Source organism: Gossypium hirsutum, chromosome D07 (genome assembly GCF_007990345.1).
Source record: "Gossypium hirsutum isolate 1008001.06 chromosome D07, Gossypium_hirsutum_v2.1, whole genome shotgun sequence".
Lineage (NCBI taxonomy): Eukaryota > Viridiplantae > Streptophyta > Magnoliopsida > Malvales > Malvaceae > Gossypium > Gossypium hirsutum.
The window spans coordinates 11,276,986-11,401,591 of record NC_053443.1 but is presented as its reverse complement, the minus strand read 5'-3'; the positions used below and the strand labels follow the sequence as shown (position 1 = coordinate 11,401,591).

Here is a 124,606-nt window from a genome sequence, read left to right as displayed (position 1 = left end):
ATTAAAGTAGGGGACCAGGACTTTCCTTTAACCCAACTTTTCTATTCTGTCTTATTGATATTGGTAGGTCCATTGATTTTGACATATTGAAGCTTTGTTTTCTCTTCTTAAAATTACCACACTACTCATTTTTCATTTCTGAAAATTCATTGAAATATCGTCTATTTTTTCATTTCAAGTTGGGATTGTTTAATTGAATATTAATTTAATTTCGTCATTTATAAAATAATTATTATTAAGAGTATTTTTGCCTTTTGTAATTATATTTATATGAACACAAGCATCATGATTTTCAAAACTTGAATCAAATTTTAATTTGTTTTTAATATATTCTTTTTGTAAATATACAGTAATAATTAAGTGTTTTTTTAAGAAGTCTTGACGGTGATTAAAATTCTTATTAGACATCTCAAATTGTGTTACCTCCTATTCGACTTTCAATATTACACAATTTTAAAATAAGTATGGATTATAAAATGATAAATAATTTGTGTTTTTTCACATACTTGAATATTTATGTATAATGTCATATCATATCTTAAAATTTATGTAATAAAAAATGTACATTTAATTAAAAATTGTTTTTATCTTTTAATATTTAAATAATAATAATAAAGGAAGTTATTCGGGTTTCAAAGACCTAACTCAGATTTCCCAAGTCCATAAACAAGGCATTTTTTTCTGCATTTGATTCTTAACAATCGAAGTTTGTTTTGGACAAAATCTGCCTCTATTACAAGTATTAGTTAGTTAATTGTTGCAAATGGAATTAAAAGGTAATGTTTGGTTACAAGTCTATTCTATAGGTCCACACAAACAGCTGTTTGGTTCAATAAAATGCGGATGTATTCTGATTTCTACTCCCTCCCTCCTCCACCAATTACTGATTTGGTGCTTGAAGAACTCCATTTTACCCTCACTAAATTCTCACCTTAAAAATACTCAAATCACAATTATTCATTGCATCCTTCGAGCACTCCTTCGGGTAAAAGATTTATTTTAGTTTATGTATTAAACAAAAGGTTTACTTTTAGATTGCATCCTTTTATTTTACTAAAATTGATTCATTTTAATTCACAAATTAAAGGGATACCTATCAATTAGCGTGTATATATACAGTATTTTTATAAATGAAATCTCATTCATTTAGTATTTATAAATATATTATATTAATTATTTTTCAAATATTATTTATAAATACATACACACATCTATCGCGATTGTTGCGGAAGCGACGATAATATTAATAACAATATTATCAAAAATATTTAGATAATTATTATGCCAACAATTATACTAAGAAAATTCTCAGTTAAATTGGAGGGGTCACAAATGGTCCCACTTAAAACCCAACAACTAGACAGAACTCACTTAGTTATTTATAGAAATAATAACTAAATAAATATAACCAACATAAAGCTATTAAATATAAGCAAACAAATAAGAAATAAAACACCAGAATTTAACGAGGTTCGGCCAATTTAGCTTACGTCCTCGGACACTACCAAATTAATATTTCCGCTAGAAACATTACAAAAGAGAAGATCAACACCAAGTTACAATTAGCTACTTGGATTTTCAAAATGAGATTTTGGGATGATGAAACCTAAGGGGGAGGGGTTCTATATATAACAAACCAAACCCCCTCCCTTTCTATCTTTTCCTAATGTGGGATATTGCCAATATTCAACAAATCTCCACCTTGGCGATATTCCACATCTTCAAACATCTTCTCATAACACAAACTTCAATAGTGTCTTCAAATTTGCGCCAACGACGCCATATCAAATGTGTCGGACATTGATCAAGTCTAAACAATGTTCAAACTTGGCCCTTGTAACCACCTTAGTCAGCATATCTGCAGGATTCTCCGTAGTGTGAATCTTTTGGAGAAGTATCTCCTCTTCTTCAAGAATTTCCCGCACAAAGTGATAGCGAACGTCTATGTGCTTCGTTCGTGCATGAAAGACTTGATTCTTTGCTAAATGAATAGCACTCTGACTGTTAGAATATACCTTAAGTTGTTTCTGACCAACTTCCAAGTCTTTAAGCAATCCGTGAAGCCAAATTGCTTCCTTCACAGCCTCTGTAATTGCCATATACTCTGCCTCTGTTGTAGACAAAGCCACCATGGACTGTAAGGTAGATTTCCAACTAACTGGCGCTTTTGCTAAAGTAAACAAATAGCCAGTTGTAGACCGTCGCTTATCCAAATCACCTACATAATTAGAATCACAATATCCAACTATGCATTGACCAAGTGATTCATCCCGCTCGAATGCCAATCCGACATCTATGGTATTTTGGAGATACCGCAGAATCCATTTCACAGCTTGCCAATGACCCCTGCCCGGATCATGCATGTACCTGCTAACAACACTAACAGCCTGTGAAATATCTTGTCTCGTACATACCATTGCATACATCAAGCTTTCAACTGCATTTGCATATGGGACTTTTGCCATGTACTCTCGTTCTTCCTTAGTCGTTGGAGATAACTGGTTACTCAGTTTAAAATGAGGAGCAAGTGGGGTACTTACAGGTTTTGTACCTTCAGACTTACCGAAACGTTGTAATACCTTCTCTAAATACTGTTTTTGTGACAACCAAAGTTTGCCCCTCTTTCTATCCCGAGTTATTTCCATGCCGAGAATCTTCTTGGCTTCCCCTAAATCCTTCATCTCAAACTCTTTACTCAACTGAGCCTTCAGTCTATCAATTTCCATTTGGCTCTTTGCTGCAATCAGCATATCATCAACATACAAGAGTAAGTAGATGTAGGAACTATCTTGAAGCTTGCGCAAATACACACAATGATCGTATTTCCTTCTTTTGTACTTCTGGTCCTTCATAAACCTGTCAAATCGTTTGTATCATTGTCTCGGAGATTGTTTCAATCCGTATAACGATTTGCTAAGTTTACAAACCCAATTTTCTTTACCAGCAACCCTGTATCCATCTGGCTGAGTCATATAGATTTCCTCCTTCAAATCACTATGTAGAAACGCGGTCTTCACATCAAGTTGAGCTAGCTCCAAATTCAACTGCGCTACCAAGGCCAACAAAATTCTAATAGAGGAATATTTAACAACTGGAGAAAATACCTCATTATAGTCAATTCCCTCCTTCTGAGCGTAGCCTTTAGCCACCAACCTTGCCTTGTAACGAACATCTTCTTTGTCAGGAAATCCTTCTTTCTTTGCAAATACCCATTTGCAACCAATCGCCTTCTTCCCTTTTGGTAGTTGTGCCAGCTTCCACGTCTTGTTTTTCTCTAGAGATTGCATTTCCTCTTCCATTGCACCTAACCATCTATTATTCTCTAAACTTTGAATGGCTTCGGTGTAAGTGGATGGAATATTATCAACAACTGGAAGTGCATAAGCTACCATGTCAGTGAAACGAGCAGGTTTCTGAATTTCTCGTCTCTGCCTTCTGACTGCAATTGGCTCTGATTGCTGTTGAGGTTTTTGGGTAGAAACCTCTTCCTCATCTGACTCTGCATCTGCCAATGAAGAATCACTAGTGGTACCTTCTGCTGGAATTACCACACTCTGCTCAAACTCCACCTGCTGCGGAGTACTACTCACTCCTTCTGGATTTACCTTATTCAACATGGCAGATTCATCAAAGGTAACATCCCTACTGATTATCGTCTTCTTTGCCTTTAGACACCACAAACGATATCCCTTAACACCAGCATTGAAGCCCATGAATAGAGCCTTCTTTGCTCTTGGATCTAACTTTGATTCTTTCACATGATAATATGCAATAGAACCAAAAAATACGCAATGTGTCATAATCAGTAGTAGGTTTTCCATACCATTCCTCCAAAGGAGTCTTGCCATTTATAGCAGATGATGACAAATGATTGATGAGATGTTGAGCGTACGTCACAGCCTCAGCCCAAAACTTTCTATCTAATCCAGCATTAGATAACATACATCGAACTTTCTTCACAAGCGTTCGATTTATACGCTCTGCCACCCCATTCTATTGCGGTGTTCCACCTACGGTGAAGTGCCTTACTATGCCACAATCTTGGCATATCTTCAGGAATGGATCGCTTTTATATTCTCCACCGTTTTCTGATCGGAGAACCTTAATCTTCCTTCCTGTCTGATTTTCAACTTTAGTTTTCCACTTAAGGAAAACTTCAAGGACCTCATCTTTGTTCTTCATAGGAAACACCCAAACTCTTCTGGAAAAATCATCAATAAATGTGACAAAATAACGTCTTCCTCCAAGTGATGGAGTCTTGGACGATCCCCATACATCAGAATGCACATAATCTAGAATACCTTTGGTATTGTGAATCCCAGTGCCAAATTTCACCATTCGTTGTTTTCCCAGAACACAATGCTCGCAAAATTCAAGTTTGCAAGTCTTTGTACCTTTCAATAATCCTTGCAAAATAATCCTTGCTTCGCTAGAGTTTGCAAGGATTTTTCACCAGCATGGCCCAAACGCATATGCCACAGCTGTGTTGCCTCAGCGTCCTTCTTGGTACTCGAAATTGCTGCTGCTGTTGTCCCGACCACTGTACTACCTTGGTAGTAATACAGATTGTTCTTTCTTATGCCTTTCAACATCACCAATGCTCCTGAAGTTGCTTTAAGAACTCCATCTCGTATTGTCACAACTAGGCCTTTAGATTCTAAAGACCCCAAAGAGATGAGATTTTTCTTCAACTTTGGGACATATCGTACATCCTGCAAAATTCTAGTAGATCCATCATGATTCCTTAGTTTAATTGAACCTATCCCGGCTGTTTTACATGTGTTATCATTACCCATGTAAACAACTCCTCCATCTAGTTTTTGAAATTCAAAGAACCATTCCCAAATGGGACACATATGATAGGAACAACCAGAATCCATGATCCACTCATCTGCATGTGATGTTGAAGATGGCATACTAAGAGAAAAGTCTGACTCTGCTTCACTATTGCATTCTGCAACATTTGCATCTTGCGGAGTCTTCCCTTTTTTCTTCAATTTTGGACAATCTTTCTTCCAATGTCCTTTTTCTTTGCAAAAGGAACATTCATCTTTGGCAACAGCTCGACCTTTGGACTTTCTTCTCTTCCCCTTAGACTGACTTTGCTGACGACCTATTGTTACCAATGCTTCCACTGCTGCTTCACCTGAACCTTTCAACTTATCCTTTCGGCGTAGTTCATAGCTATACAATGCAGCAGTTACTTCATTGAAAGTTACTTCTGACTTTCCATGAAGTAGAGTAGTCTCAAGGTACTCAAACTCCTCAAGAAGCGATCCCAACAACATTAACGCCAAGTCTTCGTCTTCAAAAGTCACATCCAAATTCAACAAATCAGCCACCAGCTGATTAAAATTGGTAATGTGCTCGTTCATCGTGGTACCAAGAACATAACTGAAACGAAACAGTCTTTTCTTCATATGCAACTTATTTTGACTGTTCTTCTTCAGGAATTTCTCCTCCAATGCTTTCCACAATTTACTTGCAGAAGTCTCTTTACTGAATGTATACTTCTGCTCTTTGGAAAGACATGATCGAATTGTACCACATGCCAATTGGTTGATGGTCTTCCATTCTTTATCATCAACCCCTTCTGGTTTTTCTTCCTCAATGGCAATATCTAGACTTTGTTGAAAGAGGGCATCTAGAAGCTCACTTTGCCACATGCCGAAATGACCTGTTCCATCAAAAATTTCCACTGTAAATCTCGTATTTGCAGTTCCAACCCTCGACAAAATGTACGACGTGGTTGTTGATGTGGATGGTTTTTCTTCTGTCATTTTTGCCATAGCTTCTATTTAATAGCCACCAAATGCGGAATACCCACAAGCTTTAGGAAATGTTTCTGATGTGTAAGATCAGACTAAGCTGCAAACATAGAGCATACTACAAAATCTTGGCTCTGATACCAATTGTTGCGAAAGCGACGATAATATTAATAACAATATTATCAGAAATATTTAGATAATTATTATGCCAACAATTATACTAAGAAAATTCTCAGTTAAATTGGAGGGGTCACAAATGGTCCCACTTAAAACCCAACAACTAGACAGAACTCACTTAATTATTTATAGCAATAATAACTAAATAAATATAACAAACATAAAGCTATTAAATATAAGCAAACAAATAAGAAATAAAACACCAGAATTTAACGAGGTTCAGCCAATTTAGCTTACGTCCTCGGATACTACCAAATTAATATTTCCACTAGAAATATTACAAAAGAGAATATCAACACCAAGTTACAATTAGCTACTTGGATTTTCAAAATGAGATTTTGGGATGATGAAACCTAAGGGGGAGGGGTTCTATATATAACAAACCAAACCCCCTCCCTTTCTATCTTTTCCTAATGTGAGATATTGCCAATATTCAATAGAGATAAGTCTTTTTATCACATAATTAGAACAAATTCGAGCAAATTCTAGAAAGTTTAATATAGCATTTCGTAATGAAGTTTGACTCTTTTTAGTGTATTACACTCTTTCGTCCAATATGGACATATCCATATTTCACAAAAAAATTATATATTTTGACTCCCAAAAATAATAAGTGTTCAATTTAAATTTTAGAGTAGATTGATACAAATTAATGGTTAATATTATTATGTTTGAATTTTTTATTATTTTATTAAATAAATATAATATTAATTATGAATTTGTTTAACTTCGCATTTAATTTGTTAAATACAAACAGTTCAATGAAAGTTAATAGTTAAAATTATTAGCTAATTGTAGATTTTTATTAAATCAACTTTAAAACTCAAATTACACATTAAAAGTTTTCATCATTCCTTTTGGGCACCAAAATATACTTCTATCACATACAAGTATCATATTAGACCAAAAAATTACATAGAAAAAGTCAAATTCAAGTACTAAACCATGTAATAAGCCATTTTAAAAAACTCAAATTTTGATTCTCTTCACAAAAATTAAAGATTAGTCAAATAGGGTAACATTTGTTAAACATTGTCATTAAATCACCTGAAATTAGCAACTCAGCCATTTATATATACCAAAAAAAAAAATCAACTAAAATCAGCTGTTCAAGTGTTTACTAACAACCCAACTAATTTCTCAATTTTTGTAGGGTCCAAGGATCAAATCAGTCAGAACAATTGGACTACTTAAAGTAGGGAGACTATGTATATGGATGGAATATATAATTAGACCATAAATATTTTATATCAAACACAGAAAACCGATCAAATGCAACTCAAAACAAAATTCATTAAACCCAAAAACCATCCACACTAAATCAAGAACAATAGCACATAATAGTCATTCTAAAATCCTTAATTCTACTTCCAAGATTTGAGACAAATTTTACCACATCAAAAAGATAACCAGAGTGGGACCATACAAAAAAACAACTCTTCCTCGACTCGTCGCCGCTGGATCGGATTTAGTCACCCTTTTTCCTGAAAGAGCAGCCCTCAGTGAGTCTAGCTCTACCGCCAGTCGGCTGGCATAGAACCGTCTGGCAGTTCCCACACACCACCACAGTTTGAGAGTGGCTAAATACGGTTGTTCTACCAAAAATAAAACAAAAACCCAGAAATTAAGATTATATATTCATCAATTAAATACTAATTAAAACCAAAAACCAACATCAAACGGTAAAAGTACTAGAAGCCAAATTGCATTTTGTCCCCTCTACTCAAAAAATGATCAAATTGGTCTATCTACGTTAGACTAAAGAAAAAACTGATCTCTTTACATCAGCACAAGGTGCACGTGGCACACCACGTGTCACTACTTGATTATTCTGTCAAACACGTCAGCTTTAGCAAAAAAGATTAATTTCCTCCTCATCTAATGTACAAGGACTAATTTACCCTTTTGTAGTAAAGGAGGCCAAATACAATTTGGCTCTCAGTATAATGGCTGCTATGGTACTTTTACCACAAAAACTTGCATGTCGAAGCACATCTAACATATAAACCCAGTAATTATGATTTATCCCTAATCTTCAATTTGGTGCAGATAAAATTTTTATTTTTTTTAATTTTCACATCAGTAACATCATTATAAATATTGAATCAATTTATTGCATACACAAATAATTATAGATGTATTTTGAATAAATACCAAAATTTCATGTGTATAATTTTGAGATTTATCACTCAATTAAACACTAATTAAAACCAAAAAAAAAAAACTTACATGTTGAAGCAGCCTTGACATTTGACATCCTTTAGAGAGAGCAAAAAATTAAAAAGAAAAATGTTAATCCACCATATATAACGAATCACTACATGAAAAAATTTTAAGTAAGAAAAGGCTAAATATATATATATAACCATGAAGAAGGAATTGGGAGATTGAACAAGACGCTTGAGCTTGTGCTTCTTCTTCTCGAGCTCGGCCGGAGGGTTCAACAAATCGATGTCGTTTTGGAGAACCTGAAAAATCACACCAGTAAGAAAAACAAAAAAAAAATTACAAAGCGAATTCGAGTATTAGTAGCTGGAAACTTAAAATAACGTGAAATGGATAACTGGAGATGGCCAAAGCGAAGAGTATGAAGGGAGATTTACCATTGTTTGCGGTATGAAAGGTTGAAGATCGACAGCGGCGCTATGAGAAGATTTTAGGTTTAGGGTTTGGAACAGGGATTTTTGGGCCTTTCAATATATATTAGATTACCATACTATATAAAGTAAGTCTTAGTCCATTACTGAAAATTGCTGCTTCGTCCTTACAATTAAAATTTTATTCAAATCAAGACTATTAAATTTTACCCTTAAGTTACTAATAACTTGGGCAAAATATATTATATTTAACTGATTTATTATGGTGGATGACAGTGACTACAAGGACCCAAAATTATTTTTGTAATTTAACTCAAACAAATATATTTGATTCGATTCGAATTCCATCTCACTCTACTCGATTTGAGAAATTTTCAAATTGAGTTAGGATGATAAAATAAGATTCATCAACTTGATTAACTCGAACTTTTTTCATTCGATTCGACTCGACCGAACGCTCACCCCTAATGTCAAGTCTATATTATATGTAAATATTATTTGCTATCGCATTAGTAATAGGGGTATGACTGCTCTTCAGTATAACTTTAAATTTTTCTACTTTATATATTGCTTTTAATATATTACAAGAAGTGTATATATATAGGGTTAGTATTTAGTATACTAACAATGTACTTTTTTTTTATTCCACAAATAATCTTAAAATTTTGTCATGTGTATTTTTTAAAAACATTTTACTATACATCTCTATAGGACATTTGTTAACCCCTAACCTTACTTATGAAATCTAAACTCATAGTCAACATCTACCCCTTAATAGACTTACAAAATGCAGAAGATTAGTCACTAGGCTCACCCCAATAGATATTTTGAGAAATAAAAAAAAAGCCTAAAAGTATAGGGGAAAAAAGAATGCAAGAAATAGAAACTTTTGGTTTAAAACCAAAAGTCTACAATTTTAATATGTATGATATATATAGGCAATTCCTATATTATAATCAAAAGTGAAATTTAGTCCTTAAATTATAAATTTGAATACTTCAGCTTTTGTAAGAAACTGCAAGGCAATTTATTTGGGGTGCCCCTTAGGGGAAACGGAAAATAGATTTAGTTAGGCAGGACACTATTTATCAGCCTAGATTGTGTGGAGGCCTTGAGAATTATTGCTTGAGTGATCAAAATAAAGCTTTCATGATGAAACTTGGTTACAATATTGTCACTAAGATGAATGGCTTATGGGTTAGGGTTCTCAAAGCGAAATATGGAATAAACGAGAGTTTATTGAAGTGTATCATCCGGAGTAGAAGTTCCTTTATGTGGAAATTCATTGCTAAGGTATGGCATTTACTACGAGATGATATGATTTGGTCAGTGGGTGATGGATGTATTGTTCGTTGTTGGGATGATGCTTGGGTTCCTAATGTGGAACCTTTAATTAAACATGTCCCAGGCCATGCGAATATTAACTTAGATTGCAAGGTGAGCGAGATGGTAACGGAAAACAGTACTTGGAATCTCGAATTTTTTCGAGTATGGTTGCTAGAAGATGTCATCCAATGAATCAATATTAGTGTTCCACCACTTATGGCTTCTACGGGATCAGATTTTTTATCATGGACTTGTACTTTGTATGGTGTCTTTTTAGTTAAAAGCGCATGCTGGATGCTAAAGGAGAAGTCTTGGAATACAAGGGATGGTATTTGGAACATTGTATGGAAATTCTCGAGCCCTTAAAGAGTGCGACAGTTTATTGGTTAGCCTCAAAATAGAGACTTCTAACTAATTCTAAAAAGATTCAGAGGGAGATTGGACAAGACGAGTCGCGTCACCTTTGTGCCATGGAATCTAGGATGTATTACATGTTCTTAGAGACTGCCAAAGATATCTAGAACTGTGTTCTCCCACCAAACCAAAAAAAGCATTTTTCTATGGTAATTTACAGGATTGAATGCTTTCAAATTTGTAGGTTGAATCCAATCTCAACTTGAGAGAATCAAAATGGGCATGCTTCTTTGGGTTATTATTTTGGAGCATCTAGAAAAATAGAACTTTAATTTTTTTCCATGGTAAATTAATGAATCCGGATGAAATTATTAAGGTATCATACAACTGGGCAAATCAATATTATTCAGTTCACAGCAACACTATTCTAAACAAATGACTTTAGGTATGCGTTTTTTCCTTAACACTGGTGAAGTTGTTCAGATTGTATCTGGTTTCTTTGGCGTAGGTGAAATAATACGAGATGAAAAGGGGAAGTGGATTTTGGGCTACAATATTTTCTTAGGGAAGTGTTCGGTTTTTGTTGCGGAACTTTGGTGCATTTTAGATGGTTTACTTCTGCTTTAAAAACAAGATTATGATAAGGTCGTCATCCAATCTGATAATCTTGAGGTGGTTATAATTATTGGTGATAGTAAACTTAAAGGATCAAATTCCATTCTAGTTAGGTGAATTCAACAAATTTTATCAAATGAAGAGAAGTGGTTCTTGAAATACATCTTACAGAACTTAATAAGGTAGTGAATGCAATAGTAAAAATGACTCTCTCAAATGACGACAACTTGCATATGTTTGAAGATGCTCCTGTGGCAGTTAAAGAAGTTTTACAAGAATATAATACTAGAGGCACTTTATTTATGAATAAGTCCATATAATTGTTTGTTTTTTTTATATTACACCCAAAAATAACAAGTAAAACTGAAAACAATGTCAATGAAAAACCATCTAAATACTGAACTAAACAATGTTAATCAAAACATACATTTGTTTTTTCATAGAATCATATTTCAAAAGTTCACAAAAGCATTTAAACTGTTTTTCCATCAAGATTGTTAATATAATTTTACTTGTTTGCACTAAATATTAAACTTAAAATGATTAAATTATCCAGTTCTATACAATATATGAACTAAAATTTCACTTTTGACTATAATGTTGAGAGTGCCTATATACTTTTTTAACCTAGCTCTAATGAACATGTACATTGATCTTATTCTCACATGACAAATCAAGAACATATAGCAAAAAAATGGGTCTTAAATGAGTTGTTGTTTTTTGTTTTTTTTTTCTTTAAGAGAAAAAAAAAAGAAAAAGAAATTCATTTGACATAGGTACAAAATAATGGTGGTGTGGAAGGAAAAGGCCTTTCCAACGCCTTGTTCCTTATCTTCCGGACATAAGGTTGACGAGAGCTTGATTTTCATAGAAAGAACCAACATCCCAATCCTCTGTTGACGATGAAAGGGTCATTAAAGCAACTACTATGGATCTCATACTCGGTCGTAGCTGAGGATTTTCTTTTGTGCATGCTTTCGCAAGCTGAGCCATCTGCAATCGAAACAATCACTTCATCAGATTCAAACCATGAAAGATAGCAAGTTATTTCCTAGGAATTCAATCTCACCTTGAATACAGCGTCTAGTGGGTAATTATCTCCGAGCCTTGCATCGATAAGTCTGCAAAGGCCTTCTTTAGGATCAGGCTCATCAAGAGCATCGTCAAACTGCAGAAGGGGAAAAAAAAAGGTTCCGATTTCAACAAAAATAATATCTTTGAATTCAGAATTCGGCCTAGTTCCTACCGCTTTGTATGAATTGTAGAGGTATTGAAAGAATACTAACCAGGGCAACAAGACCTTTTGATTCAGCGAGAGAACCATTTGCCTTGACAATAGCTTCTTTAGCGGAAATAAGCTCATAGAGCACAACCCCGAAGGCATATACATCTATTTTAGGAGAAACATCACCATATTGAGCATATCTGTAAACAAATAGGAATGAACTTAGTCCACTTTTACAAGAACACCAACTTCTGCAAACAAAAATTATCTTACTCTGGTGGCATGTATCCAAATGTCCCAACAAGACGTGTGGGTAGTGATGCACTTCCGACTTCTGTCAGTTTCGTTAATCCAAAATCGGCAACCTTCATGATAATTTTAAAAAGTGATTCAGTACAACAATGACAAGAAGTGTTCGAACAGTTCACCTGATAATAGATTAGGAAAAATAACCTTCGCACGGAACTTTTTGTCTATCAATATATTAGCTGATTTAATGTCACGGTGAATGTAAACAGGGACCGTATGCTCATGGATATATTCAAGACCTCTGGCTGAGTCAAGGGCAATTTGCACGCGAGTAGACCAAGGAAGTGGCTCCCTGCCTGGAAATAAACAACAGAAATCTGTTAGTGCTGCTTTGAGTCAATAGCAGTAGCACTAATTTCCATGTAAGAAGCCTCACTTGATCCTCGCAAATGCTGGCTTAGATTGCCATTCTCGATGTATTCGTAAACTAGGAAAAGAGAGCCTTCAACACAGTATCCAATTAAACGCACCTGCATTGGATGTCCACATTAATATTCAATTTGAAGATAAATATCAAAATAAGAAATTTAGAAGGTCATAACTGCAAAAGGATGTTCACAGAGGAAGAAAAAAGGTGACCACCCTTTTAAAAGTTTCGGTTTGCTGTTAACTCGCAGAATCCAAACACGATTGCACTTAATACACCTTGCCAAGCATGAGAAAAAAGAAAGTATTATTACCAGGTTCAGGTGATGAACACGTGTCAAAACCTTCAATTCAGCCAGAAATTCTTTGGATGCCTGCATATCCATCTTCTTGATTGCAGCTTCCTGGACAACAAGTAATAAACACGTAAATGACTTATGGAACCAACATGAGAAGGCAATGGTTCATTGATGTAGATGCAGGTATATTTAGCCTTAAAAAGCATTAAACAGGAAGCTACAATGAAAATGCCAGAAACAGCAAAGTTCTGTTTACTCTGTATATAAGAGACATTATGAAAACACAACACTGACATGACAAGTTTAATAAACATGAAAACAGTGTACTAAATGTGACAGGACACATCTAAAGAGTATTAACATTATTAACAGCTAACAATGACTTGACTAAATGTAATCATAGACAATTACGAACTAACCTCGCCTCTCAAATTTGCATAGTAAACAGCCCCGAAGCCACCTTCACCAATCTTGTTAGCCATACTGAAATAATCAGTCGCTTGGGCAAGTTCTTCATATGAGAACTCAACTGATTTGTCTACAGTAATGCCGGTAAGGCCGGGAGAAGCAGCAACAGTTCCAGTTGATTCTGCTGCTTTGCTTCCAAAAACTAAACAGATCCCACAAAGAAAAGAAAGAGCAGCGAACAATTAGCAATTAAGATAATGTAATCAAGATTAAAAGCATGTTGTTTTGCTCCACATTTTGGAGCAAAGGCCAGCATTGCTATTTAATCGCCTATATGAACTGTGTTTTCAGAGATTCAACTGGCGGAACGGTCTAAAAATACTTTAAAAAGCATTAAATTTGTGAATAAGTCCGCCGTTCATTAAAAACCAAAAGGGGAGAGAGGAGCTGCGGGGTACCATTCCCAGCTTCAGCCGATACGTCATGGGAAACCGTCGAAAGCAATGATGTTGTCTTTGACTTCTTTCGGAAAAATTTAGCATAAATACCAAATGCCAGCAATAGTGATACCACTACGGCTGCTATAGCTATCCCGGCGATAACTCCACCTGAAATTCCTGCTTATATAAAGGCAAGATATAAGGTTAAGGTATAACAGATTTCCAGTCAATCAACATCCCAATATAAAGCGACATGCAAAGAAGGCCAACCCACCTTTGCTGCAAAACAGAAAGAAAGAAGAAGCACATTTAGAAATTTGAAGTATTCAAAGCTTAAACAAACAATAATAATTCATTAAACTATCTTCAAAGTTTGATGTTTTATTATGTACCTTGATTTGAGGGGACGAAAACTATTTTCAGCATCTGCAAAACAAAAAAAAAATCGCTTATTGAGGCAAATTATGAAATTAACAGTTGTTCATGTCATGACACTCAGTGTATGCAACCAAAATGACATACCCTTTGGTGTTAAAATATCAACAAGTTGAGGTAAAACTATCATGGAAGTCCTTGTACTGAGAGGTGGATTGCATTTTGCCTCCTCCACTCAAAAAATGGCAAATTAGTCCTTGTACATTTGTTCAAAGAGCAAACTGCTCCTTTTGTTAAAAATTTCATCTATTTTCACTATCAAAAACTAGTCTCTATAAGTCAACAGGAGGTACACGTGACATACCACATGTAACTGTTTAGCTATTCCGTCAGCTACACCATTTTTGAACAATAGATTTGGATGAATTTTTAACAGAAAAAATCTATTTGTACAAAGACTAATTTACTCATTCTTTAGTAAAGAGGCAAAATGCAATCAACTCCTAAAACAGGGCCTCCTTATACTTTTACAACAAGATAAACATTTTGTGTAAATTCCATGGGTAACCGAAGAACAAAATTATTTCATTTATTTTACTAAATATATATTAAAAAAACATCACTTGAATCAATTAAAACAGAATCAAACCAAATAAATCAAACTAAAATCCCATAAAAAATTATCCTTTTTTTTCTGCATAAAAAGACCCCATTTTTATTTACCTATAAAATTAACAAAAACACAAAATCAAACTAAAATACTAATGAAATCATCTTTGCTCGAAAATGATAATCCTAGAGCAAAATTAAAAAAATAAAAATAAAAGGTTTAAAGGAATCACCTCGTCCCGGAATATACACCAAGCCAGACCCTGAGCTGAAATTTGCCCCCGGGTTGTAAAGCCGCACCAACCCCGATAAATCCGATGACAAATTCGCCTGAGTCAACACAGTATCCAAAGTCTCATTTTCCCGGAGCGGATACGTAACAAACAAACCGTAATCCTTGGAAATAGCAGAATCTCCACACGAACAATTGACCACCACATTAACCACCCCACTATCGGGTATATTGGTCTCAGGATAGCTATTAAACGGCCGCAACCAAGCAACCGTCGTCAAATCGGAATAATAACCAGCGATTTTATCGTAAGTATCGCCCGGTTGAACCGAGTAGGTGAAAACATGGCCAAGGAAATCGTTATTGATGCAATCACAAGGGAAAGGGATGTTAAGCCTGCTAAAAGCTTCGACACTGTCTTTGTTCGCAACTTGTGGGTTATAAGCAAGGATCGAATCGAAATTAGTAGTTGAGTACGGTACGAGGCTTGAGTTAAGAATCTGAGATATGAAGGTCAAGTTTGATCCTTGCCAAACGTAGTACGATGCTAAAGCCAAGTCACAGCCTCTGCTGCACCTTGATTCAACTGAAATTGATGAAATCGAGATTAATAGCAACAGAATCGAGATTAATTTCAGCATCTTTGTGAATCTGAAAACCCTAAATTTCTAATTTTTTTAGGGGGGGATTTAAAGGGAAGAGGAGAGCTGAAGAAGAACGGAAGATAAATTTGAGAACGTTGACCGGTGATGTTTGAAACGAAATGATAAAAAAAGGAACAAGAGATATGACGTGACAATTTATCATTGGGCAAATTTGGCGCTTATTTATTTATCGTTATAACTTTTGGGTAACTATAATTAAAGTCATTAAACTATTAGTAAGTTTACTTTTTGGTCACTTAACTTCAAAAAGTTACAAAATAGTCACTTAATTATTTGAAAGTTTTCATTTAAATCACTAAATTATTTGAAAGTTTTTATTTAAGTCACTGGGCTTTTTTTTTAATTCCGGCTAGCAAGCTCCAAGCAACGATTCAACAAATAGTACGGTGGATTAGTACCCATCGACAAGTAGAAAAACATACCTTAGATTCAAGTCGAGTTGACGGTTGTCGAAGATTGAAGAAGAAAGCTACTTAGATTTTGGTTTGCGAATTCGTGACATTCAAAGTTCTTTTATGAAAAAAAAACTAAGTTGTAATAGAGAATGAAAAGAAGAGCTTTCGATTAGTGCAAGCGGTGTGAACAAATAATGCCATATAACAGCGATTTTAACAGTATAGTGACTTAAATGAAAATTTTCAAATATTTCAGCGACTATTTTGTAGCTTTTTGAATTTAAGTGACTAAAACGTAGACCTACTAATAGTTTAGTTACTTCGTATGTGATTTACCTTTTTTCTATTGAATTAATTAATTATCGTCTTGGTTGTGGTTGGGCATATTCGTACCTTCCAATTATGAATTGCCGCGGATTATTTTTGTCTTTGGAGATGTTAATTTCACTCTCGGGAGAGTGTATAGTGTGATGCACGCGCCCCTGATTTTGAGTTGAAGGCGGCGAATGGCGCTGACTCGGTCCACACTGATATTAAATATTAATTTTTTCTTTTTTAATGTGGTGGCTTAGATCTATGTATCACATTCTAAAGTCATATTATAAATTTAGCTTTCTTTTTTTTATCAATGGTTTTTATTATTTTTTAGCTAAACTTGACCTCCAATATTTTAAAAATATTTAATTTTGACTATCAACTTTTTAAAAAAAGTCAATTTATTATTTTAATGAAAATACTGACTAAAACATTAAACTTTTAAACATGACAACTCGCATGACAATCTATGAACATTTTATAATTTTTTGCATTTTGCATTTTTATTTTATTTTATTTTATATTTTTATAAAATTTAAATTATTTATTAACGTAACATATAAAAAGAATTGTCACATCAACAGTAGACGTAGATTGTCACATAAGTTGACATCCCAACATCGTTAAAAATTATTATTTAGTCAATATTTCTATTAAAAAATAATTTTGATTATTTTTGAAAGGTTCATGATCAAACTTAGGTAAAAAAATAATGGTCAAATTAATAAAAAAATATAAATATCAAGGGTTAAATTTATTATTATACATATTATAATTTACTTACAAGAATATCAATATTGTATGAATTAAGTTTTTCTTTAACTTAGCCTTCAATTTTAGATTAAATAATTAAAAATTCATGTGAAACATAATTAAAATACATAGATTAAATTTTAAATATACATTTACGTATTGTACTCCAATTTGGATATAAGGTGATAAAAAATAGACTTGATAAATTTTAAAGACACTGCTTTTTTTTTAATATTTTATATCTAAATTGTATATACGATAAGTATACATGAATTTAACTTTTAATTCATGTGTTCTAAATATGTTTTACATCATGTCCGAATATTTATTTAACGACCTAGTTGATGTTAATACGATACAAAGTATTTTAAAGTCTCAATTGGAACATTTTAGAGTTTAAGAATCGATTTAAATTTTAAATTATTATTTGAGGACTTCTATTAAAATTAATCAGTAAATATTTTTGCTTAACCTTTAATATTTTCTAGGTAAATTACATTATTAGTCATCCAATTAGTAGTAAATTTTTTTATCACCTGATTATGAAGTTACAAACTGGTCACCCAATTATTCAATTTTTATTTTTTGGTCACTTGTTGTTGCATGGCCAATGAAAAGATGGTGTGTCAACCTTTTAAAAATGACATAGTAGTATCTTTAACCCTCAAACATTTATACATTGTGTCAATTTGGTCTTAACTTTTTAAAAAAAAAAAAATTAGCTCTTATGCTATTTTTGGTCAAAGTATTTTTTTTATGTTTAGTATATGAATTAATGATAAACTTATTCAATTGGTAATATTTAATTACTCCCATAATTTTTTTTTAGCAAAGAAGAAAATATTTCACTTTTTGAAAAGGTCTTATTTTTTTACAAGAGTTATTACTCATATTTCTAATTTTAAGTTTGAAATTGTACTAAATATTATTTATTTTATGTCTAGCTATTGTAATACATACATAATAAATAAACATTTTCCTTATGCTATTACGAGAAAGGATTGTATGGAACCGCGATTCCACGTTATCCTTATCCCTTTTTAATGGGAAAATGACAAATCGGATTTTTCTCTTAATATCTAGTATTTTTAGTTGGATTTGAATTTTTTTCAGGAGAAAAAAAGCTGAAAATCAGAAGGAAAAATCTGATTTGTCATTCTCCCGTTGGAAAGGGATAAGGATGATGTGGAATCACAGTTTCATACAATCATTTATCTGTTATTACACTAGTAATCAAACGAGACATTTATATTTACCAAAAAATAGTTAATTATCATCGAGAGATATTAAATTTTCAACCATTTAAAATATAACGAAAGCAATGTATTTGAAGATTATTTAATTTAATAAGAAGCAAAATTTAAGAATTTTTTTGTTTTTATTTCTATTTTACTAATAATGTTTTGACTTATATTTTCATGTAAAAATAATACAAAATTAGGTCAAATGTAAACATTATGAGCTATTATTTAAGAAAAAAAAATTAAGTTGACACAATGTATACATATTTGAGGGTTAAAGTTGTTATTATATTAATTTTAAAAGATGAGTAACTATTTTGTAACTTTTTATAATTGAGTAACCAAAAAAATTTATTAATAGTTGAGTGACTACTAATGTAGTTTACCCTCTCTCTTTTTTAAGCTTGCTATTATAATTTAATTAAATAAAAATAAAAATAAATGTTTGAACAATGATAAAGTAAAACTAACATATTACAACACAAACAAATTAAAAATCGAAACAATTTAAACTAAAATTGACTAATCAAATTAAAACTAATACAAAAATAAATAATTTAGAAATAATTATACATAATAAATCTCAAATTTAAATGTTTTCAAAATGTGTCACTTTTGTTGACAAAATATTCCCTTTAATGTGACCAAATTTTAACATATTTTACCGTTATTTTTAATCATTGAAGCAAGGTGGACAAATTATAACCCACGCGCGAAACGCGCGGGTAACATTTAAACCTGTCGTATTGAAACAATCTATATTAGCAGGCATTATTTAATAAAACAAAAGGCAACTTTACAGATATTTGATTATTTTTCAATATTGTAAAGTTTGAAATAATTTGGGTTGTTAAATCAAATGAGATAATATATTTTTTATGTCTGAAATTGATAATTAAATTATTTCGGTACGTTTATTTCTTTTGTGTATTTTAACATTTAAATTTGATGATTATGTTTACTTTTTATCCTTAAACTCGAAAAATATAAAAGTTCGATAATGAAACACTTTGAGATTGTATCACGTCATCACTTGAAAATTTAACATTTTATATAAAATTCCAAGCGATGATATGATATAATCTTAGAGTGTTGTATTTAGTATTCTAAGAACCAGTGGTTGAACTCAAACCATTGATTTTCGATTCAACTAATTTGATCAGTTCAACCGCCAAACCAACCATAATTAAATAAATAATTAAAATTCATTAAAATCTAAACAATATTAAATTGATTAAACCTGTTCAATTGCTTATTTTTGTCATGATTTTTAAATTTTACCAATTTCAAGCATTTTGTTCGACCCCTTTATTCGGATTGTTATACCAATCAATTGTGGGTCTTTAAATCTAATCCTATTTCAGTAATATTGGTCACATTATCAAATATTAACAGAATTCAAGTTCAGTGGCCAAAAGTTATATCATTCCTTCATAAATTATTGATTAGAGCATTTTGGAAGATAATTAAGGTGGTCTTAGTATACCATGATGGTTCATGTACTAGAAGTTGGATTGCATTCTGCCCCTTATACTCAAAGAACATGTAAATTAGTCTCTATACATCATATCATAGAGCAAATTGACTTTTCTATTAAAAAATCCATCGATGTCTACTTTTAAAAATTAGTCTCTATACGTCAGCATAAGGTACACATGACGTGCTACGTGTCTCTGTCTGATTATTCTATCAGTTACATCAGTTTTTAACAATACAAATATATAAATTTTTTAACAAAAAATACCAATCTATTATTTAATCTAAGTGACAACGACAGATTTATTTATTTTTTCGAATAGAGAAACAAACAATCGGACTCCAAAATTTAGCAGCCTCTATTGTATTTTTACTGCAATATAATTATAGTATTAATCATTTATTTATTTAATTTTCTATTTCTTTCACTGTCTGCATGTATATTATATGAAAAATCCAATGTGGTTGACATAGCCAATGCTATCAATCAATTTGTCTTGTCTCGACTTTTTTACCCAACAATGTGTCTTTACTTTTAACTCTCTTGAAATATATAAATTTCGCGAATATTTAAATAAATACTAATAAATTTAATTAAATATAAATAGATAATAATTAATGGTAAATAAATACTAAAATTTTAAACTCAAATTTTAAGACTTTAAATATTAAACTTAACACTTTAAATTCTAAAATCAAGAGTTATTATTATTTTAATTAAAATTTAAATAAATTTATTAATAGTTGTTTCTATGTTTTTAATCAATTGAACAGATAATATTTTATAACAATAAAGCTTAATCTTTTTAGAATAATTAAGATAGATATTTAAAAAAATTATTAACTAATAGATTATTTTTCTTTTAAATATATAACATTTGGCATGCTCGCAATTTTGAAATTATGATAATTTTGATAGTTTTAATAAATTTTGAATTTTTTTTCAAATTACAATATGAATAATTATTTGAATTTTTAATAAATTCAACTTATTTTCTTCAAATTTGAAGGAATTAAAAAAATAGATAATCTGTATGATGGGAGAATATTTGATTTATTGGTGGTGCATAAGTCTCATGTATTATCGATGAATAATAACATATCACATCACCATTAAATTAAACATAAAATAGTGGACGGTTTATAAATAAATACTAATAATTTTATTTAAACATAATTAATTATTAATAAAGATTAAAACCCTAAAACTTTAGATCCTAAACTCTTTAAACCAAAATCCTGAGAGTTATTAATATTTATTTATAATAATTACATTTAATTTTTAATTATATTTAAATAAAATTATTACTATTTATAAGTCCTCCGTATTTTTTTTAATTTAATGATGATGTGTTATATTATTATTCATTGATAGTGCTTGAGACTTATGCACCGACAACACATTAAATATTATTTCTTGTGTAATTTCAAATGATTTAAAACGTATATAAATCAAGCAAAATAATAATATTTTTTTATTTTTTATTTTTAATGTGTATTATTTGCTCTAGACAATTACATAATTTAATTAAAAATTAAAAATAGATTATTTGTTTAATTTTAGTCACTCAACTTCAAAAAGTCATAAATGATCATTAAACTAATCAAATGTTTTCATTTAAGTTATTGAACTATTCAAAAGTTTTTATTTAAGTCACTGGGTTGTTAAGTTTTTTTCTTTTTAGAAAAAAAATTTGCTAGTGTGCTTGAAGCGATGATTTAACAATTGGTATGGTGGATTAGGAACCATCGATGAGTAAAAGAACACACATTAGACCTAAGTTGATCAGACGATCAGTGTCAAAAATCGAAGAATAAAACTATTTGGCTTTTGGTTCATCGATTCATAACGTTTGAAGTTATTTTATTAAAAAAATTGAACTATAAAAGAGGAGGAATTAAAGTTTTTTAGTGACGCAGACTAGGGGCGTAGTCGGGGGGTTGGCAGGGGCTCTGGCCCCTCTAAAATGGAAAATTGCCCATTTAAGACATTTAAATTTTTAAAAAATTTTAATTAGTATAGGTAAAATTACACTTTGACTCCCCTGAAAATTATAAAAATTTGATTTAATCCTTTTAAATTATAAAGATATATGCTATTCAAATGGTAAAATTACATTTTTATTATCGTAAAAATTAAACTTTAATTTGGTCACCTAAAAAAATTTTTTGCCTTCGCCTCTAGCACAGGTGGTGAGAACATAAAAGGTCATATAACAACGATTTTAACAGTCCAATAACTTAGATAAAGACTTTCGAATAGTTTAATGACTATTTATACATTTTTGAAGTCAAATGACCTGCCTACCGCTTCCTTTGGTGTGGCTGCTAGTTAGACCTGTCTATGGGTCGGGCCGGGCCCGGAAAATTTTTTTGGCCCGCCTCTTAGGCACGGGCCCGGCCCGGCCCGAAATATGGGCCTGAAATTTTGCCCAGGTCCGGGAAAAAAATAATAAGCTCGAGCCCGGCCCGATTTTTAATAAACACAAAAAAATATTTTAAAAATAAAAAAATAAATTTTTTAAAAGTATTTTAAAATTAAAAAATAAAAATAAAATATATATATTTATTATATTCGGGCCGGGCCGGGCTCAGTCCAAAAAAGTTGAGCCCGAGCACGGCCCATTTTTTAAAACGGGCATCGTTTTTTGCCCAAACCCATATTTCGGGCCTATATTTTTACCCGAACCCTCCCATATTTCGGGCGGGCCGTCGAGTCGGGCTGGGCCGCCCGGCCCATGGACAGGTCTACTGCTAGTTACAATCAATCCAGTCGTATTCAACATTTTGAATAATATAAATAAATAAGTTTCTAATTGACTTTCATGTGATTAGATGAGGTTTAAAACAATTATGTTTGAAATAATTCATTAATTATTACTTTAAGATAACTAACTATCTATAGTTTAACTCAAATAAAGCTAATCTCTACAATAAGGGTAAACCATATAATTAGTCACTGAATTGTAAATAAATTTTCATTTTGGTTACTTAATTAAAAAAAAGTTACAATTTGATTATTAAAATTTGTGCATTTCTTTTGTCACTCAACTCTTAAGTGGCACTTATTTTCTTAGTCTACTAACAATTTTAATTCTCAGCTTTTATATTTTTTTTGTCAATTCGAGGAATCATAAAATAAAACTCAAATTTATTTAAAAAAATTCTATGTAAAAATTCTAGGAAAATAAAGAAAATTATCATTTAGTAGAAACCAATAACAAATTAAAAACAAAATAAAATAAAATAAAAAGTTAGATAATTACATGCTTCCTCAATTTTTCTCGAAATTCTTCAAGTCAAGCACCAAGCCCTTGAAAAACCTCCAAAATTGATATTACAGAGGCTTGTGAAATTGACTTTGATACTATTTTTTAGCCAAAAAAATACGAAGTATACCATAAAATTTTCTTTTTCAGACTCAATTCATTCTTACAATTCATTTAAATTATTTTTCAAAACCCAACTTGTAAGAATAATTTATATTATAAATATTTTCTCTTCTTATAGCGAAAAAGTTATGTCAAGAAAAGAAAGAGTTAAAATAAAAATAGAAAACCAATAATTTTGCTTAATATTTTTGTCTTTTTAAGAGTTAATATTTGGTACTTTGGCGATGTATATATTTTTTATTTCACAAACAACATTAAAAAAAATTTCATGTCTCTTTTTTTTTAATATTATTCTACATCCCTATAGGGCACTAGTTTGTCAACCCTTTTACCCTGGTTGTGGAGTTGAAAAATGTTATTGACAATGTATCATATATTATTTAAAAAAAAATGAGTATTGGATATTTCTATACAAAAAATACAGAGAAAAAATTTGAAGGGTTTAAAAACATTTATCTATTATTGAATTTTTAGTCAACTTTTATTTTAATTTTAGTTTTTAGAATTTTCTAATTTTTTAAAAATATTTTTATTTTTTATCATTTTATATATAATCAAGGTCAAATTGAAAGAAAGTATAAAAAAACTTAACTAAAATTGTTATTATACCAACTAAAAAAAGCCACTTAACTATGATAAAAAAACAAATTCGAAAAATTTAGTGACTAAATTATAACTTTTTTAGTTAAGTGACCAAAACATAAATTTATCTATAATTTAATGACTAATAGTATAATTTACCCGTATAAAAATTTATAATTTTTCTTGAGAAAAATTAAAAGAATAATTTAACAGCATTTACCATTTAGTATTTAAGCCCAATCCCTATTTAGTCTATAAAAGAAAACCCAACCCTAATTAAGTTTAACATCTTTGTCCTTATAAAAATTGCATTAAAGAAGAGTCCATATTTGAGTGGGCTTATGAATCCAATTAACAAAATCTATATAATTAAGAGAAAATTAGATTTGATAATATCATTGGGACCCAACTTTTCAAAAATTTCAAAATCCGGGCTTAACCTTTTCAAAAGTGTTCAAATGAAAGTTAAACTTTTCAAAGTGCTCAAATAAGGGTTAAACTTTTTTGAAAGTGCCCAAATAATAGCTTTTCAAATGTCGTATATCATGTATTAAATTATGGTTATTTTATTTTATTTTCAAGCAATATTTGATTCATTTGTCATGTATTTTATTCTAAACATGTTAGAATTCAAATAATTTCACTCAAATTGGGCTGAAATGCGAGAAAAGTCCTTATTCAAATATTTTTATAAAGGTTAAACCATTTTACGAGCATTTTGAAAAGTTTGTCCCTTATGTGAACAATTCCTACAAAATTGAATCCTAATTTAAACATTTAGCCTATTAAATACGATATAATAATAACATTAAAATATAATAATTAAAATATAATCAAACAACTGGAAAATTCAATTGCTTAATATTAAAATATCTCTCAAATCTATACAATATAAATTATTAACATACTATAAAATATTTTAAAAATTATTGTGATACATTATATACGAATATAACACAATAACACGAACCTAATTATCAAACTAAATTTAAAAATCATAAATCAATCGATGCCATGGTTTAATCGAAGAATAAAAAAAAAATGTCACATACCTTTCCCCCCAAATTATATTGACTTAATATCTAACAAAATTCATTTTAAAAATCCACATTAATTAATAATTAGCTAAAATCCTTGTTCTTAAATTGAATAAAAAGATATTAATGTTACAATTACATTGCTTAAACCGGACCTTCACCAAATCTTATTAGTGTTGAGCCTTCTTTGCATGATTTACACATGAATCTTGCTTGAGTTACCTTTATTCTATTGTTGCTTACTTAAGTTTTACCATGTTCTCTTAGAGGCCGACCATGATGGGACTTGCGCCATATCCTATAAATTCCTGCTTTGACTTGAGGAAGAGATTCTTCTTCTTCCTATATAACCAGAAGCGAAGTATGTAATTTTATTTTGAGCGGTCGAGATAAAGTTATAAAATTTTAGAGAGATCAATGTTAAAAATATTGTTAACATACTTAAATTATATTACTAATTAGAAAAGTCAAAAATGTGAAAATTTCATTTATTCAAAAGCTAAAAGACTTAATATACAAGGTTTGCCGCGGTTTGTAACTTTTTTTCAACAACTCTTCGCGCACCATTTTATGAGTCGTCTTTATCTTCTTCTTTTTTTAACTTCAACAAAAAAATAAATAATTTATACTAATACTTATATACTTATAATTAAATTTCAATAAAAAAATCTTAAACAATTAAATAAATAGTTTATATTAATATTTATATATTTAATAAAATATATTTATATTAATTAGAACAGATAATTCAAGCCCATTGCTATAGTTGCAAGTGGGATTGATGAAAGCCCAAATTTTGTGGTAGTAGATATATATTTTATCCAAAGGTACAAAATGTCAACCTCTCACTCAAGTGATTTTGTAGACAATGCACCATATAAAAAAGTATATAAAAAAGCGTAAAAGATGCCGTTGACTAATTATCCTTTCTATACTTTCAATTTTACTTCATATATTTTGTTCTAAATTATCTCAATATAAGTTCCGATCATCTTTATTTTTTTTGACACAATGTTCAAAATTATTCATAGTCCTTCTTTAACTCATAAATAGTAAGATAATGTGCTTCAACGCACTCGAACCAATATTTTCTTATATTGACAACAATACCCATACTAATTAAACTAAAAGTCAAACATTCACTATGTATATAAAGTGTGTTGTAATATTGATATTACTTTTAGTTATAACCTAGAAAGTATTTCTCTATATCTTATCAAATTTCTTCATATCTTTCTTGAAAATCTAGATCTTTGCCCCAAATTTTTTATTTTATAATATAATTATTTCAACCCATTTATCACATTCCCTCATTTGTGCACGCGTGATGGAGCTTATTATGGTAGCTAGGCAATTGGCATGAACAAAATGGCATATAAATTAAAAAAAAGAAGTCACCCCCAATATAATGCCTCTTATAATTAACTTTATACTAACATCTACGTTTTTTTTTAAGTTTTACGATTTATGAATATTAATATTTTTAAAATTAGATCGATAGTTGAATTGATTAAGTTACCGATTTGTCGGTTCAAGTAATTTTATTAATTTGATTAAAAATATTAAAAATTCATAATAATAAAATCCAGTTCAATCGCCTATTCATTCGATTTTTATCCAGTTCAACTGGTCTAATCCATTCTTGAATCGATACCCCGATTGATTCTCGACTTGATCGGCTGATTCGGTTCAAACACCATTGATGAAGATTAATTTTTTGAGGTTCGTAACTGCTCTTCCAAACAAAATCATCTTGAGAGTTTGATTCTAAATTTTCTTTATAAATGAAATGTGCTTTGTTAGTTTTCACTTTATATTCATTATTATAGATTTATTCGTAGATGCAACTTAGGGCTACTTTAATATCATTGTTTGCGATTAAAAAGATTTTTTTTTGAAAAGTTTAACCTAAAAATAAATGTTGCGAAAAATGTGATTAAAAATTTCTAAGTGTTTAGCAATACTATCACAAAAGTGTTGTGAAAAGTTAAAATTTCATTTTAAAGATGATATGATAAAATAAACTTTAATTTAATTTATTAATATTACGAAAGATGAAATATAAATTTGAAGTAGTTTTTAAATAATTAATATAAAATATGTAAATCATATTTTGGATAAATAAAGCACATACAAACACAACCCTTACAATTTAATGAAAAATCAATAATTGATGGATAATATCATTACTTATTTATTATTTGTTCCTTATTGCTAAAATTAAGAGTATAAGCTAAAGAATACCATGTTAGTATTATTTTGATATTAAGGTAATTAAACCTACTTTTGTAAAAGTCAAAACCTAAATTTTTTAACCTTTTTGTTTGGCTTGAAAAAGCTGGTTTGAAGGTAAAAGTTGATTGTTTAGTGTCATCGATGCTTTCAATAAGTGTTTTTCCATGATCATAAGTAATCCAGCTCGAAACCCTATTAAAGGCTATTTTTGTGTTTTAGTTTTTAAAATAAAATTCAAGTCATTGATTCAATAAATAAAAATTCCATATTTATTTGGTTTTCATATTCTTATAAATTAATTTATTGCTACTTATTGAAATAAAATAGTTAAAAGGAATTTTTTGTTTTCAAAATATCCAAAGTAACCTTAAGTGCAAATTTTAATTAAAAAAAATTAAAGTTGATAGTAAAATTCAATAAATTTTAAGGTTTAATTGTAAATTTCAACACATGAAAGTATGCTAACATATTTACCCTTAATCTTAAAGAATAGCAGTAAATTAACATCAATTTAAAACAAAATTTAACAACAAATTTCAATATTAAGTAAACATGACCTTTATTAATGTATATATGTGTGTATATATATATATATATATAAGCAAGTATACAGTATCATCAAGTAATTTGATACAATTATTGATAAATGCTTTTGAGACTTAATAATGATTATTTTAGCAGAATTTTTCTATGCATTTAATAATTTGGTTGTACTAAATTAAAAAAAAATATTAATGTTTTGCTAGAATGTGAATCAATTATGGGATGCTATATATTAATAAATTTAATTAAATTTGTAAGGTTTCAAACAAGGTGTCAAACATGAAATTCCCATCACATTTGGCCACAACTTGAATGTTGATTGATTGAAATGGCTCATTTGTGGTCACAATTTCAATTGCATATTTGAGTGAACGAAGAAATAAAGAAATGGGAATTAGTTGGGTGTTCATTTCTCTCATGGTTCATAGCTTGCACTTTAAAAATGTCTCATGTCATGTATGTAATAAAGTTAAAAAGGAGGAATATTGGCAATAAGAAAGAAACTTTGTTTCTTTGGTGGGTTGCAACAATGGAAACTATGTTCAAAGTTTTATTTTCACAATATTAGAAATTTGGGTTTCAATCTTTATTCTCTTTTTCTATTGATTTGATTGCCATTTCACCTTTTGCGTTCAATAGTGCTTGATGGGCAAAATTAAAATATTTATGTTCGGGAATTGAGATGAAATATAAATATATATATATATATATATAAATTTTTAGATGGATCAAAAAAAATATTATTGTAATATTAAAATAAAATATCATTTTGCCATTCACTTCAAATCCTTTTTCGATTGTGTTCAAAACACTATAATCCAATTATGATACTAACTCATTACATTTCTAAGGTTCAAGTTCAAACAAACTCAAAGAAATCAAAACTCTCACACTGAATTATAGACATCATTCTAAAAAAGGTACTGTACAATAAATTGAGAAATTTTGGAAGTGTTACCTAAATTAAATGTTATAGGCTTATTTGAATACAAGTTAAAGATTAAGGGTTTATTTGAGTGTAATTAAAGTATAAGGGTTTATTTAAGTAAAGTGACAAAACTCAAGTTTATTTAATATTGTTGATACAAAGAGGATAATACGAAAGGAGATGACAATTCACACAATAGCAAACTGTAGTGCAAAAAGCCAAGCTAATTATGGATGGTTGGGAAAATTTTTGGTTTAGTAGAAATGTTTTCTCCTCTATTGGAGAAGAGAGAGGTATTTATAGTAAAGGTTTAGATACCAACCACCCCTAGCCCTCAACATGTGTCCAAGAGGGTATCGTCTCAGTAGACATGTAACAATTGGACTTGATAGAGGTTCACATGTTATCCAACCTAGAAGAAGACTTAACCACTTAACTTGGTGAGGCTCCTCGGTAAAGTATATCATTAGATTACAAAATTTATGATTCTGAGAAGATATTAGTGTAAGGCAAGCTAGCATTGGATGCAATAAGCTTCCCTAAGCTAGGCTAAGAGAGAGATATACATATAATAAGTATATTATCTTTTTTATTTTTATAAGATATATATTTGTTTAAATGACACATATTCAAGCTTAAATATAAGTATGCGGTCCTTTAAATAAAAGAAAACAACTATTAACTAATTGAGTATGCATATCCATTTTAAATTTATATTTGTTGAGGGGAGGCCAATTCTTCCAAAAAAGGTCTTCGAAGTGGCATCCTCTCAAAGCCAACAAACCCTTTAAGTGGTAGCGTAGTAGCCCATAAGTGCTCTATATGTTGTAGGGCATAGGCTTAAACCCTGTCAAGTGCAAATGCCCACATTTTCTTAGTGAGTGCCTATGCGTCATGCATAGTCCCTCATGATGAGACACTCTTACTCTATTGAAACAATTGCCTCTTCAAGCAACCTCAAGCACTCGGATTAGTATTTGATTTAAGAGACAAAACATTAAATGATATCAATATCAAACATGTTGAGGAGTCTATTGTTATGAACGAGCAACTACAAAATTTTTTCTTGAAAGAATTAAGAATCCTTCAACAATATCTACATTTGATTTTGATTCATATTAAGATTTGATAATGATGTAACAAAGATGAAATAATATGTGTGAAAAAGATTGAGAGATATGGTGGCTAGAAATGGGGAGGAGATCAGGAACTGATTTTAAAAGTTCCCATTTGGGTGTAAATATAATGATTTCATGGTGGATAATGAAGATGACTACACATTAAACCAATGCATACTAATGGAAATATATAAATATAAGGATGTAAAGTCAACGCATGCTACTTAGAAAATATATTCACACACTTTAAATAAAAATTCCATTTAATTAATTCAAGTCAACTCAACCCATTGAGATTTGAGAGAGGAAAGAAAGAAAAAGGAACTATTAAAGAACTGTTTGGAAACAGGTGCAGGTCATGTGTTGAAGTGGTGCTGCGACATTAATGGGGTGTGTGTTTTCCCTTCTTTTTCCTTTTCAATTTGGATTGGCTTTTAGTTTAGGCAGCAATGATGGATGGAAAAAATATGATATGAATATTAAATTATATAATATTATACATAAATTTTGATTTTGTATGATTTTATATATGAAATTTTGATTTGATTTTTAAAAATCACTAATAATATTATAGAATTAACACCATTTTATGTCGGATATTACATATACAAACATTTATATTAATCCAATAAATATATGTATTAATTTCTTTAAATGCGTATAATTGAATCAAAATCAAAATTTTATGTAACGACAGTGCAAGTTTCATGTACATAATTGCACTAAATAAAAATTAAGATACCAAATTGTGATATTTATCTTGTATTAGAATATATCAAGTTATTGGATTAAAATTTTAAATATAATATTTATGATATTTACAATGATTCAATGTTTAAAATATAAAATTTAAATTATTGAATTATTTGACAAAAATTATGAAAAATGAATTATCAAGAATTATATAAGATTCTAGTACTTTGAGCAGGAAAAAAAAGTAATAGAAACATAATGGTTATGTAAAAAAATTATATAGAATGAAAATTTGAAATTTATAATCCTGTAGATATGGAATTATATTAAATAAATTTAAAAAAATTCAAATATTCGAAAAATCAACTCAAATATTAATATTATGCAAGATACGACATAATGCATATCTAAGAAACATATGTTTTTCTTATTTTTCTAACTTTAAACAAAATGATTATGGAAATTTACAAAATATTCAATATAAGCAGGGTGAAAATGGTAGATTTGCCATTTAACTTGTTAATCACAAAAATTATGATCGATTTCTAAAAATAAAAATGTTGACTTGGCAGGGAAACAAAAGAATGCAATTCTTATTAGTTTTAATAAGTTGTATAGATATTAATGTTTTAAAATGATTAAACAGTATTTCAGTGTGTAGGATTATATTTAAAGGTTTTATTAGTGAATGATTGTGGTTTGTTTTGATAGAGTGAAGTCAGAAAATTGTTTGAGGGAGGATCGGAATAAAGTTGTATATTTTTATAATTTTTAAATGATTAAATCAATTTTTTTTCTCATTCTTGGGAGCTAAGGTGCAATTTTATTAAAAGTAAATTTTTGATTAAAAGGTAAAAAGAGTATTAAAATTGTAAATATGTATATATACAAAATTATTATACCTTAACAAAATGGATGTATATATAATATATTAAATAGAAATGAAAAAGAAATTGACGGCAATCCCATTATAATAGTAAAGGAAGATATCTGAAATTCAAGGTTTCATTTGATTTTAACTAAGATTTTAATGTTCAAAAACATCATTTGATGCCATTTTAGAGTGAGTGAATGTTGGATGAGACAGCTAAACCAACCACCCACGTACACAAGAATTGGTCCATTTCATTATGAAATTATAGACTTCCATTTTTTTTATTTAATTTCAATCACGCTTGGAATATTTTTTATTTTTAACAAAATAATAAAATGGAAATTGTTGGTAAATAAGTTTGTCGGTGAAATTGAAAATTTGGGATTAAATTGATTTGTTTTTATAAGACCAGATAGTTAATTTTAACTTTTTAAGTTTTTTCCGTACTGTATCTTTGAAAATGGCACATTTGTAATGATGAAAACCTTAGAAGCTACTTTGTATCAACATAAGCATTTTATAGGCACTTTTTAAGAAATAAATAATACGAAATTCAACTTTTTTTCGTCTCTTAATCTTAATTAAAATCTGTGAGACTGTATTTTTTTATTATCAATGTTAATCTTTATTTGATTATTGTTATATCCCTCTGTTAAGAAGACACGTGGCAAGCTAAACAAACATCGTTGACTCCGCATTGACTTCTTGAACATGACCATCTGTCCCACTTCAAATGGGACCTATCACTTGGGCTTAAAGGTGAATACTATCCTAATGTGAACCTACTTCCAAGATAATAAGGGGTCTATTTAGGCTTAACTACCTCATATTGATAGAATCTTATGATGTGTGTCTATGATTATCCATTACGCATTTAACAGAGCTCAAAAACTAGGAGCAGGCATCTCGTTAGTTAATCCAGATAGTAATGAATGGAAATATAAGCTTTCTTTTGTGTTCGTTGTGTCCAACAATGCTGTTGAATATGAAACCATAATAGTTGGTTTAGAACTTGTAGAGAAACTAGGAGCTCAAAAACTTCATGTTCATGCCAACTCCCAACTGAAAGTAAAACAAATTCAAGGAGAATATGAGGTTAAGGATCCCATCTTATCAAAATACTATTCCATTATAATACAACTATTACAAGCCTTCTCAGAAGTCCAGGTGGATGAAGTCATCCAATTTGCAAATATAAAACTTGAGTCTCTATCTCGTATGGCATCTGCAGTAGGGATTCGAAAGAGAGGTAAAATCTTATTAGAGCATAAAGAAATCCCTAGCTATGAGAAAGTATGACAAGTCTTCCACATAGACTCTAAAATATGTAAATGACGCCATTAAAAGAATATTATCCGGTGATTCAACACCTTCCAATCCAAAAAGACTCGATTGCATTTCTCGCTTATGTTGGGAAATGTGTCCATATTGTAGTTAACATGTAACTGTTTTCAATGTATTTGAATGCTAAATAAATAAAGTTAATTTCACACTTCACCGATATATCATTTGTGTTTTTGTTTTTCATGTTTTACATACGTAGCAAAATTGTGACAAACAAATATTAGCTTATTGATTGTTTAAGTTCAAATTGATGATAAGTGACATTGTAAGAACGTTTACATTGCGAGAAAGAAAACTTACTTCAGTAGATAATCTAAACGAGTTTGTAATCTCATAAAAGAATCAAAGTGACCGTTTGATTAAAATACTTAGAAGGATTGTTATGCCGTCTACAATTCCAATTGGGGAGATGGCTAGGCTATCGAAGTAGTTGACTCCCTGGGTAGAGACATAAATGTACTCATTGAAAGAATGATACGTTGGACTAAACCCAAGTTGAATTAATTCTAAATCTGTTTGTGAATTAATTCACTTGTGATGTTCATAGTGACCGTGAGTATGTAACTCATGTGTTTTGATATAAGTGGAGACATTCTTTAAAGATGATCAAGCCCATAGCCAGTATGTTGGGTACATAACTTATGTATGGCATGACTTTACTAGCAACAATGGAATTCATAGCTCGATTAAAGAGTTAACAATATCCTCTCATTGGTATTGTGTGGATTGCTAAATATGGAACGTGGCCACAGATTGCTTATTCTTGAACAAGCAATTTATCACAATCATTTGTTGATAGTGATCATATTAATCATTAAGAAGACACAATGGTGAAAATGAGATAAAATATGATTGTATTGAGTGAACGGATTTAACTTAAAGAAATCAAGGATATCATATGAGAATAACACACACATGACGATGTCATTAGACAAAGTAGTTGGATGAATTACTTTTGTAAAGAGTATACGATAAAGAGTTTTTAATCATGATACTTCTTGTGGATTGACTCCATGATTAAGTAAATTGTGAGTTATCAGAGAGATGCTTCTAGACATAATTGCAATTATAAGAGTCTGATTGTATATGTACGATTAGTCCCTCTGTTAGCTCAACAAAAGTTCGATCAAACTGCATTTGGATCAGAAAAAAATTCTACAACTTTGGAAATAATTTAATTGAGTCAATTTATTCAATGTGGAATTAAATTGGGTGGTCATGAGAATTGTTCAACTAGAGAATTTGATTAAAGAATTTTCTTTAAAAATTAACTTTGATCAAGAAAAATTAAATTAATCAAATTAATTAAAATAAATATAATATTTTGGGAAATTAATTTTCAAGTTAGACAATTGACCCAATAGGTAATTGAACTTGAAAATTATTCTTGAGATCGAAAATCGGAACCGAGAACCAAAAACCGAGAACAAGACCCAAAATTGGTTGAATCGTGCTAGATATGTGAAACTGATTCAACGATCCAACCAGTGGTTGGACTGAACCGATTCGCTCGTTACTGGTTCAGATTGAACCGGTTGTAATCGAACCGACTCAAGGTCCCGTAAGAGTGTCGCGCTTGCAATGACACCATCGGGCACAATGGTGCCAACGGCTACGACAACGACATTTTGGTGGCCGACGGATAGTCGACAGTTGTGGTTTTTTGGTGGTTGAGGAATGAAAGAATTACACTCCTACTGGGACTGTACCAGATAATTTAATTTCAGATTAACTATTTCAAAAAAATATTATTTTAATAAATTTAATATTAAATTTAATTTAATACTAACATTGATAAGTATTATATAAATTTAATATTAAAATGATTAAGTTTGATTGTAGTTGAACTCTCTAAACTCTCCTTATATAAAAAGAGTCTTGAGTCATTATTTACACAAACTTAAATTTAAGAGAAAGTTCGAGAGAAAAAATTCTCTGAAAAAATTATTGCAGAATATTTTTAGATATATATTTTTATTTACAACATAACCTAGAAGTTTAGAAAATTTGCAAAATTACCCTACTGGTAATTTTGTGAAAATTTTTTTGATTTGAAGTGAGCCCACACTCACCAAACATGAGCTTGAAGATAGCGGAGAAAACTACTCAGTTGAAGTGTTCATCCTAGACGAATTGAAAATGTAAAATTTTGATTAAGTGTTTATTACTTTAGATATTACAACCTAGTTCTTGTTTTTGGAAAAAAAATTTAAAACTCTGGTTTTTTTGTTAAACCTGTTTTCCAACCCGTTTTTTCAACAGCTTAGCCTCTCGCTATATGCTTATTGACAGGGTCTTATATAAGAAAGCTTTCCTCCAACTGCTTTTGAGATGCTTGAGACATACAGAAGTAGAATATGTGATATGGAAAGTGTTTGATCTAGTGCCCTGAGTGTAGTATATTCGTTTGTAAACTTGTAATTTTTTTTGAACAGATTGATTAATAAAAGAATTCATTGATTACATAAATATACTTTGTATAATTGTCCTCATGTGGTTTTTGCACACAAAGAAAAATAGAAGCAAATGTTGTATTGGAAAAAATCTGATTCGAAAATGGTTTTCTTGCACAACGAAAAATAAAAATTTTGAAAGTCAACTCGATTTATGATATTTATAGCAGTAAACTCTAGAACGAAATCATACTTGTGTTTTCTGATAGACAGATCCTTGTCATTTCCGGCTTTCAACCAAATGATCTTCTCTACTATTCTTGTACCACAAATTACTTCAACTGTGGGCTCAAACAAAACGAATCATTATCAAGCAAGAATATAGGGGCAGAATAGTTTTATTTTCTTTTGAGGTGAAAACGGAAATTCTCTTCTCAAATAGAAACCAACAGGATCATTATCCCAAAAAAATATATTTAATTATTAGAGAATAAAATTTTCTATATTTTCAAGTAGAATAACGATATTTGAAAGTTATTTAAATAGCCCAACTGGTTTCATCTATTTATAGGGAGAGAAGTTAAAACATTTGTTGAATTAGAGAAGTTTACTTTAGCAAGAAAAAATAAATCCTAGTTCAACTGGTATATAGGGGCGGCAACCCTAGGGTTTGTCATCCCCCCTTATTACATAAAAGGCTTTTAAGCCTCTTCCATATCAAGTCTAATTACAAGTACTTCCATGCTTTTAACTCAATACTTTATAATTTGATCCAACCCAATATTTGATTTTCTATTTCCCAAAAATAAACTTCAATATATTTTCAATTAAATAATTTTCTCAACTCAATTCTAATTCCGTTTAAATCATGACGAATTTACCGTAAAAGAATCTATAAGAAAATATATTTAATATTTTCGCATTCAACGATTCACTATGACCAAATGATTAATTTTCAATTTCGAACTTCATTTATTCGAAAAAACAAAAATTCATTTTTCAAACTTTTTTTTTTGAGAAAACCACATTTATTCCTAAATGATTTCATTTCTCCATTTTCATTTTTGATAAAACCTTAATCATTTCCAAATGTTTCCTATTTCTCTATTTCACCATTTCTATTCATTTCTGTTCATTTGGTTCAACATGCAATTCATTTCTAGTTACAATGAGCCAGCGGAGAGACCGTTTGGACATATGCAATTGAGGCTCAAATGATTTATAATTAAGTTCCAACTTTCCATCTATTAATTAAAAACTCATTTATTCATGAAGTTATTCCACTATAGTATCGTGACTGAGCTCTTCCTAATGACATACCATTACAAAAGCAACTCAATCAGTGCTCATCCAATGACCTTGCCATAAGTGTGTTACCCTCATAGAATATCCTTAATCTCTTTGGGATAATATCCGTTCTCCTAATATGATCCTATTTTATCTCATGGTAACCATTACATCTTCCTTCATGAAAAGTCAATCACTATCAAATAGTGATCAAGTCATCTATCACAAAGATGAACGACTTATGGCCATGTTTACTTTTTATTAAACATGTAATGTCAATGAGAGGATATCATTTACCCATGTCTCGGGCTATGAATTCCATTGTGGTGAATGATACTACATATTGCAAAAGTTGTATACCCAACGCAACAACTTTTGGTTTCTTATCTATTTGAACTCAAGATTTTACTTACATCAAAGTATACTAGTCACGCATATATAGTTCGTCATCCACTTAGGATTTAAGTATGTCACACTATGAATGTCACGAGTGAATAAATCCATAAACGGATTCAAGATCTATTCTTCTTGGGTCCAGCTTGATGTACTGTCAATCATATCTATGTCTCTATCTTTTGAGAGTCATCTGCTCCGATGCCCCAGACAAAGCATCTCTCTAATTAGACTTGATAGACGACATATTAGTCTTTCAATTAGTTTGGTCATTTCCTATTAGACTAAAGACAGGTTTATGTTCGTCTACTAATATAAGTCATCAAGAAAAAGAGAAAACAACATATACCTCTCTAAGACCTAGCAAAAAATCGTATCATACTCGTCTCAAGTGATGTTGATGGCAGGAGAAGAAATATGTTGCTCCAAGTCTGGTCTTAGCATTGGAACCATGTGCAGAGACCTGTGAGGAATTTGTCATTTTCGATTTGGCAACTTTACATAATTTGAGAAGAAATTTAAAGGCTATGAATGCAAACCCTAAAGATACTTGATGACAACAACCCTCGAATCATATAGTTAGGAGTGTTCACATTACTTCCATTTCTCAACATCCCTCAAGCCATCTATCAAATTCGGAAGGGTGTGCCCTATAACCTTCTTATCGCGAAGACAATAGCAAAACACTCTGCAAAGGAAGATGTCATGAGAAATAAAAAAGATGCTATTATGATTCAAAAGATTATAGGCATTCTTCTCAATAGAAATGTCTCCAACCATGGACGATGAAGATAACGAGAGGTATAGGTTTTATTTATTTAATGGGGAATCCGCAAAACTCCCTTAACTTTAACTCTACCAAAATATACTTCTTAATATTTGGCTTCAACTTCCCCACTCCTCTATAACTGAGTTGTTTAGTCCTCTCCCTTCAAACCACAAGATATACCTCCTCATAGTTTTCCTTCTCCTGACCACCAGGTGTTCCCAACTAGTTTCTCGAGTGCTAAATTGTAGGAATTTAAAAAAGACATAACAAACTGGTGAGGTGGCAAGTGAAACCCCGTCTCTATCAGGAACAACGATTGGTAAAATCTTAGTCTCCCTCACCAATATGTGGCTTGAACACAGAAGTCAATAAATACTTCCCTATGAGAACACTAAGGTCGTACTTGGAATGTCTTATAAGAATGTCCTTACATCTTAGCGCCATTCGCCATTCCTTAAAGGCTTGTCTAGCGCCAGTCACATATTTGGGTTTTGTAATGACCCATTGGGCCAATATGGGCCTAGGGTAGGAGTAATGAGTTACTTGAGTGTGCAGAATATTGATTCAAGCCAAGAAATATGAAGAGTGACTTCTGTGTCACAACATTCAACTTCGAATCAACAGAAGTCCCATTTGATGTTTAGTGTCGCTACACCGGTATGATAAGGGCCAAAATATTGCCAAGGGTGTTTTTATTTGTACAATATATTTTATTCAGCTTAATGGCATGTATTTAACCTACTTTGGGAAGCTACAATTGCCTATATATAGTAATGTTTTAGGTTTAGTTAAGGGGTCGTTTCTAGAGTAGTTTTACGATTTTTAGTTTTAATTTTAATTTAGCTTGAGATTTCATAGAATTTTTATTACTGTTTTCAGACTTGGATTTGATCTCGATTGAAGCTTTTGTTTCTTTAGTACTTTATAATTTTTCTTTGGTTTTCAATTGCAATCAGTGTTATCTCGACAACTGGTAAAAGGTTTTTGACTTCCAAGCGCATCCAATATCGACGACTTTATAATTCGTGCTTTGCATGTTTAAATTAAACTTAGGGAATTTTGTTTCTAGATGTATAAGTAGCTAAACCCCATAGGGAGATTAATGATTGGAGGTGGGATTAATTAACTAAAAAATTAGGGTTTGCCTTAAAATTAGTTGATTTAAATTATATACACTTAAACCCTAGGATTGACGATCGTAAAAGTAATTTATGTAAATGAGGTCGAAAGAATAGTTTATCGAGCACCGCTTAACTTGACTCGGTTTAAATTGCGAGGTTGAGAGATAAGTGGTTTTTGTCAATTAATTAAGTAGTTAGAGACCAAGAGGTAATTATTAGCTAATTCATTAAAACCCGAGTTCTGAAGTTAATTATGAACATTGACATGAGTTAATCTTATGTTTGTTATCTGAGTTAATTTCAATTGTTAATTTATTCTTATTCGTCTTATGTTATTTTTGTTACTAAATTTTATTTCTGCTTATAGTGCTATAAGTTTAGATTAGTATTGTTTAGCTCTGTTAGTGTAGAAAGTAATTTTAGTTTTACTCAACCTCCTTTGGGTACGATCCTCGGAATATTTTTCGAAATGTTTCGTTGTAAACTTTACTATATTACAATTTAACCTATATACTTGTGGACACCGCTATTCTATTTTATATCTTTTTGTTGTAGTATTTCTACTCTAGACGTTTACACGTCTAGCAGAGGTCACTTATATTGATAGAATCCTATGATACGTGCCTATGATTATCCATTACGCATTTAACGGGATTGGTCGTTTATCTAGCCATATCATATCGATGGGTAAATGGACATTTCCTATAGATACCCTAGAAAACTATGAACAAGGGATCGACCTTTTAGCACATTAAAGTTACTTTTAGCACTTGCCCTTTCAATCGGCCTGTTCTCTTATCATTGTTTCGACTTTCAGCCTCTACAGGTGAACTAGTCTCTATTGCACCACCTTGATCTTGTCCTTGTTCCTTCTTGTCCTCTTCCCTTGTTGTACTCAATATCAATAATTATAATATTTTCATTTATCTCAATTAAAATGTCATTTTATATCTTTCTAGATCAAAATTTTAAACTTTGGTGCTAATTATGTTAAATATTATAATTAATTATATGAGCAAGATATTTAAAAATTATTTCATTAAAGTTTTTAAAATATATTTTTTGTATTTTTTATCGATAATAAATCTTAAATAAAAGGAAATCTAAAATTTAAAAATTTGGCCATCAAAAGTTAAAATATGATAGATTTTAGTGGGACGGATAGAGTATGAATATACATACTAATGAGACTTGTTGATGGTCCGAACCTACCAATCAAAGTTGTTAGCGTTCTCCCTCATAATTAACCTACATGCTATAAGATACAAGTTCAAGTCAACTATGTGCAATGTATGTGATTCGGTTTTTTAATCGAATATTTAGATACTTAAGCATACTTGTTAAAGATTTGTTAAAGGGATTACTGACTCTATACCAACAACACTTTATAGACTTATTTAGTAAGAATTGAAAAGACTTCAACAAGACTAAAATAAAGATAAAAAGGTTGTTATTGTATATATGATTTTTTTAACATGGTCATGAAAGCTAGGGTTTTTCAACTGGTTTTTTGGCAGTTGAATGTTCTTCCAGAAGCATATATATATAGTAATGGGGATGAGCGTTGTTGGGGAAATCCCAACAATTATAAGACAACACTTGTCAATTTTTTATTTGTAAGAAATACCCAGATCTTTTCCATCTTTATTTTGACAAATTTTATGCATTCATGCTGCTGCAATTACTTTTGGGCAAGCTTATACTCTATCAATATAAAGAAAATGTTGTAAATACTGAAGTTGGAACCTTAAATTCATTGCAAGTACCTCTTAATGGAATGTACCAAAAGAAGGTTGAGACAAAAATTAAACTTGGTAATGATAAGTTGGAGAAAGAGTGAAGTGGTGGATCATAAAATTAATAGAGCTTTTGAGAGTAATTTTAATTTTAACCTTTATATTTTATATAATGTTAACGAATCAAATAATAATGCATCATTAAAACTCTAATTTTTGATCGGTGTCTAATAACCAAAATGTAGTAGAGAAGAAAAGATGGTAGACATAGGAAATTCAAAGTCACAACAATGGCAAATCCCTTCACTTCCCCTCCACTCCAAGTGTTTTTTTTCTTTTCCTCACATAAGAATTTATATGTGGAAAATTTCAAGTGTCATTATCCACCCTCCCACCACCCCCTTATTCAATGGTGCAACCACCGCACCCCACCGTCACAGCCAGTCACCACGTTTTTCTACCACATGATCTTAATCCAACGGTGACCAATCCCATGACCCTACCACAAACATAAAAATCACCAATTATATATAACATATATGGACCAATATGCTATGCTCTATATATTATATAATAATATCAACCCTGGCTTTTACCATTATAGTACCTTGAAATCCCTCTCAAAAGAAAACACCATGAATCGCTTTCAGCTTTGCTCCATTGTTCTTATTTTCTTCTTGTTTACTTCCAAGATCAAAACAGCATCATCTGGTAGTACTGTTTCACATAGCAGACAACCTCGTCGACATGTTTTTCAACCAACCGGTTTCAAAGGCCAACCACCCAGCAGCATGCAATTCGGTGAAGAAAAACGAAGGGTTCCAACTGGTTCGAATCCATTACACAACAAGCGATGAAATTCAAGAACAAAAAAAGTTGCAGATAATATCTCTCTCTATTTCTTTTCTTTTTTTATTAAAATGCTGTATAAGCATCTTTTTGGATGATATCAGTGACGATATCACAAATTATTATACCTTGAATTAGTTTGTTTAGAAGGCTTTAGAGATATTGTACAGAAGGTAGACATGGATTTAATAGATTAAACTCGAGATTTTTCTTAAATAATATGCATATAATCATATGTACATGAACGTAGTTTCAACGTAATTTGCTTTGAACCCAGTTTAATTAGGAAAATGAACGATGAGAGAATATTATTGCAGCTTTGTGAACCATCATATTTTTTCTTGTTACTTGCTTGGCACTGAATGCGATTCTGATTTGGAATTCAAAGCTAAAACACGAAACCCAATGTGTGTGTGTGTGTTACGTTTTTGAAATTGGTTTTTTTTTTTTTTTAAATGTGTGGAGAGTGTGTTTCAAGGCGGGTTCACTCAGTTCCTGACTCACTGTGACCAGGTCTTTAATGGTGGGTTTTAATAGCAACATTATTACATACCAACAACCATACAATTAATGTTCTTTTTTTTTTTAATATCATCGTGAATCGGGTAGGATTTATTCCGATTCGGTAATAAATGACTTTACTTTGTTTGGAAATTCCATTTCATTGGGGTCTTCAAAATTAATGAAATTGCTATTGTGTATATTAACTGGTAAATCAATTGATAATATATTTTCAGAATCTAAATTTATAATATTTAATGCACTTGAACTATTAATCAAGATTTTAACTTTTCAACATTTTATTAAATATCAATTGTTTTGTTCAGACAAAAGATGAAATGGAGTTGAAGCTAAATCCAACTCATCAAATGATTTTGTCAAATTATTAGACATCTTAGCCAGTTTAGTGTATTAGTTTCAACCATTAAATTGAGTTTTTGATTCAATCAAGTTTAACCATGTTGGAATTTTCAAGCTTTTTAAACAAAAAATTGAAAAACCTATAAATTTATAGAAAAATATAAACACAAATAATTAAAATAAATAAATGAAGGAAGTAACTGAACAATAAATCTAACAAAAAACATACAGATTTGTTTTAAACTATATTAAATCGGTACATTTTAAAAATCTGATTGGTTTGACTACATTTTGAGAAAATGCAGTTAAGAAGATCAAATTCGTACAGCTGAAAATAAATTGCAAATAGCGGCAATTAAATAATTAAAAATTACCAGCTGTAGTTTTTTTATTCCAAAGATGTAAAGTTTTTGGGTTGGGTTGAAATGTAAAATTTGAGCTAAACTTTTAAAATAATAGGCCCAATACATATTTCAAATAACAACCCTCATTTAAACACAAACACTCGATTCAACCCAGCCCAGTTTGAAACAATTTGATTAACATCCAGTTATATATATAAGCAGTCAGACCACCGGACCAACCGATTCCTTCTTCCACCGTCTTGCTTCCAACAACCATTAGTTGACAATGTTGCTATTATAGCAACTAAAACAATTCTAACATAAAGAGGGCAAAGTTTCGTGAATAATGTTCAATGTGCACATAATGTTTTGCATGGAGTCATTGAAATAAAATGGGAAACAAAGGGGAAAAATAAAAATATAAATAAAACCTTGGGCTAGTATTTCTGGATAACAACAGAGTTAGCAATGCCGGCTTGCTCTATTGTTTGGTCCAAATCAGTGAGCTGTTTAGGAGGGAACCCCATTGTCTGTAACTGATAGTTTGTTGCTCCGCCAGGCTGTGATGCATCGATGAAGCCACGGATGTCTCTGATCGTATGATGGTGATTGAATCGTGAGATCATGCGCGTACCATCCGATAACCTCAGCTGAATAGAGGTTGTTGGCAATGATGTATCCACAACCAGGCCCATTGATGGCGCTGGTGCAGTGGTGATATTACCGGCTGCAGTAGTTGACTCAGAGGGGGTAGTGCTAGGGCTGGTACTTCCTAGGGTTCTTCCAACACCTTGAAACGCGCTTTGGCGTCTCTTTGGTTCCTGCAAAAAAAAAGTATGAAAGGAACGTAAATGCAGAAACAGGCAAAAGAATAGATACGAATAACTTATAAGAGGAGAAATAAAGGACGCACGGAATAGTTTTCATCCCGTCTAAAGAGGTGAAGATCCACTTTTGTTCTTGGATCAGCTGGTTCGAGCTCTTTTGGACATTGAGACCCCATCACACTCTGCATTGAAGTATGGTTAGGAGTAAGCATAAAGCAATCTATACGAACAAGCACTGGCAGAGATGCAAACTCACATGCATAACACTTGAAAACCAACCTTCTCTCGAAATGAAGCTTATCCAAACATGTAATAACCTTAATTTTACAGTAAGCATATAGCATTCTATACTGAACAAGAAGCACAGGCAGAGAAGCAAACTCACATGAATAACATTTTAAAACCAAACTTACCTCGAAAGCTAAAGATTGTTCAAACATGTAATCAGCTCAATTCTAGAGTAAGCAAATACGAACAAGAAGCATTGGCAGAGATGCAAACTCGCACGCATAACATTTTAAAATCGAACATATCTCAAAAGCTAAAGATTGTTCAAACATGTAATCGCCTCAATTTTAGTGTAAGGAGATACTGAACAAGAAGCACAGGCAGAGAAGCAAACTCACAAGCATAACATTTTAAGATGGAACTTATCTTGAAAGCTAAAAGATTATTCAAACATGTAACCACCTCGATTTCTATGAATGAAACTTCCATTACTCAACTGCTGAATCAACTAACAAACATAGAGAAATAGCAGCAAATAAACCCAAGGTCCAAAATCAAATATCGAATCGACTAAGAGCAAAACACCTAAAAAGGCAGGTAAAACCCAAAAAGCTTTAGTCCCGAGAAACTGTCACAACATTACATCTCAAAAGCTAATTGATATAAAATCCAAACATCTAAAGGACACAATCCTAAAGTCTTTGACAGCTAAATTCTTGAAATTACCAAACACAAATATATATACAATATACCTAAGAACTAAAGCCTTGTAATTCATCAAAAAAGCAAATATATATACAATGCATATATATAAAATATCAGAATATATTAGTATTTACCTCCAAGAAGGTAGCATTGGCAGGATCATCCAGCTGACGCAAAGGCCCATCATCAACTGTAAAACCATTCCTCCAAAAAGTAATATTGTGAGTGACAACTTCAGGTGGCGGAGGAGGAGGAGGTGCCACGGTTTCTCCGGAGAGTAATCTCGCCGTCCCACTGAAGCTTCTCGTGTTCGAAGACGATGGCCGGAAGTAATCGTCAGATCCTTCAACCGCTCCAGCTTGTCTCGCTTGATTAAAAATCGAATCCACATCACGATGCTTCGAAGGATCTCGAACCACCATCCCACTGCTCATTCCCAAATAAGGAATTTAAAAAAAAAATTATATTTCCCTAACAAAAAAAATTAAAATCCAAAGTAAGAAATTAAACCTTTTTTCACCGCCGGTGAAATAATCCTGTCCTTCATCAGAATCACTATCGGACCCACCAGGAGGTGTCCGGTTCAGATCAGCTAGGGTTCGAACTCCACGAGCGTTATTCCCACCGCTACCAGACGGCTTCTTATCGTTACGGCGCGACCGAAGCGCATAAGGAGGACGAGCCGGTCGAGCAGGAGAAGGAGAACGAGAGCGAGAAGGCGATTGAGAGGGAGAGTAATCAGGGGAATCGGACTGTGAAGGAGAAGCAGAGTTGTTAACACCACCAGCGCCAGAAACAGGTGGTGCGATCGGTGGTTGTTGTAGTGCGGCGGTAGAATTGCTGTCAAGGAAAGTCGAAACGGCGGCGTCTAAGTCCCACTGATGAGATTCCAAAAAGAAAAGGGCTTCTTCTTTAGAAGAAGAAGTGATTTCAATGAAAGAATTGATCAAAGCAGCGTTTTGATCGGCGTTTGGGTCAGTAGGGTTTCCTTGCCGATGTGTTTCGTGCTCCATTGTCGAATTTTCTCTGAGTTTAGAGGAATCAATGAACTCACTGAATTAGTTTTCGTCTCCTTTTAACTAAAGCGCTTCGCTTTGTATTTGATTTTGAGTAGATTTTCATCTCTGCGTTTTTCCGTTTGCAACTTGGAGTCTCCAAAACGACTGCGTTTTCCCTTTAAGATTTAGTATTATACTTATCCATGGAGTTTTTTTTTTGGCCAAAAAGTATTTATTATATTTATCGTGTAAAAGAACTGTAGTTTGAGTGCATTGAATTGCATTGTTTTAATATAAACTATAGTTCTTTTATTAAAAATATTGATTAATTATTAATATAAACTACAGTTCTTTTGAACTGTAGGTTAGAGAAGAATTATGAATAATTTTTAGGTATTCCATAAAATATTTTTTAATAAATTTATATTATTTTTTAATATTCTTAAATTTTCAGTTTGAATCCCTTTTAAAAAATAAATATCTTTTAACAATTTATTTTATAAACAATGACTAAATAAAATTTTATATTTAAGAATTTTTTTTATTTAATTATTAAGGGTAAACTACAAAAATAGTCACTTTTGTTTGTCTCGTGTTACATTTTAGTCACTTATGTTTGAAATGTTACGTTTTAGTCATTTATGTTATTATTTTGTTACGAAATGATCACTCTTCCATTAAGTTTCGTTATCTCCCTAACGGTAATCCTACGTGGCAGTCTAACTAGATTTTAAGTGCCAACTTAGATTTCCTAATGGGATGAGAATAGATTTTTAATTAAATAAATTTAATTAATTAAAAAATTTAAACCCTAAATCTTAGTTAAAAAACCGTTCATCTCCCCCTTTTTTTAATTTTCTTTAAGGGGTTTCTCTAAGACAAATTATGCACCTGTAAAGGACATAAAAGGAAACGGCAGCACGAGCATGGCCAAGGTGACTGAAATCATAGGCAGTGACACCGCAGACATACATGTGAACTGTTCCAGGGGTTTTGGGCTTGAAAACCTCTTTTTGCTGAGTCATGGTATTGTAAACAACAAATTGGAATTCTTGGGTTTCCTTCCTAGCCATCGGTTTAAAAACTTTTTTTTTTAGTTTGTTTCTTGCTTTGAGGGATCCATTCTGGCCCTAAAAAATTACTCATTTTTCTAAAAACTTAAATCAAATGTAAATTAGTATGAATCTCCAACACCCTACATCAATGGCAAAAAAAGAGTTCATAGCTTTTGAGACGCTTTAACAGTGAATTCATGCTTTAATAACTGGGAATCGTTAAACAGTGAATTCCAACACCCTACATCAATGGCAAAAAAAAAGAAGTTCAGGCTTTAAAAAAAATTGTTAACCCCGGTAAAGTTTAAAAAAAAAGCTGGGAATTCAAGCTTTTGAGACACTTAAACAGTGAATTCAAAACTTAAAATCCATGTGTCTCTCATTCAAAGAATAGGCCAAATAAACAATCTTTAACAATGAATTCAATATAACATTAAACATTAAAGAAACAAAACGATGCATTAAGTGATTGAAGAATGAAAAGAACTCACCAATTAATCAAGAAATTAAAGATGCAAAAACGCAAGTGGGGGAGATGAACGGTTTTTTAACTAAGATTTAGGGTTTAAATTTTTTAATTAATTAAATTTATTTAATTAAAAATCTATTCTCATTCCATTAGGAAATCCAAGTTGGCACATAAAATCTAGTTAGACTGCCACGTAGGATTACCGTTAGGGAGATAACGGAACTTAACGGAAGAGTGATCACTTCGTAACAAAATAATAACATAAGTGACTAAAATGTAACATTTCAAACATAAGTGATTAAAATGTAACCTGAGGCAAACAAAAGTGACTATTTTTGTAGTTTACCCCATTATTAATTATTTTTAATTTTAATACTTTGTCTATTTATTATTAACTATCAATTAATTATATCTTTATTTTAATTAGTTTTAAAGTAGAGAGATTGTGTTGTAGAAACACTATTGTTTTAAGAGCTATGCTCTCTTTCTTTCCTAAAAATTAATTAAAGAAAAACAATAATTACAACTACAAATAATATAAATTAAATAAATCCTTAATTGAGCTGAGTTGGTATTATTAATTAATCAAACACCAATTTACTTAAAATTTTATTAAAAATTCATTCTTTTTTTAAAAAAAATAAAAGATACTACGATGAGTGTAACTTTTTTTTTTATTTTTTATGTATAAAATCTATAAAATAAATAATTTAAATCTAATAAATAACACACACTAAACATTTCTATTTTGGCATTTCAATTAAAACCATGTTTTGTATATATATATTTTACTGATTGTACCATAATCTAGTACTATTTAAGTTTTTAACTAAATCGATGTCATGAATAAATTAAATATCAACTTATTAGAAAATATTTAAAATTAAACATTTAAAAAAATAAAAATTATTATTATAAAAACATTTATATCTTTTTAAAAAATTATAATTATTTTTAAATTAAATAACATAAACCCCAACTTTTAAAAAAAATCTCTAAATCGAAAAGGTTGATAAAAGCTAAATTTTGTCTTCCAACGTAAAAGAGTAATGTTTTCTTGAAGTTGAAGACATGTATGCCTTCAAGATTTAATCAAGCCTTGAATAACTATATACGTATATTTTTCATCCTAACGAGCTTAATATAGTTTGTTAAGTAATCATTTAAATTTATTTTATACAATAACAAATTAGTCTCAATAACTTCCGATAGTATAATTATTATCGTCGTTGAACCGATAGTGTGAGTTCCGACTTGATTCCAACTGATTATAAAACTTCTGATGATCTACAAGAAATTAAACAAAGCAAATGTGAGCAATTCAATGCTTAGTAAATTCATACAAAATTTAACATAACTTACTCGAGTCTAATGTAACTCAAGCATTGAACATACGACTTATACAATTAAGTAACATGGTATTCTTTAATAGCCTATGCAAATCACATACCGACAAGGTTAATTCCTTCACAATATAAACATAAAAACATTGCGATGCTTATGAACCATATTCAAGTGTACATATGTCACCATCCACTTATAACAAATTATACTATCATTTCCATTCCATATGTCCTGCTTTTACCTCATGAACTATAGCGAAATAACATTGGATACTAAGGATAGAGATGCTTACATGAGTTGTGAATATAATGCTCACACAAGCTGCGAAAATGGGCTTGCTCACACGAGCTATGGGTCGAGATGATAACATTACACGATACTGCTCACACGAGCTGTGAAGAATCTACAACAAATGCAGGACCTTAGCCATCGGTAAAACATTCAAAACCAACACTCGAAACAGTAATAACTCTAATGACATGTCATTTACATCCTAGTCATTCACAAAGTTCGTACGGCCCTTAATTCATATCCATATTTTTAGTCCTTAAACATTATAACATATTCATCAATTCAGCCGTATAAATTCCCATTTTCCAATCATATATCTCATTTATACCATAATTCACAATTTAGTCCATCTAGCATTCAAAATTATCATTCCATAACCACTCATTACCAGATATACATACATACCAAATCTCAAGTCAATTATAATTCAAACTAAAAGTTATACGAACTTACCTAAATCGAATCAACAACAAACACGAAACCAAGGACTACTTAATAAATTTTCCTTTTTCGCGTTTGTCTATCTTGTTGATCTATTTCTTAATCTATAGTATAACTTAATTCAATTATCGACTTCAATTACCTTGTAATGTCAAAATGCATGCACATGACCCTTAAGTAATATTTTACATTATTACCTTAAACTTTTACATTTTATTTAATTTAGTCCCTAAAACTGAAACTTACATATTTTTCACAATTAAGCCAAAACCTTAGTGCCAAATTCAATATAGTCCCCTTAACAACCCCTAAGTAACTAAATTTTACAAAAATTCCTTGTTAAATTCAATATTTTATCAATTTAATCCCTAAACTCAAAATTAACTAAAATTACTTTACAAAATAGTCCTATTTAACAACCAATCTCATAAATCTATCATTTAACCTCATAAACATCTAAAAACCATTAATGAAAAGTTTCAAACTTTTGATAGTTTTACGAAATAGACCCTGAATTAGCTAAATTAAACAGACTTAGAATCAACTTACATGCAAAGCCGATTGTTTTTGAAGCTCTCAACAATGGTGGTTCTTCTTTTTCTCTAGGTTGGCCGGTGGAAGAAAGCAAAACTAAAAGACGGTAATTCTTTTCCTTTTTGTTTATGTTTTTACTAAATTATAATAATAACATTTTTAACATAATTTTATTAATTAGAAAGCACTTACCGTGCACTTAAACTAATAGGGTCTAATTTCTACGTAAAACCTTTCAATTACGATAGCAATTAACTTTTACAATTTTTACGATTTAATTATTTTTTTTCTTAATTAACTAGTCAAACATCAAAATTATCAAACTCAACTCTAAAACGGCATTATAATAAGCACGTAAATATTAAATATATAATATTTACTAATTTACTAATCAAAATTATGATCCCAAAATTATTATTTCCAACACCACTAAAAAATCAGTTGTTCTATACTTATCCTACTAAATTAAAGGTTGGGGTCATTGAATTGGATTACGATTTATGACTCATGAGTAAATGTATTCAGTGTCACACCAAGCTAGACCAAGATCCAATTCTAGAAATTTTGTAAGCCTGCGGCAAAAAGCTCCCTTCTCTATTCTATGTTTTTTAAAAAAAAATTAATTATCAAAAATGTATAGACATTAATGTTGCTATTTATAGTTGTTGTTAATTGAAAATCAAGATAATTAATAAAAGTGTTTGACTACAATGATCACTATGGTTTGGTACTGCAAAAATTGTGCAAAACTTAATTTAGTGAGTAATTTTGCTCTCTTTATTCACCAATACAACAATTGAACCGCACACTCTATCACTCTGTAAGTATAGAGATCTCAAGTTTATACCTGAATGCTAGAACACTCATCTCCAAATCCTCTCCTAAGAACTTGGGCAATAAATACTCAATGTTTACAATTCACTTTGCACTCTCAGAAAACAGTTATTCAATGAATAAATTAAAGTGTTCTCAATAAACTCTCAAAAATAACTTGGACAAGTTTCATAGCATATATCAATTTCGGTTTTCTAACATAAAATATAAGTGAATACAAAGTAACTTCTTAAAAATAACTATTACAATATAAACATTCTAAACACAATCTATCGAATATATGATCTCTAAAAATCAGCAACACAATCTTAATTAAATCACTCCATATAATAAGGGTTGAATTGGTTCACTCTAATCCAATCTCATCTTTAATAGTCACGAATTGATTTGTAAAAATAAACTATAATATTTTTAAAATATGAACACGTTCACTGGTTCAAAGAATTTTTTTAGTAAATTGTTAAATATATGAGGGGTAATTTTACTGCCTTAGTGGCACTCTACAGTGAGCACTCAACTCCATCAGCTCACCTTTCCTCAACAATTAATAGAAATTACTTTTTTTTTTATAATTTTATTATTTATAAATAGTAAAACAAACCAAACTAGAATTAAAAACTATAAATTCAAATCTAATCCAAAGCGGACCAAGGCAATCGGGCCATGAACACGTCTCATCTTGAGAACTTGTAAGGGCAGTAAATGGATCAACGAAATTGAGTTACAGTTGACACTATGCTCATTTAGACAATTCGTCGAACACCAAAAACCCATCATGTTAAAAACGAACTGACAGATAAAAAAAAAAAAAGAAGATAAAACATATATCGAACATTATATTTTTTTCACTATTATAAACATTCAACAAAATTGAAGGTGAAATAGTTAGTGGCATTGAACACCTTTTAGTTCAGCCACACAAAAAAAAGGGTGTCTTAAAATACTCACCACCAACACTATATAATATCATTTGATTATATTTTGTATATCTAATAAGAGGCAACCAATTCTACTTCAAGGTTTTCCTCTAATTGCAACAATCTTGCAAAAACCCCAACTAATGGTGCTGTATTGTATGTGCAGGCCTCGGTCTGCATATAATTATCTCTTTGGTCCATGAAATTATCTCGACAATCTGGTCCACCGACCAATGCTCCAACCAACACATTGGGGTTCGGCTCCACTCGACTATACCAATTGTCATAGCCTTGGGTGCAACCAATGAACCCTTTGTTTTCTCTGTATGATACTATGGAGGCACCTCTATGGTGCACCCTAATAGGGTACTTAGAACCATAGCCCACTAAGTAACTCATGTTCATAGGGTTAGACCCTAGTATGTAATCTACTTGAGATTTGGCAAAACTTAGGATCTCTTCGGGATCAATTGTTCCGGTGGGACACCGGAGGTGTTGGTTTGAGTTGCGGAGAAAGTCAGAGTAGACAGTGAGTAGGAATGTCGCTGTCGACACATATTGCATGTTGTTCCATTGCCGGATGTATAAAAGACCTCCAGGGGTACGTTCGACGTTGTCGCTGGTGGCGTTGTTTTTGTTGAGACACGAGCATAGGTAGTACTCGGCTTTGGATCGGTATTGCTTTAGAACGTGACCCTCATGCTCGTGTTTTGCTTTCTCCAACAACTGCAAAAGAACAATTAAAGTTCGTTAAAAAGAGACCACCTATAACTTGGAATAAAAGAAAGGATTACAGATGTTGTTCGAACCCAGACTCTATGAATGTATGAACATAAATCATTTGGAGTACACTCGAATTTGTACTAATAATATGGAAGTTTGTCATAATGTGGTAGGTCCGGACCCCTATTATTTGGTTGCAATGTGTTAGACCCCTTAATTAGAGGTATGAAAACAAAGCTATTTCACCACCGACCAAATTGGCATCTTCCATGCATCAGATAATCACGGCTAAATTTTCTGCATCTCTTTGCTTCGCCAACAAATTGATAAGTTCTTCAAAATTGTAAACAAATTCAAAGATTTATGACGTTTTCTGACCAATATTTCAAAGTAGAAAAAATGGATTTTAGAATTTGTAGTTGTTGGATGCTTTTTTTTTTTTTAAACTTGCATCAACCATTGAAATCTCATAACAGAAGCCCTAATGAAACCCTGCTCTAAGAGAGAATTTACTGCAAAAATGAAAGAAAAAAAATTGTGGGTCTAACCAAAAAGGTTAATTTTGGTTTTGGTGCCTCAGTAATACTCAAATTCAAAATTTAATTCTTATATTTTAATTTAACATAATTTAATCATTTATTTTAATAGTGTTATGAGTTAGTATTAACTATTTAACCTAACTATTGATATTACAAAAACAAAGAGTTAAATTATACCAAATTCAAGTCTAGGAATTATGTCGAGGGTTGGACTCCCAACACCAAGTGAGTCAAGTGGTAGCATTCTCACCTATTAATGTCCTATAAGCTATAGAGAATGGATTCAAATCCAACCTTATGTGTTGCACATGGTTCACCTTTTCAAACACTGATGAGACAATTTGTGAACTCATTCGAGCATTGAACAAAGTTAAGAAACCAAATCTCCATTAAAGATAATACTTGATGTATTAAGGGTATAGATTCAGCAAACTATATCCCAAATTTGTATCAAGCAACTATTAAATACAGGGTAAATTACATTCAAGGTCACTGAATTATTAGTGAGTTTATAGTTTGGTCACTTAATTTTAAAAAATTTATAAAATAGTCACTTAATTATTCGAAACTTTTTATTAAAGTTATTGGACTGTTAATTTTTGTTTAAGTCCGGCTAGCAAGCTCCTAGTGACGATTCAACAATTAGTACGGTGGGTCAGTATCTATCACTGAGTAGAAGAACTTACTTTAGATCTAAGTTGGTCTGATAGTCAGTGTTAGAGATCGAAGAAAAAAGTTGTTTAAGTTTTAGTTCGTAGATTCATAATGATTAAAATTGTTTCATGAAAAAAATTTAACTATAAAAGAGAAGGAGAATAAGAGCTTTCAATTGATGAAGGCGATGCAAACAGAAAAAATCATACAAGCAGCGACTTTAAAAATCCAATAACTTGAAAGTTTTAAAATAGCTGAATGACTTTTTTTTTTTTTTTATTTTACCCTTAAATATATAGTAACTCAATTTTAACATGGAAATAACATAGCATATTATAAATGAAAGAGGGGTTCTAACCATTCACTGGGTTGGCAGTGGGACCAAGATGTCAGGTCAATGTACCAGGCCCTACCTTAAAAAGCTTAGACAACAACCCCAGCACCCATCACTCCCCACCTCTGCTACTCCTCTCCATTCCCCATCTCTTATTTCTAATTTATCTATCCACCTCCTCAGATCATGGAATAGCTACGATGTGCTGCTGAAGCACAGCACATGCAACTTACTGCTCCTGTTCCACTATTTTTAAGCCACGTGGCACTAATATATTGGCATGGATATTATGATAACTTTTTAAAAAAATATAATATAAAAATGCATACATAATCGTAGGCACATGTAACGGAATGGTGTATGAAGATGATACCTTAATTAGGGGTTACTCTATCAGTGAAACTTTGGTGTGTAAGTAAGAAAGTGGGAAGTGTATGTCTCAAAGTTAAACTATTATTGCATCTTTGAATTTAGGGAAAAAAAAAAGGAAACCCATCAAGGTTTTAGGGTCTCATTTGTCTTCTACTATTCAAACTAAATTGAATTCCCTTTCCTGTTTTCATGTTAACAATTGAAAAGCCAAAAAAGAGGGAGAGTAAAAGATGTAGGAATTAAGAAAAAAAAAGCAAGTTGATCTAAGATATATTTTAATTCCACAAACAATCTTCAAAGCTATGCATTTCATATTTTAAATATTTTTTTATTTGAATCTAGAGTATAGACCAGAGGTAGGCAAGAGAGGAGTTCTGCTGTAAGCTCGGGAAAAAGAGCGTACACCAAAAATTTTTTGGAGGGCACGGTAGAATGATAAAATGGTCTTTTAATCCTTTTTAAAATTAATAAAATTATAAATTAATATAATAATATAATTAAAATGTAATTCATTTCTGACTATTAAAGTAACATTTTAACTTCACTTATGCTTTAAATTTTATTCATAGAGATTAAAAACTCTTATCAAATAAATTTTCTAGGTTTTTTAATTATGAAATGATTATAAACCCAACAAAAGGCCAATTCAAGTGTTCAATGCATATATAATTAGACATAAAAAAGAAGAAAAAAAAATTTGAAAGTGATGAGAGAATTTACCATTGATGCCAAAACTTGAACCCCAGCATATTTAACATCCCAGCTAAACTCTGATATAGCCCAACCAATCCCACCAAAACAATGAGCCTTGTTTATAACATACTTCAAGTAATAATCTTCCTTGTCGGTGGCCTCATGCAGCCACAAAGCCGCCCACAACAACTCATCCATGAACCCACTCACCGACGCATAGTAGCTCTTCACCACCCCTATGCTTCCATCATATTTCGCTCTATACTTATCCCCAAACTCAAACAACTGCAACAACACCACACCCAAAATTCAAAATCACTGTCATGTAAACATATGTATATGGTGTGTCATTTTTAAAATTACCTCTTGAGCATGGTGCAAGAGTAAGTGAGAGTAATGAGGGTTTGTTTTCTTAAACACGATAGACGCAGCCGCCATTGCCGCCGCCGTCTCACCGGCGAGATCGGACCCTGGGTTTTTCTCATCGATCTTGTAAGCTTGGCGTGAAGTGGTCATATCTTCCGGCCGTTGCCAACAGTAATGGTCGGTGTCTCCGTCACCCACCTATAGCAACAATGAGCGTTACGTGTTTGATATAATAATGAAGCTTAAATAAGACAAAATTAGGGAACCTGAAACTATACCTCCGCCCATAGTACATTTGGGCTGGTGTGTGCTTTAATGAAGTAATCTGTCCCCCATTTAATTGCCTCTAAAGCATGTTCTAATTCACCGGCATCGGCGATCTGGTCCCGGTATTCGATAACACTCCAAGACAACATTGTTACCGTGAAAGCCATCGGGAGTCCAAATTTGACGTGATCGCCGGCGTCGTAGTATCCTCCGACTAAATCCACCTACATTAGCAACAAAAACAAGACTGTTTATAAGTTGGGTAAAATGTTAAATTCGTGCTATAGCGGTATAGCTACATACTCCTTGTTCCAAGCCGTCGGTGAGGCCAGAATGGTCTCGCCAAGTAACACGTTGATTGTACGGTAACCGACCGGAACGTTGGGATTCAAAGTAAAGGAGGCTCTTCATTAATGCATCGCCATAATCAAACGCTGTTGTGGAGGAAATGGTGAGAACAGAGAAGAGAATGAGGCAACAATGGCGAAGGCTTAGCTTACTCTGTTCACCCATTGTCCCCACTTCTCTTTAGGTGTGAGGGGGAAATTTAGTAGCTGAAATAGCTATTGGAAGCTATATATTGGCACACCCTTTTGCTTTTTTTGCCTTGAAATTTGTGTTTTTTTATGTAATGTGGCTCGAGTTCAGTGACTCAGTGAGCGATTTTCATGGCCATGTGAGGTTACTTTTTTTTTCTTTTTGTTGTTTATCATAAAAAATAGCGTGATTTAAGCAACGGTTTATTGCTTTTTTCCTGGTATTTAATAGTGGGGTTGTATGTAAGTTTGAACCGGCGTGGACTACTGTGGGAAAAAAAATGGAATATTGGAAAGTTTTTGTGGAAGAAGTGAGATTTGATGGAAATTTTGGGTTCTCTTACTATTTAAATTTTGGGTTAAAATATGTCATAAGTACTATACTTTGTCAAAAATTTAGTCATTACACTTTTATTTTCAAAAATTTTATTCATTTATTTTTTAGATTTTAAATTTCAAATCTAGATGTTAGTATTACTAGATTTTTTTTCAAAGGTTAATTATATTACCATTTTTTTAATTACACGGTTATCAAGAGACTATTTTTTTATTTCAACTGTCACGTTAACAAATATATTTAAAATTTAAAATTTAAAAAATAAAAAAAAACTAAAATCTTAAAAATAAAAATACAAGAACTAAATTTTAAATTATTGAAAAAGTACAAAAATTTATTACATATTTTAACTCGAAATTTTATCTTTCTACTCTATCGAAGGTCCTAACAAGTTCTTGAATTTACTGAAGACGTGAGAGTTGTAGGAACTGAAAAATTCATACAAATGACCTATATGCTATGAGTTGTAGGGTGAGGCTAATTGTGTGTAAACTCTTGAATTTTGTATAACTTTGTTTGTTGAGATACTCACACTTTCAATAAAATCAAGGAACAAAACCTCAAATGGAGGATAAAATCAAACTTCTCGAAAATTTTAACTCAAATGTTAATTTTTTTTCTCTCAGATGATTTATATGATATGAATTAGAAAATCAATTCAATCACTTCAAAAACACTTTTACTTTATATATTTAAAAAATATCAATAATTTCATTTTTTGGGGTTCAAATGTGAATCATTTCATCCCATGTTAGATGTATATCGTATTCGGAAATTATTGTGTCCAATGTCCGGGTTGGAATTGTTTATTATTTGTTATCGTAAAAACAGGTTAATGTAGAAGGATTTGATGGGCATGTGGACCAAATAAGTTGGAAATATATGAAGTAAATTTTAAACGTTTTAGTTGTTTAATGCTTTGAGCGTTAAACAAAATCTCAGCTCTGTTTCCTATGAGACTGAGGTCAGATTGATGGCGACAGTGCTCATAATAACTGGATTGCTGCTTATAAATATATAATAATATATAAAGACTGCCAACGCAGGAAATTTCAGTTGTGGAAACTTCGCTCTTTTGCAATTTCATCCCTCTTTATATTAAAATTTTGATTATTATTAAATAAATAAATAAATTATTTTTGTTAAAAAATTCATCTCCTTATTTTGGCTGCAAATTCAAACTGAAAATTCTTTAGATTCCTTTTGACATTTAAAAGCTAACAATGGCTAGCCAGTCTGAAAAATCGATTTTAAATGAAATTCTTAATAATAATTAAATACTTTCTAATTATTAAAAATTAAGTGGAAAAAGTAGCAAATCAGCAAAACCAAATACATGATAAAAGAAAATCAAATGTAAAGTTGCCAAATTCGATCACTCTTGCATGAGTTAGACCGGCATATTTTAAATTTTGATTTGTCAAATTTATCATTTAATATGTAACAATTTAAATTTAGTTATAAAATATATGCAAATGATATAAAAAAAACTTATGTTTTAAATTTAATTATAAAACATATGAAATTATTAGTTTCATTAAATTTCTTGAAGTTACAAATATAAATAATACCCACTCAAATAAATAGAATAAACTATTATAAAGCAAAATATATCTAAACTTGGGCCAAAATAAATTTAAATAATTTTACACAACCTAAATCAAACATCTTTAATAATTTACATGAAAGTTGAATCAAGGATCTCAAAATTGTTAAAATTTTAATTTTATCATTAAATTAAACCTTCGGTAATTAAAAATAATATTGTTAAAAATAAGTTAATTTTAATATATATAAATAAATAATCCAATAATATTTTTATATTAGATAACAAGCGTAGTGATCTAATGAGAAGAAAAAGCCATTTATTTGCAATAAATGGATGGACCGGACCGGTTGGCCGCCTTGTTCCATGGCCGACACTTTCTATATAATAACGCATGCATCTCGAGGCTAGCGTCCGGTATTTTTATCATTTAAAATTTAATACAATTATAAAATGATTTATTGATTCTATTTTTATATGGTGAAAAAACCATTAATGAATATATGCGTTCTCAAAATAAATATAAATACAAGTATTAAATATAAACATACATCGGAATGAGTAGTTTTTTTTATAAATATTTATTTACAAATTCTTATTTTTCTCTTCATATGCATTGAATATGAGGACCAGATAGGAGTAGTTATAAACGGTTGAAATATGCTACATAACTAAAGTTATTATTCATCAATTTAAAATTTAGTCATTATATTTATAATTTTAAAAAATTTCGTTTTTTTTCATATTTTAAAATTCAAGTCTAATTGTTAACATTGTTAAATCTGTTAGTGTGTCATTTTGAAATAAAAAAATATTCATTTCATAGTCGTGTAACTAAAATACTGTTGTAATTAACCTGAATTTAACAAAATAATTTTAATAGTGTTAATAGTTAAATCTGAATTTGAAATCGGGACTAAATTTCTAAAAATAAAAATATAGTGATTAAATTTCAATTTTATAAAGAGTACAATGATTTATGATATATTTTAACCTTAAAAAAAATTAAACTAACATAACATACTTAACTTTAAGCTTAGCTAGCCGGCTAAGTCTTAACTCGGTTGGCATCAATATTGTTGTTAGATGTAAGATAACGTAAGTTCAAGCACGCTGAAGTGTGTTTATTCTCGATCGAAGAGAAGTTATGAATAGTTTGTATATAAAAAAAAAAGAAGAAGCTTTAAGCTCGACTATTTACATTTTAATTAAAAGTTCAATACAATCAAAACTAAAAAAATATTTATTTATAAACAAAATATTTTTAAGGGTTTGCTTGTTTCACTGAAAATAGCTTTCGAAAAATGATTTTTAAAAAATAACTTATTTTCCTAGAAAAATTAATATTTTTGGTGTTTGGATGAATCTGTGTAAAATATTTTCTGTTGTTTGACGGATTTCTTAAAAATATTTCATAAAAGTTGAATTCAATGAAACAAACATACATTTGAGATTTTTTTTATCACTTCATTGTTTAATTGAGTTTATTTTATATTTATAAATTTATATTTTACATTGTTTTTGCATATATTATAAATATTTTATTAAATTCATGTTCATTACAACGTCATTTTTTAGTTACAGGACTACCAATCGATTATTTTTTATTTAAAATTGTGACATTAACAAAGTTGACAAATAAATTGAATAATGTCAATAACTGGACTTCATTTTCAAATCTGAAAAGTAAATGTACTAAATTCTTGAAAATAAAAGTACAGAGACTAAATTGCAAATTTATGAAGAGTACGTAGACTTATGACATATTTTAACATTTATACTACAAAATATTTATTATTAATATATTTATAATTGCAATAAATATTTATTATTAAAATATTAATATTTAATATTTAAAATTTTATTTTTAAAAATTTATTATTAAAATATAATTGAAATATTAAATAATTTATTAAAATAATAAATTATATTAATTATATTAATAATTTATTATATGACTAAATATAAATAATTAAATATGTATGTTTAATAATATTAAAAATATAATATTTTATATTAAAAATATAAATAAAAATTATTATCAATATAATAATATTAAGCTTGATTTAAGTTAATTTTTATATAAAAATAAAATTATCTATAGATGAGCTTTTTCTCGAAAAATGACTTACGCTTTTCAAAATTTTCAAAAGGGTAAGTCATTTTACAAAAAAAATTACTTATTTTACATTGACCTATAAGTCATTTTCTATTGACCGAACTGTTATTTATGAAACAAATATAGGAAAATACAAAAAATATTTTCTGTAAAATTTTTTACAAACCCATTACGGTAAGACCTACAGAAACACATTTGGGTTCAAGGAAATGATCTCCCGAGTATTGGGTAGCTGTCGTTAAACTAGGCAGAATACTTTATTAAATGAGCGAGGTAGCCGAAAATATAGCCAGAAAGGCTATTTCAATAGTGGCATAAAAAATGCCTATAAAAACTCAATTCATTATTTCATGATAGGAATATAGAACCACAGGAAAGAAATATTGTCTTGGGAATAAAAAAACAATTGCGAGTTTCCTTCTTTTTTTTTGACAAACAATATTTCTTTTTTTTCATCTTTTATTACATTAAAAAAGAGATTTAAAAAATGATTCAACCTCGGACCCATTTGAATGTAGTAGATAACAGGGAGGCTCGAGAATTGATGTGTATTCGAGTCATAGGAGTTAGTAATCGCCGATATGCTCATATTGGTGAAGTTATTGTTGTTGTGATCAAGGAAGCAGTACCAAATACACTCTAGAAAGATCAGAAGTCACCTCAAGTTCAAATAATTCAACCTATCATTAAAATATGGATAAATTCTACCCAAGGTCATTAAACTTTTATTAAGTTTAAATTTTGACCATTAAACTTTAAAAAGTTATAAATGAATATTTTCATTTAAGTCATTGAACTGTTAAGTTTTATTTATTTATTTAAAAGTTAGGTCAACGAGCTTCGAGCGACAGTTGGACGATCAATATAGTGGAATAATACATATCGATGAGTAGAAGAACATATCTCAAGTCCAAGTTGATTTGATGACTAGTGTCAGAGATCAAATAAGAAAGTTATTTAGATTTTAATTCACTAAATCGTGATATTAAAAGTTATTTCATGAAAAGTAAAAAAAAAAAACCAAAGTATAGAAGAGGAGGGGAAGTTTATGCTTTCGATTAGTGCTGAAAGTAAGAAAAGAGAAGACCATACAACGACAATTTTTAATAATCTAGTAATTTAAATGAAAACTTTTGAATAACTTAGTGATAAATTTTAAAATTTGGTAATCAAAATATAAACTCAAGGCTTACATGGAATTTACCCTTAAAATAGTCAAATTCGACTTTCTTACATTTAAGACCATGTGGAGAGAAAAAGGGAGGTGTGGGTTTTCAATCTTAGAGCACGTTTGGTTCACTGTATTGGAATAGAGGCGTAATGGAATAGAGGCGTAATAGCAAATCAATTGTTTGGTTGAATGTAATGGAATAGAGGCGTAATAGTAATCTTGTGTTTGGTTGAATGGAATAGAGGTGTAATAACATAATGGAAAAAACAAAAATAACTAGAATACCCTTAGCATAAATTTGTTTGGGTAAATGATTATTGTTATTGTTATTTAAAATTTAATAAGATTATTAATATCAATAATAAATAATTTAATCATATTTAAACATAATTATTATTAAATATATTATAATTAAAATATATAATTTAATAAAATTCTTAATAATTAATATTCTTATATGAATTTACTCAAATCATAATATAGATAATTTAACATAATTATTATTAAATATATCATAATTAAAATATATAATTTAATAAAATTCTTAATAATCAATATTCTTATATGAATTTACTAAAATCATAATATATGATACTATAAAATATAATTTGAAATAAATTAATATTAAATATATTTTAATTAAAATATATGATTTAATAAAATTTAAAATAATTATAACTAATAAATTTTCTTATATGAATTTGTATAATTTAAAATAATTATTATTAAATATAATTTAATAATAATATATAATTTCATAAAATTCTTGATAATAAATTTTCTTATATGAATTTATATAATTTAAAATAATTAATATTAAATATAATTTAATAATGATATATAATTTATACATTTAACCAGTGCCAAGCATTATGACCTTTAAGCAATGTTGAACTTGATCACCCAAATTTTAGTTAATACTGCCAATTACTTAATTCAAACTAATATGTTTTCCAATTTTCTAGCCCACCCAAACTTTACAAAATGCTAGATAGCATATTAGTCACAATCATATTCACATCACTAACTATATCCGAAAATGAATGACCCTGGGAAAAATTACAAATATTACATGGATTTCATTCAATCAATGTTGATGCAGAAGCATCCTTGCCCTCTGTTGAAGTTGAGTCAATGACCTAATACAAGTGCCCTCCTCGCATGTCTTTAAGCGTGTAAGGCTGATTAGTTCCCGAATAAAAACTACCATTTCGTCAAGACTACTTTGCATTGGCAACTTGTCTTCAGATCCCTTGCTTCGGTGTTTCCCGTATACAGCCTCAAATTCTCTAGACTTACTGGCAACTGTTCGTAGTACTGAGTCAGGAAGCCCTGAAATGATTACCAGTCAGGTGACATTCATCATAGCAGATGCTAAAATTTTGCAATTCAGTCGATTCTCTATAAACAAAGATCTAGATAAATACAACAAAATACATCTACATCTTTTTGTCCTAAAGGTTCTTAATAACAGAAGGTATTGATTAATGCACATTTCAATAATCTGAGAATATGAACTAAATTCAAGGAAAAATCAACACTAAAATAGCAATGAGCCTTGCATTTTACAAATTTTCACTAAACAAATTGGTAGATAAGACTTCAAACTGATGCTGTACAACTCAAAATATCTCATTCACTCTCTCTGCACCTAATATAATTTGCCAATTATAAATGCTATAAACTTCAGTTTAAAAAATATATTATCCAACAGAAAGCAGACACACCTTGGAATTGTTCCTATAGTCCACAGCTAAACGGTGGTAGTGTGTTGAAAACATCCCTCGGCATTGCACCTAATATAACAAAGCAAGGCATGCAGCGATTTCCAAGTGTCAAAAATGATGCTAATATAAAGACTAAAATTATAATAATGGTAAAGAAGGCTAGGAATCATCTTTAAATTGAAGTACGAGTGGGGGAAAACAAACAATCAATACCATTTTTACCATAGGACTAGGAATTGCTAATCATCTTTAAATTGAAGTACGAGTGGGGGAAAACAAGGAGAAACTTCTAACCTGAATCATGATACGAGTGCAACACACTAGTTGATTGATCGTTAAGTTCTCTGTTAAAAAACACAAAAACACAAAAATTATCTTAAGAACATTGATGCAACAAAATGGAAAAGATAAAATGTGATATATTACCTTAGTGTTGAACTGTCAAAATTGATTGCAGCTGCCTTTGCTGCAGCCTCTTCATCATGTGTAGGACTAGCACGACATAGATATCTACAAAGAGTGATTCGAAGGTATCAAGAAAGGCAAAAAAAAACTCAACATCTGAAATTTTTCTAGCTCTTCTTCACTTCTCTGGCTGGCTAGACTACTAAAAAAACTACGGTTAGAACCCAATTAAACCTTCTCTCTACCCCCATTTCATTGATCAGCCAACTGACAACGAAAAGAATAATAGTAATCATCAATTGAATGCCGAAATAAGAGAACTTCCCAACCAAATAAAAAGAAAAGAAAAATACCTGCGTGAATATCAGAAAGCAATGAATATCAGAACATAGAAGCTCATATATAACAATATATAACAATCATAGTCTTTAGCAAATTGACATTACTGCTGGCAACACAATAAAAGCCTCTATTCAGAAAGCAATGAATATAAGAACACAGAAGCTCATATAAAAGTTGTTAATACAGGGGGTTGTTCTTGTACTCCGTAATTATTGTTATCCGCTGGAATGATGATTTTGCAAAGTCAAATCTCCCATTCGTGAGCATTAACTACTGGTATTTAGCACTTACAACAATGGCAAAACCGGGTTGGGATATTTTCCACTATACTTTTTATTTATTGATGGAGCTCTATACGCTTAAATTAAGACCGTCGAACTGAAAAAATAGGAATGAGTTTCACCAACTCTTCCTTAAAGATAAAGCATTTTAGTTGTCTTCAATTGCTGGGCCTACAATCACCAATGATGTATTCAGTAGAGTCATATATAAAAGGACAATTGGGATTATTCTAAATTAACAATGGATACTCAACAAGAGTCAAGTAGGCAAAACAATAATCACAATTCATCAATTAGTATCAACTACTTCAGCTGAATAGTCTGAGCAGAATTAACGCTCTGCATCCCCAAAGGATAACATCTCTTTTGCCCAATAGAACTATAACGTTTGTTTCTCCATTGAAAATTCTCCTGGAAAATTCAACACCACCAAGGGAAAAAAAAGGAAGCAGAAGCAAGAGAAGTTACAGTGTAATAATCTCAAATATACATCATCTCAAATTTTCCCCCCCAAGAACAGAAGAGTAAAAATACTCTACAACAACTATTATGAAACATGGATATTTCAGAGCCATCACTTGAAAACGGTTATTACACAAGAGCATGACACGGCCACTGAACATATTGATGAACTGTATATTGCACAATGCACACGGGATGCCTAAAATAATACGATGGAATGGTACAAGATTAGCAAAAGACTTTAAAACCAACTAGCTATGGATTTTTTCGGGATTGCAAATTAAAGCACAAGCACTTATCTTTTATTGCTTCAGCTTCCTTCCCATACTCCTTGAATTTATATTCATCTTGTTTAAAGTTAGGGGGAACCTTACCCTCACTGTAGCATTGATTACAAAGACTAAAATGAAACTTTACTTCTTTAAAGCGAGAACCGATAATTGGGTAACGGCAAACTGAGCAGACATGGCGTTCATGACGATTCCTATCTCCAGTTTCTAACTTCAGGAGAGTGGACAAAATACCAAAGCCCCAATCAGGATCATTGAACATGATAAGGAACTCATTGAAAGATACCATTGAGGTATCTGTTTCTCCATGAACTTCCAGCATTTCACTAGCTCCATGATAAGGGATAAATATAGCCCTCAACAATTTGATGTACTGAACTACATCTACCTTTCTAATATGAGAACCACCTTCATTTACAGCCCTCAACAAAGTATAAATAGATAAAAGAGTACCGAAAAAGAGAGAAAGAGGTGAAAGCAGCCATAGATTTGAGCGAAACAAAACAGCAGCCCTGAGAAGAGAAGATATGTGACGGACAAAGCTAAGGAAAATTGGAAATAAAAGATGAAGAAAGGAAGAAGTAGGAGGAAAGTTACCTGGATGAAGAAGGAGAAGAAGATGAAGAACGGAAGAAGGAGAAGGAGGAAAAAATAAAAGAAGCCGATCGGGAGGGTAAAACAGGGAGGCTAAACTGAAGCGGCACCTAAACTGGGCAACAGAATAAAGGGGATTAGGTGGGGGCCACTGATTAGATAGCTAATACACCCAACCAAACATGGTGTTAATGATTATAAAATCAAACGGCTAAGCTGAACAAAGGTCCCACGCTCAAAGCATTTTCTGCCACGTGTCCACACCCACTCAACTTTCGACACATTTCCACCCACAAACAACATTTTCTCCGGTTAAAGTACTAGGAGATCCCTATATTACAGGGGGGATCAAATTAATGCATCTATTATTAAATAAATTAATTTAGTCCCTATTAAGAAAGAATCAAATAAACTAAATTGGAAAACATTTAAAACTTACTAATATAAAAAATGCATTGAAAATTATTATTATTAATTACAATTTAATTTAAAACAAAAATTTTAATTACAAAATCAAAACTTTAAAAACATTAAGTAATAATTTTTTAAATAGTAAATGTTAATTTGACCTTAATTAATTTCTTTTAATAATATAGAAATTAAATTCATCGATTTAATAGTAGAAGTACTAATTTGAACATATGCTTATAATAGTGGAACCTCTCGAGTAAATGCACTTTTTTTTCTACGCAAATGCCAAATGGGAAATGGCGCGGAACTAAAACTTTATATTAAATTGCATGGGCGCGTTACGATTTCCTTTTTTTGACGTATGATCATGTCGGCTTCAGCGTTTACGACGGACGGTGCGGACCATACGGTGGAACTGGTCGTGCTTGAGAATCCTGAATCGGCGACCGACGGTGGCTTAGCTGTACCTTCGAAGGAGATAATACCTCTCTTGTCGCAGGCCGAGAGGCCTAAGATCAACATCTTCAAGGACTTCCGTTCCCGAGAGAAACCTCTTGTAAGTAAAGTAAACTTTTCGTTCTTTTTCAAAAATTATGTATTGCTGATCGCATGAATCTTTAGTTTTTACCATAATCTAGTTTCTATGTGTTAATTGGGAACCAATTACGTTGAAATTCGACCGTTTGGTTCGATAATCTGATCATTTTGTGTGTATGCGTGTGTGTTTTACGATTAAAATGGAATTTCGTAGGATTTTTGTTCGCTTAATTGTGTTGTTTAACCTCTGATGCCACCTTGAGGAAAAAGAAATTCGTAAAATTGATTGCCAAACAGAATCCATGGAAGTAAAATTCATTTAGTAAAGGTAGTAATCGGACATTGGTTAATTATTCTGTTTGTTATTTCATTTTCTTAGAAGAATGCAGAATGTTGATCGGAATGGCAAAATTCAGTTCAGATTCATAATTGGTAAAACTTGAATGACAAAGCTCCTGAACTAGAGGATAGTATGGTTGATAGTGGATTATTGATTAACCGTATTCCTAAACTAAAACTAGTACTAAAATATTCTTACCTAGAATGTAGAAAGCAATGCAGATTCCTATTAGTTTAGGACCGAGTTCAGGTTGGTTTAATATATTTGCAGGAACAAGTGATAAAAAATATTACAGAGGCAGAGATATCTCTACTTTCACAGTTAAGTTTTTGGGTATGGAAAGGATCCAGATACTCTGGTCTAGTATGCATGGCGTTATCATCTATAATCTACTTCGTGATGGAAGTTCTCTCTGATAAATTCAATGGTTAGTAAATTCACCTAACACCCCCTGAGTGCCTATCTCTGATATCCCTTTTTCAATGATTTAAAATCATTTGTGGCATGGGATGTTTTTGCATAAAGTTTCTATTGAATTATTGTGTTTCATTGTTTTACGATGGCAGCACAGTCAATTCCTTTATTTGAGACTGCATTTACCAGATGTACAGTTACTTTGATATTATCATGTTTATGGCTGAGAATAAGTGGACAGCCACTATTTGAAGCAACACATCCCTGGAGTCCTTTAGTTTTAAGAGCTCTACTGGGAAGTCTCTCGCTACTGAGTTTTGTCTATTGGTAAGTTGCGCTTCATATCCTTGCATTTCTTTCTTTTTTAGAGTTTGCTTACATTGGGTTCCTTTCCCTCCTGTTCTTCTGAAATAGAGAAAGAATAATCAAGGAAGTTAGGAAAAGAAAAAGGTTTTCCATCATGTTACTCCCTCTTTATCTATTCGGAATTTTCATACAGCATATTAATCTTTCAAATTTACAAAACTTCTTTGGCATGATATGGTCACTACTGTTGCTCCAGTGATACATTAGGCATGCTGGAATTTCATTTTCCCTGTTAGGTTGGGCTGCAATCCGTCATGTTTTTGCCTGCCTATATCTGTTCTTTGGATTCTCATCTTAACAACTTACAATGAAGGCTTATCACTTTTATGACTGCAATGGTCTAGTTTACTATTTATTTGAAACATTACACCACATTACATTGGAAAATTAAGTCATCAGGATGGCATAGGACATAGATTGTTACCAAGGTAAACATGAATCTATTTGTTTTCAAGGATATGCCTACTTTTTTAATGGTTTAAGCATTTTGAATCGTTTCTTCCTTTACCGCATTCTCAGTGTTCGTAGTAGGTTTTGCTTCTTTGTTTTCCTATATTCATTGTAAATTTGTAATGCCACACAATTCTTGGACTGTTTTTGGTATGGTTTGTAAACCTTTATCCTTGCAAACAGAACTAAGACAATCTTGTAGTCATAACCAGTTCACTAAAAAATTCTTATTTCTTTTTCAGCATTCAAAGAATACCTTTCTCTCAGGCTCTTGTCTTAGGCTTTACAACTCCAATATTTGCTTCAATCATGGCTAAAATTATTTTGCATGAGAAGTTGAAAATTGCTGATATTGTAGGTATGTTAACATATTCTATCTTTTATCTCTAGCTATGATATGAAATTTGAGTTGCCTAGCAGTACAAGGGGTTTGATCTTTGTTTTGATTGTCATCCCTTTCCAGGTCTTATTTGCAGTTTCTTTGGCATGCTTTTCATTTTTAAGATGCTTTACACAAGGTACAGAAGTGAGTCAACACAACCTTCTCTAATGTTCTAAGAATGAGTGCCTTTGATATATTAAAGGTTGAAGTATAGTGGGGGTTTTATGTTAGTTTGCTAATTTATGTTTTATTTAGTGTCTCGTGACCTCTTTCAGTAACTTCGCTTCTTTTGTCTCTCTCTGCATTTTTGCTATTTTTTTACTGTCTCTAGTCGCAAAAATACTAAAGTGAAAATTAATTCTTCCAATTCAACAAACAGAAAGTCAATTTAGTTCGAAATCCCATATCTAAAATATGTTTCATTTTGTTCTACCTAAGTTGTTAAATCTTTTATGGTCGCTAGTTTATTTTAGCTCTGGTTTATATTTCACGATTACGAGACCTCGTTCTGGTAGGATATGAGACAGTCTCTTTGCATCCATCAAGTGATATAATTATTAGAGAGTTGTTAAGGTTTGAGGTCTTCCGATTTATTAATAATCTTGCATTTTTGTTCTCTTTTTCACCTTTTAGTATTAATGGATTTGTTTGCCCTTCTCCGTCTGGATTTTTTGTTCTCAAATTGTGTTCATAGCTAGAAGGGATATTTTTTTTTCTCTTTTTCAAAACCTGAAATCAATTTTTAACTGTTCTCAAGTTGCTCTTCAGTGCCAGCTACTTTCAGCTCGCTCTTGCCTTATTCAGAATCCTAAAATTGTAGAAAGGTTTAAATACGCAAATTTCATTCAAGTCGGCAGGCATAGTGTTAGTACACATGTTTCTTTAATGAATTTCGACAAAGCTAGTGCAATACCTGTTCAGTTACTTTATGGTAAACAATCAAATGCTTGCATAAGGAGTAGCCATGAACAAGTCCTTTGATTTTGTTTCTCTTCTTGGCTCATGGAACTATTTATACTTGTTCCTGTTTTTGTCCATTACTGGTGGCAAGTCTTTTTCACCCATTCCTTGATTTGGCAGGAGGCTACTTAAAGCTGAAGAAGCAAGCATTATAAGTTTTATGCGCAATCACCATATATATATAGCCTTGATTGGTTTGTTTTCATCAATAACTAGTGGAATCAGCTACTGTCTCATAAAGGCTGCAGCTAAAGCATCAGATCAACCTGTGTAAGTTTTTTCTTTTTCCTAAACTTGTACGGAATCCTTTGAAAATTTCATCATCCGCAATTGTTTGATATTTTTCCATGTTTTAAAAGAACTGTTTACCATTCAACTAGATCCTGACTTTTTTCTATTGTTATTCCGATATTTATCTCTGTAAACCTTATTATGATATCTACCCTCGTTTCCTGTCATTCTATTAATGCTTGATGCAAATACCTCTTTTCTAGATTGACAGTTTTTTCATTTGGCATACTGGCTAGCCCCGCTACAGGAATATGCTCGTTTGCCTTTGAGGTGAGTTCAATAAAATGATAATTTTTAAAATGTTTAGAGAGACGCATTTTGTATTTGTCAATAATTACAGTTTTGACCACAGCTGCTGTAATATCATAAACCTCCATTTCCTCTGCATGCAGTTGTACCATTCATTACTCCATTAGAAAAGAGAGTGGATATTTTTATTAGAAAAGGTCAAAGTTTCACGATGATTGTTGAAATGACTTATATGACCCATCATAGCCTACTCAGTGAGTCCATGAGCATTTAAAAACTACCAATACTCTTCATTTACAAAATATTTGGTAGCCAAGTTGATACGAGTCACAAAAGTCCAAATTCTTGAAGGCGAGGCCCAATAAGCAAATTCTCAGCCCAATCAAGAAATCCATCCATACTTAGTTGAAAATCAGGCCAAATTGTCAAAGTGGCCCAAGTTGTAAAGTTTTATTTTTATTTATTTATTTATTTATTTACTTAGTTTAAATTTTTATGTCAATATTCAGTCCAAGAGTCCTAGATAAAATGACCTTTGACCGAATTTCCATATTAAAATAATTAGGAGTTTTTTTTTTAGTTTTAGTTTTAGTGTTCTAATTAAATTAGGAAAACATTTGAAAGGCCTATTTATATGGCTTGGCCAACCACCCTACATTACATTACAATTACATTGAAAATTTCAGATTTGATTTGAGTGAAAATTCTCTTTGAGTTCTTCAAGGATTTTCTCTTGAGTTTTCTTTAGAAGTTGTTTTAACAATCTTTTTGATTGTGGGAGCCATCTTCAACCTTCTTCTTGCCATTGATATTCTTTGGAGGGGAGATTAGAGCCGTTTGAAGGGAGTTGTGAGATCTTTCGAGATTTCAAGGCTTCTTAGGACTTATCTTTTAATTTCTTACTGTCAATTCTTTCTTTATTTCTACTTGTGCTGAATCATTATCTAATCTATTTTCTGTTCTTATTGTGTTTTCAGCCTTTTTCTATCTTAAGGAATCAGCCCAAAAATCCCCAATTTCTAGGGTTTTTCCATACTCTTTTTGGGTGAAATTAGATTGTCGAAATTTGGGGAAAACTATCTTGGTGTTCAATTGGGCAGAATCACAATCTCTTTGAGGGTTTCAAGAACCCTAACACTTATTTCTATTCTCAATTTGATTCTTTGCTGATTTGGGGATTTTATTTCAGATCTGAAAATTCAAAAAAATCTAATCTTTTAATTTTCTGTTTCGTTTCAGATCTAATTGTTTAGGGTTTTCGTAGGAGTTTCTTGTGACTTGGCAACTCGATCTTGGTCCGCGCGCAACCCCGTATCACAAGTACTAACATATGTAGAAGATTAGGGTAGTTGATAGAAAGTTCTGAGATTATAGCTGAAATGCCTAATTATCGTCTACTCCATGACCACTTAAAGCTACTAAATACTAAAATGGATGTAAGTATATAATCAAGGCTAAGTTTAGAAATATCTATTTGGAGAAAGGAAGGAGGTAAATGTGTTGAAGGTGATTTGGTTTTAACCATGCAAGGGTATGGTTTGTTCCTCTAAGAAAATGTGTCTCAGATATCACCCATATCCAAATATGACATGAATGAGAAGTATTACAAGAGACATACTATGTTTATTGAGAATATTGCCCTAAATATATCACAATGGCATAATGTGATCCAAGTAGCTAACCATTTGATGTGTTAAGGTTTTAGTTTGTTGTTTTATGTGCTTGCTCCTTGTTGGATAACTGTCCAAGATTCCATGTGGTGCTAGAAATTATTATTTTGAAAATAGTTTGCACTTGTTACATTTCTTGTAATTCTAAAACAGATGTTTGCATTCAAATTGCAGGAGTTTGTACTTCCAAGTCGATATTCGCTATCTCTTATGCTTATACTTGGGACTCTATCCTTCCTAGCAGAGGTATGTTTCCACTATAACCTTTCAATAACCAAAATTGCACCAAGAATACTTTGGTCATAAAACTAACAAGCAGAACTGTAGTATCCTTTTAATTTTGTGGTGATGCTTTTTATTAGCCTATACATGTCTCGACATATTCTGCTACAGGTGTTTCTAGCCCGTGGACTTCAGCTTGAGAAAGTTGGCAAAGCTGTAAATGTCCAGTTTACTGAGGTATATACTCTCTCTTTTTCTCTCAATTGTTGGGAATTCGGTAAAGTAACGTAGATTCCCTGCACTAGAAGTCTTATTGCATTTTACCTTCTCCTCTAAAAAAAATGAACAAATTAGTTCCTTATGTTAGATCAAAGAGCAAATCGGTTCTTTTGTTAAAAATTTCATTCATTTCATTATTAAAAACTGATCATTGTAAGTCAGCATGAGATACATATGGCATATCACGTGTCACTATCATGTTATTTCGTCACACATGCCAGTTTTTCATAGGATAAATCAACGAAATTTTTAACAGGAAGGACCAATTTACTCCTACATATAATGAATAGGAACTAATTTGTTTATTTTTTTAGTAAAGGAATTTGATTCTTAATATACGGCTTCATATTACTTTTTACCTTGAGAATTCTTTTTTGTTTTGATTATGTATACCTCAGCTTAGTAGGAGGTTATAGCATCCTTGAGCTTGAGTAAGTTCAAGCTTGAGGCGGATCCTTATGGATACTTAGCGGCTTGAGCTCTTTAAAATTTTGGAAAATTTTGATTTTTTTTGCTTGAAATTTTTAGAATATTTTAATTAGATTCCCTCAAAATTTTGAAAAATTTTATTTTTTCGAAGTTTTTAAAAATTTCAATTAAATCCCTTTAAATTTTTTAAAATTTTCATTATTACTTTTAATTTTTTTTGAAAATTTTGATTAAGGTTTTGCTAAATTTTTTTTAAAAGTCTCATTAATTTCACAAAAATTTTAAGTAAATCTTAAATTTTTTTTTATTTCTCATTAAACTTCTAAAATTTTTGAAATCTTTATTACGCCCTCAAAACTTAATCCTAAGATCTGCGTTATAGCTCGAACTAAATTTATGTACTCCTAATTCCTCTTTTAAACTAGTTAATCATTGATCAGTAAGTGCTAACAGCTTTTCACCCTATATTGCCTGTGATATATGTTTTCAGGTTGCCTTATCACAGTTATGGGGCATATGTACATCAAGAATGGGTTGGACGTCGTTCGGTCAACTCGCCGGATGCCTACTTGTCTTGATCTCAGTAACTTGTACCATGTATATCGGACCGGACAAAGACAACGAATGATAAAAAATGGTACATTCTTTCCTTAATCTCCAAAATTTTTGTGTTCAGACATTTTTTTTTCTTAAATCATTAACTTTAATTGTATTTAGCAGCTTTTGTTTGATATCCTGTCAACATGGCTTCTTTATTTAAAGCAAAGCAAATCATATGCCTTCTTGTATAGCATAGCAAAAATGGAATATTGTTTGCTTATTTTGTTGAGCTAAAATCTTAGTTGAGTAAAGTGATTGAAAATTTAATTTTAGTATCATAGTGTTTTCTTTTTTAGTTCCAATTTTGCTTATTTTGCATCTTATACAACTAAACCTTACTTTTTGGTGATTCTTTTGATGTAGCTGAGCAAGAATAATATTTATTTGAGGTTTTTTTTAATTATTATTCATTTACTTTACACACACATATATAATAATAATAATAATAATAATAATAATAATAATAATAATAATAATAATAATAATAATAATACCTCTTCTGTCCCTCTCACTTTTAAAATTGAGTAAATTAGTCTCTAAAAAGATTAGATTAATTTAATTCCTGTCAATTTTGAAAGTGAGCAATTAAGAATAATTAATCATGACGTTGACGTCTTTTGTCAATTGTACATAATTTTATTTGATATAATAACTAATTTAGCCCTCGATGTTTATATATTTTGTTATTTGAGCATTGATTCGAAAACATGCAACAAATTTAGCCTTAACTTTTAGAAAATATATTGTAGGCTAAATTTGTTATATAATGACTAAATTGATAAAATGTGTAAATTATGAGAGTTAAATTTATTATTATACCAATTAAATTTATGTAAAATTGAAGTTAAATGTTAACGTTATGATTAGTTGACTTTGATTGCTCACTCTTGAAATTAATAGGAATTAAATTACTTTGATTTTTTTAAAATAAACTAATTTATTTAATATCAAAATTAAAAAAATTGAAGAGATTTTTTACAAAAGTATTTTTAGATCTTAAGTAATTGCTGCTACACACTAAAAGGGGAATAGAACTTTCTTATGAAGATTGAAGAGTTAGCCCAAAAAGCATGTGAATCATTGAGGTGACAGGGTTTTGTAGCTTTATAAATAATAATATAATCGGATGCATCAACTATTGTTGGACGGCGTGGTGTTAGGAAGCCAACTTAAGTTATACCAAATTCCATATTCATTAAAATTTTTAGTTTTTGTTTCTTAATTTTCTTTTATTTTTCTTTTGTAGAAAATATTGCATTTTTAAGATTATAAATAATGATGATATTGGTAATTGCATGAATAAAATAAATCTTTTTTATATCTATTGTTTCTTAATGCCATAATATAAAAGGGTCTTATTCATCATTTAATGCCTTACCATAGTCTTTATTAAATGCTTTCTTCAGAACAGAACATTTATTCTCATCCTTCATTTTTGTATTAATGTCAACCTACCTATCCCCAAGTCCAATTGCCTTTTTGCCAACTCTTTTTTATTTTTAAAAAATGACTAATACATTTTTAAAAAAAAATACAAGAATATCTACACTGAATACATATATTAATCAATTTTTAAAATGTCCTGAAAACATTAGCAATTTGTTTTCCTTTTTAATTTGGTCCAAAAAGATACAAATTCGGGACCCATTTTGATTCTCCTAATTCAGATTCTCAATACAGCGGCATTGGACCACCCTTCTTTCATATATATTCTCCACCATTTCATTTTGCCATAAGCTTCATCTATGGATTATTAAATTATTAAACCCATCATCTAATTATCAGTAATAATAAATCTCATTAATTTTTTCTTTAAAAAAAAATCTCGTTGATTGATCCCATGTGACACACAATTAATCCTGATTTAATCTTTAACTTCTAATAATCTAAATGTCACATTTTGATGGTCAAATTTTAGAAAAAAAATTATAATAAAGGTTTACATTAGATTTTTCTTTTTGTATAATTTGGATAGAGTATTGCTAAAAAGAAGAGTTATTAGTATTCTGAATCTGTACTATAATAGAGCAAAAGAGAAACCAATATCATATGGTAATTTACTTAATGACATCAAATTTCATTTCACTTAAAATTCGAATTAAAAAAAAAAAGTCAATGATGGTTATTTGTCTTTTATGATTAGAAATTTATGTGTTTGATTTTTTATTGTGTTTCTTATCATAGCCAGATCTTTTATTTTGTTTTCTATTAATGAATAATTTGTATTTGAATAGAATCATTTTATTACTAATTATTTAATCTTTTTTAATTTCGTCCAAATCATATCTAATTGCATTTAGTTATTAATTTAACAATAAAAGTTTGAATATTTTACCATAATGTCAAAACTATTAAATATTTATAAAAAAAATACCCATTAAAAAAGATTGATTTCTTAATCAAATGTTTCTATAATAATTCAAAATTAATTATGTTAGCTAAAAATTAGGGGATGAAAGAAAGCAATCAGAAGTAATTAATGGAAGAATCCAAAATTTTATCATGCTCAATTTAAATTTGAAAGGATTCGAGATAAGATTTTCTTTATTTGATTTAAAATTTTATTTTATCAATAAAAACGCTTTAAATTTAATTAATATTCCTTTTGTCATAATAAGATTATGATATCCTGATTTTTTAAAATATTTAATATATTGAAGTTCAAATTTTTTACAACAAAAAATCTACTATAATAATTTAATTGAGCAAAAATATTCAAAAATTAATATATTTCAAATAATTTCCATTTTTCAACAAATGTTTCTTTTATTAATCATAGTATTAACAGGTTACCAATGTTTATTGGATTGATTTCATACTTAACTTTAAAAAATAAAATATAAAGAACATAGAATATAGAAGACAAAGACATGCAAAACGACAATGTCTAAGATTTTCATTTCAATGTGTGTGGGGGATTTGAGACCGTACACCCACTGTTGTACTCGTTTCATCCATTCCCTGCATAAACCATGGTAATTAATTAAATGAAAAAAAAATCAACACTAATTAAAAAATATAAAAAAAAACTAAATAAACAACAAGCTTCTCGACCAGAGAGCAAAGTACAAGTACCAAAAAATAAAAAAAGGTGGTGTCGGAGGGCTTCACTGAGAGGCCATTGCTTCTTTTGCCTTTGCCTTTGTTCATTGTCATCTTATTCTCTTTTTGGTACTATTTTTATTATTATTTCATTAGAACCCACTTTTCTTTACACCACTTTACTTTACCTCAGTTTCCTCCCTTCTCCTTCTTCTTCCTTTTACTTAATAGTTTTCTATCTATTCTAAAGCTTAATAACAATGGCGGAAATAACCCATCCTCCTATGGACCAGCTTCAAGACCTTGAGTATTGCATAGACTCTAACCCTTCTTGGGGTATGTTCTTTCTTTATCTAGTGTTTGTTGTATATTTGAAATGTTTTAGACGAGAAGAAAAAATGGGGTTGTTGGTCTTGAACTTAAAAATGTTTCTTCTGTGTTTGTTTTTTTTGTCTTTGTTGTTCTCATTGTGTTAATGTTTTTATAAGTTGAAAACAAAATGGTTGTTGTGTTTATGTGAAAGTAATACGTGACATAATTATGAACTTGAATCCATTAGATGGAAAATAAATGATGAAAAAAGATTAATTCTTTTTCCACCTTTGTTCCTTGATTTTAGTGTTCTTTTCTTGGGCATTTTCCCGGGTACCAAACAGAAAATTCCTTGAAACTTTCAACTGATTTTGGGAGATGACATTTTTGTAATTTCCCTTTTTTTGGTTGCTTACAAAAATGGTCTCATTCATGCTAGAAGAATGCAAATACTGGGGGTATCATTTGCATTGTATGATGCGATTATTTAAATCAACTTGGAAATGCATTCAACTAATGCAAATTTTTAGGGTCATGGTTTTAGTATGACTGCAATATTGATCCCAAGCACATAAAACTGGGCACTGGCATACTCCAATGATATAGATTACCTTATAATGACATACATTCACTCCGATGATGATCGGTTTCGCCTTGGAAGAGATCATGCCATTGTGCATTTGCTTATAGCAGCTCATATTAGGATATAATATGATATGATATGATCTATAGATTTGTTAAACTAGATGTAGGATCCAAATGCATGAATTATTTGGAGATTGGTGAGGGCGATGATGGTTTTGATTCAAAATATCGACATTTCTAGGTGGAAAAAGAAAAGGGTTAAGAGATTTGATCATTGCATTTCTTTTTTGAAAACCAATGGTATCTTTTTTCCCCATGTGAACCATCGGAAATATCGAATCCCCTTGCTTATAGTTTACTAAACTATATTGAACTGCCCGGCTTTAAGTAAACCTGTTTGATCATAGGTCGAGTTTTGGTGCTTGTCTAGGCTTGTATAACTTCTATGTGTATTCCATACAACGAGAGAAATATAGAAGTACAATGCATTGCAGCTTAAAGAATTGAAGGATTATATCTTGCCACAGTTAAAATAAATCACATTTTGACAATGCCAAGTTCATTTTCTTGCAGCTGAGACCATCCTATTAGCATTTCAGAACTATATCCTAATGTTGGGTACAAGTGTAATGATCCCAACATTGCTCGTTCCAGCAATGGGTGGAACCGATGTAAGCTTGTTATACTCGATTTTTTTTGTTCTTTTTCATCTTAATTCATGCTTGGTTTATATCACGACTCGTAGCTAGGCACTATCTAACTATGCCGGTAACCTTGAGCCAAGTTTATCGGTTCCCAAGCATTTCCTTCTTTAACACGTATTTTGTTTCTTTATCCATATTTTGGCTTGTAATCAGCGGGACAAAGCATTGGTAATACAAACGTTACTCTTTGTAGCCGGCATTAACACGGTTCTCCAAGCACTTTTTGGAACAAGATTGCCAGCAGTTATTGGAGGTTCTTATGCTTATGTTATCCCAGTAGCCTATATAATAAACGACCCGTCATTGCAACGGATTAGTGACAGACATGATGTAAGTTGCTTGTTACACCTACTTATCAACATTGGTTCAAAAAAATCGGCAATGGAAACATTGCATGTTGTTCCTATCAGTGCTAGCTTTTACATCCCACTACGAGTCTTGTCTTTTGATTCCCTTTTCAAAAACCGAACTTTCTCGTTTGCTAGGGGTAATTTGAAAGAGGTCTCTTCCCATGTGATTGGTTTGCAGAGATTTATACAAACGATGCGTGCAATTCAAGGAGCTCTTGTCATAGCCTCAAGCATACAAATTATACTGGGATACAGCCAAGTTTGGGGTCTCTTTTCACGGTACGTTTGTCATTAACATACAAAAATGTGAAGTTGCTAGCTGACTGGCATTGGATTATACTGTTCTTTATCATTTTCCCATGCAGGTTCTTCAGCCCCCTCGGTATGTCACCGGTGGTCGCATTGGTCGGCTTGGGATTGTTTCAAAGAGGGTTTCCTTTGGTAATAGAACAGTCATTTTTTTTCCCTATTACTCAGAGAGTCCATTAAGTTTACTCTAAAGCATGGAACTTCTCTTAATAATATCGTTTCAGCTTGGAAATTGTGTTGAAATCGGGCTGCCGATGCTGTTATTGGTGATCGGAGTGTCGCAGTATCTAAAACATGTGAGACCATTAAGAGATATCCCAATTTTCGAAAGGTTTCCCATATTAATCTGCGGTACAATCATATGGATCTATTCCCTTATACTGACTGCCGGTGGGGCTTATCATAACAAGCCGATCGCTACTCAAATTAGTTGTCGTACCGACCGAGCAAATCTCATATCAACTGCTCCATGGTATATATCAGAACATAAACTTTGATTTTTATGTTCCGTTTTCACTGGTTCGGACGTTAATGTTTTTATGCTTTAGGTTCAAGTTTCCTTACCCTCTTCAATGGGGTCCTCCTACATTTTCAGCTGGTCATTCCTTTGCTATGATGTCTGCAGTTTTAGTCTCTATGGTTGAGGTATACATCTACTTAAAAAGTTCTAACCGTAAATAATTTCCGGGTTAATGAAATTGCTTTTAATGTTACTTACGATGCTATAGTCGACTGGAGCATACAAGGCGGCATCTCGATTGGCTATTGCGACTCCTCCTCCGGCTTACGTACTAAGCCGTGGCATTGGCTGGCAGGTAGGATGGTTTAACATAACTATCAATCAAACAAGCCCTTCCTGAGGGAAAACCGAGAGCAGGTTACCCAAAAACCATCATATAACCGAAGAAAATCCTCCCTAGATTAAGCTCAAACATTATGAAACTCAAACTGAAGGCCTCGTTGGCCTTACAATAAGGACCAATGCCTCATTGGCAATCCATTGAATGAATGTATATATACATATATATGTTTTCTAGGTGGTTGATTTTTGTAATAATTTTGCAGGGGATTGGGATCATGCTTGATGGACTATTCGGAACGGTGACCGGTTCTACGGTTTCTGTGTAATATATACTTTCAGACCAGCCATTGGTGCAAGCTGCTAGTGTTGTATTATTCTCCCATGTTGATATCATAGTTATGTTTCAGGGAAAACGTCGGACTCCTAGGATTAACCCGAGTCGGAAGTCGCAGAGTTGTTCAGATATCTGCTGGCTTCATGATGTTTTTCTCTATATTTGGTATATGTCCAACATTAATATGCTCAATCCTTTTTTTATTTATTTATTTTTATATATTTGAACAATCATACCTATATTCATATCTAAATATATGTTGAAAAAAAAATAAAAATTCAGGTAATATAAAGGGTTATATTACTTTTTTGGGTCTGAACTTGACAATTTTTTCCATATTGTGGAACCCTAAACCCTAAATTTGATAATTGTTCCTATTTTGAGGCCTGATTTTTTTATTATCTAAATTAAACCTTGAATTTGGCAATTGTTCTTAGGGGCTTATTTTTTTTTTGTTCAAGTTAGTCTTTAAAAACTCTAGAATTCAGGTCCTCATGTAGAAACAATTGACAAGTTTAGACCCAAAATATGGGAACAAGTGTCAAGTTCAACAACTAACTTGGACAAAAAAAAAAGTTAAAGCCCCAAAGTGGGAACCATTACCTAAATATGAGAACAATTTACTAAGTTGAGAACCTAACTTGGGGAAAAGAAAGTTACTAAATTTAGATCCAAATGGTGATTTGATCGTAACATATATGATATTTTGTGCAGGAAAATTTGGAGCAGTGTTTGCATCCATGCCTTTCCCCATCTTTGCAGCACTTTATTGTGTACTTTTCGGCCTTGTTGGTATGTATTAATTTTAACCATACCTACCCATTTTTATCCCAACCATAGATCTTTCCTTAATTAATCCAAATTTGAGTCCGGTTTAATTTTTTTTTTACCATAAAATGTCATATTAGTTTAAGAACTTGATAATTTTTTTAAATTTAATCCTTAAATTTAGACTCCATTAAAGTGTAATAAAATGACATTATTAAATTATGTTATGTCATCACCTAATTTTTTTAACTATTTTAATATATTTCTTGTATTTTTTAGATTTTAAAATTTTAGGTGATGGCATCTTAGTTTAGAAGTGTTACATCATCCGAATCCAAGTTCATGACAAAATTGGGTTCCCAATTTTGTCAAAGACAAACGTGGACCAAGTTGAAGAGAAGTTATTTCATTTAGGACTAAATATTGATTTATCCCTTTTAATAACCTTGAAGAAAATATTGCTGCTTTGTTGGTTGCAGGTTCCGTCGGATTATCGTTTCTACAATTCACAAACATGAATTGCATGAGAAACCTCATCATAACAGGATTATCACTTTTCTTAGGGATTTCCATCCCTCAATTCTTCAACCAATATTGGAACCCATCCCATCGTGGCCTCGCTCACACCAATGCCGCCTGGGTAAGTTTTTTTATTAAAAAAAAAAAAAACTCCAATCCCATATTCTTCAATGATAAAAGAGGGTAAAAAAATAGTGAATGATTTTACAGTTCAATGCATTCGTGAACACCGTGTTCTCATCGCCGGCGATGGTGGGACTGACAGTGGCGGTGATCTTAGACAACACGATAGAAGTGGAGAAATCGAAGAAAGATAGAGGGATGCCATGGTGGGTTAAGTTTAGAACATTTAGAGGAGATAATAGGAATGAAGAATTTTACACTTTGCCTTTTAATCTTAATAGGTTTTTTCCACCAACTTAAATTTCCCAAAATTAGGCATGGTAATTGCATATATTTTACCGGTTTTTCCTTTGATAAATATGGGTAGTAGTAGAGGCCATTCGTGTAATTTTTCAAAATATTTTATGAATTATTTATTAATTTATAATATTTAAATTTTTATTTTTTTTATAAATATTTTTGTATTAGTGGTAAGAGTAATTTAAATATGAAATTTTAAAGTTGTCAACGTTGCTATTAAAGTAAGGCCTTAACCTTTCAGCTGGCAGTGTGGTTGTTGACGATTATCTAGTCGACAATCAAGCCTCTCTTCCCCCTATTGACTTTTGTATTAGCTGGCATAGTACCGGCCTTTGGATGCTAATGAGATGCGAATGGGCATCCTCTTTTCTGACATAATAATGTATTGCTTGGCTCCTCGGTTTCCCATTTTGGGAGCTCTCGGGCATCTTTAGTTTGCCTATTTTTGCTCAAGCTTTTCACATTTATTGGGTACTTGAGGTGTGTCCATTGTAATAGCAGTGAGGGCATGACAAAACTCTACATATCATTGATTCAAATAGAGTATGATTTTCTTTTGTAATTTTATCCAAGATTTTGATCCTCACTTTCGTTGAATGGATATTATTCTAAAAAAGAAAAAGAAAAACCTTACCATTGAATTGAAATAAAATAAAAGTGTTTTTGCATATTATGTTTATTCTTTTAAAAACGAAAAACAAAGATACTTACTAGCATTATAACTACACTTGTAGACCATTGCTGATACATGAAATAGTTATATGAAATTGCAATGAGACTTTGAATTCAAGTAATCTACCCAACAAAGTCGGTGTCCCTTGGCTTGTGACACCAACTCAGTCAAGGCAGGCTCTGTTTGTTTCATTGAAAATGGTTTCTGAAAAATATTTTCTACATTTTCTTGTGTTTGTTTTATGGAAAACAGTTTGGTCAATGAAAAATAACTTACAAGTCAACGAAAAATAAGCCATTTTTTCCTCTAGAATGACTTACCTTTATGGGTGATTTTATTTTTATATAAAAATTAGCTTAAGTTAAGCTTAATATTATTATATTATTAATAAATTTTTATTTTTAAAAATATTTAAAATTAATAAAATAGTATAATTTTTAATATTATTAAACATACATATTTAATTATCTATATCTAACCATATAATAAATTATTAATATAATATAGAAAATAAATTAATAATGGATAATTTAATTCATTTTTTTTATACAATGCCTAAAACTACTCATAATTCCTTCCCAACCCTTATTATAGGAGAGCATAAATACCCTTCGCATGCTCGAATCCACGGTCACTTGCATGTGCAACAATGTCAATGCCAACCGAGCTAAGTCAACAATTTTATTTGTTATTTTCAATTATATATAGAAACATTAAATAATTATATTAAGTCACGTGACTCTTTTTACTATATCAAGTTTGTTGGCAAATTAACGAGCAAATTCCCTTCCAAAAAGAAAAAAAAAGTGCTAATTATAGTAAATAAAACTTGGTCATATTATTTACCCACACTAATTAAAATAGAAAACGTTTAGTTGGTTGTAATTTGGCCGTACTCTCTCCATATAAGATGGTTTGAAACAAAACAAAAGACAGAAATCATTCTCTCTTTGAAATAAATAAAAAGAAAGTATGGCTATTCAATTTAATTTTGTTTCATCCATGTTAATACTATTACTTTTATCCATATCATCCGCTGTAGGTCAAGGAGGAGGAGGAGGTGGTGGTGTTATTGATGTTGTTGCAAAGTTTGGTGCAAAGGCAGACGAGAAAACATATTCGAGTAAGGTAAGCAAAATATCATATAAGTTTATAGTTAGCAAATAAAAGCATGCATAACTATTTTTCAAATCTCTTATCTTTATATGTATCTTTTTTTTTTCTTTTTTGGTTTTAGCCATTGTTGGATGCTTGGAAAGAAGCATGTGCCTCGACATCTCCGGCAAAAATTGTGATTCCTAAATGGATATATTTTTTAAGTATAGCTACCTTAGATGGACCTTGCAAGGCCTATTGAGCTTCAAGTATAAGGTATTGTAAAGGCTCCGCAAACCCTGGTGCTTTCAAGAAGCCTAAATGGATTGCCTTCAATAGAATTGAAAATTTCAAATTGCCTGGCGGAGGAGTTTTCGACGGCTAGGGAGCCACTGCCTATAAAAGGGAAGGTTGCGAAAAACATGATTATTGTGATTCACTTCCTATTGTAAGTTCTTTTCTTATTGAGAAGTTATGACTTTTGTTTTTATAAATAGAATTAAGTAATAATTATTTTTTGTTTCATTTTGAAATTAAACAGAACCTAAGGTTTGATTTTTTAACCAATGCAATGATACAAGGTATAACTACCAAAGACAGTTAGCAGTTCCACGTTAATGTTCTAGGATGCAAAAACATTACTTTCAAACATTTGACCGTATCAGCACCTGGAGAAAGCCCAAACACAGATGGGATTCACATCAGGAGATCAGATGAGGTCAATGTTCTTAACACGGAGATAAAAACTGGTGATGATTGTGTTTCAATTGAGGATGGTTCCAAAAATTTGGTTATGAATGGAGTAACTTGTGGACCAGGACATGTATCAATATTGGCAGTCTCGGACTGTTTAAAAATGAAGAACTCGTTGATGGAGTTACAGTAAAAAATTGCACTTTGACTAATACTTCAAATGGTGTTAGAATCAAAAGTTGGCCAGGTGCTGAACCCAACACTTGTTCGAACATTCACTTTGAGAATATTACCGTGACCAATGTCAGTTCTCCTATTATAATTGATCAGAAATATTGCCCATGGAACAAATGCAAAATAAATGTATGTACATATTTATCAAAATCGTAAGAGAGCAAAAAGAGTTAATCGGTCATTGAATCATTATTTTGTTGATGCAAGAAGAATCAAAAGTTAAACTAAGCAACATTAGTTTCAAAAATATTCACGACACTTCTGCGCTGCCAGAAGCTGTCAAGATTATTTGTAGCTCTACTTTGCCGTGTGTAAAAGTGGAACTTGCCAACATAGAAATTACGCACAGTGGACCGACTGGACCTGTAGTATCACAATGTTCGAATGTGAAGCCTAAAATTAGTGACAAACAAAATCCAGCTGCATGTTCTGCCCTTATCGTTGCAAAACCTACCCTGATCGCTTAATCAATAGCATAGGTATAATTTTTTGGGTAAACTATTAAAATAGTCACTTTTGTTTACCTTAGGTTACATTTTAGTCACTTATGTTTGAAATGTTACATTTTAGTCACTTACGTTATCGTATTGTAACATTTTAGTCACTGAGCCGTTAATTGCCATTAATAGTATAATGGTAAGCTGACGTGGCATGTTAAATCATCATTTTAAATGAAAATTTTAGGTTAAATTATACAATTGATCCCTATATTTTCTGTTTTGAGCAATTTAATTTTTTCTTTTATGTTTTTAAACTTTTTTTTTCCTTATTTTCCATTCTCTTTTATTTCTCCCTCTATTTTCCTCCCTTTTCCATTTTTTTAACATATTTTTTTATGTTTTCCATTTGTTAAAACTAGTCCCTATACTTTTATTTTTTTGAACAATTTAATTTTTTTCCTTTTTATTTTTATTCACAATTGTCTATAATAAGCACAAAAAAAAAGATTAAAAATCTTTATTCTGGGTTTTCATTGAAGATCAATACAAAGTTTTTTAACTTTCCTTTTTTTTTATTTTCCATTCTCTTTTGTTTCTCCCTCTGTTTTCCTCCCTTCTCTGTTTCTTTTAACATAGTTTTTCTATATTTTCTGTTTGTTAAAACTAGTCTCTATACTTTTATTTTGGTATTGGGTATTTCTTGTACGTTCTGTTTAATCTTCCTTTTGATTAGTTTTTAGTATGTTTTCAACTTAGGGTAACAATTTTGTATTGATCTTCAATGAAAACCCAGAGTAAAGATTTTTTTAAATCTTTTTTTGCTTATTGTAAACAAATGTGAATTGGAGCTTTTTATATTTTACACCTATTGTTGATGCTATACAAAGGATCCAAAAATGGTTTATTATGGTGACTTTATAGAATTTCTTGGACTTGATATTTCAATGAAGATTCTCATGATATTGGTTAACCCTTTTGATCCCATTAGAGTTAACTTGATTTCTAGTTTTTGGCACCAATTTGGTAAACAAATTAATGTCTTTGGTAGAAGTTAGCTTGGTGTTCTATTATAGATTGAAGAAGAATTGGTATTGATTAATTCAATAAGATCGATTTTATTCATCTTGCAATGATCAAAAACGGTCTTTGGGTTTACACACAAAGTATGTAATCAAAGATAATTTGCTTTAACAAATAAAGAAATAAAAAAATTAAATTGTTCAAAAAAAAGTATAGGGACTAGTTTTAACAAATGGAAAATATAAAAAAACTACATTAAAAAAAATGGAGAAGGGAGGAAAACAGAGAGAGAAGTAAACAAGGATGGAAAATAAAGGGAAAAAAAAGAAAATTAAAAGAACATAAAAGAAAAGAATTAAATTGCTCAAAATGAAAAAAATATAGGGACTAATTTTATAATTTAACCTAAAATTTTCGTTTGAAATGATGATTTAATGTGCCACATTAGCTTACTGTTACATTGTTAACGGAAATTAACGGCTTAGTGACTAAAATGTTACAACACGATAACGTAAGTGACTAAAACGTAACATTTCAAACATAAGTGACTAAAATATAACCCGAAGCAAATAAAAGTGACTATTTTGATAGTTTACCCTAAATTTTTTTTGATGAGGTTGTAATTGCTATAATTATTTTTATTTTGCAAACAATTTTTTTTTACATTCCATGTTATTAAGAATATTTTTCTTAAGCTTAATTATTTTTAAAAATACACTTCAACAAAAAATATTGCAATTTGATAACATTTTATGCTTTTAGGCTTACGATATAATAATTATTAAAATACTACTGAACAAGATACTATTTAATTATTTTGTTTTTTTATTTATCTAAATTTGTTTTTTTATTTATAAAATTGGCATAATAAAAATTTTAATCCTAAATATTTATACATTTATTAGTTTAGTTTTGATTCTCAAAATAACCTTTAACTTTTACACATTGTATAATTTGATTTTTTTATAGTTTTTTTTATGACTCTTTCACCTTAAAAGCTAAAAAAATAAATTTATCAATTAAATTTGATCCAAAATATATTAAAATTAAAAATCTAAAAATTTAATATAATAATTTTATCTTTTCTTATTGTTTTAAATTTAACCTTGTATGTTACAAACAAAAGCAAAACAGTAAAAAAATAAAAAAAATTGCACTATATAAATGTTAGGGAGTTGAATTTTTTAGAATCAAGATCAAATTGACACAATGTATAAACGATGAGAGCTAAAATTACTATTATGTCAATATTAAAAGCTGTCAAAGTTGTATAAAATGTTTGGCGATGGAATCCATCAAACTGGTTGAATAAAAAATCGATGGTTTAACCTGTTCAGCCACTTGTTCAATTATTGACACTGAATGTAATCATCACTTGAAAATTTATATAAAATTTTTAAATTTTAAATAATAATACCTTAAATTCAAAGACCAAAAGGAATTTATCTGTCAAATTCAAGTGACAAAGTGGATTAAAAAAATAAATCTAACAACCAAATTTTTAAATGATAACATGATTCTCCAAGCACTTTTTGGAACAAGGTTGCCAGCAATTATTGGAGGCTCTTATGCTTATGTTATCCCAATAGCCTATATAATAAACGACCAGTCATTGCAACGAATTAGTGACTCCTCCTGTTTATGTACTAAGCCGTGGCATTGGCTGGCAGGTAGGACAGTTTAACATAACTATCAATCAAACATTATGAAACTCCAACTTAAGGCCTCGTTGGCCTTACAATAAGGACCAATCCCTCATTGGCAATCCATTGAATGAATGCATTTATACATATATATGTTTGCTAGGTGGTTGATTTTTGTAATAAATTTGCAAGGGATTGAGATAATGCTTGATGGACTATTCGGAACGGTCACCATTTCTACGGTTTCCGTATAAGATATGCTTTTAGACCAACCATTGGTGCAAGTTGCTAGTGTTGTATTATTCTCCCATGTTGATATCATAGTTATGTTTCAGGGAAAACGTCAAACTCCTAGGATTAACCCGAGTTGGAAGTTGTCGAGTTGATTAGATAACTGCTGGCTTCATGATGTTTTTCTCTATGTTTGGTATATGTCCAACATTGATATGCTCGATCTTTTATATATATATTTGAAAAATCATACTTATATTCATATCTGAATATATGTTGAAAAGAAATAAAAATTCAGGTAATATAAAAGGGTTAAATTACTTTTTGAGATGTGAACTTGACAATTTTTCCCATATTGTGGAACCTTAAACCTTAAATTTGACAATTGTTTCTACTTTGAGGCTTAAATTTTTTTATCTAAATTAAACCTTGAAATTTGCAGTTGTTCTCATATTGGGGTTTGAACTTTTGTTTTGTTCAAGTTAGTTATTAAAAACCCTAGAGTTCAAGCCCCAATGTGGGAACAATTGCCAAGTTCAAGGACTAACTTGGAAAAAAAAATTATATCCCCAAAGTGAAAACGATTACCTAATTCAGGTCTCAATGCGAGAACAATTTACTAGGCTCAAAACCTAACTTTGGCAAAAAAAAGTTTAGACTCCAGTGTAAAAAAGTTATTAAAATAGATCCAAATAGTGATTTAATTTTTAACATATATGATATTTTGTGTAGGAAAATTTGGAGCAGTGTTTGCATCCATACCTTTCCCGATCTTTGCAGCACTTTATTGTATACTTTTCGGCCTTGTAGGTATGTTTTAATTTAAACCATATGTACCCATTTTTATCCCAACCTTAGATTGTCACATCCTGGAAACCAGCCGATATAGACTAAAAATAGAGTAAATAGAAATCACGTTAGTAATTAGGACTAAATAGGAATAATAACGACAATAGAGAACTTAGGTAAATTAGGACTAATGGTTAGTGGGGGATTTATTAAAGCAGGGTAGAATTAGGAGGGATCTATAGGATAAGTAAACTAAATTTATAAATGAATTTGGCTATATAAGCCATCACTTCTCATTTGCTTCTCCTGTTTTAATTTCCTTTTTTTAAATTATTTTCTTTCTTTTTACACTTTCTTCATTTCAAAAACTGTTGCATCTGGTAGTTAATTTTCCTTCAAAATTTTCTTGCGCATTACATTTTCTAAGCAACCAAGCACCATTTTCTTCTTTAAATTCTCAAGTAAAACACCAACTTTTTCTTCTTAAACTTTGGTTCGGTTATTGAGCGGACCACTCGAGAGTCACGAAGGATAGCAAAACCGAAGGTAAACAATCTATTTTCATATCAAATCTGCATGAAATGCTTTTGACTAAAGTATCTACGGTTTAGTTAGGAAATATAAATGATCTTTGTTTTTTTTATGATCTGGCTTCATGAAAATGGTGGATTGAAGTCGGCAAAACTAAGAAATGTTGTTTAAAATGATTTTATTCTTGAGGAAGATGATGAACAGTGACTGATTCTTAAAGGAAAGAGTTAGGTGAGATTAACATTTAATTAACAGTCTAGATCTACAAATATATGAGTTAGGAGGGTTAAAAGTTAGGAAATGGGGTAAGTATTAGAGCAATAAAAATCTGCAAGAGATAATGTAAGTAGTGGGCTGTTATTGAGTAGAGAATCAATTAAATTGTTTTAGACAATATGTGATGTGTATTTGTTCATGCGAAGCTGAAAATACCAGAGGAGCATCGACTAGTAGAGACAAAGGCAAGGAAAAGGTCACATAATCGACATTGTGGTGTACAAGGTGAGTACACTATATACTGCACTTGAAAACAAGGTCGAGCTCTACTGAAAGCAAGTAAGACATGCGAACCCTGTCGTCATGTTATGAATTGAACAAGTGCATGTGTGAGCCTCTTCCATGCATTGTGCAAACCTCATCCATGTGCGTTGTGCGAACTCTTAGCATGAATCTATGTGCGTGTGTTTTTACATGCTATGCAAACCTTGAGTAAAATGTATACATGCGTCCAGGGTTAGGTTAAATATATAATATATATAGGCGTCTAAAGTTTGTTATATAGTATAATTTGTGTGTACTGTTATATATTATAGATAAGTTTGTGGCATTTAATTTATGTTTTATATATACATGATGTAAAAGGGAATTGTTATACACAATGAAAGCATGCACCAAGGTTATTATAAATAATATATGTACATATCTTTACATTAAAAGGGTTTTGTATTATATGTATGCATGCGCGGGTTTTAATATAAAAAATACATAAACATACCTTTGCATTAAAAAGTTTTGTTCTATCTATTATATATAAATGTATATATATGCGGTGTGCGAACCCTAAGTCTCATATGCTGCTGTTTTATGGTTAATGTTCTGTATATGCGAGCTTAATGCTTTCCAAGCTATTCTATGACGAGTTGTAGTACTGTGAGCTCTATTAAAAATTGTGAGCCTAAAATGACGTTATCTGTAAATTTGTATTACTGTGATATGTTGGCATTGTGAATTTTTTAAACCATTGGATATAGTTAGCATGCCAAAGGATTGTGAGTGCTCACCTATGTAATGTGATAAGAAATTGTGGCCCAATGATTCGATGGAGAAATAAGGGAATGTCGGGCAATGCTCCATTCATCGGGGATCATAAGGGTGTATTTTTTAGAGAGTGTGAGCATTCGTGCTACACTTATATGGTGATTTGAGTGGCTCTATGAGTCTTAGGGTGTATTTTAGGAGATCCGTTTATCCAATGAGTATATTATTTAATTATGTTTCATTTTCACAAATTGCCAATATATCACTAAACTAAAAGGGGTTGATTATATGTGAATTAATGACATGCGAACCGATTGTATGCAAACCACCTACATGTAGAACTGTTTATGTGCAAATTGTTATATCTGATCTGTCTGTAAGTGAGTTGTTTAGTATGTGAATTATTGATGTGTTTTCTTGTGTTGTGTACATGTGTATTCACTGAGCTTTCCCAAGCTCATCTCTTTACTTTCTTCTCCCTTTACGATAAGTAGTGTGCAGGATAACGAGGAGGGCAGCAGTTTGGTGATCCATTGCACAAACTTTCTTTCTACAGTATGTGCGCCGAGCTTATAAAACCCCAAGAAGGCAATGTGGGACATTTCCAGGCTAGAGATTTGGAATGAGAGTTAGATAATTTTAGACAATTTAAAAATAATTTTTTAGAGGGTTGTAATTGGATTTTTTGGCCTATTTTAACTTTTTAGATTTTTTTAATCTCCGTGTTTGCTTGTTTGGCTGAATTTTCTGTTTGAATTATATGATACTGCCCATATGAACTAACGAGACATTTTGAAGCTAGTAGAACCTGCCGAAATCGATGTACGCCTTATTCTGCTTATTATATAACTTATAGTTTGATTTAGAAAAGCATGCTCTTAGGAGTAAATGCTTGTATGAAATATTCTGTATATGTATGGTGGGTATGAATCGTTGGTGTGATTTGTGGTAGTTTTTTGGAGAGTTACCTCGGTGGCTAATGTGTTACTCGAAATTCAAGTTGGACCGTCCTGGCCGAGTTTGGGGTGTCATATAGATCTTTACTCAATTAATCCAAATTCAAGCCTGGTTTAAAATTTTTTTTACCATAAAAGGTCATAGTAGTTTAAGAACTTAATAACTTTTATCAATTTAATCCTTAAATTTAGATTCCATTAAAGTATACTAAAATGATATTATTAAATTCTGCTATGCCATCACTTGGTTTTTTTAAATTAATAATTTAATATATTTCTTGTGTTTTTTAGATTTTAAAATTTTAGGTGATGGCGTCGTAGATTAAAAATTTTACATCATCCGAATCCAAGCTGATGACAAAATTTCCCAATTTTGTCAAAGACAAATATGGACCAAGATGAAAAAAAATTATTTCATTTAGGATTAAATATTGGTTTATCCCATCTTAGTAACCTTAATGAAAATATTGTTGCTTTGTTGATTGCAGGCTCCGCTAGATTATCGTGTCTACAATTCAAAAACATGAATTGCATGAGAAACCTTATCATAACAGGATTATAACTCTTCTTAGGGATTTCCATCCCTCAATTCTTCAACCAATATTGGAACCCATCCCATCATGACCTCGCTCACATCGATGCAGCCTGGGTAAGTGTTTTTTTTAAAAAAAACTTGAATCCCATATTCTTCAATGATAAAAGAGGGTAAAAAAGTGAATGATTTTTGTAGTTCAATGCATTCGTGAACACCGTGTTCTCATCACTGGCGATGGTGGGATTGACGGTGGCGGTGATCTTAGACAACACGATAAAAGTGGAGAAATCGAAGAAAGATAGAGGGATGTCATGGTGGGTTAAGTTTAGAACATTTAGAGGAGATAATAGGATTGAAGAATTTTATACTTTTCCTTCTAATCTTAATAGGTTTTTTCCACCAACCTAAAATTCCCAAAATTAGGTTTGGTAGTTGCAGATATTTTACTAGCTTTTCCTTTGATAAAGGGTAGTAGTAGATGGCAAGTCGAGTAATTTTTCAAAACATTTTAGGAATTATTAATTAATTTATATTATTTAAATTTTAATTTTTTTATAAATATTTTTGTATTAGTGGCAAGAGTAATTTAAACATTAATATTTAAAGTTGTCAACATTGCTATTAAAGTAAGGCCTTAACCTTTTGGCTGGCGGTGTGGTTGTTGACGATTATATGGCTGACAATCAACCCTCTCTTCCCCCTTTATCTTCTTTCTCGTTGACTTTTGTATTAGCCGACATAGTACCGGTATGTGGACGCTAATGAGATGCGAATGAGCATCCTCTTTTTCGACATAATAATGCATTGCTTGGCTCCTCTGCTAAGGGTTTGATTTCCCATTTTGGGAGCTTTTGGGCATATTTAGTTTGCCTATTTTTGCTCAATCTTTTCACATTTATTGGGTGCTTGAGGTGTGTGCATTGTAACAGTAGTGAGGGCATGGAAAAACTCTACACATCAAGGTTTAACCTTCTTAGTCCTAATGGCTAAACACCAATATATGATAGAGTTTTCAAATTGATTCAAACAGAGTATGATTTTCTTTTGTAATTCATTTTTTTTATTTACATCTTATTTTGTACATTTATTCGAGATTTGGTCCTCACTTGTAAACTTTTTTCGTTGAATGGATATTATTTAAAAAAAACTTACAATTGAATTAAAATAAAAGAAAAGCGTATTTGCATATTATGTTTATTCTTTAAAAAATGAAAAACAAAGATACTTAGTAGCATTATAACTACACTTGTAGAACATTGCTGATACATGAAATAATTATATGAAATTGCAATGAGACTTTGAATTCAAGTAATTTACCCAATAGAGCCAGTGCCCCTTGGCTTGTGACACCAACTCAGTTAAGGCAGGCTCTATTTGTTTCATTGAAAATGGTTTCTGAAAAATATTTTCTACATTTTCCTGTGTTTGTTTCATAAAAGCGATATATTTTTTAAGTACAACTACCTTAAATGGCCCTTGTAAGGCTTCTATTGAGCTTCAAGTTGAAGGCATTGTGAAGGCTCCGACAGACCCTAGTGCTTTTAAGAAGCCTAAATGGATTGCCTTCAATAGAATTGAAAATTTCAAATTGTCTGGCGGAGGAGTTTTCGATAGCCAGGGAACCACTGCTTATAAAAGGGAAGGTTGCGAAAAGCACGATTATTGTGATTCACTTCCTATTGTAAGTTCTGTTCTTATTGAGAAGTTATGACTTTTTTTTTATAAATAGAATTAAGTAATAATTATTTTTTGTTTCATTCAGAAATTAAACACAACCTAAGGTTTGATTTTTTAACCAACACAATGGTGCAAGGTATAACTACCAAAGACAACAAGCAGTTCCACGTTAATGTTCTAGGATGCAAAAACGTTACTTTCAAACATTTGACCGTATCAGCACCTAGAGAAAGCCCAAACACAGATGAGATTCACATTGGGAGATCAGATGGGGTCAATGTTCTTAACACGGAGATAAAAACTGGTGATGATTGTGTTTCAATTGGGGATGGTTCCAAAAATTTGGTTATGAATGGAGTAACTTGTGGACCAGGACATAGTATTAATATTGGCAGTCTCAGATTGTTTAAAAATGAAGAACCCGTTGATGGAGTTACAGTAAAAAATTGCACTTTGACTAATACTTCAAATGGTGTTAGAATCAAAAGTTGGCCAGGTGCTGAACCCGACACTTGTTCGAACATTCACTTTGAGGATATTACCGTGACCAATGTCAGTTCTCCTATTATAATTGATTAGAAATAGTGCCCATGGAATAAATGCAAAATAAATGTATGTACATATTTATCAAAATCGTAAGAGAACAAAAAGAGTTAATCGGTCATTAAATCATTATTTTGTTGATGAAGGAAGAATCAAAAGTTAAACTAAGCAACATTAGTTTCAAAAATATTCATGGTACTTCTGCGCTTCCAGAAGTTGTCAAGATTATTTACAGTGAAATTACGCACAGTAGGCCGACTCGACCTGCAATATCACAATGTTCGAACGTGAAGCCTAAAGTTAGTGGCAAACAAAATCCAGCTGCATGTTTTGCCCCTATCGCAGCGAAACTGACCCCGATTGCTTAATCAGTAGCATAGGTATAAATTTTTTTTGATGAGGTTGTGACTGCTATAATTATTTTTATTTTGCATACAAATTTTGTTTTGTTTTACATTCTATGTTTTTAAGAATTTTTTCTTAAACTTAATTATTTTTAAAAATATACTTCAACAAAAAATATTGCAATGTGATAACATTTTATGCATTTAGGCTTACGATATCATTACTATTAAAATACTACTGAACTAGATACTATTTAATTATTTTGTTTTTTATTTATCTAAATTTTTTTAGTTTATAAAATTAGCATAATAAAAATTGTAATCGTCAATATTTATACATTTTATCAATTTAGTTTTGATTCTAAAAAGAACCTTTATCTTTTGCACATTGTATAATTTAAATTTTTTTATAGTTTTGCTTTTTTTTATGACTCTTTTAGGTTAAAAGCAAAAAAATAAATTTATCAATTAAATTTGATCCAAAATATATTAAAACTAAAAATCTAAAAATTTAATATAATAATTTTATCTTTTCTTATTGTTTTAAATTTAACCTTGAATGTTACAGACAAAAGCAAAACTGTAAAAAATAAAAAAATTGCACTGTATAAATGTTAGGGAGTTGAATTTTTTAGAATCAAGATCAAATTGACACAATATATAAACGATGAGAGATAAAATTACTATTATGTGAATATTAAAAGCTGTCGAAGTTGTATAAAATGTTTGGCGATGGAATCCATCAAACTGGTTGAATTAAAAATCGATGGTTTAACCTGTTCAACCACTTGTTCAATTGTTGACACTGAATATAATCATCGCTTGAAAATTTATATAAAATTTTTAAAATTTAAAGGATAATACCTTAAATTCAAAGACCAAAAGGAATTTATTTGTCAAATTCAAGTGACAAAGTGGATAAAAAAAACCTAATAGCCAAATTTTTAAATGATAACACGATTCTCCAAGCACTTTTTGGAACAAGAATGCCAATAGTTATTGGAGGTTATTATGCTTATGTTTTCCTAATAGCCTATATAGTAAATGACCCATCATTGCAACGAATAAGTAACTCCTCCTCCGGCTTACGTACTAAGCCGTGGCATTGGCTGCCAGTTAGGACAGTTTAACATAACTATCAATCAAACAAGCCCTTCCCTTGGAAAAATCGAGAACAAGTTACCCAAAAACCATCGTATAACCGAAGAAAATCCTCCCTAGATTAAACTCTAACTTAGGGCCTTGTTGGTCTTACAATAAGGACCAATCCCTCATTGGCAATCCATTGAATGAATGCATTTATACATATATATGTTTCCTAGGTGGTTGATTTTTGAAATAATTTTGCAAGGGATTAGGATAATGCTTGATTGACTATTCGAAACGGTCACCAGTTCCACGATTTTCGTGTAAGATATGCTTCGAGACTAGCCATTGGTGCAAGCTGCTAGTGTTGCATTATTCTCCCATGTTGATATCATAGATATGGTTCAGGGAAAACATCAGACTCCTAGGATTAACCTGAGGTTCAAGTCACCGAGTTGATCAGGTAACTGCTAGCTTCATGACGTTTTTCTCTATATTTGGTATATGTCTAACATTGATATGCTTGATCTTTTATGTATATATATATTTGAACAATCATACTTATATTCATATCTGAATATATGTTGATAAGAAATAAAAATTTAGGTAATATAAAGGGTTAAATTACTTTTTGAGATGTGAACTTGACAAATTTTCCCATATTGTGGAACCTTAAACCTTAAATTTGGCAATTGTTTCTACTTTGGGGCCTAAATTTTTTTTATCTAAATTAAACCTTGAAATTTGCAGTTGTTTTCACATTGGGGTTTGAATTTTCTTTTGTTCAAGTTAGTCCTTAAAACCCCTAGAGTTTAGGCCCCAATGTGGGAACAATTGCTAAGTTCAAAGACTAACTTGGACAAGAAAAAAGTCAAGCCCCAAACTGGGAACGATTACCTAATTTAGGTATCAATGCAAGAACAATTTACTAAGCTCAAAACCTAACTTTGGCAAAAAGAAGTTCAGACTCCAATGTAAAAAAGTTATTAAATTAGATCCAAATAGTGATTTAATCTTAATGTAACAGCCCAATTTTGGGCCTAGTCGGAACAGTGGTTTCAAGACCACAAATCCGACGAGGATAAATTTATTTTTATTATACTTTTATGGTCTACAGTTTCATAGAATGATTTCATGAAAATTTTGTTCAAAAATTTTGACGTTTGGGCACTCAATTTAGTCAAAAGACCTAAATTGTAAAAAGTGCAAAACTTGAGTTCTAGAAGCTGTAGGTGTGAAATTGCTATGAAATTTTAAATTGGAGATCCTTAAATGGTAATTAGACCATTGGTTAAATGGTGGGACAAAAATGAACATGAGATAAGTGAAATAGGATATTTTTAAATGAAGGGCTTTTTGGTAATTTGGTAATTAAAATGAATTAAAAGACAAAACAAGCCAAATTCTTATCCATCTTCAAGATTTGTCCGAATTTCATAAGGGAGGAAGCCATATTTAGGGTTTTCAAGCTTCCAATCTCTATAGTAAGTGATTCCAAGCCCCATTTTTAATGTTCTTTACGTTTTTAGAGTCCCGATAACTTAATTTAGCTTATTCTAGCAATAATTTAATCTAGGGTTTATATTTTGAAAAATCCCCATAGGTGAAATGTGTTTATTTTTGATGTTTTATGGTAGAATATGAAGCTTGAAATTAATTTAAACAACTTTTGCTAAGTGATTTTAAGTGAAAACGAGTAAAACGATATAATCGGTAAAAATACCTAATGTTTATAAGTAAGTGTTAGAGTGGGAATTTGATGTTGCCATAGAATGGAAAAATTTTCAGCATGCCATAATACATAAGAATAATGGGTGAATTTTAATTTACGAGCTTTGGGGCAAAAGTGTAAATATGCAAAAGTTTAGGGGTAAAATTGTAATTTTCCAAAGTTTGAGTCAAGGACTGTTTTGATAAATGTGAGTATTAAATAAGTCAAATGTGTTATTATAGATCAAGAAAGAAGTGGAATCGACCTTGATCGGAGAAAAGAAATTATTAAGGACTAAATTGCTAAATTTTTATATTGTTGCACCAAAGTAAGTTATGTGTAAATAATAGCAATATATTTTTATAAATTGTGAATTATATTTGATATGTGAATCAATATTGAATGTGGAAGGAAAATTGTTCATGAATTATTCAAGTGATAAAGTGTTTAAAATAAAGTGTTAAGTGCAAATTCCCGGTTGAACTTAGGAATAGAAGTGGATACAAGTGACACGTCACTAGAGACCAGTGTTACAGTGAGTCCCAGGTGCTTGGTGATCTAGCATGTGTTGTAGACACCTGACAGCTTGTGTGAACAGGCCCGTGGACATTTCTAGTGTTATTGATCAGTGGTAGCTTTGGCTGCATTTTTGTGGTAGCTACGAATACATATCAGTGGTAGCTTCAGCTACATTTCAGTGGTAGCTACGGCTACGTATCAGTGGTAGCTTCGACTACATATCAGTATGGCACTTATGTGCGAATTCTCTACGTATCCGTGTATATTCCAAGTGTTTAATGGGAAATTGACTAAGTGAAAATATAGGAGATCATGTAACGACTAAGTGTAATTGAATGATGAATATATGTGTGGAATTGAATTGAATAGTGATCGAAAGTGAAAAAGTGAAATTGTGAAATAGTAGAATTAGCAACAAAATAGTTTTGGATAGAAACAGTTGTGTGACTTTGAAAAATCACAAAAAATGGTGGAAATTGAATTAGAGGGTGAATAAGATATAAAATGAAATATTAATGAGTCTATTTTTACATAAAAGAAATAGAACAAGCATCAGAGTTATAAATTTTGAGATATTTTAAGTTTAGTGAGACAGGATCAGAATGAGTTTGGAATCCCCTATTCTGACTTTGGAAAATTGTTAAAAATTGTAAAAAAATAATTATGAGCTAAAATTTATTTTTTAGAACTCTGAACGAGTCTATTTTCAAGTGAAATAAACTTAAGTACCATCCAAATTCTGTACAGTGAGATGATTAATTTATAGTGAAGAGAGGATAGAACTATAGAGTAGTGAAACATGGGAAACTTTAAAGAATAGACTGTACTTATTGGATAAACCAAAAATTCTGAAAATTTTATGGTAAGAATATATGTGAATATAGTTTTAGGGAAAATTAACGGATCTTAATTTGGAGCTCTGTAGATCCATATAAAAATAATTTAGTGACTTTGACTCGGATAGACAGCTTTGATTATACATATGAGTGAATAGTAAAATTATAGAAAATGTTATTTATAAGAGTGTTATGTACATTAAGGATGTGGAATGGAGAGGAGGAGGAGAAAAAATAAAAATATATGAATGAATTGTGTATAATTGGTCATATGTTCGATTATAATCGACAAAAGTTGAAATGGAAATGATGCTTATATTTGTGCATTATTGGTTATGATTTAAGCTCATGTGGGGAAATAAAGTTTCATAGCATATGTGTGTGTGGTATGTTTGGTATATGATTTGGCATGAAGTAATGTCATGAATGGTTTATGAATTAACTCATGTTGGCAAGTTGATACATAGTTATAGTATACAAAAATATATATTTGTAATGTTTTGTAATGTGATCCGGAAAAAGGGTAATAAATAGCATAATGCAAATTCGGCCAAGATGCTAGTTTATGTTAAAGGTATGTCTTATGGTATATTTTGTGTGATGGAATGGCATGGATTTTGAGGCTAATTTACTAGTCGAATAAATGAGAAATGAATTGGTTGCATATTTGAATGACATGGATTTGATGGTAATAAGGTTCGAACATTGAATTTAGGAAGCACAGGTAAGGTATTATTGATGTATGATAGCTTGGTTCGAAAAATTGATTAGTAAATAGTAAGTGATAATTGATAAATTCATATGACAAGAAAGTGAAAGATTATAAGTTTAAATTGAGTATAACGCAGGGTTGAGTACTTTCGTTCAGTGATAAAAGATGAATTGACGGAAAAGACCATGGTTGGACCATGACAACTTGTGATATGTGATTTTCGTATAAGACCATTGCTAGGCTATGGCATCGGTAAATGATATGTGATTTCGTGTAAGATCATAGTTGGACTATGGCATCGATATGTGTTATGTGATTACGTGTAAGACCATAGTTGGACTATGGCATCGAGAAAACGAAGTACTCAATTCCGTATAACATTCTCAAATCTGACAAATTGTGGTAAATGTTAAGCGAATTTTATGTGATAAAACATATTAAACTGTGAAATTGAGTTCATTTACATGAAACAGTCATTTGAAACTGTGATTGATCGGAAGAAGTACTGAATTGCACGTTTATGTATTGTTATATATATATATTTATCTGAAATACAAGAACATGATGATTATTGAAATGGCTATGAAATGAACAAATGGTGAAAGCTATAAGACTTAGTTGAATGATTACGTATTGGACCTCATAAGCCTTATTTAGAAACTCAAAGATAATAATTTGAAAGTTTTAATTTGGATGACATTTTACAACTCGGTATAATACGTTACAAGTGTATGTGTTCTAGTAATGCCTCGTACCCTATTTTTGTGTCGAATACGGGTAAGGGGTGTTACACTTAACATATATGATATTTTGTGCAGGAAAATTTGGAGCAGTGTTTGCATCCATACCTTTCCCGATCTTTGCAGCACTTTATTGTATACTTTTCGGCCTTGTAGGTATGTTTTAATTTTAACCATATGTACCCATTTTTATCCCAACCTTAGATTGTCACATCCTGGACACCGGGCTGATAGTATTGACATGAAATTATAGATTAATGATAGAGTAAATAGAAATCACGTTAGTAATTAGGACTAAATAGGAGTAATAGCGAAAGTAGAGAACTTATATAGGTAAATTAGGACTAATGGTTAGTGGGGGATTTATTAAAACAAGGGTAGAATTAGAAGGGATCTATATGATAAATAAACGACCTTTATAAATGAATTTGGCTATATAAGCCATCACTACCCATTCGCTTCTCATGTTTTAATTTCATTTTATTATTATTATTATTATTATTATTATTATTATTATTATTTACACTTTCTTCATTTCAAAAGCTATTGCATCTGGTAGTTAATTTTCCTTCAAAATTTTCTTGTGCATTACATTTTCTAAGTAACCAAGCACCATTTTCTTCTTTAAATTCTCAAGTAAAACACCAACTTTTTCTTCTTAACCTTTGGTTCGATTTTTGAGCGGACTACTCAAGATTCACGAAGGATAGCAAGACCGAAGGTAAACAATATATTTTCATATCAAATCTACACGAAATGCTTTTGAATAGAGTATATACGGTTTTGTTAGGAAATATAAATAACCTTTGTTTTTTTTATGACTTGGCTTCATGAAAATGGTGGATTGAAGGTGGCGAAGCTAAGAAATGTTGTTTAAAATGGTTTTGTTCTTGAGGAATATGATGAACAGTGACTGATTCTTAAAGGAAAGAGTTAGGTGAGATTAACATTTAATTAATAGTCTAGATCTACAAATATATGTAAGTTAGGAGGGTTAAAAGTTAGGAAATGGGGTAAGTATTAGAACATTAAAAATCTGCAAGACATAACGTAAGTAGTGGGGTGTTGTTGAGAAGAGAATGAATTAAATTGTTTTAGACAATATGTGGTGTGCATTTTTTCATGCGAAGCTAAAAATATTGGAGGAGCATCGATTAGCAGAGACAAAGGCAAGGGAAAGGTCACATAATAGACATTGTGGTGAAAAAGGTGAGTACACTATATACTGCACTAGAAAACGAGGCCGCGCTCTACTGAAAGCAAGTAAGACATGCAAACCCAGTCTTCATGTTGTGAATTTAACATGTGCATGTACGAACCTCTTCCATGCATTATGCAAACCTCATCCATCCGTTGTGAGAACTCTTAGCATGTAAACGCCCGTTTTTCAGTGGTGTCAGAATAGTAGTTTCGGGGCCACCAATCTGACTTGTGAGTCCGTAAATATTATTATTTAATACTTACGAATAATATATGGTGTGATAATAAAATTTGATTTAATAATTTTGTTTAAATGGAAGAATAATTAGGTTCAAGTGGTATGACCCTAAAGTCGAGTTGTTTTAGAAAATAAGGTATCGGGACCTCGTTTCTATAAAACAAGCCCTAAATATTTTTATAAATATTTACGGTGTGCTATTAAGGTTGTATTAGAGTTTTGTTAAGAAATTATAACTGTTAAGAAATTATAGCTATTTTATGAATCCAAACTAGTTGGATTCCTTCCACTGTATCGATGCGAACCGTACGTACAATCGTTCTTCGCCTTTACGGATGATTTGAGACATTTGAGTCAGCACCTAATTCAATAATATACTGGAAAAATAGGTGGTTAATGATTAAATTCCTTAATTTAATCAATTCAGAACCTTTACCCAACAACTATGTCGAAATAACAAACTAATTATCCTTAATTGCACTTACACTTCACGATTTGTGGGATCCGATTGGTTAATTGATCAAGAATGCCTCTCCCTAATTAACATGAGATTAAAGGCTGATTAAGAGGATTCAAGAACACAATTTAATGCTGGAAAAATATGGGCAAGACCTAAGAAACAAAATAGGCCTCTTTCTTGCACATAGGCGCACGCACCACCACCCACGGTGGCCAAAATTGGGGCTAAATTTAAAATGGTTTGAGATCTCATTAAAATATGGAAAAATACCTTTGAAATAATTTAAAATCCCCCAAATTCAAGATCTGGAAATTTTTGTTTTTAATTGACAAGATTAATCAAGAAATTGAAGAGAAAAGAGATCTTACCCAAGCTAGTTGAAAGAAACGGCAATGGCACTTTTTTGGCAATGTTCGGGATCGATCTTGGGGTTCAATATTTCAGATTTGGGGCTGATTTAGATGAGGTCAAATAGAAGCGATATATTAAATGATATGGTGGACAATCTTGATGCAAAAAGAAGAAGAAAAAGATGGTAAAATGGGAGGTGTAGGCGACGACAATAATGGGAGAAAGAAAGAAAATGGAAGAGAAAAGAGGAGAGGAAGAGGGTGAACGGCTAGGGTAAGGAAAAATTGAATTAAAGACTTAAAAATAAAATAAAAATTTGTATTTATACTTAAGGTTTAAGGGTATGGATGACACACACATTAAAAAACAATGGATTTTGCAAAATTTAATTATTTCGCAAGGGAAAGGATTCAAACTTAGTACCTTATTTAATTTCCATGCTTTCTTATATTTATTTTAACCATTAGGTTTTTTTCTCATTCTTGAAATAATTTTGTAATATTTATTTTAAAAAAAAGGCATGTTACATACTAGGGTTTAAGGTAAAATTTGCAAAATAATAAAAATGATGCGAGAGAAGTGATTTAAACTTGGGTTTCACGAAACATTTCACAACACTTAACCAACAAACTAATACCTCATTTATTTCCTAAAAATGCATAGATAATCTCAAAAATTAAGGAATGACCACTCTTTCTCGATTCACAAATCCGATTCTACTAACCCCCGATTTCTGGGATGTTACAATTCTCCCATCCTTAAAGAAATTTCATCATTGAAATTTTCTTAATCACAAAATCTATTACCCCTTTTCCTTCAACTGGGTCACCAAGCTTTCTTTGTGCAACACTGATTCCAACACAATTCTAGACAATACATCTTCTTAAATTCCCAAATGTATCTTATAGATCTAATTATGGAAATGTTACTAACAGATTCCTCTACCCCAATTCCCAATTTTAATAGAAACTCTACTAGATTACGCTTAACACAATATCTACAAACCAGAGCCTTAGCTGATCTAACAGTTTCTCCAATAGCTGATCTAACAGTTTCTCCAATAATAACTGCTACAACATTTTATTGAGGTCTGGCTCCTCTGACCCTTTTTAAAGGTCGCGGATTTGGACCAATAGAAGAAGACTCTCTCCTTTTTCAAACTTTAATCTTTTCATTTCTCTTGCACTTTAAGCGTTACTCTCTCCCTCCATATTAGTCCTTTCAACCAAAATCTTGAAAGCCTTTTCTAAGACTCCTAATATCGCTTGGGGCATTGCATCATCCCCAACCTTCTGGTTTTCACTTTTAGTAGTAGGTGCAATCATGATGTCATTCATCTTAGGGTTAGACACAATTCCTTGAAAAGAAAATGACTCAATTAGGATAGCTCGACACTCCCTATGGTTCCACATTTTATGTTTATTCATTATGCATCCTATGGTCTTAAATTTGATCTACAGTTTCAGAAAAAAATAATGACTAGCTAACTTTGATTAATTTTCAAAGAAAAATTAAATACTAACTATTTCAGTTCTATGTCCACAGTAATACACCTCAAGTGTTTACCTATAACTTAATAGTATCTTTTCTATGGCAATCGGCATCGGAGTTTCAGACCTGATTTTCATTTTTAGAGAATTAATTTCAAAATTCTTTGTGGCTTGTTTTTCTACCATTTCCCCTTTTTTATGTATGCATGCATGCAGACTTATTTAGGTAGATCTAAAAATTCAGTCTAAGGTTTTTAACCAAGGCTCTGATACCACTAAATGTAACCTCCCACCCCGACCTAGACATTATGGCTAGATTGAGAAGGCTACATTAGCCACCAAAATGGCTAAGCTAACTTACGTTACTTTTGAAAACCTTAAATAAACTCATTTTAAAGAAAATTGTAGTTGTACTTTGAGTTAGCTTAAAAGCATTCATTCATTAGGTCGTGTATACTTAGGATTCATGTTCTTGTTGATAGTGTTGTTTTAGAAAAACCGCTTGCTTGTCGCTTTTCTTTAAAAAAAAACTCGATGTTAAACTAATGCAGCGAAAAAACCATTTTTAAATCATTTTGGAAACTTAGTTGCCTTATCGATTTCTTTTTAAAAAATGGTTCCTTTGTAAGGCTGCAGAAACTAGGGAACAATATCAAAATTTACTTAAGCTTGATATCATACATTATCCAGTTATTATGCTTAAGTAATCCATGCATGTAAAAATCCCTAAAAGAAAAGTTACCAAGCCACAGACCAGAAATAATTAAAAATTACAAACCAAAACCAATAAAGTCTTAATAGTACTTATTAAGAAAAATAATCCAAGGTCCAAGGTGATTCTTCGAATGATGAGTCCGGTCCTAATTTCTAGGTTTACCTGAAAAGTTAAACACTATTGGGGGTGAGCTTATGAAAAGCTCAGTGTGAGTCGAACAATTATTTAAACAGGCAAAAACATCAAATAAAATGAACCATATTAGCATTAACAGCAGAAAATAGAACAATCATAGGAATTTCATATCATTACATAGCCACTATCAAATTGATGTCAAACGGTGTATGAGCATTGGACATCATTTATTTGAGTAACAATCATTAATTTCGATACCATTCAACACAACAAAATACAACACATACCATAAATCAATAACATTCGAATACGTCATGAGCATGATGCAATGCAAAAAGGTTCCTACCATCCGCTACACACCACGAGTTCCCCAAAACCTGTCATTTGAACTCCAAAACATTTTGGACTTAAGCCCGTTGTGGTTAAAACCACCGCTAACAATATGCAGAAAATTTTGCCAGTTAAAATGCAGACAAGCTGTAAGTAAAAATGCGATAAATTGCCATTCCCTTCAGTACTCCAGGTGCAGTACACTGATTACGAATAATGCACACTTAATATGCCACCAGTACTCTATGGAACTCCTCCGTCAACCATAAAATCCCAACCCGATGCATATGCAATATGTCACACAATCTCATACGTAATCATATCTCAATACTTTTCACATTCATTTGACATGCTCAGCATGTTCTCAATAATCACATACTTTCAGTAAATGGAAATAATGTTCCAATCTTTCAAATTACCATTGTGTTGGTATCAATCAATATCGTTCAATTTCACATACTTTACGGATTTTCATTGTGCATAAATAACACCCTTTTTAGTACACAATATAACAAATAACTCATACGTTTAAATCATACATAAGCTTAATATCTCAACACATTATATCATTCAGTCAAACATTCTCATATCTCATAACTCAAATATGCAATTACAAACTCTATCAAACATTTATACTATCAAACTAGCAAATTTGCCAACATGTCAATCTTTTAAGGCTTGAAACATACCTGGTTCAGTCACTCACAAAATTAATAATTTGGTTGTTAAGCCAATCCAATCAGCAAGCTAATTTATCAAATATAACATGACATTTAACATTTTCAAAAATTTTATGAGTTTAGGACCTACACCTTATTTTTTGCTTTCTCGTAGCACACCAACGAATCTTCTAATTTTCCTTAATAATTTCTTAAATGAACCTAAATCGAGATTTAGTATAAATTTAATCAATTTACCATTAAATTGTTCTGGGTGTAGTTATGTGTTTGCTTAATAATTTTCCTTAATAATTCTTTAAATGAATATAAATATCTGTCTTCTTTAGTGGTTATGTGTTCTGGGTGTGTTTAGGAGGTCCCAAGTTCAAGCCAGGACTTGAGAAAATTTTTGTATTTTTATCTTTGGTCAGTAGGCTTTTAAGTAAAAGTTGGCAAATGATTAACAGAATGGGCTTGCTGGTCTGGTGGATAAGTGTAGTGTTGGTGTGAAGGAGGTCCTGTGTTCAAATATTGGCGTGGGAATTATTGTTGCTCGTACGTCCAGGAGAGTTTGAGATGGACTAAAAATCTGAGCAGTGGATTTAGTGGGGAGTTTGATGGAGAGAAATAAGGAATTGGGATGGTTATCAAATATTCTATTCATCTTTTTTTTCTTTGTTTGTTTTACTTTTCCCAAAATCCCTCCACCCTCTTACCATTTTTCTCTTCATTGCTGCCAAATTTTTGCTCTCTTTCACCCTTCATCTTCTTGATTTTTCTTTTCACCCTTCGCCTTCTGGATTTTTCTTTTCCCACTCTACCTCGTGTCCTTCCTCATTTGTCTATGATGGTTCAGTAAGTTTTAGATAAGTGATTTGTCTCTATTTGTTAACTTTCTTTTGAAGTGTTTTGTTTATGCAAATTAGGGGAGGATTCAAGGGCTCGTAATCACCAATCAGAGTCTTAGTTTGTTTGGGAATTACTGTTCATAGATTGAAAGTAAGGTTTAGTCGCTTATGGGTTAAAACCTCGATACGAGTTCAATTTGAGATCACGTTATGTGAGATTAAATTAGTGTTATTTGTTCAATTATAGGCTTTGGAGTGCTCGGGGACTTTTTTAGCATCAAACAAAACCAGGTGTGTATCGAAACGCAGAAAATGAAATTTGGCGAAAAGCTGAAATTGCTTGCTGTTGGGACAGCAGTAGTAGGCTAACTTTGAAAAATCACCATAAATTGTGGAAATCAAATTAGAGAATGAATAGAATATGGAATTAAATCTTATTGAGTCTAGTTTCTCATAGAAGAGTTTCTCATAGAAGAAATGATGTAAGTAATGGAATTGTAATATAGTAAATTTTGTGAGACAAGGTCATAATGGATTCGGGTTCCCCTATTCTGACTTTGGAAAATCATAAAAAATTTGAGAAAAATAATTAGGCGTTAAAATTTACTTGTTTAAATTATTAATGAGTCTATTTTTAGTAGAAACAAATGAAAACATCATCCAAATTTTTTACTGAGAGATAATTAATTTTTAGCAAAGAAAGGTCGAATCTGTTAGACAGTAGAACAGGGGTAAGTTTGAAGATTTTACTGTACTTATTGGCTAAACCAAAAATTTCAAAAATTTTATTGTAAAAAGGTATTTGAGTCTAGTTTCAAAGACAGTAAGTGGATAATAATTTGGAATTTTGCAGCTTAAGAAATAAATAATTTAGTAATAGTGACTCAAGTAGACAACTTCAAAAGAACATATAAGTAAATAGTAAAAACATCTATGAATATTTAGCTTGCACGGGTTACATTAAATGGACCATGCGGCCAAGGCCAATTTGGGCCAAATGGGCCACACAGGCATGTGGGCCCACACGGGCAGACCACATGGGTGTGTGAGCCTATTTTCACTGAGTTGATTGCTAATGTTGCACGGGTCGCCCAAGTCGACTGTGAACCTACTGTAGGGTCGGTTAGCATCACTTAGACCCCTAGTTGTACGAACTGACTATTTGATTTATATATGTGTTGAGCATGATGATAGTATGCTTGTATAATGAACTGGTTATATGTACTAATGTCCTAAGATAGCATGTCATGACTTGTATGTTGCATTGCATGGGGTTGGGTTGATTATATTTGGAGGAAGTGTACTGAAAGGCTCTTAAGCCTAACATACTGGCAGCTCAGCTGCAAATTACTGTTTTGTGCTTCTTCCGGTACTACCTGGAGTGTAGGGATGGGTGGGTTGATTTGATCCCCACATGGAGTGTAGGGTTGGACGGAGATGGTGTGTAGAGGCTGGTTGGGTAGGACTTTGTTACTGAATACTGCATGACTGCTTCTGATACTGTGATGGGCTACGGCCCTACTGCATATTTGATATTATATGGAGATGGGCTAAGGCCCAAACTGTTACTGATACTGAAAGAGCTTGGCCCAGAATTGATTAAACTGTGCACTGTGATTTGCTATTGTTTATTTTCTACGGGATTACACACTTAATTTTTGTAAACTCACCCGTTTTGTTTAAATGTGCATAGGTAATTCCTAGATCTAGACGGATCGGTGCAGCGGAGAACCCGGCGGTGACCATGGTTTTGGACTTTCATGGTTTTTAACACATATTTACGATAATTGGTTTTATTTCTATTCTACATTTACTGGCTAAGTTTTTGGGTTGTAATTAGACTTTCAGACTTTGGTTTTGGGTTTTAATTATCTTTACCTTATGGATTACAACAACTAGTAGTAGGAAACCTCAGTTTTTCAAAATAAACAAATGTTTTTCCTAAACGCACGATTGTTTAATCCGTTTTAAAAGCTTCCACAAACGAATCAAGTTTTGAAGCTATCGATTAAATGAGCAACACAATTTTGGAACTAATAAAATGTTAATATAAGGAATTCAATGGAAATAGTTTTAACGTGACAACACAGTCTTCAAACACCTTATCATGTCACATCACTAGATCTGGCCATAACGTCTGGGCCGGGTTTGGGGTGTTTCACCCAAAACACCCAGTTATGAGTTCAAACCAATCGTTGAAATTATAACTATTTTATCAATCTAAACTAGTTAGATTCCTTACACTGTATCGATGCGAGCCGTACGTACAATCGTTCTTCACCTTTATGGATGATTTGGGATGTTTGGTTCAGCACCTAATTCAATAATATACTGGAAAATAAGTAGATAATTAATGATTAAATCCCTTAATTTAATCATTTCATAACATTTACGCAACAACTATGTCGAAATAACAAACTAGTTATCCTTAATTGCACTTATGCTTCACGATTTGTAGGATCTGATTGGGTAATTGATCAAGAACGTCTCTCCCTAATTATCATGAGATTAAAGGCTGATTAGGAGGGTTCAAGAACACAATTTAATGCTGGAAAAATATGGGAAATACTAAAGAAACAAAACGACCCCCTTTCTTGCACATAGGCGCATGCACCACCACCTATGGTGGCCAAAATTGGGGCTAAATTTTAAAATGGTTTGAGATCTCATTAAAATATGCAAAAAATACCTTTAAAATAATTTAAAATTCCCCAAATTGAATATCTAGAAATTTTGGTTTTTAATTGACAAGATTAATCAAGAAATTGAAGAGAAAAGAGATCTTACCCAAGCTAGTTGAGAGAAACGACAATGACACTTTCTTGGCAATATTTGGGATCGATCTTGGGGTTCAAGATTTTAAATTTTGGGCTGATTTGGATGAGGACAAACAAAAACAGTAGAGTAAAGGAGATGGTGCACAATCTTGATCCAAAAAAAGAAGAAAGAGATGGTAAAATGGGAGGTGTAGGTGACGACAACAATGGGAGAAAGAAAGAAAATTGAAAAGAAAAGAGGAGAGGAAGAGGGTGAACGGCTAGGGTAGGAAACAATTGAATTAATGACTAAAAAATGCAATAAAAAATTGTATTTATACTTAAGGTTCAAGGGTATGGATGACACACACATTAAAAAAATGGATTTTGCAAAATTTAATTATTTCGCAAGGGAAAGGGATCAAACTTAAGACCTCATTTAATTTCCATGCTTTCTCATATTTCTTTTAACCGTTAGGTTTTATTCTCATTCTTGAAATAATTTTGCAATATTTATTTTAAAAACAAGGCATGTCATGTACTAGGGTTTAAGGAAAATTTTCCAAAATAATAAAAATGATGCGAGAGAAGGGATTTAAACTTGGGTTTCAAGAAACATTTCACTAACACTTAACCAACAAACTAATACCTCATTTATTTCCTAAAAATGCATAGATAATCTCAAAAATTAAGGAATGACCACTCTCTCTCGATTCACAAACCCGATTCTACTAACCCCCGATTTTTGGGATGTTACAGCATTAACTTGTGTATTGATGATGATGCTTAGACTTGTGGTTATGGTTGATATTTATGCTTTTGTCTCTTATTATGCTAATGAAATGGGTAAGAAAAGGAAATGAAACGGTAAGTTCATATTGAGATGTAATTTGATGAGTAAAATGACGTACTTATACGTGAGAAATCTACTTATGCTACGGATAAATACACTAATTCATGAATTGATGATGTTATTGAAGTTTATGCTAAGTAATGAAATGAAAATTAAATAAATGGAATGATAAGTAAGTAAATGGAGTGGTTCATAGTTTTACGAAAAGGTTAATGATTGTGTAATATGTTTTATAAAATCGTATTACGTTAGGAATGAAAAACAAAATGTATGTGATGTTGATGAACTTACGCATTTGTGAGTTAATGGTCATATAGTTTGATAAATCATGTGGCATTGGTTTAGGTTTATATATATCCTATAAAGTTCATTATTGAAATGAATGGTTATGTTTAAAGTTTATACGAGCTTAGTAAGCATTCATTGCTTATGTAATTACTTTTCTACGTTACAGATTATCAGAAGTTCGATCAATTTTGAAGCTCGTCGGAGATCTATCACACTATCCAACGATTATATCTGTAGATTTTGATGTTTTGTTCAATGTTATAATGGCATGTATAGGCGAACTTATGTATAAGGTCTAGTTGATGTATATGGCATGTAAAGGTTACCTTGAATTTGTAGTACTTTTGGTACTTTGATGCTTTGATTGTTGGTGTTATTATGACTAAGTTGATGCATGATGGAATGACCAATTTGGTATATGATGGTATGTTTATATTGTGGCCATGTTAGGTTATCCTTTAAGATGGATATGAGCTATGTGTATTGGTATGAATATGGTCAATTATGCTTGTGGTTATGTATATTTGATTGTTTGTGTTTGAAGTGCCTATATGGCATATTGGTTGGATGGTTAAATGGCCTATTGAATTGGTATTATTATGCATGATTGGGTACGTTTTAAGGTCTTGGTTAAATGTGCAAGTTGTTTGTAGGTTCATGCTTGAATAGGTGAAAGAAATGGCTTGATTTTGGCCACTTTCTTATCCACACAGCCTGAGACATGGACGTCTGTCTCAGCCGTGTGAGTCACACGGTCTGGCCACACGGCCGTCTGACCATTGTAGTTTGAATTTTTCTAACTTTTTCCTCAATATTTTAAATGTTCCTGATTTAGTCCTGAATTGTTAAAGTGTGTCTAAGTCGAGGGCTCAAATAAGGGACGATATGCATGTGTATGAATGGATTATGCTATGATTATTTTAGCGTTTAAAAATGAATGTTTATAGGTTACGTTTTAATCGTAATACTTCGTAACCCTATTTCGGTGATGGATACGGGTTAGAGTGTTACATAGCATGAATCTATGTGCTTGTGTTTTTACATGCTATGAGAACCTTGAGTAAAATTTATACATGCGTCCAGGGTTAGGTTAAATATATAATATCTATAGGCGTCTAAAGTTTGTTATATAGTATAATTTGTGTGCACTGTTATATATTATATATAGGTTTGTGGATTTTAATTTATGTAATATATGTACATGATGTAAAAGGGAATTTTTATATACAATGAATGCATGTGCAAAGGTTATTATAAATAATATATGTACATATATTTGCATTAAAAGGCTTTTGTATTATATGCATGCATGCGTGGGTTTTAATATAAAAATATATTTACATACCTTTGCATTAAAAAATTTTGTTCTATCTATTATATATAAATGTATATATATGCGGTGCGCGAACCCTAAGTCTACTATGCTATTTTTTATGCTTAATGTTCTGTATATGTGAACTTAATGCTTAGCAAGCTATTCTATGATGTGTTGTGGTACTGTGAGCTCTATTAAAAATTGTAAGCCTAAAATGACATGATTTGTAAATGTGTATTACTGCGATATGTTGGCACTGTGAATTTTTGGAACTATTGGGTATAGTTGGCATGCCATAGGATTGTGATTGCTCACCTATGTAATGTGATAGGGCATTGTGGCCCAATGATTCGATGGAGAAATAAGTGAATGTCAAGCAATGCTCCATTCACTAGGGATCGCAAATGTGTGTTTCTCGGAGAGTGTGAGTATTCACGCTACACTTATATGGCGATTTGAGTGACTTTTTGAGTCTTAGGTTGTGTTTTAAGAGATCCATTTATCCGATGAGTATATTATTTAATTATGTTTCATTTTCACAAATTGCCAATATATCGCTAATCTAAATAGGGTTGATTATAGGTGAATTAATGACATGCGAACTAATTGTACGCAAGCGACCTACATGTAGAACTGTTTATGTGCAAACTATTATATGCGATATTATTAGAATTGAGTGACTCGAATCCTTATTTAAATAAAATACAGTGGTAAAATAAAAATAAAAATAAAATCCATATAGAACTACACTTCTTTTATTATATTTTAGAATAAGGTTTTTTAAACCTTATTAAACTCCATCTATTTGGTATTGATTAGAATAAGGTGTTTCAATCTTACTACACTCCTATTAGAATATGGTTTTACAAACCTATAAATAGACATAGTCTACTCCTCTTGTAATCATTCGAATTCGACATAGTAAATTTTCTTCTCTTCTACCTGTGGTTTTTTCTCAAAAGAGTTTCCACGTAAAATTCTATGTGTGCTTTATTTTTTCTTTCTTTTTAACGATATATTGTGATCATTATCGACATTCTATTTTTCACAAATTGGTATTGGAGCTTTCGGGTTGCTCATCTCAATTACGGTAATGGGGTATTTGAATTATGAAATTCTACTATTGGATCACAACGCCAGATTCGTGTTGTGGCAGATAAAGATGCAGACAGTTCTTGCACAAATGGAATCAGAGGATGCGCTTCTAGGGATACATAAGATGCCTTCGACATTGATAGAGGAAAAGAAGAAACGTAAGGATTGAAAGGCGTTAACACAGTTACATCTGCATTTGTCTAATGAAATTTTACGGGATGTGATGAAGGAGATGACTGCCGCTGCATTATGGAAGAGGCTGGAACAAATATATATGTCGAAAACTCAAACTAGCAAGTTGCATATGAAGTAGGGTCTTTATGGTCATTGTTTGGAAGAAGGTGTGTCTGTGTACGAACACTTAATAGTGTTTAAAGAAATTGTCTCAAACATGGAGGCTATTGAGGTTCTGTATGATAATGAAGATATAGGGTTGATTCTACTTTGTTTGTTGCCCCTGTCTCATTCAACCTTTAGAGACATGATTTTATACAGTCGCAAGTCTCTCACAGTTGATGAGGTTTATGATTATCTGACCTCGTATGATAAGATGAAGCATCTTGTGGTTAAACCCGACTTTTAGGGAGAGGGTCTTATTGTTGATGGGAGACAAGATCAGAATGATGATGATGATCGTGGAAAGGCAGAGGAACGAAATCCTCGCAGTAAATCTATGGGTAGATCGAAGTCTTCAAATAGAGGTAAAACTTGTAACTTCTGTAAGAAGAAAGGGCATATTAAATCTAAGTGCTATAAGCTACAGAACAAGATCAAAAGGGAGGCTATGAATCAAAAGGGAAAACAACTAGAAAAATTTAGTGAAGCTGATTTTGTAGAAGACTACAACGATGGTGAAATTCTAGTCGCTTCTGTCAACAATTCTAAAGTGAGCGAGGAATGGATCTTTGATTCATACTGCACCTTCCATATAAGTTCCGATTGGGATTGGTTTAAAACTTACGAAACAGTGGCTGAAGGTGTTGTTTTGATGGGAAATAATGCTTCGTGTAAAATCATAGGTGTTGGAATGATTAAAGTTAAGATGTTTGACGGAGTTGTCAAAATAGTTAGTGACGTATGATATGCTCCAGAATGGAAGAGAAATTTAATTTTTTTGAGTACTATTGATTCAAAATGGTACAAATACATAGCTGAAAGTTGGGTTTTGAAAATTTCCAAAGGTTCCCTCGTTGTGGTGAAAGGCCAGAGAGACTACCAAGTTATATGTTTTGCAGGGTTCTATTGTTACTGGTAATGTAGTTGTCACTTCCTCTTCATTGTCAGATGATGATATTAGTAAACTTGACATATGCACCTAGGGCATATGAGTGAGAATGGCATGGCAGAAATTGAGCAAAAGAGGACTTCTTGAGGGGCAAGGAATTTGCAAACTAAAGTTCTGTGAGCACTGTGTTTTTGGGAAGCAAAAGAGAGTTCGATTCACTAGAGGGATCCATAACACAAACAAAATATTGGAGTATATTCATTCTAATCTATAGGGGACATCCAGAGTGCCTTCGAGAGGTGGAGCTAATTATATGCTAACTTTTATTGATGATTTTTTTAGAAAAGCTTGAGCGTTCTTCCTGAAGCAGAAGAGCAATGTGTTTTCTGCATTTAAGTCTTGGAAAACTATGATTGAAAAATAGACGAGAAAACAAATAAAACACCTCCGCATAGATAATGGCTTAGAGTTTTGTTCTGATGAACAGACACTTGACAATTCGTCATACTCCACAATAAAACGACATTGCAGAACGAATGAACAGAACAATCATGGAGAAAGTTTGATATTTGTTGTCGAATGCTAGCTTACCAAAGTCGTTTTGGGCCGAAGTAGCCTCTACTGCATATTTTTTGATCAACTGATCTCTATCTATTGCCATAGAGAAAGAGACTCCACAAGAGGTATGGTCTGGTAATCTTATTGATTATTATGATTTAAAGATCTTTGGTTGTTCTACTTATGCTTATGTTGATAATGGAAAATTGGAACCGAGATCCATTTAATGTGTTTTTCTTGCTTATAAAGCTGGTGTAAAAGGGTTTAAGTTATGGTGTCCTGAAAATAGAGAAGTTGTGATTAGTAGAGATATTTTTAATGAAACTGCTATGCTACCTAACTTATCTCTTAAAGACTCTTCGAATAAAGAACATCAAAAGCAGGTGGAGCATTAGATTGATCCACAATCTACAACAGAGTCTACTCCTCAAGCTTGTGCAAAAATTCAGAATAGAGTTGCTTCTTTACCACAATACTCTATTGCCAAAAATAGAACTAGAAGAGAAATTAACCTCTAAAGAAGTATGTCGAGGTTGATCTAGTTGCTTATGCTTTAAATGTGGCTGAAGATATAGATGCAAACCAAGAGCCATCTAATTATTCTGAGGCGGTTAGCTATGAAGACTTAGAAAATTGGATATTTACTATGCAAGAGGAGATGGAATCACTCCACAAAAATAGAACATGGGATATTGTGAAACTTTCTAAAGGTAAAAATGTTTTTCGTTGTAAATGGGTGTTTAAAAAGAAAGAAGGAACTCTAGAAGTTAAAGAACCCAGATATAAAGTAAGGCTTGTTGCAAAGGGTTATAGTCAAATTTCAGGAGTGGACTTCACAGATGTGTTCTCCCCAGTTGTGAAGCATAGTTCGATTCGAGCTTTGCTTGGTATTGCGACCATGCAGGATTTAGAGCTTGAGCAGTTAGATGTAAAAATTGCATTTTTATATGGAGAACTTGAGGAGGATGTTTACATGCAACAACCAAAGGGTTTTACAGTCTCGGAAAAAGAGGATGATGTTTACTTGCTGAAAAATTCCCTTTACGGTTTGAAATAGTCACCAAGACAGTGGTACAAGAGGTTTGATTCCTTTAAGACTTCTAATGATTTCAAAAGAAGTAGCTTTGACTGTTGTGTTTACTTTAAGAAAAACAGTGGTGGTTCTTTTGTGTATCTACTCCTTTATGCTGATGATATGTTGATGACATGTTGATAGCAGTGAAAGATAAATGAAAGATAAGAAAGGTCAAAGCCCAACTAAGTGAAGAATTTGAGATGAAAGATTTGGGACCAACAAAGAAGATACTTGGTATGAAGATTCTCAGAGATAGAAAAGCAAATAAATTGTACCTAAGTCAGAAGGGGTACATTGAGAAAGTTCTTTCCAGGTTTAATATGTAGAGTGCTAAACCTTTTAGTACTCCTTTAGTAGCCCATTTTAGACTTTCATCAGTTTTGTCTCAACAATTAGATGATGAGATTGAGTACATGTCACATGTTCCATATTCTAATGCAGTGGGATCTCTCATGTATGCTATGGTTTGTGCACGTCCAGATTTATCATATGCAATCAGTATAGTTAGCAGATACATGGCGAATCTCGGTAAAAAACACTAGAAAGTAGTTAATTAGATTTTAAGATACTTATGAGGTACTACTGATGTTTGCTTATAGTTTGGAAGAACTAGAAATTGATTCATTGGGTATGTTGATGTTGATTTTGTTGGAGACCTTGATAGAATAAGATCTCTCACAGGTTATGTCTTTACAATCGGAGGTTGTGCAATCAATTGGAAAGCCACTTTGCAAACTACAGTCGCTTTGTCTACCATTGAAGCTGAGTACATGGTGATAACTGAGGCTTGTAAAGAAGCCATTTGGTTGAAAAGACTCTTTAGTGAACTCAATGAAGACCTTCAAATCAGTGTAGCATTTTGTGACAGTCAGAATTCCATCTTCCCTACTAAAGATCAAATGTTTCAAAAAAGAACAAAACACATTGATGTTCGGTACCATTTTGTTCGTGATATTATTGCTCGTGGTGATATTGTTGTGAGAAATATTAGTACTCATGAACATCCTACAGATATGATGACTAAGTCACTTCCTATAACCAAGTTTGAGCATTGCGTAGACTTGATTGGTGTTCATTGTTGAAGTTAAATCCCTAAGGGGTTTTAAACCCTTAAGGGGTTTTATGGAAGAGGTGGAGAACTTGTTCGTTGAGAGTTTGCAATGAAGAACTTGTTCATTGAGAATTCGTGTCAAGGTGAAGATTATTATAATTGAGTGACCCAAATACTTATTTAAATAAAATACAGTGGTAAAATAAAATAAAAGTAAAATCCATATAGAACTACACTTCTTTTATTTTATTTTAGAATAAGGTTTTTTAAACCATATTAAACGCTATCTATTTGATATTGATTAGAATAAGGTGTTTCAATCTTACTACACTCCTATTAGAATATGGTTTTACAAGCCTATAAATAGACTTAGTCTACTCCTCTTGTAATCATTCGAATTTGACAGAGTGAATTTTCTTCTCCACTACCCTTGGTATTTTTCCTAAAAGGGTTTCTACGTAAAATTCTATCTGTTCTTTATATTTTTTTTCTTTCTCTTTTCTTTGTGATATATTGTCATTACCGACATTCTATTTTTCACAGATATGTATGTAAGTGAGTTGTTTATTATGTGAATTATTGATGTGTTTTCTTCTATTTTGTTGTGTACATGTGTATTCATTGAGCTTTCCCAAGCTCATCTCTTTACTTTCTTCTCCCTTCATGATAAGTAATGTGCAGGATAATGAGGAGGGCAGTAGTTCAGTGATCCATCGCACAAACTTTCTTTCTACACTGTGTGCCCAAAGCTCATAAAACCCCAAGAAGGCAATATAGGACATTTCCATGCTAGAGACTTGGAATGAGACTTAGATAATTTTAGACAATTTAAAAATAAATTTTTTAGAGGGATGTAATTGGATTTTTTGGCCTATTTTAATTATTGGGATTTTCTTAATCCTCGTGTTTGCTAGTTTGGCTTAATTTGTTGTTTGAATTATATCATACTACCCATTAGAACAAACGAGACATTTTCCAGCTAGTAGATCTTGCTGAAATCCAAGTATGCCTTATTCCGCTTATTATATGACTTATAGTTTGATTTAGAAAAGCATGCTCTTAGGAGTAAATGCTTGTATGAAATATTATGTATATGTATGGTGAGTAGGGATGGTCTGTGTGATTTGTGGTAGGTTTTTGGAGAGTCAGCTCGGTGACTAATGTGTCACTCGAAATTCAGGTCGGACCGTCCTAACCGAGTTTGGGGTGTCATATAGATCTTTACTCAATTAATCCAAATCCGAGCCTGATTTAAATTTTTTTACCATAAAAGATCATATTCGTTTAAGAATTTGATAACTTTTCTCAATTTAATCCTTAAATTTATATTCCATTAAAGTATACTAAAATGATATTATTAAATTCCGTTATACCATCACATGATTTTTTAAAATTAATATTTTAATATATTTCTTGTATTTTTTAGATTTTAAAATTTTAGGTGATGGCGTCGTAGATTAAAAGTGTTACATCATCCGAATACAAGTTCATGCCAAAAATTCCCAATTTTGTCTAAGACAAATATGGACCAAGATGAAAATAATTTATTTCATTTAGGACTAAATATTGGTTTATCCCATCTTAGTAACCTTAATGAAAATATTGTTGCTTTGTTGATTGCAGGTTCCATTAGATTATCGTGTCTACAATTTAGAAACATGAATTGCACGAGAAACCTTATCATAACAGGATTATCACTCTTCTTAGGGATTTCCATCCCTCAATTCTTCAACCAATATTGGAACCCATCCCACCATGGCCTCGCTCACACCGGTGCAGCTTGTGTAAGTGTTTTTATGTTTTTTTTTAAAAACTCCAATCCTATATTCTTCAATGATAAAAGAGGGTAAAAAAGTGAATGATTTTGGCAGTTCAATGCATTTGTGAACAACGTGTTCTCATCGTCGGCGATGGTAGGACTGACGATGGTTGTGACCTTAGACAACACGATAAAAGTGGAGAAATCGAACAAAGATAGAGGGATGCCATGGTGGGTTAAGTTTAGAAAATTTAGAGGAGATAATAGGATTGAAGAATTGTATAATTTTCCTTTTAATCTTAATAGGTTTTTTTACACCAACCTAAATATCCCAAAATTAGGCTTGGTAATTGCATATATTTAACTGCTTTTTCCTTTGATAAATATAGGTAGTAGTAGATGGTAATTCGTGTAATTTTTCAAAAATATTTTATGAATTATTTATTAATTTTTATTATTTAAATTTTTATTATTTATAAATATTTTTGTATTAATGGAAAGAGTAATTTACATATGAATTTTTAAAGTTGTCAACATTGCTATTAAAGTAAGGCATTAACCTTTTGGCTGGCGGTGTTGTTGTTGACGATTATATGGTTGACAATCAACCCTCTCTTCCCCCTTTATCTTCCTTCTCGTTGACTTTTGTGTTAGCCGGCATATTACCAACCTGTGGAGGCCAATAAGATGTGAATGAGTAACTTGTTTTCCTACATAATAATGCATTGCTTGGCTCCTTTGCTAAGGGTTAGATTTCCCATTTTGGGAGCTCCCGGGCATCTTTAGTTTGCCTATTTTTGCTCGAGCTTTTTGCATTTATTGGGTGCTTAAGGTTTGTCCATTGTAACAACAGTGAGGGCATGACAAATCTCTACACATCAAGGACTAACCTTCTCAGCCTTAATGGCTAAACACCAACATATGATAGGGTTTTCAACTTGATTCAAACAAAGTATGATTTTCTTTTGTAATTCATTTTTTATTTACATCTTATTTTGTACATTTATCCGAAATTTGATCCTCACTTGTAATTTTTTTTGTTGAATGGATATTATTTTTCTAAAAAAAACCCTTACCATTGAATTGAAATAAAATAAAAGTGTATTTGCATATTATGTTTAATCTTTCAAAAACGAAAAACAAAGATACTTAGTAGCATTATAATTACACTTGTAGACCATTGTAGATACATGAAATAATTATATGAAATTGCAATAAGACTTTGAATTCAAGTAATCTACCAACAGAGTCGGTGTCCCTTGGCTTGTAACACCAACTCATTCAAGGCAGGCTCTGTTTGTTTCATTGAAAATGGTTTTCGAAAAATATTTTCTACATTTTCCTATTTTTGTTTCATGAAAAATAATTTTGTCAATGAAAAAAATAACTTACAAGTCAACGAAAAATAAGCTTTTTTTCCTTTTAGAATGACTTACCTTTTATGAGTGATTTTATTTTTATATAAAAATTATCTTAAATCAAGTTTAATCTTAATATGTTATTAATAAATTTTTATTTTTAAAAATATTTAAAATTAATAAAATATTATAATTTTCAATATTATTAAACATACATATTTAATTATCTATATGTAACCATATAATAAATTATTAAGATAATATAGAAAATAAATTAATAATGGATAATTTTATTCATCGTTTTCTTATACAATGCCTAGAACTACTCATAACTCCTCCCCATCCCTTAATATAGAAGAAATTAATGCCCTTCAACATGCTCGAACCCACGGTCTCCGGCATGTGCAACAATGTCGATGCCAACCGAGCTAAGTCGACAATTATATTCATCATTTTCATTTATATATAGAAACCTTAAATAGTTATATTAAGTCACGTGACTCTTCAAGTTTGTTTGCAAATTAACTAGCAAATTCCCTTCCAAAAAGAAAAAAAAGTGCTAAATATAGTAAGTAAAACTTGGTCATATTATTTACCCACGCTAATTAAAATAGAAATGTTTAGTTGGTTGTAATTTGGCCTTACTCTCTCTATATAAGATGGTTTGAAACAAAACAAAAGACAGAAATCATTCTCTCTTTGAAGTAAATAAAAAGAAAGTATGGCTATTCAATTTAATTTTTTTCATCCATGTTAATACTATTAATTTTATCAATATCATCCGCTGAAGGTCAAGGAGGAGGAGGTGGTGTTATTGATGTTGTTGCAAAGTTTGGTGCAAAGGCAAACGAGAAAACAGATTTGAGTAAGGTAAGCAAAATATCATAGAACTTTATAGTTAGCAAATAAAAGCATGCATAACTATTTTTCCAATCTCTTATCTTTATATGTATCTTTTTTTTTTCTTTTTGGGTTTTAGCCATTGTTGGATGCTTGGAAAGAAGCATGTGCCTCGACATCTCCGGCAAAAAGTGTGATTCCTAAAGGGATATATTTTTTAAGTACAGCTACCTTAGATGGTCCTTGCAAGGCTCCTATAGAACTTCAAGTTCAAGGCACTTTGAAGGCTCCGGCAGACCCTGGTGCTTTCAAGGAGCCTAAATGGATTGCATTCAATAGAATTGAAAATTCCAAATTGTCTGGCGGAGGAGTTTTCGACGGTCAGGGAACCGTTGCTTATAAAAGGGAAGATTGTGAAAAGCATGATTATTGTGATTCACTTCCTATTGTAAGTTCTTTACTTATTGAAAAGTTATGACTTTTGTTTTTATAAATAGAATTAAGTAATAATTATTTTTTGTTTCATTCTGAAATTAAACAGAACCTAAGGTTTGATTTTTTAACCAACGCAATGATACAAGGTATAACTACCAAAGACAGCAAGCAGTTCCATGTTAATGTTCTAGGATGTAAAAACATTACTTTCGAACATTTCATCATATCAGCACCTGGAGATAGCCCAAACATAGATGGGATTCACATCGGGAGATCAGATGGGGTCAATGTTCTTAACACGGAGATAAAAACTGGTGATGATTGTGTTTCAATTGGGGATGGCTCCAAAAACTTGGTTATCAATGGAGTAACTTGTGGACCAGGACATGGTATCAGTATTGGCAGTCCCGGATTGTTTAAAAATGAAGAACTCGTTGATGGAGTTACAGTAAAAAATTGTACCTTGACTAACACTTCAAATGGTGTTAGAATCAAAAGTTGGCCAGGTGCTGAACTCGGCACTTGTTCGAACATTCACTTTGAGGATATTACCATGACCAATGTCAGTTCTCCTATTATAATTGATCAGAAATATTGCCCATGGAACAAATGCAAAATAAATGTATGTACATATTTATCAAAACCGTAAGAGAGCAAAAAGAGTTAAACGGTCATTGAATCATTATTTTTTTGATGCAGGAAGAATCAAAAGTTAAACTAAGCAACATTAGCTTCAAAAACATTCACGGCACTTCGGCGCTTCCAGAAGCTGTCAAGATTATTTGCAGCGCTACTTTGTCCTGTGAAAATGTGGAACTTGCGGACATTGAAATTACGCTTAGTGGAACGAATGGACCTACAGTATCACAATGTTCGAATGTGAAGCCTAAAGTTAGTGGCAAACAAAATCCAGTTGCATGTTCCGCCCCTATTGCAGCAAAACCTACCCCGGTTGCTTAATCAATAGCATAGATATAAATTTTTTTGATGAGGTTGTAACTCCTGTAATTATTTTTATTTGGAAACAAATTTTGTTTTGTTTTACATTCCATGTTATTAAGAATATTTTTCTTAAACTTAATTATTTTTAAAAATACACTTCAACAAAAAATATTGCAATGTGATAACATTTTATGCATTTTGGCTTACCATATAATTACTATTAAAATACTACTAAACCAAATACTATTTAATTATTTTTTTATTTATCTAAATTTTTTGTTTTTTATTTATAAAATTGGCATAATAAAAATTTTAATCCTCAATATTTATACATTGTATCAATTTAGCTTTGATTCTAAAAGTAACTTTGAACTTTTACACATTGTATAATTTAATTTTTTTATAGTTTTTTTTATGACTCTTTCACCTTAAAAGCTAAAAAAATAAATTTATCAATTAAATTTGATCCAAAATATATTAAAATTAAAAATATAAAAATTTAATATGATAATTTTATCTTTTCTTATTGTTTTAAATTTAACCTTGAATGTTACAAACAAAAGCAAAATGGTAAAAAATACAAAATTGCACTATATAAATGTTAAGGAGTTGAATTTTTTAGAATCAAGATTAAACTGGCACAATGTATGAACGATGAGAGCTAAAATTACTATTATGTCAATATTAAAAGCTGTCAAAGTTGTATAAAATGTTTGGCAATGGAATCTATCAAACTGGTTGAATCAAAAATCGACGGTTTAACTTGTTCAACCACTTGTTCAATTATTGACATTAAATATAATTATCGCTTGAAAATTTATATATAATTTTTAAATTTTAAATGATAATACCTTAAATTCAAAGACCAAAAGGAATTTAATTGTCAAGTTCAAACGACAAAGTAGATAAAAAAAAACCTAACAGCCAAATTCTTAAATGATAACACAATTCTCCAAGCACTTTTTGGAACAAGGTTGCCAGCTGTTATTGGAGGTTCTTATGCTTATGTTATCCCAATAGCCTATATAATAAACGACTCGTCATTGCAACGAATTAGTGACTCCTCCTTCGGCTTACATACTAAGCCATGGCATTGGCTGGCAGGTTGGACAATTTAACATAACTATTAATCAAACAAGCCATTCTCAAGGAAAAATCAGGAACAAGTTACCCAAAAACCATCGTATAACCGAACAAAATCCTCCCTACATTAAAAACTCAAACATTATGAAACTCCAACTTAAGGCCTCGTTGGCCTTACAATAAGAACCAATCCCTCATTGGCAATCCATTGAATGAATGCATTTATACATATATATGTTTGTCAGGTGGTTGATTTTTGTAATAATTTTGCAAGGGACTGGGATAATGATTGATGGACTATTCGGAGCGGTCACCAATTCTACAGTTTCCTTGTAAGATATGCTTTTAGACTAGCCATTGGTGCAAGCTGCTGGTGTTGTATTATTCTGCCATGTTGATATCATTGTTATGCTTCAGGGAAAAAGTCAGACTCCTAGGATAAACCCGAGTTGGAAGTCGCCGAGTTGATTAGAAACTGCTGGCTTCATGATGTTTTTCTCTATATTTGGTATATGTCCAACATTGATATGCTCGATCTTTTCTATATATATTTGAACAATCATACTATATTCATATTTGACTATTTTTTGAAAAGAAATAAATATTCAGGAAATATAAAGGGTTAAATTACTTTTTGAGATGTGAACTTGACAATTTTTTCCATATTGTTGAACCCTAAACTTTAAATTTGACAAATGTTTCTACTTTGGGGCCTAAATTTTTTTATCCAAATCAAACCTTTAATTTTGCAATTGTTCTCACATTGGGGTTTGAATTTTTTTCTTCAAGTTAGTCCTTAAAAACCCTAGAGTTCAAGCCCCAATGTGGGAACAATTTTCAAGTTTAAGGACTAACTAGGACAAAAAAAAGTTCAAGCCCCAAAGTGGAAATGAATACCTTTTTCAGGTCTCAATGCGAGAACAATTTACTAAGCTCGGAACATATATGATATTTAATCTTAACATATATGATATTTTGTGCAGGAAAATTTGGAGGAGTGTTTCCATCCATACCTTTCCCCATCTTTGCAGCACTTTATTGTATGCTTTTCGTCCTTGTAGGTATGTATTAATTTTAACCATACCTACCCATTTTTATCCCAACCTTAGATTTTCACATCCTGGAAACCAGGCTATAGTATTGACATTAAATTATAGATTAAAAATAGAGTAAATAGAAACCACGTTAGTAATTAGGACTAAATAGGAATAATAGGGAAAGTAGTGAACTCAAATAGGTAATTGGGACTGATGGTTAGTGGGGGGTTTATTAAAACAATGCTTCTCATGTTGCATCTGGTAGTTAATTTTCCTTCAAAATTTTCTTGTGCATTACATTATCTAAGCAACCAAGCACCATTTTCTTCTTTAAATTCTCAAGTAAAACACCAACTTTTTCTTCTTAAAATTTGGTTCGGTTATTGAGCGGACCACTCGAGAGTCACGAAGGATAGTAAGACCGAAGGTAAACAATCTATTTTCATATCAAATCTACATGAAATGCTTTTGACTAAAGTATCTACGGTTTAGTTAGGAAATATAAATAATGTTTGTTTTTTTATGATCTGGCTTCATGAAAATGGTGGATTGAAGCTAGCAAAGCTAAGAAATGTTGTTTAAAATGGTTTTGTTCTTGAAGAAAGTGATGAACAGTGATTGATTCTTAAAGGAAAGAGTTAGGTGAGATTAACATTTAATTAATAGTCTAGATCTACAAATATATGTAAGTTAGGAGGGTTAAAAGTTAGGAAATGGGGTAAGTATTAGAACAATAAAAATCTGCAAGAGATAACGTAAGTAGTGGGCTGTTGTTGAGTAGAGAATGAATTAAAATGTTTTAGACAATATGTTATGTGTATTTATTCATGCGGAGCTGAAAATACCGGAGGAGCATCGACTAGCAGAAACAAAGGCAAGGAAAAGGTCACATAATCAACATTGTGGTGAACAAGGTGAGTACACTATATACTGCACTTGAAAACAAGGTTTCGCTCTACTGAAAGCAAGTAAGACGTGCGAATCCTGTCTTCATGTTGTGGATTGAACATGAACATGTGCGAACCTCTTCCATGCATTGTGCAAACCTCATCCATGTGTCGTGCAAACTCTTAGCATGAATCTATGTGCGTGTGTTTTTACATGCTATGTGAACCCTGAGTAAAATGTATATATGTGTCCAGGGTTAGGTTAAATATATAATATATATATATAGGCGTTTAAAGTTTTTTATATAGTATAATTTGTGTGTACTGTTATATATTATTTATAGGTTTGTGGCTTTTAATTTATATAATATATATACATGATGTAAAAGGGAATTGTAATATACAATGAATACATGTGCAAAGGTTATTATAAATAATATATGTACATATTTTTACATCTAAAGGGTTTTGTGTATTATATGTATGCATGCGTGGGTTTGAATATAAAATATATATACATACATTTGCATTAAAAAGTTCTGTTCTATCTATTATATATAAATGTATATATATGCAGTGTGCGAACCCTAAGTTTAGTATGCTATTTTTTTATACTTAATGTTATGTTTATGCGAGCTTAATGCTTTGCAAGTTGTTCTATGACGTGTTGTGGTACTGTGAGCTCTATTAAAATTTGTGAGCCTAAAATGACGTGACCTGTAAATGTGTATTATTGTGATATGTTGGCATTGTGAATTTTTGGAA

General features: G+C 31.4%; 8 protein-coding genes, 2 long non-coding RNA genes and 1 pseudogene across 11 annotated transcripts; 6 read left to right on the top strand and 5 right to left on the bottom strand.

Annotated features, from left to right (window-relative positions):
* Positions 1–7,218: 7,218 nt before the first annotated feature.
* Positions 7,219–8,662, bottom strand: LOC121219388 (40S ribosomal protein S27-2). Its single transcript, XM_041097467.1, has 4 exons — positions 8,549–8,662; positions 8,312–8,413; positions 8,175–8,203; positions 7,219–7,540 (listed from the first exon to the last, which is right to left on the bottom strand). Exons 1-4 carry the CDS (start codon positions 8,549–8,551, stop codon positions 7,414–7,416), a joined length of 261 nt encoding a protein of 86 aa, XP_040953401.1. The 5' UTR covers positions 8,552–8,662; the 3' UTR covers positions 7,219–7,413.
* A 2,745-nt stretch (positions 8,663–11,407) lies between these two features.
* On the bottom strand, positions 11,408–15,865 carry LOC121219387 (lysM domain receptor-like kinase 3). The gene is made up of 12 exons (XM_041097466.1): positions 15,102–15,865; positions 14,277–14,310; positions 14,159–14,163; positions 13,903–14,061; positions 13,456–13,646; positions 13,052–13,141; positions 12,748–12,841; positions 12,516–12,667; positions 12,336–12,427; positions 12,124–12,262; positions 11,907–12,005; positions 11,408–11,830 (listed from the first exon to the last, which is right to left on the bottom strand). Exons 1-12 carry the CDS (start codon positions 15,739–15,741, stop codon positions 11,666–11,668), a joined length of 1,860 nt encoding a protein of 619 aa, XP_040953400.1. The 5' UTR covers positions 15,742–15,865; the 3' UTR covers positions 11,408–11,665.
* A 26,859-nt stretch (positions 15,866–42,724) lies between these two features.
* Positions 42,725–45,408, bottom strand: LOC107942049 (plant UBX domain-containing protein 4). Its single transcript, XM_041097465.1, has 4 exons — positions 44,715–45,408; positions 44,339–44,630; positions 43,358–43,453; positions 42,725–43,265 (listed from the first exon to the last, which is right to left on the bottom strand). Exons 1-4 carry the CDS (start codon positions 45,215–45,217, stop codon positions 42,882–42,884), a joined length of 1,275 nt encoding a protein of 424 aa, XP_040953399.1. The 5' UTR covers positions 45,218–45,408; the 3' UTR covers positions 42,725–42,881.
* A 5,751-nt stretch (positions 45,409–51,159) lies between these two features.
* LOC107953976 (endoglucanase 11-like) lies at positions 51,160–55,548 on the bottom strand. The gene is made up of 5 exons (NM_001327617.1): positions 55,339–55,548; positions 55,047–55,259; positions 54,766–54,966; positions 54,430–54,687; positions 51,160–51,813 (listed from the first exon to the last, which is right to left on the bottom strand). Exons 1-5 carry the CDS (start codon positions 55,546–55,548, stop codon positions 51,160–51,162), a joined length of 1,536 nt encoding a protein of 511 aa, NP_001314546.1.
* Positions 55,549–61,720: 6,172 nt separating this feature from the next.
* Positions 61,721–64,985, bottom strand: LOC107953977 (uncharacterized). The gene is made up of 5 exons (XR_005916113.1): positions 64,849–64,985; positions 62,898–64,763; positions 62,766–62,815; positions 62,472–62,540; positions 61,721–62,076 (listed from the first exon to the last, which is right to left on the bottom strand). It is a non-coding gene; the product is annotated as an uncharacterized lncRNA (long non-coding RNA).
* A 568-nt stretch (positions 64,986–65,553) lies between these two features.
* LOC107956608 (uncharacterized) lies at positions 65,554–72,753 on the top strand. The gene is made up of 10 exons (XM_016892214.2): positions 65,554–65,812; positions 66,404–66,560; positions 66,700–66,874; positions 67,606–67,721; positions 67,827–67,881; positions 68,826–68,975; positions 69,200–69,266; positions 71,090–71,161; positions 71,309–71,374; positions 72,336–72,753. The coding sequence occupies exons 1-10, from the start codon at positions 65,618–65,620 to the stop codon at positions 72,471–72,473; spliced, it is 1,191 nt and encodes a 396-aa protein (XP_016747703.1). The 5' UTR covers positions 65,554–65,617; the 3' UTR covers positions 72,474–72,753.
* Positions 72,754–75,501: 2,748 nt separating this feature from the next.
* Positions 75,502–80,784, top strand: LOC107953978 (nucleobase-ascorbate transporter 1). 2 transcript variants are annotated; one of them, XM_016889425.2, is made up of 13 exons: positions 75,502–75,823; positions 76,958–77,055; positions 77,242–77,418; positions 77,617–77,717; positions 77,804–77,879; positions 77,972–78,219; positions 78,296–78,392; positions 78,476–78,562; positions 78,813–78,871; positions 78,957–79,048; positions 79,598–79,675; positions 80,131–80,291; positions 80,381–80,784. In XM_016889425.2, exons 1-13 carry the CDS (start codon positions 75,748–75,750, stop codon positions 80,591–80,593), a joined length of 1,563 nt encoding a protein of 520 aa, XP_016744914.1. In that variant the 5' UTR covers positions 75,502–75,747; the 3' UTR covers positions 80,594–80,784. The 2 variants fall into 2 exon arrangements, with proteins under 2 accessions (XP_016744914.1, XP_016744915.1); XM_016889426.2 differs by lacking the exon at positions 75,502–75,823 and having other exon boundaries at positions 76,417–77,055; positions 77,574–77,717.
* Positions 80,785–82,161: 1,377 nt separating this feature from the next.
* LOC107955999 (uncharacterized) lies at positions 82,162–82,871 on the top strand. Its single transcript, XR_005916111.1, has 2 exons — positions 82,162–82,394; positions 82,504–82,871. It is a non-coding gene; the product is annotated as an uncharacterized lncRNA (long non-coding RNA).
* Positions 82,872–82,932: 61 nt separating this feature from the next.
* LOC121219126 (polygalacturonase-like) lies at positions 82,933–83,866 on the top strand (annotated as a pseudogene).
* Positions 83,867–92,493: 8,627 nt separating this feature from the next.
* Positions 92,494–93,278, top strand: LOC107956000 (polygalacturonase-like). Its single transcript, XM_041096804.1, has 2 exons — positions 92,494–92,919; positions 93,057–93,278. Exons 1-2 carry the CDS (start codon positions 92,494–92,496, stop codon positions 93,276–93,278), a joined length of 648 nt encoding a protein of 215 aa, XP_040952738.1.
* A 26,043-nt stretch (positions 93,279–119,321) lies between these two features.
* On the top strand, positions 119,322–120,936 carry LOC107956609 (polygalacturonase-like). The gene is made up of 4 exons (XM_041097464.1): positions 119,322–119,487; positions 119,597–119,905; positions 119,999–120,514; positions 120,592–120,936. The coding sequence occupies exons 1-4, from the start codon at positions 119,368–119,370 to the stop codon at positions 120,850–120,852; spliced, it is 1,206 nt and encodes a 401-aa protein (XP_040953398.1). The 5' UTR covers positions 119,322–119,367; the 3' UTR covers positions 120,853–120,936.
* Positions 120,937–124,606: the final 3,670 nt, after the last annotated feature.

What these genes read in the sequence shown, in the direction of transcription:
- LOC107956609 (XM_041097464.1), top strand. Translation starts at nt 119,368, where the DNA reads ATGTTAATACTATTAATTTTATCAATATCATCCGCTGAAGGTCAAGGA. An exon ending in AGAAAACAGATTTGAGTAAG is followed by an intron (nt 119,488 to 119,596) that starts GTAAGCAAAATA and finishes TTTGGGTTTTAG; the next exon opens with CCATTGTTGGATGCTTGGAA. An exon ending in GGAACAAATGCAAAATAAAT is followed by an intron (nt 120,515 to 120,591) that starts GTATGTACATAT and finishes TTTTTGATGCAG; the next exon opens with GAAGAATCAAAAGTTAAACT.
- LOC107942049 (XM_041097465.1), bottom strand. Translation starts at nt 45,217, where the DNA reads ATGGAGCACGAAACACATCGGCAAGGAAACCCTACTGACCCAAACGCC. An exon ending in CCAATGCTACCTTCTTGGAG is followed by an intron (nt 43,454 to 44,338) that starts GTAAATACTAAT and finishes ACTTCAATGCAG; the next exon opens with AGTGTGATGGGGTCTCAATG. An exon ending in GACGGGATGAAAACTATTCC is followed by an intron (nt 43,266 to 43,357) that starts GTGCGTCCTTTA and finishes TTTTTTTTGCAG; the next exon opens with GAACCAAAGAGACGCCAAAG.
- LOC121219388 (XM_041097467.1), bottom strand. An exon ending in CTCCCAATTCCTTCTTCATG is followed by an intron (nt 8,204 to 8,311) that starts GTTATATATATA and finishes CTCTCTCTAAAG; the next exon opens with GATGTCAAATGTCAAGGCTG. An exon ending in TGTCAAGGCTGCTTCAACAT is followed by an intron (nt 7,541 to 8,174) that starts GTAAGTTTTTTT and finishes TATTTTTGGTAG; the next exon opens with AACAACCGTATTTAGCCACT.
- LOC107953978 (XM_016889425.2), top strand. Translation starts at nt 75,748, where the DNA reads ATGGCGGAAATAACCCATCCTCCTATGGACCAGCTTCAAGACCTTGAG. An exon ending in CAGCAATGGGTGGAACCGAT is followed by an intron (nt 77,056 to 77,241) that starts GTAAGCTTGTTA and finishes GCTTGTAATCAG; the next exon opens with CGGGACAAAGCATTGGTAAT. An exon ending in GGATTAGTGACAGACATGAT is followed by an intron (nt 77,419 to 77,616) that starts GTAAGTTGCTTG and finishes ATTGGTTTGCAG; the next exon opens with AGATTTATACAAACGATGCG.
- LOC107956000 (XM_041096804.1), top strand. Translation starts at nt 92,494, where the DNA reads ATGGTGCAAGGTATAACTACCAAAGACAACAAGCAGTTCCACGTTAAT. An exon ending in AGGATATTACCGTGACCAAT is followed by an intron (nt 92,920 to 93,056) that starts GTCAGTTCTCCT and finishes TTGTTGATGAAG; the next exon opens with GAAGAATCAAAAGTTAAACT.
- LOC107956608 (XM_016892214.2), top strand. Translation starts at nt 65,618, where the DNA reads ATGATCATGTCGGCTTCAGCGTTTACGACGGACGGTGCGGACCATACG. An exon ending in AAAGCATCAGATCAACCTGT is followed by an intron (nt 68,976 to 69,199) that starts GTAAGTTTTTTC and finishes CCTCTTTTCTAG; the next exon opens with ATTGACAGTTTTTTCATTTG. An exon ending in TATGCTCGTTTGCCTTTGAG is followed by an intron (nt 69,267 to 71,089) that starts GTGAGTTCAATA and finishes TTCAAATTGCAG; the next exon opens with GAGTTTGTACTTCCAAGTCG.
- LOC121219387 (XM_041097466.1), bottom strand. Translation starts at nt 15,741, where the DNA reads ATGCTGAAATTAATCTCGATTCTGTTGCTATTAATCTCGATTTCATCA. An exon ending in GGTGTATATTCCGGGACGAG is followed by an intron (nt 14,311 to 15,101) that starts GTGATTCCTTTA and finishes TTTGTTTTGCAG; the next exon opens with ATGCTGAAAATAGTTTTCGT. An exon ending in ATGCAAATTTGAGAGGCGAG is followed by an intron (nt 13,142 to 13,455) that starts GTTAGTTCGTAA and finishes CTTGTTGTCCAG; the next exon opens with GAAGCTGCAATCAAGAAGAT.
- LOC107953976 (NM_001327617.1), bottom strand. Translation starts at nt 55,548, where the DNA reads ATGGGTGAACAGAGTAAGCTAAGCCTTCGCCATTGTTGCCTCATTCTC. An exon ending in CAAATGTACTATGGGCGGAG is followed by an intron (nt 54,967 to 55,046) that starts GTATAGTTTCAG and finishes TTGTTGCTATAG; the next exon opens with GTGGGTGACGGAGACACCGA. An exon ending in TTCAAGTTTTGGCATCAATG is followed by an intron (nt 51,814 to 54,429) that starts GTAAATTCTCTC and finishes GTTCTTTTGCAG; the next exon opens with TTGTTGGAGAAAGCAAAACA.